This window comes from Eulemur rufifrons, chromosome 6 (assembly GCF_041146395.1).
Source record: "Eulemur rufifrons isolate Redbay chromosome 6, OSU_ERuf_1, whole genome shotgun sequence".
NCBI classification, from domain to species: domain Eukaryota; kingdom Metazoa; phylum Chordata; class Mammalia; order Primates; family Lemuridae; genus Eulemur; species Eulemur rufifrons.
Genome location: NC_090988.1, coordinates 94,479,734 through 94,606,843, shown reverse-complemented (window position 1 = coordinate 94,606,843; position 127,110 = coordinate 94,479,734). Strand labels below are relative to the sequence as shown.

Below are 127,110 nucleotides of genomic sequence, written 5' to 3'. Positions count from 1 at the left end.
TGTGAATTGATATTTCATACACTGAATCACATTTTTAATTACTTTAAAAATGACAGAGGATACATTATTTTTATTTTCATATAAACTTTAATAGGAAGCTATTTAATGCCTTAAGAGTTTCAGCTCTTTGTAAAGCAAGTGGTCTATGAAACATATAAATGCAATTGGCTAATTTTAAAAATACATATTAGAGAATATTTTTAAGAAAGACCCCTTTTTATGTAATAATCTTATGCATTTTTATAGGTTTAGAATTTGAGGTTTTCCCTGCATCAAACTTGCAGGAGTAGTTATTATTTCCAGAGGTTGTTTGAATTTGATTGAGAGAAATATCCCCATTCGACTGCAAAATCCTGAAGGGACTAGACTTTGGTTTTCTTATTATTGTATCATCAGCCCCTAATATGGTGCTCAGCATAGAGCAGGCACCCAGTAAATATTTCCTGTATAAGCATATTGGTATCAGGAATAGTAATTCCACGTGACTATCCAAATTGTTAAAAGGAGTGAGTGGGCTTGAAAAATAGTGTCTCCTTTTATGTCACTGGCTATTGTTCTATATAAAACTATGAAATATTCAAGTAGCCAAAACTTGTAAAGAACTGTCAGTGTATGGAGAAGGACAAGATGGAGTTTCTTATTTAAAAATTGTTCTTAATCGAGAGCCAATGAATGCGTTCTAGGAAATCAGGCTCCTCCTCTCCGCTAAAAAATGGAGTGTAAAGGATTCTGAATATACATAATTCTGGGGAGAAGATTCAGAGTCTTCATTCTGTGCCAAAGTGGTCTCTGACCTGAAAGGGTTTAAGAACCTCTGCTGAATAGTCAGGTAGGAGAAGTAGACATTTGATCTACACAGCATCCAAACTCAGAGGAAAAGTTCACATCAGTGGAAAAGTTTTCTCCTCTTTAGACATGAAAAAGCATGGTCCTTATATTGGTATTTATTTAGAGAGCTAGATAAACTGTCTGTAACCTTACATATTTATAGGAAGAGACAAATTTATGATCATTCCACTGCATAGACATCAGTGTAGTAATTAAATCAGCAATAGCTCTCCCTCTAAGTTAAAACACACACACATACACACACACACATACTCTTTTTTTCCTTATTCTTTATTTGGATTTCTCTAGTACCCTGTGTATTTTGGTTTTGTCAGTACACTTATGTCTAAGCACATATTTGTTTACGATGGAACATGTGATCAGTCAAAATTTGTAGATGCCAACAATATTAAAAACAAATAAATTTTTACCCTTTTGATTTAACTAACTCTGTCCCTCTGCAAATCCAAAATGCCCTTGTTAAAACTGGAATAGTTCATGATACTGAATTTAGTCAGTCAAAGTGAAATCTTACTTACCCCTATAACAAGAGTATCTGCTGTAGAGATTCTTGAATTCCCACATGCCATACTACCGGCATTTCCTCTAGATGATTTTGTCTTTAACCTTTGGTGTTATCTTAATTAGCAAACTTCTACAAAACAATATAAAACACATATACATGATTTTTCTCAGAAGAAAATACATAAATTTGATTCTTTCCTTAATGTTTGGCAACAACTTTCCCACCTTCAGAAGCAATAGCTTTCTTCTTTCTAAGCCTCAATTCTTAGAGGCATCAGTTTACATTCACCTGTTGTGAATAACAGCCTAACTTGAAAAGCCTCTCTCTATGACTAAAAAATAATTGGTATGTTACAGATACCATCTCTGAGTAGTAAACAGTAGTAAACAGAACACCTGGGGAATAGTATTAGAGAATTTTTGGTGAAGCTTTCAACAATTTATTTGCAATTCATAATCAATTCAATGCAATTCATAATGCCATATTGCCATTTTCAAAACCAACTTCCTGTACTTAAATTCACCAAAAATGTGGGCTTGTGAGTTTTTTTTCCTGACACACACCTGCTATCTACTTCTTCTTTCTATATGAAAAAACCCTTTTCTTAGACAACTTATCAAAGTTTCTTGTGAAATCCTAAGGGCACCTCTTGTTTGTTTGGTTGTTGTTGTTTTTTTTTTTTTTTCCCTTTTAATTTAACCAAATCTACTCCTCGCCAGATCCAAAATATCTGCATTTCTCCCTGGTGTTTAGATCACCTTCATATTTACTTTAAGATAAAAACTTGGCTAATAATTATATCCCCTTGTGGATTGTATCTCTTTGTAGATCTGAAATTCTACATTTGTTAGTATGTCAATAACATGAGTCAGGACACCTGACTGATGATCTTAAAATCTGAGGCTTGATCTTTTCAGAAAGGAGGGAGTTTGACTAAATGATCTCTCATTCCCTGCACCCTTGAAATCTCATGATTTGATTATTTGAATGAGTCTTTGGTTTCTAAAATTTGTTTTATCAATGTCTCTTAATTCCATAAAGCATAGGGACATAAAAAGCTAGAAAACAACACAAGAGTTAGTGATAGCAAAAGAGAGAAAACAATGTTAGTAACTGAAGTAACCTGTACCCGTTCTAACATCATCTTTGAGAAATAACAGAGAAGGCATTTAGAACTACAGACAACCAAGATCAATCACTCTGTTATGATTAAATAAAAAGCCATACAGTTATAAAATTCACATAGAGTAATGAGGAAAAGCCATACATAGATTGCTATTATTTGTCACCTTTCATAAAACAGGAAAATAAGCCCTTTTGTGGATACTGTCTGCTCTCTGTTTCCAGGAATTCAACCAATTGCAGACTGAAAACACACACACACAATATGGCAAAAATTATACTAATTAAATAAACAATAAAACAACTATTTACATAGCATGTACATTAGGTATTATAAGTAATGTTAGGTATTATAAGTAACCTAGAGATGATTTAAAGTATATGGGAGGATGTGTGTATGTTACATGCAAATCTTATGCCATTTTATATCAGGGACTTAAGTATCCTTGGATCTTGGTATCCATGGCATTCTGGAACCAATCCCCAGCAGATATGAAGGGACAACTGTGTAGAAAAGTTCTTTTCACATTTGTAGCTATCATGAAGTGACTTGGGAAGTAGAATATTTAGCATAACTATCATCTCTATCAGGCTCACCAAAACCACCCTAGGTGAAGTATTCATAAAAAATACTAATCGGAAAGAGAAACGGAGGGTGTGTTTAAAATCCTCAGATTAATTGATGGAAGAAATGAAGAAATACTCCAACATATTCCTGGAATAACTGATGGTTGGAATTCTTTTTTAAAAATATCCTACATTTGGCTACTTTATATCCAGTTACGCATCCTGTTTTTTGTAAAAATCAATCAATAAATAGAAGTAATCATTTATTTATTTTTCTTTCCTTTTTTTTTTTTTTTTTGGCTTCTTTTTATTTTCTGAGGTGATCCCGTCACTAATCCAAAAGCAGCTGCAGGACGAGTCCCCTAGACCTTATCCCCAAGCCCAGTTATTCCCTAAACTTTACACAGAAATTCTCTAACAGTCACAGAAAACTCATGTCTAGAAACCACGTTTCTATCTTTAGCGTCTTCAGCAGGGATGCAACCCCCTCACTGTCTTCAGAGTACAGTCCAAATTCTTTAGTAGGGCCTTTTTAAGGCCCTTTCTGAACTGCTCGCTGCGCACGTTCTCAACTTCATCCTGTTTGGGGACGCCTGCCGTGCCTCATCACACTGGTGGATACCCCACTCCTTGTTCCCCTAACATCCTGTGCATAATTCCTATCACAATGTATTCTAACTTTTGATTTTCAGGACTGGCTCTCAAGCTAATGTTAGTTACCAGAAGTCAAGGAATTCATTTCCGTACGTCCAGGGCCAATCCTGGGCTGGGGCGTCGAGACTCGATCTTTGATGAAATCAAGAATGGGAGGATGGGTACCGGTGGGTGAGACCCAGACCCTGCCAAGGGAGGGACGAGTAAAAGAACAGGGCGGGGAGGGGGAGGGGCACCATATTCAGTCTCCGCGCTCCTTTATGACTTTTGAAGAAATCACTTAAGTAAAGCGACGTCATTACCCTGCATTTTACTTGTTCAAGGTCCCAAGGATGGAGTTCTTCCCTTTCAGGTCCAGGCCTAGGCTAAGGGGGTCCCCCGCGTGGGCAAGTCACCCTGCCACGGGGACAAGCACCCAGCCTAGATCTTCACGCCAGATCGCTCGACCTTGCTGAGCGACCATCACACACGAGGCCCGGACCCTAGCGCCCAGCCGGGCCTCAGGCTCTGGGGGCGGTGACGGTCTCCAACGGCAGCGGCGTCCTCCTGGTGCGCCTGCGCGCCCGCTCAGGGCGGGGCTGTGGGAGAGCGTACGCGCAGACTCAATAGGGCTCTGCCAGCCACCTGGTCGGACTCCTTTTGGGTGTGTCTAGAAATGGCTTTTCTAAACCTTGTTTCTGAGATTGCCCTTATAGGTATGTTTCTTATACACACGCGCACTGCAGAGTGACTAGATCACTGATGAAAAGTCAGTATTTCACCTTTTCTGACCACAAAGAAAAATTTGGGCCACACGTGCACTTTAGATGGTCTGAATATTTGAAAAGGGCAAATAGCTGAGTCAATGGCTCACTTTTTTTCCCCTTTAAACATAAGTAACAAAAGAAGGCAATTAATGAAGAGTAATATTTAGCAAGGCGCCAGAATGACTTTTAGATCCATTTGCTGAGATGGGTTTACCTTTCAAGTGATACATGGCCTTAGTTTTCTATTTGATGTAGTCAGCAGTTAAAACAATGTTTACAAAGAGGTGTGTAAAGAAGTAGAGGTAGCAGCTAGAATCGTATCTGAGAAGGAGGTTGAGGAAGTGGGGAAGAAAACCCTGAAGGAAACAATGTAATCTTTAACTGACAAGTACAGACCATCCTGTTAATGCAACTATTATGCCTTACTGATGTGAACGGAAAAAAGCCAAACTCTGTAAAATAATTTTAAAGAGATTTATTCTGAGCCAAATTTGAGGACCATGACCCGTAGCCATGCCCAAGAGGCCTTGAGCAAGTGGACTGGCTGTGGCTGGGTTACAGTTTGGTTTTATACATTTCAGGGAGGCAGGGGTTACAGGTAAACTTATAAATCAATATGTGGGAATCATACATTGGTTTGGCCCGAAAAGGTGGGCCATCTCAAAGGGGGGGGGGTTTACAGGTTACAGGTGGGTTTAAAGATTTTTTGACTTGTAATTGGTTAAAGACATGAAGCTTTGTCTAAAGGCTTGGAATGTTTTAACATAGTTGCTGTTTATCAGAGATAAGCCACCAGACATAGATTTGTTGTGTAAATTGAGGGCCTGTAGGTTTGTCTTGCATACCCTTAGGCTTGTTAATGGGTTGCAAAGGATGACTCTAAGAAGGGAGGGGGCACGATGAGGCATGTCTGACCTCCCTCCTCCTGGCAGGCAATTTAGTTTTAGGATGTTCCTTTGGCCACGAGGGTCAGTCAGCCGGTGTGGGGGTGAGCCTTAAAATTTTATTTTAGTACACACTGAAGTGTTAAAGTATCTGGAGAGCAGATATGTCATGAATGTCATGAATATCATGAATGTCATGAATACTCATTTATTCCTATAAAATTTAAATTGCCATTGTGGAAAGGTTAAAATTCTGTAAATACTTAGTGAATGATTGCCAGTGAGTAAAACATCGAGAAAACAAAACTGATTTTCCTTTAAAAAAATAAGGAAATTTTATAATGCCTTCATCACCTTTATGTGCAAAAGCTAAATTATGAGTGTGTCCTAAAGCCACCAAGAGCTTTTATGATTTTTTTAGAGATTGAAAAATCAACTATAAACTGAGCAACTTTATTTTTAGCCTCACAACTAGCTTCTTTATTTTGGGACACCAAAGTCCCTTAGAATAAAAGAAAACAAATGCCCAGGCTCTTTTAAAGCCTTTACATTTTGTACTGGTCAGTATATCATTAAGGGTATTAGTTTTATTCTTAAGTAATACAGCACTTCCATTTCTAACATTAGTCTTCTTTTTGATTTACTTACTAGCAGAGAGGGCTCTGACAGTATTAAGCATTCTGTGTGCTATAGAAAGAGGAACTCACTTGAGTGTGTTTTCAACCTCAAGTTTATAGATTTAGGAGAAGAATAGTAGAAAGAGCCAGTTGTGATGAGATGGACCCTTATTGTAACTTGCTGCCAAGACTGGTTGATTGTGAAAGAAGTGATGTATCTTTTCATTTAAGATATAGTTAACAGTCTCTGGAGATTATCTTGGATTTGACATTTTCTTGGACAGGGACCAGATTTAGTATACAGTATGAACATAGGCAAGAATAGAAGGGTTAGCCAAACTATGAGACAGGCACAGATCCTTGGCACTTTTTCATTACTCTGATAATATCACAGATCAGTAAACCAACATTAATTTTTCTCTAATGCCTACAACCTGGATTTGGAAATTCAGAATTCACTTGATTTTCATTTTTTTTCTTTGGTTGTTAAAAATCCTGTAGCTTCCAACAAAGAAAAGGCAACCAATTATGGTTTGACATCCAATATGACTTACTTTTTAATCTTTGTCATCTTAAATATTTCTCCATGTTATTAATTTCCCTTGAACTGGTTCCCAGAATACAAAAGATGTTAAGAGAAAATGTGCTGGAACCACCGTGCTTCATATAATATTGTTAAAACCATTGGTGGGGTCATTAAGAAGACCTTGTTGGCTGTAAGCCCTGATAAAATAACTCGTCCAAGTTGCTATAAGGAATTTCCTTTTACACGGGAGAAGAAAATTGTTTCCTCTGTGTAAACACCAGGATGTTCTAATAAGAAAAATGGAAATAAATCTGTGTAGACTGTGGAAACTAAGCAATGGAGTTCATTGTAGAAATGCAATATATATGTATATATATATATATAAAGTATAATCTGTATGTATATATGTATACACATAGAGGTATGCATATATACATATACAGTGGATTTCAATTCTCACATAGTTACCATATCACTTAAATACTATTCTTTAATAAAATGCTAATTAATAATTTAAAATTCTTTCTTTTTTTTTTTTTTGCATTTACTCTACCAAGGTGGTATGTTCAGTGTCTTACATTGCTTATTTTAGTTAAACCTCACAACACTGCTATGATTGTTATTTTCATTTGAACAGATGAGAATACGGGGGCTTAAGGAAATTAAGGGTCTTATTCATGGTCACATAGCTTATGAATGTTAGAGTTGAGATTCTAACTCCAGTAATGTAAATCTAGTTCCAGAATCTGTACCCTGTCCCCCCATTTTTTTCCCTCTAAGCCTCCTTCAGGAAAGGCTCTGCTTTGTGACTGTCCTGGAATTGCATAAAGGATACTGTTAAATAAATCACAAGGTCTAGGGATGGTTCCCAGCTCCAGTTCTGGCTGTGTGTACTCCACCGTACTACTCTTTGACTTCATTTCTCATCTGTAAAATTAGGGTCTTTCACTAGACATTGTAGCATTGTTTGAAGTGACATTGGTCTACAAGTCCATACTATATTCACAAGTGTTACTAAATGCTTGGGAGAGTAGGCAGAGTTGTGAAACATAAAGTCAAATTGTGAATAAGGATTAAACTGGGTAGAGACCCCCCAGGAGCATGTGTGGAGAAAGAGATTGAATGATGCCCCGTAAACACTGCTGAGCTGGTAGAATTGAGTACACAGCTATTGGTTTTTAAGAGTGAAGCCAGGTAACTGAGGCGTGGAGATGAGGGAAGTTAGGAAAGAAGAGCAAGCAATTAAACGTTATAAACTGCCTTAGAGAGAATAGCCTGGAGAGAGGATGACTTTGTTTTAAATGCAAAATGAAGGCAGAAGAGCAAAAATCAGCCAGTTTTCAAAAAACACTGATACCCACACACATACATACAAGTCCTCTCCAACCTGTGGGAATTAGCAGGACACATTAGCTGTATGGCTAGATTTGCCTGGTTTGCATTCATATTTGCTAAAGAATGACCTCAGTTCTCTGCAACCATCCCCTCAAAACCAAGCATTTCTGAGAGCTCCACAGAATATTCATGTGTTCCGCAGCAGGCCTCTGTTGAGCTTTTGCTGTCAGTGGGGCAGCTACTTTGCATCTATTTCATAGTCTTCTCAGGCTGTGCTGCAGCTTCTCCAGAACAAGGCTGCCTTGCCCCAGGTGCTTCTCCCAGGGGCTCCCAAGCTCCAGAGCTCCGGAGGTATTCAAACAGCCTTGCACTTTCTTCAGTTTTTCTTATGGAGCAAAAATGCACAAATGAGGAGCACACCCCTCTCTCCAGAGACATCAGACCTGGTCACTGAGACCAGTCAGGCAACTGGACTCCATTTCCTGGTCTGTCAGCTTCAACTTCAGATACCTGAACTCAAAATTTCCACAGGATCTTTTCTGTGATCACTTCTGTAAATAGATGCCTAGGGACCCTCTGCACCCTATTCTTGGTCATGCAGACTCAGTTGGCCAGCATCTACTCCATGGGAACAGGGGACAATTGTGATTGATTGATTGATTATTAAAGGGGTATGACAACTGCAAACTTGCTCTGGGAAAGAGAGCTTTCAGAAATGTTGTGTTGGCCAGGAATGAATCAATGATATGTACATACCTAAGATACACTGATGGATTCTGGAGAGATAATTAACTCTTGAACCCATACATTCCATGGTGAATTATTGACCTTCTCTAAAGCCTTAGAATTTAGAATTAGGAGACACTGTAGAACCCTAGAGATCTAATACTCACCTGTGTTCTTCTGAGGAGGGAAGAGACTAAGTATAGGATGCACTTGGGTTTTGTGTGTGTGTGTGTGTGTGTGTGTGCGCGAGCGCGTGCGTGCATGTGTGTAGCTTAAGTCAATATTTCTTAGGCAAAGTCTTTGTGCTCAAATCCACCATTAATTACTTGTGCATGAAAACACATGTGCATTGGCATTTAGATAATTCCCACTCCATTCCATTTTATATTATCCCAAATGAAAAATTTTGTAAAGCCTAAATTTTATGCAATAGCTTAGCATGGTGTTTGGCCATAAAGTAGTAGTGTAATACTTTTCTTTTAAGCAAACAAGTAAATGAGCACTTTTTTAGATTTACAGAATGAAAATACCATAAGGACTTTAAATAGTAACACATTAGAAGTAGCCATGTGAAATATAATATTTCTACTCCAGTCACCTTTTTACGTCTCAGAATACAGGTATATTTTTAGAAAGCTTAGAAGACTTAAACTTTTTTTTAAATTTCAGCTTATTATGGAGGTACAAATGTTTAGGTTACGTATATTGCCCTTGCTGTCCCCCCAGTCAGAGCTTCAGGCGTGTCCATCCCCTAGACGGTGTGCATCGCATTCATTATGTATGTATATACTCATCCCCTCCTCCCCCCTCCCATCTGCCCGATGCCCGATGAATATTATTCCTATATGTGCACCTATGTGTTGATCAGTGAAACTAATTTGATGGTGAGTACATGTGGTGCTTATTTTTCCATTCTTGGGATACTTCACTTAGTAGAATGGGTTCCAGCTCTATCCAGGAAAATACAAGAGGTGCTAGATCACCATTGTTTCTTACAGCTGAATAGTACTCCATGGTATACATATATACCACATTTTATTAATCCACTCATGTATTGATGGGCACTTGGGTTGTTTCCACATCTTTGCAATTGTGAATTGTGTTGCTGTAAACATTCAAGTGCAGATGTCTTTTTTATAGAATGAGAAAACTTAAACTTTAAAATCAAACTTATTTGATTTTATTTTTCACAGGAAGTCTAACACTTGGATCATATAAGCTTCCAAGGAACAGAATTTTTGACTGTTTTTCTCAAGCACACATAATACTGTTCTGTGCAGAGTAGGCACTCAATAAATATTTGTTGAATGAATGAATGAATAGCATTCCTAGTTGAATAAAAACATGATTGCATTGGTCCAAATGAATCCATTATGTAAGAACTTTATGCTTGCAGTATTGTTTAAATGGCTAAAATATTTTTCATACTCTAAAGAGCCTCAAATAAAAATTTTAGATGGTTGAAACCCAACTCTCTTAGCATCATTTGACTATCCAGTAAAAAGAGAAGTTAGGGAGGGAAGCAATTGATACTCTAGATAGTTAGGGGCTCCTAGGTGGGATTAAAAGATAACAGTAACTTTCAGGAAGCAAAATTGAAAGTAGGCAGTTGACCCTTGAACAACGTAGGGTTAAAGGCACCCTAACCCTGGATGTAATCAAATTAGATACCTATTAGATATTAATAGATACTTTCTCTGGATCCATATGTGAGCGGCCAAGCCCTGCTGGAACAATCTGTTCATACTATAAATTTGTTATCACCTCCTCAAAGTGCCCTCAGTACAGCCTGAAAGTCTTTCTCTGTTTCTCTGATAAGTTTATTCTTCCTTTCCATGACTTTTTCCACATTACCCATTCTGTTCGATAGTCCAACTCTCCCCATTCCCCCCACCGTGGGCATGACCTCACTGCTGCTTTGGTGGGGATGACAGGAGCTATCATATTGGACCCTTTGTAAGAACTCACTTCCATTATTGCAAACCTATGGGTATCTACAACAATTACTCTTACTTTCTTTCTGTCATGTAGAGAAACTGCCCTTCTTCATGACTTAGGCCATGTCTTCCATCTGTACTTTTGATCTCTTGCAAACTGTACTGCTGTTTATCCCTTCTATCTTACTTGGGTTGTGCTCATTGCCTTTTAAACATGTAGGTATTTCAAAAATAAAAGGCCAAAACTCAAATCAAAGCCCCTCAAGGCACCATCCTGTCCTGCTATTGTCCCACTGCAAATGAGTTTAATGTATATGGAAATACTCTGTACCTTAATGTCATCAAACATCTTGTCTCTTGAATATCTACAAAGTTTTGTCCTACAACCAAAATGAAACCAAAATGAATTACAAAAATACTAGAAACAGCTTATGTTCCTAATGACATTTTATTGAGGAAAAGGTAATGTGAACAGGTAAATTTCTAACTTAAGGAGAGTCGTAGAGTCATTTTTCAGTCCTCTGGTCCTTCACTTTTGCCAGTGTGTAGTAGTGGTATGTAGGGAGAGATAGTGACAGGGAGACAGAGTTATCATTAGGGACCAACCTAAGAATGGATCTCATCAAGGACAACAAAAACCATCTTATTAAGTTTCTGCAGAGTGGTTTTACCCATGAGATCAGAATGGTGCCCCTTTTTCTTTTAATACTTAGGGGCATAAGCTGGGTAGCCATTGTATCTGGGAGGAGTGAAGGAAGACTCTGGTGGCAAGGGGTTGTTTACGTACACAGTTGGAGCCGGAATAACCAGGATGGCCTGGAAAGAATGAATAAAAACAAGAAATACTGTTACTACAACCCTAATGAGGTTCCATTGGTCCCATCAGAGTCAAGGACAAAGACCACTCTGGTAAGCCTATAGTGGGGATATAGCAGACACAGTCTGTATTTTCAAGCACGTATTCAGATTATTTTACAGAGAAGAGACCCAACTCACCCTACTGGTGTTGGAGATTATTTGCTGGGCAAAATGGGCGGTGGCACAAGCTATGCCGAACTCCAGGAGAGAGAAGATCAGTAACATGGCTGAAATGCCTTTTCCAGAAACCTGAAACCAGAAATAAACACCAGTGAAATCTGGGCAAATCAGGAGAGCCTCACACAGGCTTCAAAAAGTTATTGACTCATCAAATGTGCTATTGTTCATACTCAACTTGTTCCATGATTACTCCTCCATTATCATCAAATGCTTATCACAAGGGAACATGAATTTATTTTGGATTTTTTAGAAATACCAGAAGACTTTCCTTTTGGCAAGTAGACTATTTCACTTAGAAATATTGGAAAGGTGGTAGATGTTTTTCCTCTCTAATGGCCTCCTTGTCTTTATTAAAATATTACCCACTCATTGAAAAAAAATCATGCAATATAGAAACCAACTAAGCATTCCAAATGCCAAAATTAGCATTTGATGACCATTATACTAATCTCTATGTATAGGCAAAAAGGCAGATAGAAGAACCAGATACATGGAAAGATAGCACAAGGGAGGACAAGAAAAGACACCACGAGAGAAACATTCTCCAACAATGGAATCATGTTATTCCCATTTTAAAATAAAAGTATTAAGTTTACTTGAACCCTGTGCATGCCTCGTATTTGACTGAATATAGTGTAGGTGAATTTTCCTTGGTTCATACTTCCGCTGGGTCCAATTTGTCTTCCTTGTTTCTGTCTACACTGGAGCACTAAATATTGTTTCATGTCCACTTTTCTGAATGTTAATCATGCAGCTGTTGCAGGGGGAGAGATAGCTAAGCGAGCACTAAGCACAGTTCTTGCTGGTGAACATGAACTTTGCTTTCTCTTTCTTCTGAGTGTCTGCTAAATGCCTCATCCCAAGGCCTGCTACATGGCTGGAGGCAGATTCTATTCCTGTGGATTTCTGCTCATTCCCCCATGTTAGCTAAGTGCACTAGAAGGAGGTGCCCTTTGCTACTTCTCTTGAGGTCATGGATTCTGCACACAGGCTTCTTCCACGGAGGGTTTGCTTTCTCCTCAGAATTGACTGCTCTCCACCTCAGTCTTCTTAGCGCCACATTGGAGAGTGTTAGTGAGACTTCTCAGTATTTTTTGGCTTCCCTTGTTTCCTCAGTCTTGTTTCTGGGGAAAGAAGAGCTAGGGCTAGGAGCTGTCTCCTTCTGCCACCTTGAGCCACATTGGAGAGTGTTAGTGAGACTTCTCCGTATTTTTTGGCTTCCCTTGTTTCCTCAGTCTTGTTTCTGGGGAAAGAAGAGCTAGGGCTAGGAGCTGTCTCCTTCTGCCACCTTGAGTCACATTGGAGTGATTTGTTTCTCTACTTGGATGCCAGTATAAAATCTGTTTTTTGAATAATTTTTGTTCTTTTGTTTGCTGTTTTAAAGGATGAGTTCTGTGTTCTTGCTTCACTGTGATTTAATCACCAAGAGGCCCTTTAAACTATTCTTGCCTCCTAATCAGCTTTTCTTTACACTGCAAAAAGAATGGTCCTTTCAAAACCCAAATGTGATCATTCCTGTTCCATGCTTAAAACTCTTCTGTGTCTTTAACAAAGAACAATCTCAGAGCCTGGTGGAAAAGGAGGCTGCCAGCTACTTCAAACTATTGACATCTCAAAGAACAGACTCCTAGTTCAGGTCATACCAGTGATTGGAATCAGGATTCCAGGACCCCTTAGTTGACAAGCAAATGGCTTTTTAAGATGGCTACTTTGAGATCCAGTGAAATGGAATTACTTACACAGCACTGAATGAACTGCAAAGGGAAAGATTATTGTGGTTATTTGTTCAAAATAGTGTTGATACTGTCTTAGTGTTTTACTTTCTAGATATAAAAGGGAGTCATTCTAGTTCTTTCTTAAGATATATGTAGCCCACAGCAATTTAATAAACTCTACTTTTTTAAACTTAAACAAAAACTCAAAAAACCAAAGTGCTCCCCAAACCAAAAAAAACAACCAAACAAACAAAAAACCCCTCTTCTGTGGCCTTCTATTGCTCTCAGAATAAAGACAAAAATCCCTAACATGGCCATGGGGCAGGATGAACCCTCCATTCCAACCTCATTTTATTCCACGTTCCTCCATTCTTTGTAGACCACCCATTTCCTCCTAAGGTCAGAGTCCGTGCTTGGCCTATGTAATGCTAACAAATAGATAATTCTGTTATGAGCACATTCAGAGGCCATGTGTTTCAGTCTTTGGGTCTCTCTAGTAAACACTGGATTTACTAGAGAGTAATCCAGGTACTTGCACTACCATTTTTCTCTCACCTCACTCTTACCTAAAATAAAAAAGCCACTCAATAACTTGACTATCTTATTTATATATAATTTCAAAAATCTTTGGAAAATATTTTTGGGGGCAATTTTAGGAGTCTTGGAGCCCTATCTAAACCGTTCCTCATTGTTTATGTGATGAATAGTGAGGTGGACCAAGGAGGGATGCCCTTTCTGCTTAGTCTATCTGTAGAGGTACCTCTCCCACTTTGCTCAATAGTCCTAGAGACCGTATGACTAGCGGTAGAGCTGGAACAGAAAACGATTTTCTACTAGAGCTGGTGTACAGTAATGAAAGACAGAAACAATAGACCACTCTATGGGAGTGGAGAGAGAGTAGGCATGTGGTAGATTATGGGATACTTACCACTGCCCAATGGCTTTGTTCACTTAGAATACCGTTGATGCTCAAATCCACCAGCAACGCAATCACTCCAAGAAGGGCAAAGATACAACTAACAATATTCATTCCCAGGCTGCCTTTTATCTGGTGGAGATGACAAGAAAAATAAATTATATATAGGATCCTTGAAATTAAATGGAATAAGAGTCAATCAGATTTAATGGTTCTTAATCTTGGAAATCTTGAAACAATTTTTTGAGATGCAATGATGTTGTTTTCTGCTCTTCTGGGTAGTTACTATAAACATTACTCTGTGTGCAGTCTAGATGTAGAGTACTTGTAAAAAGCTGTACAAAAATGTAAAGCAGGAGCTCATCTATTCTATTTGTCTAAAAGCCTCATGCACAATAACAACTACGTTTTCTTTATAAAAACAATAAAAGAACAAATATGCTTCTAATGAGCATTTTTCTGTAATAGGCATTGTAGGGATTGTCCCTGGGCAAGAATTGGCTTGAGCTCAGAGTCAGCAAAGCTGGATGTGCTTCTTGGGTCCAAAGGTCAATGGGTCCAGAACGCTTCTTTGCGGCCAGAAGTCAATGGGTCCGGACACGGCCCATTGACTGCTGAATGCTTCTTGGAGCTAAAGGTCAATGGCATGTTGAAATAGACAAACTGTTTCCTATGGCAAATAGCCAAGGTGTGTCTCATTGTCCTGCACATGGGTAATGAGGTCCAAAGGTTAAGATGCAAACGTTTGCCTTTCCTTGAGCAATTTCCATACGAAATGGAACATGTCGCCTCAGGGCTCTAAAGATAGTCACGTACCAGGAAGTAGCTGCTGGACAAAAGGAGTATAAAAATAAAGCGACTGCTGCTTTCTGGACTGCAGTCTTTACCGTCTATTTGTGTCCGTGTGTTTTTTCTGTGTGTCTGTCTGTATGTTTATGTGTTCATCCCCCGTTCTGTAATCGGGCCACAACAGGCATGGTGTTAAATTATTTAAATACATTATCTCATTTAACTGTTACAGCCATTGTATGAGGTAGTACGATAGCATCTGATTTTAAAGATAGGAAAATATATAGACATAACAGTTTTGCTAATAAATTTAGGAATTAATGAACACCGTAAAGTCTCTCAAAGGACTAGGTAAAGAACCCCAAATTTAGAAGGAGAAACTCTTTAGGCATTTGTGGGTAGAGGTGTGGGTGAGTACCTCAGTTTCTACAATAAGATTTTGACATACAGCAGAATAATTGTGAAACCAAGTCCTTAGCTGACTTGCTACAGGTGGCAGAGTTAAAGTTCTTTAGGATGTGCTACTGAGTCAACATGCCTTTGGGTCTCCTGAAACCCTCTAAAAAGATCTTAGAAAAATTGCCTTAACTAAGTTTCAGTGCTTGTCTTCTCCAAAAGGACAGAGTCTATGCTTGGACAATCTTGGTGAGAGGGAAGGACCCATAAAGGATGCAGAAGAAGGGTGTTTTATTTCTTGTTATTGGATTACAACAGGTTTTGGTTCATCAGGATTAGGCTGATTTTATTTTAATTTAATTTAATTTAATTACTTTGTTTGTTTTGTCTAGAAGAACATGAGCCACACAATTCTATGTTTCTGTTTCCCCATTCTTTCCCCTTCTGTTGGATTACATATAACCTTCGGAACACCTCTGCTCTAGTTGGCTCTAGTTCTCGGCAAATCATTTTCTTCCTTGTGGTGTAGACCAGGAAATTGGAATAGGTGGGGTGCTATGACTGAGAGAATTGAAAGCCTTGTCTCAGTGATTGTTTTTATAAACTCTTCTTATAGAATCAACTAGATGCTTTTAATGGTGATTTAAAGAATTCTAAAACAGTCTATGGCCATGCCACCCTGAATATACTCGATCTCGTCTGATCTCAGAAGCTAAGCAGGGTTGGACCCGGTTAGTACTTGGATGGGAGAATTGTAAAACAAAAACCCAATCTGAATAAGAACAGGAGACATGTACAAATGAAAAATAAAAATACAAGGCATGGCCGGGCGTGGTGGCTCACGCCTGTAATCCTAGCACTCTGGGAGGCCGAGGCGGGTGGATCGCTCAAGGTCAGGAGTTCGAGACCAGCCTGAGCAAGAGCGAGACCCCGTCTCTACTAAAAATACAAAGAAATTATATGGACAACTAAAATATATATACAAAAAATTAGCCGGGCATGGTGGTGCATGCCTGTAGTCCTAGCTACTCGGGAGGCTGAGGCAGTAGGATCGCTTGAGCCCAGGAGTTTGAGGTTGCTGTGAGCTAGGCTGACGCCATGGCACTCACTCTAGCCCGGGCAACAAAGTGAGACTCTGTCTCAAAAAAAAAAAAAAAAAAAAAAAAAAAAAAAAAAAAAATACAAGGCAGAGCTGAGAAATGGCAAAGGAACAGTAAAGATTTTGTTACTGAAGTGGGAAGTAGGTGTGTCCTGCCTCCTGGATTCTTTGCACTTCCCCTAATGTGACTCGAATGAACTAGGGAGCTTTTAGGTTAAATCTTAAACCAGCCTTATCTTTACTCCTTCCCACCCCTGTGAGTTCAAGTGTTAGGATGGGAGCACGGCCATTCCTGAGTGGTAAATTGTGTGGACCATTCCCCCATTCCAACACACAGACCGTGAGGGCAACCAACACATGTTTTGGGAAATGTGCTCTCATTCCCATTTTCTAAATCTGCCTCTTCACTTTTCCTCCCCAATAAATTAAACTAATTTTTAAAGGGGTTTAAAAAGTAGAAACATTTTAACTTACCAAACAAAGGGAAAAGTCCTTGGTTGCGGATACAGACAGAGAGCCAGAAACAATGAACTGTAGAAACAGACAGATTTGTGAAATGGTGGGTTCACTGGTTGTACCTGGGAACTCCTCTTTATCTGAAAATTTGGTCTATTTATATTTATCTAGTTTCCATCTTAAAATTTCCTCTTGTGCTTCTCAATATTCTGGAGTAACTCTCAGGAATATGTTCTTGACTTTTTCTTTTTTTTTAAATTTTTTCTCCTTAATTTCCTGCATATAAAGAACTCTTCATGTAAGCTTTCCTTGTTCTGATGATTCCTGAGCTTACTGCTCAATCTCTTCTTGTTATCAATTACATATTGTCAATCATGTTTCCAGTTACCTCCTTTGCCACTCTCCAGCCAACACATACGTTTCCATCTAAAATGTAATGGGAAACTAACATTTTGGCTTGCTGATTACTTGATCAGAGTAAACTTTAGGGTATAGGCTTAGTTAAGCTCCTAGTTAAAATGGGGAGTAAGCTCCTAGCTTAGTTATAAGCTCCTAGTTAAAATGGGGAGTAAGTTTCCCCTATTTCATACCCAATCAGAGCTGTTATTTCTCTAAATTCTCTAGTCCTCAGATGCAGGACTTATCAAGAAATGAGTTGTGATTAGGCTGGAGATACCTATGCTTTGTGATCTGAGAAGGAGAGGTGTTCTAGCAATCTACTCACACTGAGGCCACCCCAGAATGGATATCCGCCAATAAAAGCAGTAGAGGCAAAACCGAAATATTGTCCATTTGAGTAGCTTAGTAAACCCAAAATGATTCCAAAACCAATCTGCATCAATCCAATCACGATCTGGATCGCCTGAAAAAAAAGAAAACAGCCATTTTAAAATGATTTCTTCACTTTCATAGTCCTCACTTTCAGGACTATGAAACATTACTATCATTGCTTCTCCTGTTTATTTATTGTCAACTTTGCCAAGATCCACGGGTGTCATTTGGGCATGCATTGGAAGCAGGAGGTGGGCTGTGAGGATTTCGACATGCACTAGAATAACGGGGGCAGGAGGGGGGAGGCACTAGGACCTCAGCATAAGGTCTTGTTTGGGATATTTGGGGAGACTAGCTGGGGTGGCCCAAGGAGAGCTCTTCTGAAAGTGCAACTGCTTAAGCATGCATTAGAATTTCCTGAGAGCCTCTAAAAGACGGTTAGAAAGAAAAAACACTCTGTGACTTCAGTGGCCGTCTAGTTCAAATGAATCAGTTCCCTGCTTGGGGTAATACCAGTTATGGGTAAAGGAATCAGTGAAGATAAAATCATCTACTGGGCATTAATTATGTGCTTGTTGATGTTCTAAATACATTAACTGTTTCATGTAATCCTCCCCCAAACTGGATGGAGACACAGAGACATACAGAAATTAGGTGTCCAACGTCCCAGCTACTAAGGGGAAGATCTGGGAATTTAGTGGAGCAAATTGACTCCAGAGCTCACATCTGCCTGGAGAGTACAGAGCTCTTCAGTACTGCTTTCTCTCAGGCTCAGCTCAGCTCTGCCTCTTCCGTGAAGTCTTCCTGATTACACCAGTCAAATTACCCTTGTTTCTTTTTTTTTTTTATTTCAGCAATTATGGGGACACATATGTTTAGGTTACATATATTGCCTTTGCCCTACCTGAGTCAGAGCTTCAAGTGTGTCCATCCCCCAGACGGTGAGCACCACACCCATTAGGTGTGAATATACCCATCCCTCCCTCCCCCTCCCACCTGCCTGACACCCAGTGAATGTTATTACTACATGTGAACTTAAGTGTTGATCAGTTAATACCAGTTTGATGGTGAGTACATGTGGTTATTGTTTTTCCATTCTTGTGATACTTCACTTAGTGGAATGGGCTCCAGTTCTATTCAGGATAATACAAAACGAGCTACATCACCATTGTTTTTTGTGGTACCCTATCTTTTTTCTTTCTAAATTTCTGTTGCATCTCATGATATATAATACACCTTTTTACTTGGTTTTGTACTCATTGATATTGTTCATTTTCTTTAAAATTGCAGGTATGAAATCATTTTCTTATCAGTCAAGAGACACATTACCAAAGATAAGGAATATATCTTTTACTTCCTTGTACCTCTTATTGCACCTTCCTTAATCCTAGATAAACATAGGTTTCTGAGAAATACAGTTGCTAGATTGGTGTAAAAGACAATTGCAGATTTATACTTGATTTTTTCCGACACTTATGTTGTATCTATCCAGGAAGACTGCAAATACAAAGATTGTTCTGTTTATTTTTTCAATAAATATCTACTGAATACAATTAAATTGAATTAAAATTAGGAAAAAAAAACAGTTTCACAAATAATACTGAGATTAATTTTTTTGAATAATGAAGTGCTTTGAGATCCTGATAAAAGTTATGAACTTTTCTCCCTGAAAAATTATTCTTGTGTATCCAAGCACATGTGCACCACACTGTTGCGTGTAGCTTCAGAGTGGTGATAGGCCTCTTTTAGCCAATCTCACTTGAAGAACTGCATTAGACTTCCTATGTGGTTTTTACAAGCTCTTCTCCGGAGCGCAATTCAGTCATCTGGCTGCGGACTTCCCATCCTCATCCTTGCTGTCATCTTGATGAGGGGCAGTTAGATCTTGGATTCATACCAGCCTTCTTTTCTCCTCCTACAGCCCTGGCTTTACCATTTATTGATCAAAATTGCCACCCCACTCTGTCCTCCTGCCAGCTGCTCATTCCATTCTACTTTATTGGCCTCCTCCCTGTTCTTCAAACACATCACACACATTTTCATCTAAAGTCATTTATACCGGTTGTTCCCTCTTGCCTTGATAGCTGCATGGCTCTCTCCTAACTTCATGTCTTTGAGCCCACGCCAACCAACTTGAACTTGCTACCCCCTCCCTGCCTGGTACTTCATATCATTTTTCACTTCTTTATTCTCTCTGGATCGTTTAACACCTTCTGACACACTGTGTACTTTACTTCTGCATTGTGTGTACAGTCCGATTTCCCCCACTAGGTTTTAAGTTCTGTGAGGGCAGGGATTGTTCCTGTGTAGTGCTCTTTAATGTTTCCAACACCTGTGGGCTGTGTGGGGTCAGCTGTGTGGGCTGGTTTGTCCCATTTGCTCGACAGGAGCAGGGAATGTCTTCTGACGGCGGGAACTGGGGAGCTGCCTCCACAGCTTAGATGGGCTGCTGAAGGGGAACTGATGCTCATTTTTACTTTCCTAAAACATCAAACCTTGAAATAGTAGAAGAGTTTCTGGGACATAATAGGCACTAAATATAATTGACGGAATGATCTAACAGAGAAGTTGGAGCTGCACGTAACAGAGAGATTTAGCACAATTTGGTGGAATTATATTAGTGGTATGAATGAGGTATCTGCAAAGCACAGCAAAGGCACTAACAATTGCTCCTAAGCAGGTGGGATCTTCACCTACAAGTAGGGTGCATTTGTACAATGCCTACAGAAACAAGGTGTCATAGTATCTCCAAGGGTACTAGTGATGCAAAGCAGAGAGAATACCCCCTAATTCGTTCACACTCAGCCTTCCCCAGACTGTCCATTTGTAATTTCTTCCCTTTTAAGGCAGCCATCAATATTTATTTTAATGTGAGTTCGCTTGTATACAAATACCAGGCTTGTAACCAATCCAGAGACAATATTGAGACTGTCTAAAAAGTCCTTTGCAAGAAGTGAGATCAACCCAGAACTAGTGGTGCTCTTATCATGTCAATATTACCAAATCTTCATGCTAACAGTAAAGTCCTCTGTCACCTGTTAGATTCTTGCTTGAATCTAAAATAAAATGAACTTGATTTATATGCAGACTAACTATTTCTACCTAAAAGAGATACAGTTTCCTGAATAATGTTCAGGCTTTTTAATAATTGGTTGGAATTCTCTCCACCTATAGTTTATAGGTATAAGAAAATCTTGCAAATGTATAATTAAAATTCTGTTAGTAAATAGACTTACCCCTAGTGTCTTTGCTTCTTTTGTAAAGTTTGTTGCCACTGTTCCCATAGAAGGATTTGTCGTTTGTATATTTCCTAGACCCAGCTGACTGCCAGCAAAGGTTCCTGGAGCTGTGATGAGGGGAGGTTGGCCACCCTGAGCTTGATTTCCTTGGTTTATTGAACCCACAGGCTGAGGCTGTTGAGAACTAGGATTCACATTGCTGCTTGCTGCGTAAGGGTTGGATATGGCTTCATAAACTCCAGGGTTGCTTGTTGGATTGGATGACATCGTTGTGTCCTAAGTATTACAAAACATACCAAAGTGATACATTCACCCAGAAAAGAAACTAAAGAATATCTTGTTAAATGTCAATTATCTATGAAGAAGGAAGAGAGCAAGTGAGCAGATAATGAGCAATGACAACTGATATAAACATGACTCTGATTTGACTTTGGAATGAGAATCCTATATATCCTATGATTTGGAGGAAGTGAAGTAGGGGAAGATGGGAATATATTTATTTCCCAATTTTCATTTCATTTTGTAAAGGATATATACATATGCGTGTGTGTGTGTGTGTGTGTGTGTGTGTTTCTTCCCTGAGTTCATAGTATCTGAAGGACAACAGGAAGAAGGAACTGTGGTAGGCAGAATAATACCACCCCCCCCCACTGGGACTGTGGTAGATAGAAGAATAACCCACCCCCACCCAGCCGAAGATATCTCCATTCTAATCCAGAAAGCTGTAAATATGTTACACGGCAAAGGAGAATTGAGATGGCAGGTGTAATTAAGGTTGCTTATTAACTGCTGATCTTATAATAGGGAGATTGTCTTGGATTATGGGTGGGCGCAATGTAATCACAAGTGTCCATAAAAGTAGGAGAGGGAGGCAGAAGAAAGTCAGAGAGGGGGAAGCTAAGATGGAAGTGGGGTTGGAGAGACGCTATGCTGCTGGCTTTGAAGATGGAGGAAGGCATCCATGGCCCAAGGAATACGGGTGGCTGCTAGAAGGTGGATGAAAAAGGGACACAGATCCTTCCTTAGAGCCTCCGGAAAGGAACATAGCTCTGCTGACACCTGATCTTAGCCGTGTAAAGTTGGTGTTGGATTTCTGACCTATGGAACTGTCAGATAAAAAAGCATGTTGTTTTAAGTCACTAAGTTTGTGGGACTTTGTTACAGCAACAAATAGAAAATTAATACAGGAGTCAATCATACAATTGGATGGCAAGGAAAGCAGTCCAAGATTAAAATTAGTTTAATAATTGGAAAAGTAATAATGAATAATTTAATAATCAGAAAAGTAGATAGTTCAGATATGGCCACTTAAGTTACTTCTCTTGTTTTTCTAAGAAAATTACTCTTGAGATTTCTTACTCATTTCTGTCCTTCTGGAAGTGTGGAGCATCTCAGGCCTCATGTGGCCAAGGGAAATTTTGTTGGAAATAAACCAGCATAACTAGTTATGGACAAGAATCACTATTAATCTTTGAAAAAAATTATGACACTTAAAAAAATTAGTCTTTTGTGTCCTTCAATTCCTTTTGTTGAGACCTTATCCCTAGACCATTTTCCTGTACTTCATGGATATCAAGAAAGTAGGAGTAATGAATGCCTTCATGCTTGGCATGAAGTATGAATAATATGAATAACCAGCTGGTACATTGCACACTGGCATTTTAACAGGGACATTTATTCAGATCCTGTACTCATAGAATCCTGAAATTTCAAGGTAGGAAAGAACCTTTCCAAGTTATCCTGTTTCACTCCCCTGGGTTTACAGATGAGAAATTGAAGCTGAGATAAGTTAAATGACGTGATCAAGGTTATATAGAAAATGTATGGCACAGCTAGGACTTGACAATGGTACTCTTTACTGCTGGTTCAGAGTTCCTCATTTCAACTACACAGCTTCACTGTGAACGCTTGCGGCTTGTCTTCCAGGCCAGCCTTGGTGACACAGTATTGATTCTGCTCCTACAACTACCCAACTACAAAACTGCTGTCTTCTGATGCCCCGAAGAGAGAATTACAAATCAGATCAATGATTTCTCAGTGATTCAGTAATTAAGTTAGTAAGGCCTCTCCCTGGCAAACTTCCAGTGAGCTGTCTAGAGAGCTAACATTTATTAAGCACTTACTGTAGGCACAGTGGGGGCTGTATACTGTCATGTTTAGGAGTGTGGACTTGGGGTTAGAATACTGGTTCTTGTCTTTGGCAAGTTTGTTAACCTATCTTTGCCTTTGCTTTCTGTTTGTAAAACGGGGCAAATTAGAGTACCTTCCTTATGGGATCCCTTTGAGTGTTAAAGAGTTATTCTATGCAAAGTGCTTAGAATAGTACCTGTGACAGCTACCCAGGTTGACTCTCTCATTGCTGTGTTAAGTGTGTGAGATACATTCTCTCTCTTGCTCTTTACAGAACCTGGTGAGGTAGATACTGTACTAATGTTATCCCTATTTCATAATGAAAGAATTGAATCCTGAATCTATATTCATAACCCTTACCTTAAATCATTAGGCAAATGCAAATCAAAACCACAATGAGATATCACCTAACGCCAGTGAGAATGGCCTTTATCAAAAAAACCCAAAACAACAAATGCTGGCATGGATATGGAGAGATAGGAACACTCTTACACTGCCCGTGGGACTGCAAATCAGTACAACCCCTGTGGAAAGTAATTTGGAGATATCTCAAAGAGCTAAAAATAGAAATACCATTTGATCCAGCAATCCCACTACTAGGCATCTACCCAAAGGAAAAAAAGACATTCTGTAATAAAGACATCTGCACTCGAATGTTTACAGAAGCACAATTCACAATTGTAAAGATGTGGAAACAACCCAAGTGCCCATGTATATATGAGTGGATTAATAAAATGTGGTATATGCATACTATGGAATACTACTCAACTACAAAAAACAATGGTGAACTAGCACCTCTTAGATTATCCTGGACAGAGCTTGAGCCCATCTATTGAAATGAGGTATCACAAGAATGGAAAAACAAGAATTGGCTTCGTCTTTCCAGCCTAAGAGATGCAGCAGAGAACCCGCACAGATAGACCAGCCCCACTTTGTGCCCATTGATTTGAGTGAAGAGATAGACAGGGTTTTTCAGTGGACTTACTCTGTTCCTTGGGCACCTCTGTGTTTTCTCTTTCTCTGCTCCAAGCTCTGTGCCAGTCTCAGATATTTACCTGGGTTTTATAGATACCTTTTACTTCCTTGTTTCAAGCCAAACTGTCTGCTGTATTTATGAGACTGATGCACTGCCTGCTGCGCTAAGAAGGCGCTATCTGCTATATTTACGTAATTCCAAGGTCCCTTTATTGTTAACACTCTTTTACCTCAGCTGAATACATAGGCTCATTTGTAAATTTTGCAATATTCTGCGCTTTCATGTCTTCCTCTCATTTGTACTGGGAAGCCTATTCTGATACTCCCAAACACTTCAGTGTTTATATCTTTAGCTTTCTGATACTGATCATTGCAATATCATACCACATTTGAATGCCTTTTAAATTAAACAAACAAAACTGGAAAATATAGGTAATAAAAGAGGAATAAAGCACTTATAATCCCACCACCCAGACATAATTAATGATAGTATTTTCATTTAGATCTGTAAACTTTTGAATGTAAATGCAGATAAATAGAAATATAGCATGTTTTACATAGAGACATAGATCATTTTGTAAAATCACCATAATGTAGGTATCATAATGTAGGTATATTTTAGAACCTGCTTTTTATTAATAGCTTAATGTCTTATGAAGAGTTTTTCATGTCAATAAACATACTTATTGTAATTATTAATAGTAGCATGCTATTTCATTTTTTGGAAGTGTCCTATTGCATTCCAATTATTTATTTTTGGCCCTATTTCACAGGTATAAATGAGTACCTTAAGACCAGAGATCCTTGGGGCAGGGGCTGACACTTACCCTCACCTCCAGCCCTGTGGATGGCATAGTGTCCCACACGTGTTAAGACTCATTAAATGCATGTTGAATGAGTTAGTGGCATGAGTGCAGATTCTTTATCCATGTTTTTACCTTTTTTGTATGTATGATTGAAGGTTTTCTTTTTATGTGGTTTTACGTTTTTATGTATTTTTCTAAAGTAAAAAAGGTGCTGCAGATTTACTAATGAGCTTAAGAAAGTGATGGTTTCAGGCAGCAATATTGCTCAAAGACTGAAAGTAATTCAAGGAACAAGAAGTCAGCATGTGGTATTTTTTTTTTTTTTTTTTTTTTTTGAGACAGAGTCTCACTCTGTTGCCCAGGCTAGAGTGAGTGCCGTGGCATCAGCCTAGCTCACAGCAACCTCAAACTCCTGAGCTCAAGCGATCCTCCTGTCTCAGCCTCCCGAGTAGCTGGGACTACAGGCATGCACCACCATGCCCGGCTAATTTTTTCTATATATATTTTTAGTTGTCCATATAATTTCTTTCTATTTTTAGTAGAGATGGGGTCTCACTCTTGCTCAGGCTGGTCTCGAACTTCTGAGCTCAAACGATCCGCCCACCTCGGCCTCCCAGAGTGCTAGGATTACAGGCATGAGCCACCGCGCCCGGCCAGCATGTGGTCTTTAGAAAGACCACAGAATCATGGTTACTGTCTGGCAAAGTATCACATGATCAACACAATTCCTGCTACCCAGGCATCAGGAAGAGAAAGTTGAAAATGAGCCGTGTTCCTTTAAGCCCAGAATCCCTTCCCTTTTCCTGGTGGCCTTCTATACCCACCTCCACGTAAAATCTTTCTTCATAAGACTTCTACACTGTTCTCTCTTCTTCCTTGTGTTATAACCTCACGGTTGGTGCCATTAATGATGTGATTCTTCCATGTACTATTCTGTTTCTTATTTCTGCAACCATGCTCTAACTTCCCAAAGGGCAGGAGATACAGTACCATTTTGTAATCTCTTTTGCATTGCTAGGATAGGAACATGCTTGTAAAACTTGGTTTAACATTAAAGAAAGGTGACTGATGTCACTAAACCTTAATTTTTGAAATAAAATGTTTACTTCCTTTTTATAAAGGAGGAGAAAGCTTCTCTCTTAAACCAGTGGGGAGCTCATCATACCAGGGTCTGTAAGTGTCTAGAAAATGCATTCCCTACTTGCGGTGATCTTACCAACTAGCTGAGAAAAAGTTATACCCATTATGGAATCCTGTGGGGTTGCAATTGGATCACCTAGGACTGAAATGATCTTCAGAGAGAAGCATGAAATTTATACCAGCAGATAATTAGCTTCGACTTAAGCAAAGGATATTTCATAATAGTTGCCATTGCTATTGTAATAACATAGCTAACATTTATGAAGAACTTATGATTTGAAAGGCCTAGTTTTAAGACTTTTTCATAGATAACTTTCTAAAACTTACAAAGAGTTTAAGTAACTCTCCCAGGGTCATATAGCTAGTAAGTGCTGAAGAGTAAGGCCGCAGGAGTATCAATTTTATTAACACATGTGTTGCAACACCTGACTTTCATACCTTTATTAGGAGATGGGGTTGTTCTCTGATTATGGTAATTTCTGTAGAAAAGTGAGCATTAATCCTTTAATTATGCAAGTATTTTCCTTTCAGCATTTTTGAAAATCTCTCAAAAGGTTTCATACCTTACTAGACAGGGTCACTATGTCATAGTCCAAATTTCATGTCTGTTGCTTTCTTGCGTACATCCCTTTGTTTCATAGAAGGAAAATGAGACGCTGACGCACTGATTGCTGAACTATATCTTCTTCATATTCATTCTTGAATCAAAGACTATAACATGCTTTAAAAAAAATTGCTTTCCTTTTACTAACAAGAAAACACCCTTGCTATTTTGCTATGAATTTTCAGCAGGATTTAAAGTATGCTCATGTAATTTCCATCAACTATATTAATTTCTTGGTCAACTCAAAGTATTCTTCCATTTCATTTCTCTAAAGAGTGGACAGTGTTGCATCTAACTTTGCTTGCTGAATCGCTACTGCAAGTAAGTAGCCCATCTCGCTGGCTTTATATTGTTGTGAACTATCATTTTAGAAGTACATTGATCCGTGCCTACTTGATATCTCCAAAACTGGAGCAGTCAGGGGAGTGGTATGGCCCTTGTGACAGAATGCCATACAGACTCGCTAAGTGTGCTGTCTTTCTGGTGTAGCCTCTCAGCATTGCAGGCTGGCTGCCAAGATGAAACTGTACTGCAACATGGTTAGCTATTTTCTGTTTGTTCCTGTATAAAGATAACTTGTCATGTATTAACACATAAATTCTGGTCCATTTATTAAAATGCCTACATCCCAGTCTTCTAGGATTTGCATGTAAATAACCAAGTGAACTTATATGGGAAAATATTATGGAAGCAAATGATTGTTCTTTTAGGCAGTGAAATTTTTAATGTGTGTATGTGCTCACACATGTATGCTTATTAATACTCTATGGTGTTGTCTGTTATCATAATCATATCTGTTATCATAATTAAAATTCAATGCAATACTTCTCTAGTCAGCTTTTCTGATAAAGATTTTAGAAAGTTATTATTTTGGAAAGTTTCAAGTCAGGGGAAATTGGCCTAATTGTAGAGTTGGATTCCTGAGAAATAAGTCAACAGCCCAAATGTCAGGCAAGATCCCGAGAGGTGTGTTCCTGAGCCTGGTTCTGCAGGTGTGAGGCTTTATCCCCTGATTCTGCAGGCAGAGTCAAATAATAGGAGCTTCGGTCCCAGGGCACAGTCCTTCTCCAGCTTAGTGCTTCTCAAACTAACTATGGAGAAAGACCATTTTTCCATAAAAAAATTAATTCATCGTAGACCAATACTTTTGTAAAATACAATAAAAATGACTTACTAGGAAAAGAAAATAAAAAAGACAATAATGCAAGCCCATTTTTGTTAGAATCGGTAGGCATAAAATTGTGTTATAATCTAAATAAGCATAACATGGAAAAATAGAATAATTACAAATCTGAAAATGCTGATAGGCAATTAATATAATTACCATGACACATAGATTTTTGCCCTTCCAAAATTGTAACTAAACAAAAAATTACAAATGAAATAACAATTTCCTATGTTAAAAGTCTATACTCACGGTTGGAACAAACTTTGTGTATGTCATATCTAAAGTTCCACTATTTAAATGAGCTTGGTGCTTGCTTATTAATTTGTTTAATCTAACTTGGATTGATGACAGCATGACTTGCAGAGTATAATGCATTTTTAAACTGTTTCTATGTTTTGTTTCAATAATACCAATAGTAGAGAAATCAATCATAGAGGTTTGTTGACAGGAACAGAAGAAGAGATTTTAGAATAACAGCAGAAACACGATTATTTTAAAATTTTATTTAAAATAAGACAAGTGATAATGTATTTTCAAAGTACATATTCAACCCATCATTAGTCAGTTCCAACAATTTATCCTGTTTATAACTTTTTTTCTTATTAAAAGTGGATTCTGGAAAGATTAAATTTCAATTTTAGGATCTTCTTTTGATGGAATATAAAATTCATAAGGCAATTGGTAATAACTTTTTGCAGATGTGTCATATCAAAATCATCAACCGTCTCTTTGCTACTTGTTAAATTAAGCTATGCACCATCACTACCTGTAAACTCTTTCTGAGCTTCTAATGTTTGTCATGTTGCAGTTTTTCTTTGCATGGAATTATTACAATCATTAAATTATTGAGAATATCATACAAAAATAAGTGAGTCTGGTCATAGACACATTTTGAAAAGTTGAGACCAAACCAGCTTCTTATCTTAATGACACACAAACTGTTCACTCTCTATTTCAAATGTTCTTGGCAGGAGGCTAGAAGAAACTAAAGGTGATACTAAGGTGGTAGCTAAGCAATTGTATACACATTCAATGGAATACTCAAAAATAATAAACTATCTCTTTTTCAGAGACAGGATCTCACTCTGTTGCCCAGGCTGGAGTGCAATGGCCTGATCATAGCTCACTCTAATCTCAAAATCGTGGGCTCAAGCGATCCTCCTGGGTCAGACTCTTTAGTAGCTAGGACTACAGGGGTGTGCCACCATGCCTGGCTAGTTATTTTAAAAAAAATTTTGTAGAGATGGGGTCTTACTATGTTGCCCAGGCTGGTCTCAAATTCCTGGCCTCACGTGATACTCCTGCCTTGGCCTCCCAAAGTGCTGGGATTATAGGTGTGAGCCGCCAAGCATGGCCAAAAGTAATAGACTATTGATACACATAATAATTGATGGGTCTCAAGGGTATTGTGTTAAGTGAAGAAAAGGCAATCTCAAAAGGTTACATACTCTATGATTCCATCTCTAGAATTTTGTCTTAAAATGACAAAATATATGATGATGAACAGATTAGTGTTTGCCAGGGATGAGGCTGTGACCATAAAGGGGTGAGACAAAGGAATTTCTTTGTGATAGTGGATATGATCTATATTCTCAAGGGAATGTATTTGGAATGATTGAACTGTTCTGAATTCTGATCATGGTGCTGTTTACATGAATCTTTACGTGTAATGAATAAACTCTGCAGATCACAAAAAAAATACAGTGAATGCATTTAAAAACTGGTGAAACTCAAATAAGTACTGAGCTTTAGTTAATAGTATTATACAAATGTGAATTTCCTGGCTTTGGCAGTTGTACTATGGTTACATAAAATATAAACACAAGGGAAGCTGGCAGAAGGGTAGCCAGGAGCTCCTTGTACTATTTTAGCAACTTCTATGTGATTCTAAAATTATTTCAGAATAAAAAGTAAAAACAAAACAACACAACAACAACAACGCTAGGTGGATGTGAAGTGTAAATATAAGGACTAAAGACGGTATTTGCAAAAAGAGAGGGAAGACAGAGCTCGTGGAGGTTAAGAATGTGATGAAATCTAATGCAGACTCCTGGGTTCAGATTCCTCTTCTCCCTCTTCCGTGCTGTGACCTTGGGCAAATTAGTTAACCTCTCTATGCTTTCGTCAACTTGTCTTTGGAGCTGGAAAATAGCAGTGTCTATGTCAAAGGGTTATTGTGAGGATGAAATGAGCTATGTCTGCAGAACACTTTGCACAGTGTTTGATACTCAGGGGGGACTCAAAAACTTTCATTATTTTCTTACGAGACAGGAGGAAAGAACTGTCAAGACTTGGGTCAAAGTGGATGTGGGGAATAAAGGCAGGTGAAGAATCCTAGAGGGGAAGTGACAGAGTCGTCATGGGGAGACTGGGTGGCAGCTGCTGGTTGGAGGAGTGTCAGCTGTTGGATGGAGTATGCAAAGGGGGCCCACCTGCTGGCTTTTGGGGACAGGGCATTAAGAAGACATAGATGAGGCGATTAACTACAAATTGTGATCTGAATTACCTCCCCCTTCTCAAAAAATTTGAGCCAAGAGAATAAAAACTGAAGTGCTTGGAACTGATCTCTGGAATATTTAATCAGTAAATTAATTATTTTAATTGACAAATGAAAAATTGTATATATTTATGGTGTATAACAAGATGTTTTGATATATATATACACACACACATATATATACCTTGTGGAATGATTAAATTGAGGTAATTTTCAGATCCATCACCTCACATACTTATCACTCGAAGGAAAGTAAAATTGTCTAGAAGATAAAGCACATATTTGCTTTTTTTTTTTTTTTTAATTTCAGGGCTTTAAGGAGTTAATGTTGCTGATGGAAATTGTGTTGGAGATGATTTCACTAGATTCTTAAAGAACAAAGTCTAACATAGTTATTCAAAGATAATTGTTTGAACAGGGGCTGGGGGTGATGCCAAGGTGAGTAAAAACGGTTTTACTTTCAGGTAGCATGCATCCTAATGAGAGAGCCAGACCCGGTGAGATACGCAGCTATGGTGAAATCCAATCAGTCCATACGATAAGAATTTAAAGTGGCCGCTGGGGAAAGGCTTTACAGAAGAGATTATCCTTGAACCTGCCTTTGAACAAGACACCCTCTGAGATGGGAGGGTCGGTGGGCTCTCTGGGGCTAAGAAGCAATCTTTGGTTTAAAAGCAGCAGACTGAAAATTTAATTCTGGTGAACACTATGGGCTATTAGTGGCCTCTTCAGACTGGCTTCCTGACTCTTCCCCAGGTCTGGGCCCCGCCCATCGGAAAGTGTGAGAACTCTGGCCTTTCATATTGTCCCTTGGGGTTGAGAGTGGAAGAAATAGAGCCCCACCCTATCCTTATGTAGGGAACAGAGGTGAGGGGATTTGGGGAGCACAGAACTGGCCAGTCCTGATCTCCATCACCAGGTGGACATCCTGCTCACACCCTCTTTCCCCTCATGAGTTACTTCTCCCTGGAATAAGAAGTGAAAGAGATGAGTGTGGGGGGCCAAGTTTCTCCTCCCTGATCCTTCTCTGATTTTATATGATAGCTCCAAACACACCTTAGCTTTTGCATTATTAATGGAAGGTTCTTTTTGTGGGTGCCATCATAAAATGGACTTTTTTCCAAATAAGCAAAGCAAAAGAGCTTCTGTAAAATATTATTTTTGTCAAGTGTTGGAAGATATAACATTTCAGAATGAAGTGCCACCATCTAAGTGTGAAGAACATAGAGCTAAACAAAGAAGCAGCCTCTTAGAGATTCTCTATTCCAGGCCCTGCTTCCCATCCAAGAGTGAATATCCAAACCTACTATTTGAATATTTATTCTTTAAATATCTCTGCCAGAATTTCCATTAAGAGCCAGTCATGTATCTAAGTATTTCACTGAATCTATCACATCATTGTTGGTAAGATGCATCATTATTTTATATAACACCAAGAAAGAAAAATTCTATCATGTGATCTTGATACTGTAAGATCTCAAAGATGTTACAATGTGGAAAAAAGTCAAGAATTGATGTGGTATATATTTATATGGAAGACAGGTCTTTCTTTTTAGTCTTAAGAAAGACAGTAGGAGAAAGAATGAAGATTTTGTAGTTAGGCTGAAGTTTGGATTCTAGTTCCCATCTTACTAGCTACGCATGAGCTTGGGAAGTGACGCTTCTTTAAACTCGATTTCTTTATCTGTAATATGGAATCCTATACCCTCAGTTAGGTTGAGGTGAGAAATAAATAATTTACTGGATATAATGCTTTTATCCTAAGGACTGTCCCAGGGTGTATATTTAACAGAAATTAGTTTTTCTTCTCCTTATTTTAAGCCAATATATTTCTTGTATTAATTTAAATAAATTTCCTCTTGTTTTGGTCTTCTGAAATATGGGCATAGCTCTAAATTGAGGTGCCCTGCAAGGAGGAGTCTTAGTTATAGCAGAGCATTGCTCTTTCTTGATATTTCTGTCTCCTTGCTTTTTGTCCTTCCTGGCCTGCTGGTCTAACTGTAGACACCGGTGATTAATTGCCTGAACTGTTTTGCACATAGCCACAAGCATTGTCTGCTTTTTGGATATTCATATATGATTACAAAAAGAGCAACTCTTATTTCACCTATTATGGAGAGTAGTTTGGCTCAGCAAGGATAGTCCCCACATTCAGCATCTTCCTCCTGGACAATGCCATAGAATGTTGTTAAATATTACCTCCAATTTCTCTTTCTTTGATGAGATTCTAACCACACCCTATTTAACTCATTGCATCTTTTCTGTCACCAACTCTACTCTCTGTTAAATTACCTCCTCAGTAAGATTCTCTTTATTTCATTTCTTCAGAAATTATATTATCCATCTTCTTTAAAGGGGTTTCCGCCTCCAAAAAAGAAAAAAAAAAAACACCACCAAGGCAAAATAAAGAAAAAAAAAAAAAAAAAAAGGAAGGAAGGGAGAGAAAAAGAAAGAAAGAAAAGAAAGAGGACATAACTTCACTCCACACTGTTTGGATTTTGAGTTTTGGTATGTCTTGGACTCCATAAAAGGAATTTAGAATAGTGGTTATCAAACTGATGCATGTTAGAATCATGTAGGAGTTTTTTAAAAAACCTTGTGCCTAAGCTGAGGCCAGATGTAATTATTAGAATCTCTGGACTAGAATTCAGGCATCAGAATTTTTAAAAGTTTCCCCAGGTGCTTTTTTTTGGCCCTTCCTCTTGCTCTCCCCTTGCTGCAACAGTGGGTCCAGTTGTCACCTGTGGCCTCTGTAGCACGCTCTGTAAACCCACATCTTGCTCTTGCTCTATAATCCTATCTTTCTCTCCTCAATAAACCTCATTTTCATGCTTGCCTTAAAAAAAAAAAAAGTTCCCCCAGGTAATTCCATTGTACAGCTGCAGTTGAAAACTAGTGGTTTAAAATATGTCACGTGTCCTAGCTTAGAATGCTATTAATAAAATGCATGCACAAAACTCAATTCAGCTGAAGTCTTCTCCTTTTCTTCTTATTCAATAATAGCTTTTTTGAGTTTGTTTTTCTCAGACCTTTCCCAATTAGAAAAATTTCAAGAGAACTCAGAAAAGAAAAAGTGTTTAAAGGAATTCCATGCGGTCCCACATTGGCAAACAAAAGGTCTGTAAATTATACATTCTAGATAGAGCTCAGCATATTATTTTGATAAGCACCTAATTCAAGCTTATGTAAAAGGAAAAATTGTGTCTGTCTCATTTAGTAAATATTAATAAAGTTTTCTACCATCTCGTGATGCACATTGTTCCTGTCATCAACTCAGATTCACTGCAGCTGTTTCCTGCGAAACCCAAAAGCGTAACTTTCACAAGTTTCATTTCCTGTAAAGATAAAAGTACAGAAAGTTATGGATAGATCTTTGGGCAGCTCTCTTACTGAAGAAGCTGAGGAAAAATGGTGCCAGAGTTATTTATACAATGGGAGCTTACTGACACTTTAGAGCAAGGGACTTCTTTTTTCCTTCATCTCACCTGGTCCGTGGAGTGATACTGCTCTTGTCGTTGCAGCCCACAGATTTATTTCTACTATATTGGCTGCTGTGGTTGTTTCTATGAAAGCTGAGCAAATATTGGTTTGAAGATCAAGAACGTTTTACAAGCCACACACAGTTGTCAATGAATTATTGGAAGCAATGAGACTGAACCTTAGTTCTAAGTGAGCAGAAGTGTCTAAACTCCACCATCCACTTGACCACTTAGTGGAGATGCAGATTAAGGCGTCCAAATTCTGTATACTCCATAAAGGCAGGAATTTTTGTCTGTGTTGTTTACTCCTATATCCTTGGCATGTAGAATAGTACCAACCACATGCTAGGTGCTCAATAAATATTTGTTGAATTTGCTAAATAAGTGTAGCTTTGTGCCTATCTGTGCCTGTGGGCTTTAGACTACCCACCATTCTGAGGTAATCACTTGCTTCAATTCCTATGCAAATCGCTGGGTTATACCTTTCCTTTCCTTTATAAGGAAACTTCTCAACCCAGCGTATGCTCTCACAATTTGAATGTTTTCATGTCACATTCATTTTTCAGTGAATTACAGTCTCTCTTTTCTCTTTAATACTTTCCTAAAATTCTCTCCCCTAATACTGCTGATGGCCTCCTAATTTCTGAATCCCGTGGCTTCTACTCAATTCTCATTCTGTAGGATTTTTAAACAACAGTGCTCTGTTACTTTCTTGCCCTTCAAGACACTTGTCCTTCCGTAGCTTCCAAGATAGGACACTCTCTTAAGTCCCTCTCCTACTTTCTTAGACATCCACGATTTCATCTTCACTAGTTTCACTTTTCTGGCAGCTAAATGTGAACATTCCTTACAAAGGAATGTCCTCTTCCTCTTCCCCCAGGAGCTCTCATCCATTCCGATAACTCAATCTTTCAACTTTAGGTGACTAATTTATGTAATTCCATTTTCAATTCCTCTCATCTTATTTCCAAGCTCACATGTCCAGGTATTTGCAAATTATTTTATAATGAATTGCCCATCTACAATGTAAAACTATAGAACCGATATGATCTAAGTTGATGGTCCAATTCCCATGCTCCCCCTTTTCAGTTTTCCATCTCTCTCCATTAGCATCATCACCAGTCTGACCCCCTTCCTAACCTCTCCCCCATCATCCAAACTCAAAGCTGAAAGATGTATTTGATTCCTTCCTTTTATACTCTTTATGCTCTTTATACTACATGTTACGCTATATAATGAAGTCCTTCGTGTACATTAAGTCCTGTCTATTTCAAAATCTACCCTCTCCTTTTTTATAGTCTTCAATTCAGGTCTAGTTATTCATTTACACCTGTTATCTTGCTTATTTTCTAAATTATTAATTGGAATTTGTTATGCTCCTACTCAGATACCTCAAATGATTCTCCAATGCTAATGGATTAAAGTCCAGATATTGTGAGCATTTAAGACACAGCATGTTAAAATGTCTGTTGAATTACTGTGCTCCTTCTCGAATAAAAGTTCACAGTGTGAATCTCTACACACCATTTTGGCTCTTCTAAGTGGATGAGGCAGGCTGGAGAAGCCTCTAATCTGCCATCTAGTTGTCACGATGGCATTACTTAGTGCATCATGGGGGGGGGGTCATAGGTCAACAACCAGGCAGCCACTAAACATCAGGAAGTCTGTGAATGCCCATTGACCTGGTAAAAAGTTGGTGAGATCGAGACACGGGGAAAGTCCATGTCCCTGTGGCCACAGACTCTGAATTTTCTTTATAGTGTCTTTTGAAGCACAAGTTTTTAAATCTTGATGATGTCCATTTTATCTAATTTTTTCTTGGTTGCTTATGCCTCTGTTGTCATATGTAAGAACCCATTACCTAATTCAAGCTTACAAAGTTTATACCTATGTTTCCTCCTAAGAGTTTTATAGTTTTAGCTCCATCATTTAAGACTTTATCTGTTTTGAATTAATTTTTGTCTATGGTATGAGGTAAGGGTTCAATTTCGTTCTTTTGCACGTGGCTATCCAGTTGTTCTACCACTAAATGTTGAAAAGACTATTCTTTTCCCACTGAATTTTCTTGAACCTCTGCTACATTTTTTATCACCTTCAATTTGGCACTAAGATTTTTGAGATCGAGGCTTCTCTTATCTATAGACATATCCTCTATATTTAACAGAATGCCTTTCCCATAAAAGGTGCCTGATGGATAGTTTACTAATTTCTTTTTGTCCAACCAGATAGTAAGCTCTAAGAGGAGACAACTTGTTCACTGTTGCTCACCATATTGTACTGCAGAGTAGGCTGGGATCGAAAGGGGATAATCCTACCTTTGCTTTGATTTTGCCACCATACACCTGTACCATATTAATTTATTGCTTGGTACACTTTAGCTCAGAACACACAACCAGGTTTTGAATCAAAGGAAACCCCATTAAGGACTGGAGACTTAACCCAGGGAAATTTCAGGTTTGAACACCATACCACCCCAGCCAATCAGTGTTTTAGATTTTTTACCAAGAACTTAAATCAAATTCCATAAATGAACTCATGTTAAATCAATTGGAAGATATCATTTCCGTGCGTTAGACCTTTGACTATTCTATTGTCAAAGTGAAAGTAAAAGTAAATTTTCTGGTTTTTAACAGGCACCAGTACTTCCTGCTGGTAGACTTTGGGCTTGAAATATGAAGCCACATTTGCATAACGATAAAAGGAAATACGTGTCTTGCTCACAATTGCTGCAGCTCCAAAAGTGATTTGCAAAAAGAAAAAGAGGAAATACTGTAAGTATCCAATTATAGAAGAATGGTGAATTTATTTTATTGATTCATGAAATCTTAAATTGCAGTTAAGAGTGATGCTTATGAAAATTGTATATCAACAAAGAAAAAATCTATATTATGATATATAAAAGGCAGATTATATTATGCAGTGGTTGCGACTGGGTAAAGTTATGTATTACTATGAAGTAGGGTGATGAACTATCCTGTTTACCTCAGACAATCTTGGTTTTAACACTGAGAATCCTACATCTTAGAAAATCTCTCAAACTTGGCCAAACTGGATGGCTGATCACCCTGTTATGAACAAGGATTATAAGAAAACAAGAAAAAAAAAATGAAAAGATGCTATGTCAACTTCTTTGTCAATGAATACAATTGATCTTTTAAAGTTTCTTAATGGTTATAAAATTTTTACAAAAATAAAAATTGAGAGGAAAAACTGAGTTAAGATCAGAGAGTATATCTGGGCAAAGCATGTTTGCTATTGGCCAATATTATTATTAGATTCCATCTTGCCAAAGGGACAATTAGGGAGAAGGTCATAGCATTTTTTATTATTATTATTTTTTTAATAGTAGACATTAAAGATGTCTTCTATTATAGTGAGTGAGGTCAGTAAAAACTAATTATTTGAGGCCAGGTGCAGTGGCTCATGCCTGTAATCCTAGCACTCTGAGAGGCTGAGGTGGGCAGATCGTTTGAGCTCAGGATTTAGAGATCAGTCTGAGTAAGAGCAAGACCCCATCTCTACTAAAAAAAAAAAAGAAAGAAATTAGCTGGACAACTAAAAATATATAGAAAAAATTAGACGGACATGGTGACACATGCCTGTAGTCCCAGCTATTCGGGAGGCTGAGGCAGGAGGATTGCTTGAGCCCAGTAGTTTCAGGTTGCTGTGAGCTAGGCTGACATCATGGCACTCTAGCCCAGGCAACAGAATGAGATTCTGTCTCAAAAAGAAAAAAAAAAAAACTAATTATTTGAGGTTGTAATGACTACTCAAAATTCTTAAGGAAACCGTGGGTTTGGGGAGGAATCCTCATACATATTTCAGAAGTGGAGAAGTTAAAATAGAAACATGATCTTGTATCTTTTGATACTTTTCTGATTTTTTTCCCTGAACCTGCTGTTGTCATGCTCTGTCCCCTCCTCTCTAGTACCAGGCAGGAGCACCTGCCATATATTTCAGTCATGGTCTGGAGTGCTCAGAGTGAGGAATGTGTGATCAGTGACCTATTCCAAAAAAATTTTCCTTGGGAATGTGTATGTGTAAGAATATACTGACTTGAATATTTGATGACCTACATCTCACAGTTCAAACGCAGGTTGGGGTTATGTGAAATGAACTTAAGTCCAAAGAAGCCTCCCATAGTCTGGTGTTCTAAGAATAAAGAAGTATGGGGAAACACCACGCTGGAATCATCTGTTGCAGACAAGGACACAAATATAGTTTTATTCATTTAGAGCTAATTTTGAGGATTTTACATAGACAGAGAAAGGTTTTATCTCCTTTTTTTTTTTTTTCTAATTACAGGGAATATCTTCCATTGGTTGTCCCAAAAAAAGTGGAAATATCATACGGAGTGAAAATTACATTATCTATTTACCTACCACAACCTGGCAGCGCTCAACATGTAGCAAATGTCCAAATGTGGTTACTAGATTATGGTGATGCCATACGAGGTGAACTTTTTTTTTAAGTAAGGTACTAGTATATCTGAATTGAAAAGTAGTGTGGCTATTATGTGAGATTTGGCATTTTAATTATGTTTCCAAGCACGATCTTTCTCAGAATGTCTATAACACTTAGTGTCTATATTATACAATCTACCAGCTAATTATATAATAATGATGTAAATAGTTTTCCAAATGTGAACATCTAAGTCTTTTTTATCTCCAAGGAGTAAAAGCTGATCCTGACTCTTTTGTCTTTCTCACTACCTGTTTAGTTCTGGTCAGAGAGTAGGTTCTTGATAAAACCTGTTGGGTAGACATTGGGTAGACAATTTGGTTGTTTCATACATCACAGAATTTGAGTAAGACTTGGGTATGAAACAAGGCTCTCATAATTACTAGCTGTGACTATTGAAAAGTTATCTTTTCTTTTTGACAAGTTACTTTACCTCTTGAATCACTTGTAAATAAGGATAGGGATTCTTTCTTGATCCTGGAAGATCAAATGAAATTATTTGATTAAAATATTTTGTCATTTGGAAATCATTCTATAAACACAAGTGTTGATTATTATTTGAGATTTGGGTACTCATTGTGGAATTTTCTACAATCATTCTTTCTTCTTTTGCCTAAAGGCTTAAAGTAGGTATACAATGCAACCAAGAGCCTAGAGCAGGAGTTAGGAAAAGTTAAGACAGAGACACATGTTCATGTATAAACTAGGCTATTTGTACAAAAAAAAAAAAAAGGTGAGCATTCACCATTTAGAACTTCCTCTAATGGGGTGTGGAGGATCTAAAAATGTGCCACATTGTCAGCCCCATAGAAAGACAGATGAGGAGCAATAAGGAAGCTATCCCATTGTTATTATGATTTATTGCCCTTAAAACAATAGCGCAAAAGGGACTTCACCAAAAATGTAGATGTGGAAGGAATTAAAGATAGTTTAGGGATGGCTTGGGGCAGTCATATATCAGGTACAGAGTCTCCCTTTTGCTGATGGAAGAAATGAAAAAAAAAAAAAATACTGCTACTACTAAAAAGCCTACCCAAGGAAAAGGTTAGTGGGAAAGCACATTCTGCAGCAATTATACCTTTTTTTTCATTGTAACAAAGTTGCCCCAAACAAGAAACATGACAACACAATCTGCTAGAATGGCTACTTTCTCTGAATGTGAGAGAGGATTTGTGGCCACTGTGTGCTGAGATCGCATAGAAATGTGGAGGATAAGTGCACAGTACCTCAAGAAATGAAGGTAAATTTGTCTCTTAGAAGCTATGAACACTAATGCTTAAAAAGGAAACAGAAGAAATAGTTTAAGGAGTGCTGTCATTTTCTATTGGTGAGGATTCCTGATCTTGGGGAGGTTCTGGAAAGTTTATTTCTGTTTCTTCTTCTTCTTGAATTGGAATGATTTCAATGTCTTCTTCATTCTTTGGTTGGGAAGATATTTCAGTTAGCTCAACTACTTCTTCTTTTATTTCAATGGTCTGTTCTTTTTTTTCTTCAGCTGACAGGAGAACCACGTTCTAGAACACAAAATTACACTTTTCTTGACTTGTACCATTGACACCTTTCTCAACAGTCTCTACAAATACTTATCAAATATGTCCTAGTTTTTATGCTACTTATTTTATTTACTATATGCCTCCAAATGCCAGGATTGATTTTCCAGGTGCTCAAATTGTTATCAAACACTCGCTTATTGAAATTCAAGTCTGAGTAAATCCTCAAGGGCAATTGACATTTGCCACTGAGCCTGGAATGATCACGTGGTATTGGGAACACCGCAATCATAGATTCTGTCTCTGATTTACCTTCAGTGAATATAATCCTGGGAAAGTAATTTTCTTTCTAATCCCATTTTCCTCATCTGCAAAATGAAGGAATTAGGGATGGTTTCTAAATTCTATAACAATCTGGTCTGAGCAGTTGGCCATAGGTCTATCATTGGGATTTTCCTATTTCCCAATTGTGGAGCCTCTTTGAATTTATTGTTTTGGAAGAGGATAAGGTGAAAAGGGGTGAGCAAGGGGAACCCTGAGAAATGAAGTCAAAGAGCCAGTGACTAATCAGCTTTCAACCTTTAACAATTCTGCTTTTATACATTGCATATGGAACCATGAAGTCAAGATGGAAGCCTGAAGCCAAGCAGAAGGGAGGATTAGTAAGAAGATGCTAACTTCTATGATAGAACTGTGCCCTCTAACTACAGACTCATGTCACATTTCAAGACATTTTCTTCACTATTGGTATTTTTCTTTCTTTCTAGAAGTACACCAAGACCATTTATATGAAGATCATTGTTTTTCAAAGTTTTACGAGGTTACGTTCTCCATAAATGATCCTTTGTAGATGTGAATTTTCCAGAGAAAGGCTATGTACAGAGTGGCTACCACTTACAGCTTTGGGCCTGGAGCACATGCGTTTCCACTCATTCTCAACGATGCCAGCTACCACAAGTTCCTGGAGGAAGGCAAAGATCAGCATCACTGACAAAGTGCCCTGAAAAACAATGGAAGAATGAAGGTGAAAATGCAATCACGGCATAAAGAGCATGATTGGTGTTCAGGAAATTACTGTTGGCTAAGTTAAATGATTAAAAGATCAATTCTTTAGGTAAGCAATGACTAGCTGTGAGAACTGTTAGTCTAGAAGACGATGTCTTTATAACCCTAACCTTTAATACAACTTCTGGCACACGACAGATGATTAATGCATAGTGCTGACAGAAAGTAAGGTAGGAATAATCAGTTGAAGAATCAATTCTATGTAGGAAATAATCACTACTGAGTCACGAATTACACTGTATCCAGATTAGGTGATGTGGTATCACACCATGGAAACCTCTCCACATTTGGGAAATGCATTTTTTCCCCTTCAAACTCTACACTAAAAACTCTGGGCAAAAGATGTTCAAAACATCTCAGGTATTTCTGCCCTGTTCATCTTCATAACAATGATAGATAATAATGCTGTTAATGCTATTAATAATAACATTAAAGAAAACATTTATATTGTACTTCCTATGTACCAGACACTCTTCTAAGTACTTTGCAGACATTAACTTATTTGTTCCCCAAAACAATCCTTTGAGTGTTACCATCCTCACTTTATAGTTGGAGAAATCGAGGCAGAATATGGTTAAAGTTCTTGCCCAAAGCTACATAGGCAATAAGTAGCAAACTCAGAAAGTCTGGATCCAGAGTTGATGTTTATAATAAAAATGCCGTCCTTCTTACCTGGAAAGAAATCCAGTTTCACACTTACCAAAAACACAGATTGTATGGTGTAACAGTATTGCGTAGATGGAGAATTTTTCTCAGAGGACCCGGCTGGTTCACAGTTGTATATGTTAATATATGGCATGGAAGCTTTAATAAAATTCTGACTCTCCATTTTTAAAAAATGGGAGATTTTAATATTAAGTATGTCCATGATCGAAAGAATCATTCCAGAAATGGCAGCAAAGAGGCTCAATGAGTTCATTATCATTTTCCCTTTGGCCTGAAATGGAGATAAAGATTTCCTAATTAGACTTTATTTTCATGGGCAATGTAAGTTAGGAAGGAATTCCAGATGCCATTCCCCTGACTCACAAAGATACTACACCTAAATCATACTAAAGTTCTTCTCTCAGTTGTTTTTAACCTCGTGGTCACTATAAAATAAAATCACCTCTCTCTCCTGTTCCTTTCTCAGTCCTCCCCATCTCAGTTTATGCCATCACCATCAATTAATTTTATCAAGCCATAATTCTAGGATTGATCTTATATCTTGTATCCTTGCACTTTCTTCACTGCTACTGCCACCATCCTAGCAGGCATTCGATAAATATTTGTTGCATAAGTGAAGAAAAATCGTATCCAGATTATCTGTCTTCATAAGAAGACAGACTGGAGAGAGAAAAGGAGATTCTTCCATGAGACTGAAGTGGGGTGGTACTGTGAGTAGAGGTTAGGAAGTTGCAGATAGAACCCACTAGGTCTGAACCATCAAATGGAAATAAAAAGCAACAGCAATGATAACAATATTTTCTCCCTGTTGACACAGGTTGCAATCAGCCAAAGTCAACCATCTTTGAAAATACATTTAGGACTCATGTCTCTGGATAGCATAGGTAAGAAAATGTCGGTGTGAATATTCTGCCTTACAGGAATGATACAAAGTTGGAGCAGGAAAATATATGTGACAAGTGCCATAATGATATGGGATTATTGATGATTATTTTATGACACACGTATTTCATCCCTGGCTATCTGACCTTAAGATGGCAAGTCAGTAGGTCTGGCTATATTTGGAGAATAGAATAAGTTGATTTTCATAAATAGTTTTTTTCCCCCCAAACTGAATTTGTCAGACCAATTTTAGGAGGAACCATCTCAATCCACTCAGTCCCTCACTGACTTTGAAAGTGACTCGGCATAGTAACTAAAAGAAAGTGTTGGGGGAGGATTTTCATGGGAGGGAACTTGCTGGAAGCTCATTTTCACCTACATAGAATTGCCAGCTCTGCAGCACAGCCTCTTACTGGGTATAGATGAGTCCCTGGGAGTTATGTGAGCAAGACCACTCACTCTAGCTCCTTATAGCCTCTGAAACACTGCTGCACACGTTACTCCTTTTCATCCTCATGCTACTTTCATATGGTAGCAAGGACCATTTACCTCCATTTTATAGGTGAAAACTCAAAGGTACATAGAGGTAAAATGACATGTTCAAGGTTACAGCTAAAAATCAGCTTAGCTAGAATTTGAATCAATCACAACATTGATCAGATAATTTTCCTAAAGGTGGTCTGGGAGAAATGACCCGGCTTTCAAAAACGTCTGTTACTTTCACACAGCATTTAACATTCGCAAGACTGCAAGTACAGTCTTCATAGATCTGCCTTTAGTTCTGTTTCTATGGACATACTTCAGGTAGATGCCACTTCCAAGTTTTTCATGAATAAAATCACAACAGCATTGTAGAGGACTGTTTGTCTTTTTAGGGTTGAGAGTCTGTGATTCCAAGGCTCTTTAAGGGTCCCTAGGAGTTTTCAACTGAGAAAATAGGTTATTTCTCTGATGTGTGAGAAAGAAGAACATATGGTTACTTGCCAAACTCTTCCTAGAGTTTTTCTCTGCGGCTGCCAGGAGTGATCCAGAGATAATATACTGTAAAAAGAGAAGCAATGGGTAGAGAGGGTGTGAATGAGGTAGGAGAAGGGGGGGAGAGGGGGGTCATTGCTTAACATTGAGAGCTGGTCAGAAAGAAGCCATCTACCATTCCAGCCACTTTCACTAAACTATCTACCCATTTTTATCAGGTTCATTAATTTTTTAGCAGTCATGTTTCTCCTTTTTGAGGCTCAAATACATTCAATCCATGCCTTTTACTCAACCATCTGGGGCGCTACGACTAGGAATATAATAAGACCAAAGAAACAGAACTCCTATTTCCTTGATAGTTAATACTCAGTGTGAATTTAAAGGTTTTATTTCTAGTTTTTCTTTATTTTTACTTTTAATTTGTGGAAATGCTCTTTGGGATTCACAAGGATTTAGATGGCTTTGATGCCAACAAAGAGTGAATCGATGTAGAATACTTGACCTTAATGTCATAGACACGTGTTGGCTGCTACAGAAAGTGACAATTATTTCTCTTCCTCCTTTTCTAATGTTTAAGCGGCAGAATGGAGGAAACTCTTGTTCTAACTCTTCTCTCCTTGTTCTGAAAATTTCAATCCTGGATTCATCTTTATAGGGGCAACTATGAAAAGTATCATGGGGAAAATAAACATCACTGCCCCATGCCACACCCAGACAGCGTTACAAGTTTAGAAAACTTGTACATGAAACAGCCGTAGTAACTAAACAGAGTTGTATGGTAGAAGGAGCAGATGGGCGAAAGTGGGATGTTCCTGCTCCCTCTTGCATTCCAAAACATCATGCCATACAGTCCAAATATCCAGTGACTCCACCCCACTAAAACTGACTGTGGAGAGGTCTCGCTTTAAACAATCCCTGTGTAGATCCATGAAGTACATCTTTCTCTGAATTCACATGAGGCATGGCCACTGACTCTTAACCATGCTCAATTTAGTCAACCTCTCTTCCTACTGAATTATTTTAACTCAGTGACCTATTTCCTACCCATATATTTCACTCTCTATAATCTGGCATACCCCTGTGGAGCTTTTTAACATTTTTGTCTTTTTTGTCTTTACCATTCCCCAAACGGTTGCTACCTTTTTTACTCACCATAATGCCTCCCCAGAGAGGGTACCACACAGTCACACAGATGGGTGCATATTCCCCGGTGGGGATCATCAGGAGGCCCCCCAGGGCAATGTGGAAGAGCCCATTCATGATCTGGACAGCCTGGGGAGAGAAGAGGGGCACTGGAGGATGAACTGCATTGTTGGAAGGCAGAGGCAAGACTGGAAGCCCTGGCCTCTGACTTGGAGCCATGCAAAATGCCTAAAGGAAGCAGTGGAGGTGCCAGGAGTTTGTCTTTTTCTTATTCAGATCAATTTCCCCCCCCACTGGGGGCATTTCCAAAGAGCAGGTATGCCTGGGACTCAGGCAATGGACTGGAATGGGAGACTGCTAACCATATATGCCCCAAAGCCAAAAGGTGAATGAGATCACCCTGAGCTGATCCAGGTGATAACTCCTCTGTCACACCCCTGATTTGGCCTACTGTGTCAGACATAAAGAACACATCAGGTTGGATGCCCTCCCTTCACGTTGAATTGAATTCTGTACGTGGCCTATAGCATCAGCTTCCGTAAGTCAGAGAATCCCTGGGATGTGGGAGGGAGGGCACCTGACTTACCCCAAATGCCTTAGATTCCCTCATGAAGAAGGTTTGTGTGGGGCCGATTGGTGCAGACATCCTCCTGAGGGTCACTTTTGGAACAGGCTGCACAGCAACAGGGCCTTTCATAGGCTCTGCTGGGAAAGTCCCATTCACTGAATTTCTGGGTGTTGTCATTTTGCTCTCAAAACTCCTAAAAATAAAACAACAAAGGAACAGGAGTAAGAACAAGATTTTTAGCAATCTTACCTTGGGTCATGCACCTAAGTGCTTCTTTCAGTGTTCCCTCCACGGGCGTCATCGAGGGTAGACATGGCTTCTTCCTGGTGGCCTCGAGTCTGAGACAAGTCCTACTGCTGAGTTCAGAGAAAGAATCTGGAGGTGTTTGTCTTATGTAAGAACATACGGGCTCAGGAGTCCCTGCCGGTATTCTTGGCAGCCGGGTGTGGGACATAAGTTATCTTTGCAGAGAACACTGTGCATATATATGGCTGCACGGCCTGTGTGTCTCCATCTCTGGATGTTTCTCTTATGCTTTAATATTGGGAAATGTATTTTTTATTGATTTGTCCTCGTCCCTTTGCTTATTTTCCTTTGTCCATTGTGATGGGCCAGAGACATTGTTGCAGATGCCATTGTTTTTCTGTCCTTAGAAGCACATGGAGTGGCATAACGAACACTGGAGACTCAGAAGAGGAGCATGGGGTGGGGGTATGTAAGGGAAAAAGAATTACCTATTGGGTACAATGTACACTATTTGGGTGATGGGGCAAATAAAAGCTCCATGTAACCAAAAAAGCCTTTGTACCAATTTCAATCTATTGAAATAATTTTTTTTTTTAAAAAAACAAAAGCAGGAGGAAGGGCTAATTCTAGGCCTCCCTCTGCCTCTAAATCTGCCACCTTGAGCAAGTCATGTCAAGAAGGCTCTCTAACGCTGCGTGTAAAGTTGTGGCCTCCTGAGTCAGACTGCCTAGGTTTCAATGGTGATTCTTCTATTTGCTCTGAGACTTTGGGCAAGTTCTTTAAATTCTCTGGGCCTCAAGTTCCTCAACTGTAAAATGGGAATAATAATAATAATTCCTATCTCATAGGCTGTTACAAGACTTAACTGGGCTTATAGTCTGTGCATGGCTGGTGTCTTTACATTCAGGTGTAACTCAAACGTCAGCTCCTTAGAGAAGCCTTCCCTGAACCCTCAATCTATAACACATACTCCTATCTGCATACTCTCTCTCTCACAAAATCCTATTTTATTTGCTTCATGGCATTTATCACTTGGAAATTACCTTATTTATTTACTTGTTTATTATCTATCTCTCCCCACAGACTGTAAGTCCATCAAAGCAGAGATTTTGTTCTCTCTTGTTCGGTATCTAAAATAATGCTTGAATTTAGTAGTTCTCAATAAACAGTATTGAAGAAATACATGTATGCAAAGCACCCAAGTCTGTGTAAATATTAGTTGTTTGGTTGCCATTCTTGTTCTTCTTACCTTTTTGAGCATTAGTTTCTATTTTATCCATCTGTAAAGTCAGAACAATACCCCTCTCCCAGAGATGTTGTAAGAAATAAGTTAACATAGGTACTTGTGCCTAGTACATAGGAGGAGGTAGTAAATGCCATTTGTCAGTGTTCATGATTTACCCATTTCTGAAGTGAGAAGGCAATTAACAAGGTCCTTTCCAGCTCTACCATTTTAAGACTCTGTTCAATCTTCTACATCTTGGGCTTCCTTTTGGCATTTATTTGTTTATGTCAACCACTTACGTCAATTCTATTGGGTCTTTCCTGGGGCCTGGAAATCCCTTCTTGGGGGCACATCTTTTGTCTTGTCTTTATTGATTGTAAGTCATATAAGGGGCCTTGGAAGTCAAGACTGACTATCCAGGTTGCTTACCTTACTAAAGTCAGTGCCAAATCCTAGCCATTAGACCACGGGTGGAAATATGTCTTACTAAAAAGCCAATCAGAGCTGGGTAGCTGCAGGTGTGCTGCCAGACAGGTGGCTGGGACTCACTCACATTTGTACCTACTTTAGAGCTAAAAAGAAATTTTGCATATGGCATTTCATCTGAGCTTCACAGAACAGGCCAGGGATGAATCGCTGCCTCTCTCGTATAGAAGAGGAAACAAGAGCACAGGAAAGTTAGGTAACTTGGAACAAGTTACATAATTATTAAAGATTTAAAATGAGGACTCAGACCTCTCAAAGGAAGGATCCATGATGCCACACTACTTTGTCTCCTGCGGGGAACAGGAATTCAGCCTTTCCCTTATGAACCCTTTTCCTTCAAATATTTGCACTGTTTGGATGACTATAAATCAATTAAAAACAGATCATCTGTCTGGGGCACGGGGTATAGGGAAGAGAAGAGGCTTTGACAGGGTGTTTCTCACTTGATTTTGCCCCTGTCCTATATAGCCAGATGTCATATGGTCCTGGTGATCTACTTTGTACCAAAACCACCGCACGAGACCACCAACAAAAAAGGACATATTAATATTGCACACTAAAGAGTTTGCAAACTGATTCTGGTCACCAGGAAGAACTTCTAGAACTAGTCAGAACCTCAAACTATTCTGTTCATTACACAAATGAAGGAACTTCAGCCTGGGGGTAGGACCTGCCTTGGTAAAGATCTTATGCTTAGTAACAGAGTGAAACTGGAAGACAGTCACCATGGCTCTCATGTTGATGCTGCTTCTGCTGTACTACAGCCTAGTCCGGATAACTATAGTTGTTTACTGAGCACCTACTATGTTCCAAAGATATTGCATATGCTCTCTCCAACCATCCCAACACCTTCCTTCCTAAGAAGGCATTTTGTATCCCTTTTGCAGATGTGGAGATGGAGGTTCAGAGAGGTTAATTAATTTTCTCAAGGTCCTAAGGCAAGTATGGAATGAGCAGGCAGTCACTACACTCCTCTCCAGGGGGGTAATTTTAGTGACAATAACTTAAATTGCAAAAGTCATTAATTGTTCGGACTGAAGGAGATGACTTGGACTACCACTGTTTTAATTTCTCCTTATTCATCAACTGCTTGATTAAGGCTGTGTCTACATTATTGGTGAGATAAACCTTTTACACAAGCCAATTCTACTTGGGCTGTGTCTGTAGTGGCCAATGGTAATAATGACCATGGGGGAGTATTTTATTTCTCTGTTAAAATTGTGTCTCACTATGGCAACTATATTTCTACAAAGCCTCCAACAGATATTGCTATAAAATATTGTATAAACAAAAACAGTGTTTTCTATCTACTACTTCATTTTTTATGGAAATAATCTCTCTGAAATATACGTATGTGTGTGTGTTTTATTTATTTATGCATGCATGCCAGGGAATTATAGGCTGTGTAATGAAAACATTTCATTCCATGGGAATACATAAAACTAGCCCACATGCTCCTAAGGATATTGTAGATTTTTACAGCTTTGTCTTATCATTTAAAAAAAATGTTCACAATGACTTAGTGCCCAATGTGCAGTTCTGCTCAAAGACTAGTTGCTAGATTATTAGGGATTATTGACAACACTGGTCAAAATATGGTAAAAATAGATTTTCACTGATACCAACACTAGCACTGATATTAAAATCAGGACTCAGTTTATCACACACTACCTCATTTTATTACTCACAGCGACTTCTGCAAGTTATTTTTTGATTTTTAAGGCACCCCTGCTTCTGTGTCCATCCACTGAATAAGATCTCACAGGCTTTATGAGTTTTGGTTTGAGTAATGACTTTTAGGTCCACTAATACCATCATATACCAAGGGGTTCAGAGCTGCCTGACTTTTCTTCCCTCAACTTCCTCCTGTGTCATTCAAAATAGCTTTGCATTTTTATCCTTTCTGGCCTCCTGTGCACTTATCTCTGAGGAAGAATGTTCTGATTTCCTTTCCCTCTGTATTTTTCAGCCTATCTCCTTCTACCAAGAAGTTAACCCTTCCAGGAAATTGTTTCCTCCTTGCATCTGCAGTGTCTCACTCAATTTGTGGTGACATGTAGCAGAAAGAGTTAGTCCCAGCTCTGTTGCTTGCTGCTTTCGTGATCTCTTGATAAATTTTGACTAATAGTTGCCTTGCCCATTTCAAATTTTCATTTTGAGAACATGAGATAATTTACAATTGATAAGGTACAAAATACTCAAAGAAGAATTGCTATTATTGGACACTTTTTTTTGAGATAGAGTCTCGCTCTGTCACGCTGAGTAGAGTGCAGTGGCATCATCATAGCTCACTGCAACCTCAAACTCCTGGGCTCAAGCGATCCTCCTGCCTCAGCCTCCTGAACAGCTGAGACTACAGGTGTGCACCACCATGCCTGGTTAATTATTCCTATTTTTAGTAGAGATAGGGTCTTGCTCTTGCTCAGGCTGGTCTCGAACTCCTGAGCTCAAGCAATCCTCCTGCCTTGCCCTCCCAGAGTGCTAGGATTATAGACATACACCTGGCCTATTGGACATTATTTAATGACTAAAATGTGCTTCAGTGTCCCCCAATCCCAAAGCCCTCTCCTTTAACCTAGCAATGTCCCCAGCTACTGCCAGGCTCCCCTCCCCACCTCCTAACTTCTTCAAGGCTTTGCATTCTACTCTCTTCCCCACTTCCTCACCACCCACTCACCCCTCAATGCTTTGCAACTAGTGTCTGCCAGTGATTTGACTGAAACTTCTCTCTTTGAGGACTGTGCTGTAAAATCAAAAGCCTTTTCTCAGGCATCACGCCGCAGATTACTTTCTGTTCCCCTGTCCCCCGTGGTGTACTCCAGCTCCTTTACCTCTGTCCATCCTGGCCGTTGGTTCAGTTGATGGCCATGTCATGCCATTTCTACCTCTGCAGCGTATCTTGCACGTGGGCCTTTTCCCTACATCCAGTGTCACCCCCTGAATTTGGTTCTCTTTTCCTTTCCTGGGTCACGCAAAAATCTTGTTTCCTGTGATTTATCTTTCTCTTTTCTAATCCATTCTCCACAAGGCTGCTCGATCAAACTCCCGAAATCACTGCTTAAGTCAAGCTCATGTCCTGAGCTGACCTCTTTTGCTGGCCTGTCCTTGCCTACTGGAGAAACCTTCCTCCGGCCCCTCCAGTCCTTTACAGTCCAGCCCTGCACGACCTCCAGAGCTCCCATCCCACCACTCCCCACCGGAGCCACTGGTCTGGACATGTTTTCTACCTTCTTCCCCGAAACCTCTCAACATGGACAAGTTCCTCCTCCTCCCTCCCTTTCAGTCAGACTCCCCCTTACATATTCCCATCACCTGAGGCCATTCCTGCTCTGCTGCCTGATTGCCAAGACTCCTCCTTCAAAGCCCTGGCTCTTTGCTTTATTAATCACCAACTACTTTCTTCCTAGTGTTACACTGTAACTCCCCTAATGGAGAGTAAATTCCTCAATGGGATCATATGTCCTCCTAGAATTACATGGGGAACCTGTTTTCTGCATACAATGAGCTCGATAAATGTTAAACTCAATATCCAACTACTACCGCAGGCAGTTTTACACGTGCTTAGGATGCTGGATTGAAATTTTCATCTTGCCTGATGTTCACTGAGATTAAGCCACTTTATGGGAAACAGGGAAGGGGACTCACTCATATCCTGGTTTCTGGATGCAATAATGGTGTGATTAGTATCCTTGTTGCCCTTCATTAGTGCTTCCCCTCATCTCCAGGGCCCACTCTCAGGGCTTTCTATGTAATGGATTTGAGGCAGGATTTTGTGCTCACTTTGGCATCCACCAATCCCCTTCTGGAAAATGTTAGCTGGTAAGGCTTAATATCATCTAGGTGTATTTGCATTTAATGGGGTATCTTTGGAGACAAAAACATCTGAAGCAAAACGAATGAAGTTATTTTCATTATGGCCACGACTGATTATTTTCTCATTTGGTACTAGACAGTCCTTAGGGCTTCAGAAGCATAGCTCATTTATTGTTCATAATGCAGTGGCTATTACTGTTGGCCCCATTTGATAGATGAGGAAGCTGAGGCATGTAGAGGTTTAGTAACTTGTAAGTGGTAGTGAAACTGTTGAGCCATAAGGTATAAATAGCAATCTAAGTTTGATTTTCATAAAAGTATAGATATAGCCAGAAGTTAACCAGCCATTGTTCCCTAACTTCCTCACTGCTATACCTGGTTACTGCTTAATGGCACTACGTGACAGGTGTAAGATTTGTGACTTCCCCCACTACTTCTACAGATAAGAAAAGCCCAATGAGGACATACTGTATCTAACAAGATATACTGTTAGACTCTTTGATTCTGTAAAACTAAATTGAAAAAAAAAAAAGAAAAAAAAAAAAAAAAGAAAAGCCCAAAGACTTGTGCTTTTGCAGATAACAACGCTATCTTAAAGCCCAGAGACTTGTGCTTCCATAGATAACGTCACTTTTGTAAAGCCTAAGATTGGCCTTTGAAGTATTTTTCAGACTCCGTATTCCGGGGGGGACCCACTGATGTCAACCAGACCATGGATAGATGTGGGAATGGATCCAACAGCCCTGAGATCCCCTAACCAGGAAATCTCCCAACTGAGAAGACAATCTCTCTGAGTTCATCCCCTACCAATAAACAGGCCCAACCGCCTAGCTCTTTGCCTGCTAAACTGTCTTTAAAACCCTTTCTCCTAAATTCTCGGGGAGACGGATTTGAGAAATTACTCCCATCTGCTCAGCTGGCACGTTGTGAAATAAAACTCTTTGTCCACTGCAATACCTGCTGTCTCAGTATGCTGGCCTTCACTGGGTGGTGGGCTAGGGACCCCACTGGGTGTAGCAGTAGAGCTCCAGTTTGAACCCAACAGGTTAGAAACCGTGATTTAATCTACTGCTGCAATCTACTACTTTTGTGGAATGACTCAGTTGATTGCAAAGGTAATTCTCGAGAGGAAGAGTGGTTAAGAGAGTGGGAAGCAACCCTTGATATCTCCCCTCCTCAGATCATGATACCATTAGAAAATCTGGCAGGGAAGCCCTAGAATTAAAACCAAGAATCTCCAGTCTCCAAAAACCATTCTATGCCTTATCCATCACCTCCTTTTAGTCATTTAAAGAAAGCAAGTTGATTCCTTACCTAAGTCTCCAAGGCCTCGAGGCTCAAGGGCTGATCCGGATGCTGGCTGCCGAATTCAGTTTGATGCTGCTAGTTCTCAAGTGCACAGGAAGAGTGATTGTGATGGGCCAAGCCTGGGGCTGAAATTGCTGATAGATACCACGTGATGGGAAATCAGTAGCTTCTGCTACCTTGAGCTTCCCTCCAATTACTTTGGTTTAATATACACTTACCAGAGCTGAAGGGGCTACAAAAAAGTTTCTGCCTTACCAGGAGGTTTCACTTCTTGAAAAAGATCCCCGGGGACTGCCGGACGTGCTTCATGCTACCTTAATTAGAAGAACCTCTGCAGCCCCCACCCTGTAAGCAGGTGTAGATGGTAGGTCCCTGAGGACAAGAAAGACTCTAGAAAATCTCCAAAGACGGGCTGTTAGGACTGACTTTTACCTTCTTGTTTCATTTTTAGGAGTGAGTAGGTGGGAAGGAGGCATCCATGCAGAGACTCGAGTCACTGAGCCCAAACACTCAACGTTGTACTAATGTGTCTCCAAATATTGTCCTCATTTGCTCACTCTTAGGCTGCTAGTGGACCGTGTATACCTTGTGTCAGATTTAGCATAAATGGCCTAAAATATACTTTGGTGTGCTAGAACATGTACCCAGAAGCTTGAGGCAAGAGTTAGCCTCTATATTTGGAGATAAAAATTCAAATAGCACTTTCACCTACGAACCCACTTATGACCTTTTTCTTCCATCTGTCTGGTTCCCTGGTTTCCTCTCTCTTTTCAGTCTGGGGTGGAGCTGTATGGTCATCAAGCCCAGGGCTTGATCAAGCGGGAAACTGGAGGAAGGTGGTGACACCAGGAGAGTCTAAACATTTGGGAGGCAAATCAAAAAAAGTTTTGCTCAAAGATACTTGTCATCACTCTCCCCTACCATATACAAATTTTATGTTCATAGGTTGGATTTTTAATTACTTTTTAATTTCCTTGTTTGTTGTTTTGTTTTATTAGAGACACAGAGCTATAGTTAGTAATTATGTGTTCATTTAATCTACAGGGATGCAACATGGCAGTTCTGTTACCTAATCTGAGGTTCATTCATATTTTTCTCTCTTCTCTTCTATTTTTCCCTCTGCCTCTGTTTTGTAGATGATTGGAAGCAGAAGGTTAGAACCAATTGGTTGAAGTAGTCCTGGGGAGGTTGATTTCGGTGCAAAATGAAATAAAGTTCATTATGGGAACTGCTCTAATGGTATCTGAATAGAGAATTTGCTGTCACCAAGAATACTCAAGTAAAATCTATGCGGTCAACTCTTAGAAATGCTATTAAAGATAAGAAGAGTGGAAAGAGAAGATACACCATACATTTAAGATTCTAGTTGTGGGTCTATGCGTATCTGGTGAAATGCTTGAATGGTTGGTGACAGGGATGATAATTACATAGGGTGTGGGTTGTGGGAGATTGTGAGGCCTGAGATTTGAGTGCTGGATTGTGGGGTGGCTAGAGGCATGTGCCTTCATTTTAGTGGGTGTGGGAGCAGAGTCAGGACTTGGCAAATGTACAGAGAAGCTTGAGTTGGGGTTGCACAACTTGATCTTTTGTATCTTTTTCTCTGTTAAGTCCTGTTTTCCCCCAGTCAGACTTGGGTCGTTTGCTACTCTAGTCTTTGTGGCCATTGAGATAACTCAGATGGTTCTATGTGTGATTCTTCCCAAATAAACTTGAATTTGAAATTGTATGAATGAATAAATGTTTACCTTGTCTTTGCTGATTTGAACTGATTAACCTTTCAGTGCTTCAGTGTGTTGAAATTCCTACTGCAATTTGGATTTGTCAATATACCTTCTTTGATGTATCTTCACCCCACCCCCAGTTTTGAGGATATTTTATTAGGTCAGTAACACATTTAAAATATTTCTCTTTGAATTAATAAGCCTAATGTCATTATCTAGTGGCCTTTTTGCTTCCAAAAGACAATCTGTTAGTCTACATAAAATACACCAACTGTTATGTAGTTAGTATTTGCTTGATATGAATTTTTCTTTTATTCCTCCCACCTCCTAGCCCTCCATTTTTTTTTAAATCCTTAAAACATTTTGTCTCTCTTATGAAAACTCCATTCTGCATCATAATTATTTGTGTCTTTGCCTTGCTGGGCTATTGTTTCCATGTCCCTTGAAAGCAGAGTTGCTTTTTCTGATTGCTATGTCCTCTGCAGTTCTCTGAGAAATAATAGTTCTGCTTTGGCTCTTTCTCCCATCTAGGTGATTGTCACCAGCTATGCAGTATTAGGAAGTCACATTATGCCATGTTCCCAACTGCTCAGCAAGGCCCTGGCACCCAGAATTATCTGCTGTTGGAGGGGTCTGGTTTCAGAGAATTGGTAAGGGAGACACAAAGTCTCTCAGAGGTGAGGCCAAAGATCTAATTGCAAATAGAATTTGGTTATAGGTCTGAAGATCCCAAAGTTGTACTTATAAATAATTCATACCATGGAAAATGCAAATTTGAGTACCTAAGAGCTTCATAGTTTATGAGGTCTTCTTTCTGTTCTAAAGGACTACTTTCCATTTTTAACAGCTAGGAAAGTAATGTTAGTTAAAACCCGACTTATATGCCAAGCACTACCCATGTAAAAATCTTATAATGCATATAGTATTGCTTCTGTTTTATAATTGTGGAAAGTAAAGTTCAAGAAATAGGAGAAACTGGCCCCAAATCACACAGCTAGTAAATGATAAGTGATGTTTAGAAAGCAAGAAAATCTGAGTTATAAATTTTTAGAAACTACCATTTACTAAGTGATTTCTGAGTTACAGGCACTGACAAAATCACTTCATGTATTTCATTTAAGGTTCATGGTAAACCCATTCGGTAGGTATTATTCTGACATTTTAGTACAAGAATTTAAAGCCCACAAAGATTAAATAATTTGTTCAAGTCACATAGCATTAAATGGCAAAATGACATTTAAACCTGGGTCTGACTTAAAAGCCCTTACCATGATGTATCTTAAACCTCACACATCTGAACATCACTCAAGTGCCAAATATTTTTCATTAGAAACTCATCTTACTGAAAAAGAAAAATTAACAGTTTTTTTCCCGTCATCCCCTGTCCCTTACCTTCAAGGTGACACCTATAGACATAAGCTCCTTCTATTAATAGCTCAAAGCAGAAATGAAAGCCTGTATGTATATTTCTTCTTTTTTTTTTTAATAAACAACATAAATTTATTTCTCCCAGGTCTGGAGGATAAGAAGATCAGGACACCAGCAGATTCAGTGTCTGGTGAGGTCCCACTTCCTCATAGATGACAGTCTTTTCACTGTGTCTTCATGTGGTAGAAGGGGTACACTAGCTCTCTGAGGTCACTTTTATAAGGACACTAATCCTAATCATGAGGACTAATCACTTCCCAAAGGCCTCACTTCCTAATACCATCATTTTGGTCATTAGGATTTCAACATATGACTCTTGGAAGGACACAAACATTCAGACAATACCATTCTTCCCCTAATCCATCAAAATTTGTGTCCTTCTCACATGCAAAATACATTCATTACGCCACAATAGCCACAAAAAGCTTATTCCAGCTTCAATTCAACAATCTAAGGTCCAGTCTCATCTAAATATCATCTAAATCAGATATGGGTGAGACTCAAGATATGATTCATCCTGAAGCAAATTGCTCTCCAGATGTAAACCTGTGAAATCAAACATGTTATGTGGTTCCAAAGTACAATGGTGGGACAGACATAAGATAGACATTCCCATTGCAAAAGGGAGAAATGGGGACGCATTAAAGGGTAAAAGGTCCAAAGTAAGTCCAGAGCCCAACAGGACAAACAAAATTAAATCTTAAGGCTTGAGAATAATATCTTTTGGTTCTATGCTCCTCCTTCCAGGCCCACTGGGTGTGGTTCCACTGGGGTGGAGGTCCTGAATTCTAGACACACAGGGTTAGTGGCTCTGCTCCTATGCCTTTGAGCAACCTCATCCTTGTGGTGGCTTTCTGCAGTGGCCCTATCTCTGTGGCGTCTTTGTGCCTGGGTCACAACCCCATGGTGCCCTAGACTTAAATCACATGCCAACGGTTCTACTGGGGTGGTCTCATCCTCATGGCTGTATGTATATTTCTTTGAGTATGCCAAGTTTTTTTTATATGCCAAAAGTGTTATAAGATAATGGGATTTGGAGTTAGAGATCTTGATTCAAATGCTGGTTCTAAATCATACTCCTTTGTGGTCTCAGAAAAGTTAACCACTTTGAGCCTCAGTTTTCATGACTGTGACAAAAGGCACACCTACCTCGGAGGGGCTGTCAGGACACATGTGATGGCGCAGGTGTTTGGCCAGTGGAAGGCAATATGGTATTGGGCAGTGGTTCTCACAGTGTGGTCTGGGAATTTCCTGGGGTCCCTTAGACCCTTTAAGGCGGTCTATGGATTCAAAACTATTTTCATAATAATGCTAAGACCTTATTTCCCCTTTACACAAGTTTTCAGTGCTGTACTCCACAGGCTACAGAACATGAGATATCATAATAGATTGAATGCAAAAGCTGTTAAGAGAATCCAGTTGTTTTCCACTAAGCTAGAGGAAAGCAGTGGCTTCCAGACTTTGCTCTGCATTGGAATCACCTAGAAATCTTTAAACACTACTGATGCCTGGGTCTCACCACATTCTGACTTAAGTGGTTTGTGGTGGTATATGGTACATTGGGGTTTATGAAAATTCCTTGGATGATTCGAATGTGCAGCAAAGTTTGGGAACCACTGCATTAAAGAGATTTGAAAAAATATAAATCAGTGCAATTCTCCACACTGACTATTTTATTTTGGAAAATATAGTTATTTTAGTAAAAATATTATTTGTATTAACATGTAGTGAGTCTTCAATAATTTTTAAGGGTATAAAGAGATTCTGAGACCGAAAAGCTTAAGAGATGTTGGTATAGGGATTAATGGCTTGGGCTCTGGAGCCAGACTGCCTGTTGATATTATGGCTCTGCTATTGCAAGCTTTGTGTCCTTGAGCACATTGTTACCCTCTCTGTGCTCAGCTTCCTTGTGTATAAAATGAGTATAATAACAAAATTCACCTCTTAGGATTTTTGTGAAATTAAATGAATAAAACACCTATAACAGCGTGATATCTGGAACATCATCATGTCTCCACCAATATATGCCCTCAGTGTTTTAACTTTAGTTACTATTCTAGCTGATCAGCTTTTAACATTGAGGATCTTGTCACAGTAATGTCAAATTTGCAGGCCAAACCATTCTTCTCACCAACTCATCTTTCTGCACAAGAACAGAGTGGGAGCCACAGGGTGGAGTTTCTTAGAGAAATCGGCGAGAGATGCCATGAACCAGAGAAGTGAGATGGCTGGGTCACCCCAGACCCTGAGCTTTGGTTCATATCTTTGTACAAAGGCAAGACAACATCTGCTGTCCTTTAGTTGAAAGAGTGAATGGCTAACAGAGGTGAGGACACCAAGGTGACCATTTGATTTGGGGAGAGGAGGAGATGGCATTGCCAAGAGGCAGGATGTGTTTTATCAGTCAAAATATCCCCGGAACCGCCTCTCATGGGTCACTCGCCTTTGCTTTAAACAGTTGCCAGCCTTAAGATTCTATGCTCCTTTTGGCTTTTCCTAACAAGCAGAATTCATCTCTAAATACTATAATGCATCTTTATTCTCAGTGATATTCAACAGCAGTCCTCACATTCACAATCTTCTGAGTGGCACCCCAAAATTGAGAAAGGCAATGAAATGAGTAATTCAAAAATGCTGAAGGTCATCAACATAATCAAAATTCCCTGTAACAGAAAAAGAAAGGTAGTGAAGTCATGATATTAGCACAGTAATAGTTTTTCTGATTACAATGAGGTAGCAATGCCCAGGTAATAAAAGCTCCCCCACTTTTTTCAAGTGTACCTGACTCTTACGAATCAAATTACTGCAGGACCTCGGGAATATACAGCTATTTTAGCATAGTGTAGCATATTATTTTCTTAGAGAAAGTCATACAAAATACTATATTTTCTAAATTACATATAGGAAATACTCCATTTTAGAAATATATAAAATACAAATAAATGCAATTTGTTTTTTTTAAATGAAGCAAAAATTTATTTATTTATTTTTTTGGGCAAAGGACATGAACAGAAACTTTTCAAAAGAAGACAGAATAATGGCCAGCAAACATATAAAAAAGTGCTCAACATCTCTAATCATCAGGGAAATGCAAATCAAAACCACAATGAGGTATCACCTAACTCCAGTGAGAATGGCTTCTATCAAAAAGTCCCCAAACAACAAATGCTGGCATGGATGTGGAGAGATTGGAACACTTTTACACCGCTGGTGGGACTGTAAATTAGTGCAACCCCTGTGGAAAGTAATTTGGAGATACCTCAAAGAGCTAAAAATAGAAATACCATTTGATCCAGCAATCCCACTACTAGGCATCTACTCAAAGGAAAAAAAAAAAAGACATTCTATAATAAAGACATCTACATTCAAATAAATGAAATTTAAAAAGTGGCCTGATGAAGGAGAAAGAAAGAAGGTAGTGAAGGAACAGGAAAAAGATAGAAGCAAATATAGAAAAGGAAAGGAAAAAGAGGGAAAGAAGAAAATTTATAGGCCCAGAAAAAGGGGGACACATAGAAAAAGAGACGTAAGAAGATATAAGAAGAAGCAGAGGCTAGGAGTACCACTTTGTGTTCTTTTTAACACTGCAAAAAAGACCTTAAAATGCTTTGTATTTTGGAAACTAAGAGCAGAAATAGGCATACACACCTGATCAGTAGCCCAGAGACTGGACACTAGTGCTATGCCAGTCAAGGTTTGCAATCCTCTGAGTGCTGTACTTTACGCTGATGTTGCAAAGGTTAATGTGGTTAACATTCTGTTCTACAGCCATATTTGTCTACTATGTTGTAACTATAGGCTTATTTTAGAACCATGTGGTTTTAAATGGACACCTAATATTTCATGCTGTAGTTTGCCATCATTCATTTATTCTTTAGTGCCAGGAAGTAATTGATTTCTTCCTCCTTTTCTTTTCTGTGGTTTTTGTTTGTTTTACCACTCTGAACAATGCTGCAATGGTATTCTTGTACCTATACCCTAATATATAGGTGGTTTAACCCAGATAGGTACCTGGGTTAAAAGGTATGGGTATTGTTCAGATAAATAAATGTTGTCTTCCTGCTTTCCAAAATGGTAGTGACATTTCGCATTTCTACTGCTGATATACAGGAGCATTCCTTTCACCATGTCCCTGCCAGGCATAAATGTTAGAGCTCTTTAATTTTTGCCAGTCTAATGAATGCAACTATTAGTCCATTGGCAATTTAATTGGCATTTCCCTGACTGCTAGTGAATTTAAGCATGACTCTACTAAGTATATTTGGTCATTGGAGTTGCTTTTTTGTAAATTCCTTTCTCATATGCTTTGCCTTTTACTTTATTGTGCTCTTGACTTTTTCTTGTCAGTTATATGCACTCTGTATAAAAACATTAAAATGTTGCTGTTAGCTGCTTTAAAAATATATTCTAGTTTTAACCATATCAAAGTTTATATGTAAAGGAGTGTTTTATCTTTTTTTTTTTTTTTTTGCTTTGCAGATCAAGATATAGCACATTTCCAGCACCCCAGTAAGTTCTCTTGTGTCTATTCCCAATCAATCCTCCCACTCCATCAAGAGCCAACCACTCTTGTGATTTCTAACACCATTTATTAAATGTACCTATTTATGTTTGTATCTGAAATTGTTTGCTTACTATAATGAATTGAAATTCATTCATGTTGTTCTGTGTATTCTAACTGAGAGGTATTCTATTATTTGAATAATTACCATTTGTTCAACCATTCTGGTGTTGATTTAAATTTGAATTGTTTGCAATTTTCCACTGTCATGAATAGAGCTGCTATGAACATTCTTGTAGGTATTATGAGGCATAAAATAGGAATATACTTAATTTGTTAAAAACTGCCAATTAGCTTTGCAATGTGGTTGGATCATTTTACACTCCCACCAAAAATGTGTAAGAGTCGCGAATGGTTCACATTCCTTCCAACACTTGGTATTACCAGTCCTTTTAATTAAAATTATTCTGGTGTGTGTGTGCGCAGTGGTATCTTATCATGATTTTAATTTGCATTTATCTGATGGTTAATAATGCTGAGCACGTTTTTACATGCTTACTAGCCATTTATCTATATTTCCTTGTGAAGTGCTTGTTCAAGCCTTATTCATTTTCATTTTTATTCTTTTGCCTTTTTATTATTGATTTTCAAGAGTGCTTAATATTAATAAATTCTGGATGTGGGTCTTTTGTGAGATATTGGGGAAATCGTCCCCCTTTCTGTGCCTTGCTTTTTCACTTTCTTAATAATGTCTTTGACAAAGTAGTTTTAGCTTGAGTCTTTCACTTTTTTAAAAATTTTGAAGCAGTCCATTTTCTTGTCTTTTTCCTCTGTGGTTAGTGTGACAGGACGGTCGGTCTTGCCAGCGAACTAGCAGAGAAAATGAGCTCTCTGCTCCCTTTCTCTGCTCGCTGGCTCTCTCTCTCTCTCTAGCTGACAGGCACACCGAGGGGCTCTGTTTTCACCACATCTAAAAGGAGCCCAGCAGACAGAAAGGAAATGTAAGCGTTTTTCTATCATCTATTGACTAAAACCACCTTTTAGAATCTGCTTTTATAGTTCCTGGACAGACAGCAAGGGGGACAAACTTCAGGCCTCATATCCTACCCAAAATCATATCTTAAGGGCAAGATCTCTGACAGCCACTTCTGTTGTCTGCCTCTTCTAAGAAGAGAAGGAGCAGATGCAACAGTTCATAGTACCCTATTAATTTGGCTACAGCCATAAACCTTCTTCACATCCTAAATAAAAAGCCTGAGTTTCTCCCCTGAGTACCACCTGATTTTCTCTGCCAACACTATCTCTCTCTCTCTTGCACCGTATTAACCCTTTTCTGCCCAGGGAAAAGTAAATAAACTTCTTTCTATCCTAATCTTTGTCTAGAGAAATTTTCTCAAAACCTGCGTGCACTAACTCTCCAACCTAGCAGTTACTCCCTTTTGTGTTCTAAGAAAGCTTTGCCTACTCCTAAGGTCATGAAGATATTCTCCTAAGTTCTATACTTGCTTCCCCTCTAAAGCTTTATAGTTTAAGGTTTCACATTTAGGTCTATCACTGATTGATTTTTGAATGTGAAATCAATTGTGTTCTTCTGGTATCAACTGACTTGGCCATGATATATTATCATATATGTTGCTGAATTTGATTTCCTAATACTTTATTTCAGATTTCTGCCAAAGTTTACAATATGGAATTACGTGTAGTTTTCCTGTATTTTATGATGTTCTTGTCATATTTTAGTGTCAAAGTTGTGATAGCCTCACACAAATACTGGTGAGTTGAGAAGTCCTCTTTCTATTTTCTGAAAGTATTTGTTAGTTTTGGTGGTTGGTGTTGTTTCTTTTCTAAATGCTTAGAAGAATTAGTCTGCTTCTGGATTGCCTTGCTTTTTCTCTTTTTTTTGAGAGAGATTTTTGGATTACGGATTTTATTTTTTATTAGATATGAGACTAATCAGATGTTCTATTTTCTCCTATATTAGTTATGGCAGGTGTATTTTACATAGTTTTTGTAGGTGGGTTTTATGAGGAATTTGTCAATTTCATCTAAAGCATCAAATTATTTTTATAATAGTGTTGATATTTTTTAATATTCTCTTATATTTTAATAGCTGTGTGTTCATAGTGATGTATCTTTTTTACTTTCTGATATTGATATTATGTGTTCTCTTTTATTCTTGATTAATTGCTAGGGGTTTATGAATTTTATTAGTCTTTCAAACATTCATATTTTAACTTTATTGATCTTATCATTGTTTTATATTTATTTTATTGATTTTTATTTCATCTCATTTTTTTCATTTTTCTTTAATTATTTTGTCTAACTTCTTGATATAGATATTTAGGTAATTTTTTGTCTGTTTTCTTTCCCAATATTTGCATTTAAAGCCATAAATTTTCCTCTAAGCATATCTTAGTTGTATCCAATAAAATTCTGTATGAATATTTTCATTATAATTTTGTTTTTAATATATTTTCTATTTTTATTGTAGATTCTTCTTTGAGCCTTGCATAATTTAGAATTTCCAAACAGTTTTAGGATTTTTTAGCTATTTTTTATTGACATTTAATTCAATTCCATTGTGTTCAAAGAACATACTGCATACGATTTTAATCCTTTGAATTTTGTTGAGATTTGCTCCACGGGTCAGCACGGGTTAATTGTTGAAAACGTTCTATGTGAAATCTCTTAAGTTTTGTTTGTCAGTTATCATTTTTATTTGTCTTCTGAGAACACTTTCACTATGCCCAGAATTCTAGGTTGGCATTATTTTATTTTAGCACTTTAAGATGTCATTTCCATGTCTTTTGGCCTCCAAATGAAAAGCCAATTGACAGCAAACCTTTGTTCCTTTGCATACAATGTAATCCAGCCACTCATCCCCCAGCTGCTTTTAAGAATTTCTCTCCATCTTTTTTCTCCTTAGTCATTTCACTATTACATGCTTTAGTCGTAGTTTTCTTTGTGTATTTCCTAGGGTATGGTTCATAGAACTGTTGGAATCTGTGTCTTGTCTTTCTTTCCTTTCAGAAAATCATCAGTCATTATCTCTTCAGATATTACTTTTGCTGCATTTTCTCTTTTCTAGTTCTCCAATTACATACAGGTTACATTTAAAAAAAAATTTTGAGGCCGGGCGCGATGGCTCACGCCTGTAATCCTAGCACTCTGGGAGGCCGAGGTGGGCGGATCGTTTGAGCTCAGGAGTTCGAGACCAGCCTGAGCAAGAGCGAGACCCCATCTCTACTAAAAATAGAAAGAAATTATATGGACAGCTAAAAATGTATATAGAAAAAATTAGCCGGGCATGGTGGTGCATGCCTGTAGTCCCAGCTACTCGGGAGGCTGAGATAGGAGGATCACTTGAGCTCAGGAGTTTGAGGTTGCTGTGAGCTAGACTGACGCCACGGGACTCACTCTAGCCTGGGCAACAGAGTGAGACTCTGTCTCAAAAAAAAAAAAAAAAAAATTTTGTCCCATATGTCCCTTATGTTCTTCCTAATATTTTACATCATTATATCCTTTTTGAGCTTGAGTCACTATATTATACTGATTCTCTTCCTGCCTACTCCTCTTCTGATATGTCTAATATGTTGTTGACTCCGTTATTGAGAGTGGTTAATTTCAATTACCATAGTTTTTAGTTCTGTAAGTTCCATTCTATTCTTTCTAATAGATGTCAATAGGCAATTGATATCTGGTAATATTATCTAACTTGTTCCTTCTTTCTTGAACATAACAGCCATGATTATTTTTGAGTTTATGTCTTATAAATCTACTGTCTGGGTCACCTGTTTCTATTATTTATTATTTTCTTTTTGTTTTTTGTACATTCAGTCCTGTCTTCTGATATGTGTAGTATTTTTTTTTTACCTAATATAGTATGTGAAAATGTTAAAAATTCTAAATTATTTTATCTTCCTCTGGAAATGATTTAGTTTCTTCCATCTGACAATTAGTTTAAGGGGAGCGTATGTGGATCCAATCTTGAATCAAAATAATTAAAGAATGAATTTCAGTTTTGTGAAGACTGGCCTATTTCCTTTGTTCTTAGTTCTAGGGTGTATTCTTCTTTCACAAATGAAATCCTGGGGTGCTTACCAGACTCCATCCCTCTTTCTTGGTGAACTCTGAACAGTTTTTTTTGTGTCCCCCGTAGTGCATGACCCCTGAAATCTCTGATTAACTTTTTAGCTGTTAGCTTTCTATCAATTGGGCTTCTGAGTTTTTCATCCTGTAAATCTTAGGAATCATTAAATACCTTGAGGAGGAAAGTGAGGAAGAATTTTGGGCTTACTTCAGTGCATACAATTCTTGACATGGTCCTTGCAGTTCGGATCCTAGCTGCTGTGGTTTCTTTCATCTGTATTCACACAGCTGGGTATTTTTTGATATGTTCATCAACTTTTAAAGTGTTTTTTACTTACAGAGATGCTCTGATATAAAGTAACCAGAAGTGGGAAAAAAAGATTTGTATATTTTATTAGCATTTTCAAGGAACCAATTGTTAACTATTTTGATCCTTTCTAACATGTGCATTTCTTTTTTACTAATTTCTGCTCTTATCTTTATGTATTATTTCCTTCATTATATTTTCTTTGGGTTAATTTTCTGTTCTTTTTTCAACTTCCTGAGATTAATGTTTGGACCATTATTTTTCAAACTTTTATAGTTTATAGTATCTATAAGCCATAGATTGCCCTAAAAGTATTGCTTTACCTTCTGTATACACGTTTTTGATCTTTCTTTTTTTTCTTTTTTATTGATACATAATAATTGTACATATTCGTGGATTACATGTTACATCTTGAAACAAGCACACAACATACAATGATCAAATCAGGGTAACTGGAACAAGATTCACCTGAAACATTCATCATTGCTTTATGTTGGGATCATTTGAAAACTTCTAGCTATTCTGAAATACAGTAAACCTGACATATGAAATATCTCACTTTTTTTTTCTGAGATAGGGTGTTGCCTCTGTTGCCCCAGCTGGAGTACAGTGGTGTCATGATAGCTCACTGCAACCTCAAACTCCTGGGCTCAAGTAGTCCCCTGCCTCAGCCTCCCAAGTAGATGGTACTACAGGTATGTACCACCATACCTGGCTAACTTTTCTATTTTTTTTTTTTTTTGGTAGAGACAGGGTCTCACTATGTTGCCCAGGCTGGTCTCAAACTCCTGGCCTCAAGCAATCCTCTTGCCTCAGCCTCCCTAAGTGCTGGGATTATGGGCGTGAGCCACCATGCTTGGCCTGAAACATCTCACTTCTATTATATTGTTAGTTTTCAGTTTTCTCAGCAATTTTTGATGTCATGTTGACTATTTTTTCTCTCTATGTGGATTCAAACTTTTTATATTCCTTTACACTAATTTTAGTGATATTTTGGAAAGAGCAGAAATCTACCATGCTTTATCAGAAGTTCAGCCTAACTATTAAAACCAAATAAACCATAAAACACTCAGGAATGATTCTAATATACATCTAGGACTATGAAGTGTGACCATACTGCTGTACTTGTATTTTTATTTCAGTATATCACTTTATATTTCTATTATACTGATTTGTGTACATGGATTATCTCTTCTCATGTGTGGATTTCTAAAGGCGGGAGTTATATGTGCTTATTTTTTTATTCCACAATGCCTGGTATAATGTCTATTAAGTATTATGGACTCCATAAATGTTTGTGAATAAAAGAAAATATATGCATATCCACAACATCTGGATGGTGCTGACTGGGTGCTAATAAGTCATCTGGATTAAACCATTTACTCCTCACTCTAAAAATGCAACATACTTACCATGAATAGGACGGTAATAGCTTCACACTGACTATTTTCTGTAGAGTAGCCACAAATGTAGTTTCGATCTAGAAGGATGCCAAATGTGAGGAGAATGATTCCAGCTATTGCTCCCAGGGCACTAAGGAAGTTCATCATTCTGCTTGTTTTCATCTGAAATAGAATCAGAACATAACAGGATGGCTCATGCCCAGCCTATACCATAGACAAAGCAATGGGTGGGTAGACAAGAGAGCAAGGTCTTAGTCACAGCATCATAATGCCATGAGGCAGCTGTGTGGTCATATGTGAGTTGCTTCATTTCTTTGGACTTCAGGCCCTCATCCATAGAATAAAAAGATCCAGTGAATTTTTAATAACCTTTCCATCCCCACGTTCTGTGCCTAATTCAATTCCCATTCACTTGGGAGGAGGGTTCACATGGGGCAAAGGAAGTATCAGGGGAAATAGCCATGTTGCATTTTGATGCTCTGGTAAAAGTCATGGTATATTTGCATTTTTGTTTTAAGACCCATGTGTTTAACCAAACATTGCATTCCTCTGCCATTTTTATTTCTTTCTAAAATGACAAACTAACAGATGCCCTTTGCTGAAAATCATTTATTGGCATATTAATGTCTTATGTCTTTGATTCTTTGAGTAAAGTAAAAATATCCTACTTATAATTTATCTGTGAGTTACAACTTTACATTAATTAGCATTGTGTTCTTTATTTTGAGGTTCTGCTTATAGTTAATTAGGTTATCTACAGTGCACCTTTCAGGTGAGTCAAACTAGTGTCTGTCAAAGTGTCTCATATGGAGCAAATACCAAAAATACTTACAGAAAGAATGAATGAATAACTGGAATACTGAGACCCATTCTACCGTTAATTGGCTGGGGAACTTGGACAAGTGATTTAATTACTCCATGCCTCAATGTCTTCATATATAAAATGAGAATTAAACTGGATGGCCTAGAAAACTCTCTTCTAGCACTCATGGTTTATTCTACGAAAACAGGAAGCAAACGCTGGACCGATTGGTACCAGTATTTGACAGTGCATGACATTATGGTGGCCTAATGATTTTACAAATGTATTTTTCAAGGCCAGGATGAATTATTTCAAAGTTGTACATTTTTAATAAAGTGGAAATAGAACTCACCAAAGTTTCTGTGGTTTTTCTTTTCAGCGCAATTAGGAAGGCTCCAGAACTAATGAACTGTTAAAAAGAATAAATACCTTAATGATGGACGTGGTTGGCTGGTGTTAAAGAGTTCTCACAGAATAGACCTCTTTGTGTTCTTTTACATGCCCTCCTTCTGGGTTTCACAGAGCCCTCAGAGCAGCGAGGGGGTGCGTTCCCTTGTGTGATTGTCCGCAAATGAATAGTGGACAAAACACGGGACTGGAAATCTGCTCTCACTATTTATTTGAACATGAGAAGGTTTTAAATCATACTGGGCTTCAGTTTTCTCAACCGTCTTCCTTTTATGGCTATTGTGGATTCAGCTTTGATATCATGACACACTTATGTCAAATCAGTTTGCAACCATTGGGACTGGATTGCGTCTCATTGCAATCCACTGTGTTCTCTTGGATGGGAACGGAAGAAGGGGTTGCAGCTAATGTGTTGGTAATTCTTAAAGATCTCCAAGAATTTTCATGGAAATGAATCAAAAATATGGTAGCATCATTGTCTAGTGAAAATTTTAAATAAATCTGATTACAGTCCATCCATGTTTAAATTTCCAGCGTGTTTGTATTTCTCTAGCCTCATCCTTCCACCCTCACTCCCCATGCTGAACTCTTGTAGTTTACAGAATAGAAAATGCTCTCCCATACCTCCAGCTTTTTGCTCATATTTCTTTCTTGGCATGCAACAAGACATCCCCCTACCCCTTGCACCCAGGGATCCCCTACTCCCATCCTCTGCGTGTGTCCTCACTTGATTAGCCACTCACTCTTTAAAACTCGGTCGAGCTGGAAATGTCTTGGTGCAATGTCCCCTCCTTTCTGTCAGTGCCTTTCCTATGGAGGCAGCCTTTGTGGCCTCTACCATCCCTCATCACACCCTGTAGTAATTGACTCTTCACTGAACTGAGACCTTGAGACCAGGGACTGCCTTTTTTCTGAATCCATATTCCCTGCCTATTCTCTGGCAGAAAATTAGGCGCTAAAGTAATGTTTATTGAATATGTTTAAATGTAGTTAACTAAATGCCTCTGTGCAGCTCAAAAGGTACACCTGAGAAGCCCTTGCTGCTTCTCTATTTCTCAAAAGAATAAAGTGCTCCTTGGTCCCTGTTACATAAGCACTTCCTGCACCTCTGTGATACCATTTAACACACCTCTTTGACATGACCTGTTTACGCATTTTCTTTCTTGTTGGACTGAGAGCCCTTTGAAGGAAGGGCTCATGTCTTACTAACCTTTGGATCCTCATTGCCTGGCCCTATGTATCTGGCTTATAATAGATAGTAACTAACTTTGAATGAATGAATGGACAAATAAACAATTTCAAGACCCAGAGGAATATTCCCAAAGGATCTTCAAGACCCAGTGATGGAATATCAGGAATTTTGATGAATTAATTTCAACAAGGTTAATTTTTTTGTAGTTTTCTAAGCATATCATACAACTGGATCTAGCTGACTTCAATAACAAAAAAGTCCCCTCGCATCCTGGTTTTCATGGAGTCAAATTGAACTCAATGGACTATACTCACCAAAACAGAGCCCCAGAATGGATATCCTGAAAGAAATATAAAGGGGAACCTTGGATATGGTTCTGCCAAAGTGAAAAGGAAAACGACTCCAAAAGAAAAGGTCATAATTCCCAACAGGATCTGGGTAGTCTGTAAACAGAGGAAAAAGTCATGGTGAGAAAAAGCAAAGTGGTGAGTTCCCTTCTGTTTAGATCTTCTGTTGGTTGAAAGTATTTGGCAATTACCCTCTTTTGTAAATAAGGGAAGGATAGAAATCATTTTGTGATGTTCGTGGGTATATTCTTAATCCCCCTATACAGTATTTGGTAATAAGTGAAATGATCTAAATCAGTGCTCTTAAAGGTGTGGTCCATCTACTGGCAACATCAGTATCACCTGGAAGCTAGAAGTGCAAACCATCAGGCCTTATCCTGTACTTACTGAACAGAATCTCCAGGTGAAGCTGAGAAATCTGCTCTTAATAAGCTCTCCTACTCTAACATATAAATGTGAAAGTTTGGGAAGCACTGAATTCTAAATCGCTGTTCCAGCCTGGCCTCAAGCAGCAGGGCACTGCCAGAAAACCCTCCCCGAGATGACTGATGCTCTGAGCCTGTTGAGGTCTTGTCCTCCCAGGCCCAGAGCACTCCTCGGACCCTCTGTTTATTTTTTTTCTCCCTGAGCCACACCTGTGGCACACTGCAACATCAAGCAGCGATTTGACCAAAGCTGTGGAGGACTGATGAGAATGACACGGAGAATGAGAGGTGTGCAACGTACAAATGTGTGTTCTCCACCCTCTTTCATGCTCAGTCCGCCTTCTCGGTCTGAGTGATCTCATTTCTGCCACAGCAACTATCACTTTGAATAGGTGAGTACCAAATGGTATCACTTTTTTGTCACATCCAGACCCATAATTTTAGTTTTTGTCAAACATCCCTCTTGAATGTCCCACTAACACTTTCTATTCCAATATATCCCAAAACAAGCTCACTTTTCTCCCTTTAAACCCGATCTTTCTGTCTTCCCTGTCTCTATTTTTGGTGCCATTTCCTTAGGCTACAAGTCTTAAGGTCATCTTCTGTTCTTCTAATATCCCTTAATCCCGACAATCGAAAAGCAGCCAAAATTTCCTATTATCTCTACTTGCAAAATCATAAATATTTGACTTTTCCCCCCATTATTATTGTTGTGGCCAATGTTGGGGCATATGTTTCATACACCCTAAGGCTCTCCCACATATAGATATATAGAGATAGTCCTCCATCTACGTATTTCTCCACCTACAGTTGATGAATTTTAAAGAAGAAATTGGGTAAGGAGAGCCCAGTCCCCTTTTCTTCTCTTCTTGCTAGTGAGCTCCCACAGGAAGCACATTCTCCTCCTCTTGGCGATGCCCTAAACATTACAGCGGCGAATACTGCTCTTGCAATGGGAGTTTGGGGAGTAAGTTCACCTTGATATGTACTACTCATTCATTTGAATCATAAAAATTGTTTTCTAACTGGCCTTTCTGCATCGATCTTTTTCTCTATTCCAATGTTGTATCAGCGTTGAAATAAGATTCCCAAACAGGATTCCAATGTAGTTACTCTTCTCAATATTGTTTGAAAAATAGTTCCCAAATCTGGTGGTCATGAAATTCACTCAGAGAAGTGTTTTATGAATATAGATTTCTAGCTTCCCAGTCTCTCAAAGTTGTGATTCAGGAGTTCTGGGACAAGGCCTAGGGACCAGGCATATATTTTGTAAAGTTCCTTGGGTAGTTTTAATAATTTTACAGATTGGAAAGTAATTGTCTACATTATAAAATCTAAGTAAGGATGGGATATAGAATGCTTGGCAATTAGCTCTCCAAAGTACCTTCCTGGTTATTTCTTTTTCTTTTTTTCCTTAGTTTCTTAATGTTATTTTTTGTATTTTTTATTGTGGTAGATATACATAACAAAATGTATCATAGTTCCCATTTTATGAAAATTAACAGGCTTTTAGTTTCACAGCAAATTTGAGTAGGAAAAACAGAGTTCCTGTATCCCCTTCATCTGCATCCCCAGCCTCCCCCGCTATCTCACTTTGCTCTTTGTGTTGTACATTCTACGAGTTTTGTCAAATGTATGACATGTATCTACCATTATAGTATCACAGTATCATACAGGGTAGTTTTCCTGCCCTTAAAATCATCTGTGCTCCACCTATTCTTCCCTCCTTCTCTCTCCCAGTTCCCCTGGCAACCACTGATCTTTTTATTATCTCCACAGTTTTGTCTTTTTCAGAATGTCTCTAGTTGGAAATATGGTTTGTAGCCTTTACAAGCTGACTTCTGTCACTTAACAATATGCATCTAATGCTCCTCCATGTCTCTTTGTGGCTTGGTGGTTCACTTGTTTTGGGATGCATAATACTCCATTGTATGGATGTACCACAGTTTACTTATCCAACCTAGTTGTTTCTTATATCTTATTATTTTTCCTCCTCTTACATCTTTTAAATCTAGTTTGATCTGTTCCAGCTCTCCTTTGTTATTCCCAAACTATGCTACCATGTGCATTTGTTTATGATGTTTTCTCCATCTAGAATATTTTGTCTCCCTCCTCTTCTTTCATTTTTATCTACTGAAATACCATCACTTTTTCAGAGCCCAGATTAAATGCCAAATTTGCAGTGAGGTTTTCTCATCCCTTTTAGCTGGGAGTAATTGTTCCCTCTCTGGATCCCCCAGCATCACCAGCACCATTTATGGCTCTTATTAGATGCTCCATTGATATGTAGTTGGTAATATTTTATTATTACTTCTGAATTGTATATTTATTCTTTTCAGTAAGAAAAACTAGGTTGTGTTTATTTCTGTAAGCTCCACAATGTCTAACATAGTTCCTTGCATCAAGTTTTTATGTATTTGTTAAGAGAATTTGAACTCTTTAGCAGAAGTTTGGATTCCATCATATTTGAATAGATGCTAAAGCAGTTTAGACTGGTGGTCCCTTTATGCATGTTGGCAGGCCATCTGTCTCTACTTCTCTCCTTTGTCTGAAAAAGATTAATTTTTAAAAAAATTTCCATTCTTAGAGGCTGGGGATTGAATGGGCAAATGTTTTCAGATATATGGATAATATTATAGCCTCAAACCTACTTAACCCCTCACATTGTCTTACATAAGAATTGGTAAATAAAAGAAAATAATATTTATGGAATGGATAGATGTATGGAGGAAAAGATGAGCACTTAAGCTATTAAGAGGATATTCTGCAAAAGCTCCACATATAAAAATACCATGTTATACTGTCAGACTGTGAATTCTGATTTTTGATTGGGGAAATATACAACTGTAGAATACAATAACCTAGGATACAGAATCTGGTCTATTGACTACTTGATTTTACTTTTTCTTTTTTTTTTTTTCCCCTCGGAACTTGACTTGAAAAATCTCATCAATGGTCAGTTTGGGGACTGTGACTTTCAAGAACCCAGGCACCTTGTCTTATGCATCTTGTATTTTCTTCTCCACAAAATCTTATACATAAATCAAATAGAAATGTCATCCATACCTCCCGAATTGAATAGAAATAAAAGTTGAAGTTGGCTCCTAACTTAAAACATGTGCCACTAGATATTTTTCCATACACTTTCCCCTGCCTCAGTAGACTATATGTAGGGGCAAGTCTTACTTACCCCTAAGATTTTCATTTTTGTAGCAAATAATTTTTGCAGGGGGCTTTGATTCCTATAGGTCATGGCTGAAAGGCTTGTTGACTCAGATTCAGTAGTAACAATGTCTGGAGGAAATACCAGAAACACGGGACTGTGTGCAGCGCTTGAATCCATGATAGTGTGGTTGATATTTTGAAGTGGCAGAAAATGATTTAGTTGGTACTTCAGTCTAGACTATGTTCTTTTCCTGCACCAAGGCTGTCTGGACCCCTGGCATTGTTGTGCTCTGTCTTGGAATTATAGAACCATAGCATCACAGAGCCATAGAATCTTGGGACTGGTCAAGGTCCCAAGAAAATTAGTAAGTAAAATGCCTGGAACTGGGGAGAGGAGGATGTGACAAGTAGTTCTAGTTTGGTCAGGAGCTCACTGTGACCTTGGGCAAGTTATAGCCTCTTCTCTTGGTTTCGGCTTCCTTATATATACATTGACCAGAAGGGACTAGATGATCTACATATAAAGATATTTTTGTTCCTAAACTAACGGGAACTGTAATAAATGTTCACATATTTATTCCAGTTCTCTTTCTTCAGACAGAGGACAAAATTCTCAGGCCACAGAACTAATCAGCTGCTTCTTAAAGTACACATAGCATCCATTTACATAGCATCACATAGCATCCTGTCACTTTGGGTTTTTGGCACCTCATTTTAGTAGCTTTTGCTGTGTAACAAAACCCCCCAAATGTAGTGACTTCAAACAACCACCACTTGATTTCTTTTTTTCACAATTCTGTGGGTCATATGGATAGTTCTTCTGGTCTGGTACTGCTCAGCTCTTCTCTACCAGGTTCTCTCATGCAACTGTAGTCAGCTGGTGAAGTGTCCAGAGTTAGATGAGTTAGGATGGCCTCAGTCTTGTATCTGGCAATTGGCACATTCTCGATTCTCCTTGAATTCACAAATGCTTTCCAAATCTCTGCTGAGTCATGTGTTTTAATGTCCCATTGACCTAAGCCAATTGTATAGACAACCCAGATCCAAGGGGTAAGGAGATAGACTCCACAGCTTCATGGGAGGGTCTGCACCGTTGTAGTGCAAGGACATGGATGAAAAGAAGAGAAGAATTTGTGTCTATTTTTAACTTTATCTTCTCCTCCTCAGGTGTTTCTTATTGAGATTAGGTCTTCCTTAATTAAACCTAATATCACAGCTTCTAGCAAGTGCCACTCAAGGGGAGGGGATTCCCTGAGGGGTAAACAGCAGAACATGGTATCATGGGAGCCACTTGAGAATCTATCCTATCTTCCATGAAATACAATTCTAGTTTTACATTATTATTATTTTAACGTTTTAGATCTCTTTTATTGTCTTCTAGCTTTCAATGTCTTAGGTGAGAAGTCAGCAATTTTTTGTTGTTGTTTAATTTTTTTTTTTTCTGTAGCTGCTTTTAGGATTTTCTCTATATCATTGGTTCTACGTAGTTTGACATTAATGTGCCGAGTATGGTTTTCCTTTCCTTTATTGCTTGGAGCTCACTGAGGTTCCTGGCTTTGTGGATTTATGGTTTTCATCAATTTTGAAAATATTTCTGCCAATAATTGTTTAAATATTTTTTCTACCACTTTATCTCTTCTCCTTTTGAGACTCTAATTATGCATATGTCTAGACTGTTGGAAATTATCCCACAAATAACAGATACTTGGTGCAATGTTTTCAACATTTTTCCTCTTTTTTTTTTTTTTATTTCAGCTCATTATGGGGGTACAAAAGTTCAGATTATATATATTGCCCATGCCCTCCCATCCCCCAGGGTCTGAGCTTCAAGCATGTCATTCCCTAGACTGTGCAGTGCACATCGCACTCATCATGTAGGTATGCACCCATCCCCTCCCCCCTCCCCCATCCCCCCCAGTCAGAACTTCAAGTGTGTCCATTCTCCAGGCAGTGCGCATCGCACTCATCAAGTAGGTATACACCCATCCCTTCCCCCCAGCCCCCACCTATGTCCGATACCCAATTGGTGCTATTCCCAAATGTGCACTTAGGTGATGAATTTTTGATTGCCTTAAAGTTACAGTTCCTTTATTCTTCACTGGTAGAATATTCTGCTGTTAAACCCATCTAATACATTTTTAAAAAAATCAGGTATTATGTTTATCAGATTGAAAATGTTTATTTAGATGGTTCTTACAGTGTCCATTTATTTTTTTCTCCATTGTTTCTTTTTCTGTAATTCCTTTACTATATTCCTAATAGTTAATTTAAAACCCTTTTCTGTTAGTTTCTATGTCTGGGCCACTTGTACGTTGGTTTCTGTTAATGCTGTTTCTTTAACTGTAGTTCTCACTTTCATGCCTTTTAACTTATGATTTCCTAAGGGATCATATCGATAGAAAACCAGTGGAGATTGAAGAATGTTACATTTTTGTTCTGATTTTCCCAGAGAATGATTGCTCTTTTTTTTTTTTTTTTTTTTTTTTGAGACAGAGTCTCACTCTGTTGCCTGGGCTAGAGTGCCATGGCATCAACCCAGCTCACAGCAACCTCAAACTCCTGGGCTTAAGCGATCCTCCTGCCTCAGCCTCCCGAGTAGCTGGGACTACAGGCATGTGTCACCATGCCTGGCTAATTTTTTCTATATATATTTTTAGTTGTCCATATAATTTCTACTTTTAGTAGAGATGGGGTCTCGCTCTTGCTCAGGCTGGTCTCGAACTCCTGAGCTCAAACAATCCACCTGCCTCGGCCTCCCAGAGTGCTAGGATTACAGGCGTGAGCCACCATGCCCGGCCATGATTGCTCTTTTCTAAGCCTAGTGGCTAAAGGGATGGGGTGGTCATTCAGATTTTATCCAGATGTTGTGTTGATCTGGTACCGAGCTGCCACTGTAAAGACTGAGCTCACCGCTGGCTGGCCACCTCCTGCCTGCCTTGCTGGTGCTGCCCGCACTGGCACTGCTGGAGTTGCTGCAGCTACCGGGAAGCTAGTCCTTTGTAGAGCCTAAGCTTGGATTTAGTGATTCCAAGCACCAAAAGAATTAGGTTCTTTCCCTTTTGCCATCCCACCTTTGTCTTTTTTCAGCAAAATTAGGGGAAACATGGGGTGGGGGGAGTTAACTGTCACATACAAAAGACATATTGTAGCATTTGCAGAGTATTCCAGGTTCCAGCCCATCGCACTTGCCTCTGCTGAAGCTGATAGCTTGGCTAGCCTCTTCTTCACTAGGGAAAGTTTCTTTGCCGTGAGCAGTCCTGCTGTTTTGCCCACAGGTATCCAAACTTAGTACTTGTCCCCAGCAGTGGCTGTTACTGGCCGATCACCTGAGAAATGTTCTCATCTCTGGAAATCAGCACATGAACACTTTCTTCCATCTTTTGCTTCCTGATAGTCCACAACTATGTGTGACTTTTATATTATGCAAAATTTTCTTTGAGAGAAAAGTTCTTCTGTTCTTCTCACATGCTAAATTGGAAGCAGAACCAGTTTCTGATTATTTTAACCCTGGACTGAGGGGGAAAATAAAATTGTTACCCAGGACATCACACTGGTAAAAATATACAACATATCAGAAATTAAAGAGAAGTTATATCTATGATATATTTAATTGGAAAGAATAAGGGAAGCTACTGAAAACATTGAAGCAATGATAACATATTTGCTAAAGCTAAAGTCTTCAGTTTTAGAGTTGCAGTTAAGGGACCAAAAATCTTAAGATATTTCTGAACTCTTGGCTACTGAACTGAAAAGTGGTTTAGTGAATATTTGCCATCAGATTAAAGCTGCTATTTTTATTTATCAATAATCCAAAGAGAAAACTCTCTAAGTTTGTGAGAAGTGAAAGGGAATTGAGTGAAAGGGAATTGAGGAACTCCCAATTTCATTTGCCCTAATCCATGGATGTTCCTGAGATATTTTTAGGATACTTCCTAGGTTTTACCACTCACCCCTACATAATTCATTGAGACAGCTTCAAAGTTGTATTGGTTCCTTCATCTTTTAAAACACGATTTTCTATAGCTGGATCTCAAGGGAAAGTTTTGTAGATGAACTTATGCCTTTCACCTAATAATCCAGATACTAAAAAATACACTATAAATATGGTTTTTGGTATTTATTTCAGTAAGTTCTATTCCTTTGCTTGGTATATGTTTTAAGCATCAACTTATGTACCTAGTACTGTTCTAGGTATTTCACATACAATGAAAAATTTATTCCTCATAGTGTCTCTGTGGATAATAATTTATATTTGTAATTTTTCTTCTTGAAATAATTTTATTTAAATTATTCATATTCATGTTCAGCATCAGTGACTTCATCATATGTAGGGCTACTTTTAAAAAATATTTTTAATTGACTCTTGATTTGACTTTTAAAAAAGCACAGTGATTGAGCACACGCATGTGATGTCATTCTTTCCAGTCTATTAAAACTTCAGTAAAGTGATTTTTAAATAATAAAGATGAACATTTAATTAGAATTTAACTGAGTTGGAAAACATTATGGAGATAAATCATACAACCAGACAGATGGTATCACTAAACATCCATGATTAACATCACCCCAGAAATCCCACATTTCTCTGATAAGCTAGATCTCGTTATCCCAGTAATGCTTATTTGTTCATTTTTGTCGCTCCTCAAACCCCCATACATGCTTCTCATTTCCTGATTTTCAGCTAATGACCTTGTTGAAATGGAAGTTACCAGAAGGGAGATCACTCATCTCCCCAGCACCAAATTCCAAAACCCACTTAAAACCCAGTCTTATTCCTCACTCCTGTTACAGTGGAGGAAATGTCCGTTTTACAAAAGCCAGGGCTCCCACATAGGTGCCTCTCTTATCTTCATAAGGTTTAGTTATTCCCTTTGTCTCTGGCATGTCTTTCTCTCTCTCTGTCTCTCTTGACTATTCCAGTCAGCATAAACGTTTTAGGATCGCCCAGCTTAGAAAGAAATTCCTCCCCAATATCATCCCCTTTTACTTTCTGTTTCATTTCTTTTCTCCAATAGTAAGACATCTTGAAAGAACAATCTCTCTACTTTGTCTTTACTTCCTCGTGCTCACTGATGACAACTAGGTTGCCAAATCCAGTGTATGTTTTTCTATCATTATCATATATCCCATCAGCGTGTGACAGTCACCTCACCCTCAAATTTAAACCATCTCTTCTCTTGCTAAGACCCCAGATAGATTTTCCTTTTCTCTCTCTCTCATCCTTCTCTGTCTCCATTGCCTGTCTTTCCTCCTTTTTCTTTTTTTGTTTCAAAATATTAAGGGGTACAAATGTTTTTGTTACATGGATAGCTTTTATAATGCTTGAGTGAGGGCTATTAGTGTGTCTATCACCCAAATAGTGTTCATTGTATCCATTATGTAGGTTTTTGCCCCTCTGCTCCTCCCCTCCCCCCTGCTTGATTTCCAATGACCTTTACTTCACTCTGTGCCCATGGTGCCCATTGATTAGTTCCAACTTATTAGAGAGTATATGTGGTGTTCGTTTTTCCATTCCTGAGTTACTTCACTTAGGATCATGGTCTCCAATTCCATCCACATTGCTACAAAGGACATTCATTCATTTCTTTTTATGGCTGAGTAGTACTCCCTGGTGTACATATACTACTTTTATAAAAGCATATTCCTACACTCATAATGAGAATAGAAAATTAGACAAAATAGCAAAATTTTCAAATCTGGAAGATGAATGAGTAACAAACCTGATGAATCTGTACCTGAAGCCAGCACGGGGAAGCATTGAGAACCAAAGCAGTTTATTCTGTGGAGTCCCCAGAAGCCTCAGAAATTGAAGACATTAGTTATGTTAGGAAGTAGGGGTTAAGAAAAAGGAGTTTCCAAAATAAAGATTAATCTTCTCTATGACTCCATACTCCTCTGCCAACTGACTGTCCCTCCCATCTCTGAAGAAGACAGTACATTGTCAGGAGGAGAGAGTACTTAAGGGTAAGTGACCATGAGTACAGGCATAGTTGAGGGAAGACAGAACAGATAAAAATAGGATAATTATGGAAACAATTGCTATTAAATATTAACATCCCCAGTCTGCTTATTTTACTTACTATTTGGCCCTTTATAACCAGGCAGGAGAATGTAATAGTCTCTTTGGGGGAATCTGAACATCAAAGAAAAAACAATCTAAAGATACTGAAATCTGGGGTTTCTTAACCAATGATACAGCAAGTTTATCCCACATTGAAGCCCACAGATGGCAAACCCTGGCCTTGTGTTCCAAGCTTCCAATGCAATGTTCTCGTATTTCACTCTATTTATGAGCAGACAGCCAATAATTACTAGACATCTGAGGGAAGGTGAAATATAGAGACCAAAATAAAAAGAAAAAATGAAGACTAGATAGAAGAAAACTTGATAAAAATCCATCAATACAGTGAGAGATATAGGAAAAAATATTGCATAAATAAAAACAGAATACTATAAAATGAAAACATTCAGAACAAATGGATCTCTTGGAAATAAAAATGATAACCAAAAAGAAAACCTCAGTCAAAGGATTGGGATATTTAGTTCAGTAAATTAACCAGAACGTAGAGCAAAAAGACAAAATGATAGAAAAAATATAAGAGAAAATATAATAATAGTAGTAATAACATGGCCAGTTCAGAAGTTTCAGTAGCAGTTACAGAAAGAGAAAAGAGAAAAAATGGAAGGTGGAAAATAATTTACATCTGAATGCCTAGAAAGTTGATAAAAATTGGCTCATATGAATACATTTCAGAACAGTTGGTACGAAGGAAACATCCTTCAAGATTCCAAGAGGAAAAAAAATCGAGTCATATTAAAGGACCAGGTATCAGAATGGCTTTGGGCTTTTCAACAGCAAAACTGGAAATGAGAAGGTAATGAATCTTTAAATATTCAGAAGAAAAATTGTTTCTAATCCAGACTTCTATAGCCAAGACAAACCATTAGGCAATTCAGAGGGTATAAATTAAAACATTTTCAGACATGCACAATCTCCAAATTTTACCTCCCATGTGCTCTTTCTCAAAAAGCTGCTGGAAGCATGAAGGGATGTCCCTCATTAGCCATTAGGGAAATGCAAATTAAAGCCACAATGAGATATCACTACAAACCTATTAGGACAGTTAAAAGAGAAATGTGATAATACCAAATACCGGTGAGGATGCAGACTGGATCTCTCATACATTGTTGGTGGGAATGTAAAAATTGTAAAGGCACTCTGGAAAATAGTATGTTAGTCTCTCACAAAACTTTATTTACACTTATTATACAACCCAGCAATTGCACTCTTGGGCATTTGTCCCAGAGAAATGGAACCTTATGTTCTCACACAAACCTGTACATGAATATTTCTAACAGCCTTTATTCATGATAGAAAAATCATTAATGTCTTTCAATAGATGAATGCTTAAACTAACCCTGGTACATCCATACAATGGAATAATACTCAGCAATCAAAAAGAATGAGCTAATGTTACACACAGCATTGATTGGCCTCAAGGGCATTATGCATAGCAGAAAAAAGTCAGTCTCAAGAAATTAAATATTGTATGATTCCATTTATATAACATGGTTGAAATGGCAAAACAATGGAGATGGAGAATTAGTGGTTGCCAGGTAGCAAGGATAGGGTCAGGGGTGGGGTTTTAATAAAGAGAACTATCATGAAGAAGTTTCTTTGTGCTGATGAAACAATTCTGTATCTTGATTTTGGTGATGGCTACACCTATCCTATATGCATAGGATAAAATTGCCTAGAACTGCACAGACACACAGACACACAAACAAATAGCTGCAGGATGAAAAATGGCAAAAACTGAATAGTCTGTAGTCTAGTTAATTGTAATGTACCAATGTCAATTTCCTGGTTTTGATATTGTACTACAGCTATATAAGATATCACCATCAGGGGAAGCTGAGTGAAGGGTACACCTCACTATCTTTATAGCTTCAAAGACAGAATTTGGGGTGAATCCTATAATTACTTCCAAATACAAAAAAAAAAAATCTTTACAGAGCTTTAACATATATATATTACTTCATATATATGCTTCATATGTGTATTAATTTCATACTTCAATACACATACTTTAATAGATATACTGTATATGAAGTATGAAATAAAAATAAAGCATATGCATATATTCATTTTTATTTCTATGTTAGAAAATTACCCAGAAAGCAATTCTTAAGAACATTAAAATCAATAAATGTGTTATATCCACATACGGGAAAAGAGGAAAGAAAGGCTCCTGGAGTATTTATTTTTTCATAACAAGGGAGGACAGCAAGAGAAATAAATGAGATATAAGGTAAAAGAAGGGCCACACACATAAAATCTCAGGATGATGACAAGGAGATGCCAGGATGGCAGCTGTATCATCATGGAGAGCATGAAGGCTGGGCATCTCCAGTGAAGACTCCTTCAAGAAAATGAAATTGATATGGTTTGTAATATGAAAAATTGTGTTAAGAGATTTTGAAAACTGATGGAAAGTTTGGGATTGAAAAAAAAAGCAAGCCAAAAAAAAAAAAAAAAAGGAAAAAAGACAATTCAAGGAAAAAGAAAACACTGTGCTGGTGAGAAAAAATAATAATATATTAAGTGGCTAGATCTGACTGCATATATAGTTATAAAGGTATGAATGGCATGTCTCTCTCTGCTCAAAACTGTGATATAACCATACAGAGAGGATGGGGGGTGGGAAATGTACTCGTGAGGTAGTTGGGAGTTGGAGAGAGGAAAGATCGTTAAATCCTGATCTTCCATAGTGAGAAGACCATTGCACCTCAACTTTTTTCACATATGGCGTATTGAAAATGATATTTGTCTAGTGCATGTCTGAACTAGAGGGATTTAGAGTTCCAAACAGGGCCACTTGCTACTTGCTACTCAGGATAATCATGTATGACTAGTTGACTCTTTAAACTATCTGAATATATAACTGTGACTATTGAAATATTTAAAAAGACTACTTTGGCTACAAGGTTGACAAGGAAACTTAATGTATTAAAAGGAAAAATAATATATTAACATATATTTAATTATTCATTTTTTTCTCCCTTTATCACCCATGAAGAGTGGGATAGGAAGAATTATGGTCCCCAGGAAGATTCCATGCCCTAATCCCCAGGACTACAAATATGGTGAGATATTACACCCATGAATATATTATTTTCAACAGGAAAAGGGACTTTGCAGAAAAATTTAAGGTTACTAATCAATTTATCTTAAAATAAGGAGATTGTTTTGGATTATTTGAGTGAGTCCAATGTAATTGCAGGATTCCTTAAAAGCAGAAGCAGAATAGGGAGTCATATTTGGAGTTTGTGCAGGACTTGACACACCATTGCTGGCTTGAAGTTGGAAGGGATCACCTGAGAAGAAATGCAGGTGGCATCTAGGCTCATAGAGCAGCTCCCCGCTGGAAGCAAGGAAACAGGGACCTGAGTCCTACAGCTACAAGAACTGGAATCTTCCAACAGTGAATAAGCTAAAAAAAAAAAAAAAACAAAAAAAAAAACCCAAGCCCCAGAGCCACAGCTTTGGCTAGTCCTCTGATTTTAGCCACATGATATTTTGAACAAATATAATAATTTAACCGGGCTTTTCTGGACGTATGATCTACAAAAACAGAGAGTTAATAAATGTGCTGTTTTAAGCAGCTACATTGGTGCTAATTTGTTATGCAGCAATAGATAACTATCACAAGGAGATAAGAGAAAGATTTTGAGCAAGATTTGAAGTTTTTTGCCTTAATGACTCTATTACTCAGCTTAGGCTAACTTCTATGACAAAGGAAGACCATGCTTTCCTTGGCTTAATACCACAACAGGTTTATTTCTCTCTTAGGTCACAGTCCAGTTGAAATCCAGCAGTGGACTTTATCTACAATGTGATTTATGGACCAGGCTGCATTCTCTAGGGATTCAGCATTTTCTGGGTCCTGGATTCACTGCATCTGGCCAGTGTTTGAGGAAACAGATATTGTGGGAATAATGCAGGTGATTTTCGGGGTCAAGCCTGGAAGTGGGGAGCATTCCATTGGTGATAGGCACCTTCTCACCTACCTAGATGCAAAGGGGCTGGGAAGTATAATCTAGCTGTAAGATATTTAATCTATCAAATGAAAGCATGTTTGTAAGCAATGAACTCATTTTTTTCCCACAGTGTCTTGGGAACTGAGGGTACAAGATATTATGGTAGCATCTCAAAATCAACAACTTCTCCCAATTTTACCAAAAAACAAGCCTAACAGATTCCAGAAAAGACATGTTATATTTGGAATAAGACAGTTTTAAAAAAAATTAGATTGCTTTTTAAGTAAATCATAAATGTTCTAGTGTCCCACAGCCTTTTCCATCTTGTTTTGTAAACAGGAACTTCATACATTCACTTTCCTTATTAGCTCCTAAACACATTTGATTTTATCAACTCTAGACCCAAACTCATTGATGGGACAATGTTAGGTGTTTCAGAAAGGGCAGATAAGAGGGAGAATGTCTTTAGAAAACAGAGAGGAAAGAGGGATTCCTGCAGATTGGAAAGTTGATTGTGGGTTCTGGGGGCGCTGGGCACTTCTGCCTTGCCCCCTAGCATGTCCCCAAGGGGGATGGAAAGAACTCAGAGAGGATGGCCTTTTACATTTTTGTATTCTCATATTGTAAGTCTGGCCCATAGACATTGTATTATTGCAATTTTATAAAAATTCCTGTGTTCCAAGTGTTCTGTGGAAGCAACAAGTTCACAGGACACATAGGGTCTATTGGAACTGGGACAATGAATTTCGCAGTAGTATCTGGTGTGGGCTAGTCACTGATGACAGAATTGCGTCTCCAATGACTTGGCACTCTTTAAGGTCCCAGGATCTGTGTGTATGTGTGCATAAATTTGTATGTATGTGTGTGTTGGGTAGGTATGGTGCTGAATGGGCAAGAATGATTGATTGCATGGGTTGGAGTCTCAAAGAGAGAATTTGATTAAACGTTATAAATGCATATTTCCTGAACACCTGAGTTTGTGGGCTGAAAGTTAAACCCGTTATACAAGCACCTTAGAAACATATGCTGATCCAACTGAAGCAAAACGTGGGAATTATTAGTATTCTTCAGAATAAGTTGAATACAAGGTGGTGGTCATTCAGGAGCTACAGGCCAACTGAGGTAGGGACCTTATCTTGGTCAATCAATCGTGGGAAACTGAGAAATCTAATCCTTACTGCAAAGGCAATGGCAGCAAGGGGCATAGAGCTAGTCTCTCCAGCTCTATACCTCATTAGTCTACTATTTATAACCTCTCCACTAACCTCCAGGTGGAGAGTCTAGGCTCCCATTTATGCTTTTAAAAATAATTTATTCAATGTCTACTAGAAGCAAGCTTTTGTGCTGAATTCCATGGAAGACACAAATATGACACAGTCTGGATTACTCACAAAAAGGTGAGAACTGCAGCTGTGCATTGTGGTTTCAAAAAATGAAGGAAGTTGGGGAGAGATCTCTAGAAATACCTATTACAGAAGTTTTGAAACAGGAAGAGTAAAACACAGAAGCCAGGCCAGGTGCTGTGGCTCACGCCTGTAATCCTTGCACTCTGGGAGGCCGAGGCAGGAGGATCACTTGAGCTCAGGAGTTCGAGATCAGCCTGAGCAAGAGTGAGACCCTGTCTCTACTAAAAATAGTAAAAATTAGCCAGATGTGGTGGTATGCGCCTGTAGTCCCAAGCTACTTGGGAGGCTGAGGCAAGAGGATCGCTTGAGCCCAGTAGTTTGAGGTTGCTGTGAGCTAGGCTGATGCCACGGCACTCTAGTTCAGGTGCCAGAGTGAGACTCTGTCTCAAAAAAAAAAAAAAAAAAAACAACAAAGCAAAAAACAGAAGCCAATGGGCAGGATGAAAATTGCAGAAAGAAGGGATGGTTAACAACTCCAAATGTGTTCGAGAGATCAAAGAGAAAGAGGATTGAAAAAACATGATTAGCTTAGAAGATGGAGGGTCACTGACAGCTTTTGATAACACAATTTTCTTTGACCACAGAGGATGAAATTATATATCATAAGGGTTGAGAAATTAGAAGCAGTGAGTGCAGGCATAAGCAAAGGGACTGAAGCTTCACTCAGTACATTGCACTTTGTTATATATTCCATATGACATCTGCATCTCGGCCCTTCCCTGACTCCTACTTTCCTATCTATAGGTATGTTTTATTGTCCCCCCAACCATCCATCGCACTGTGTACTCATTGCCACATTCTACCTCATTAGTACTTAAACAAACTTGGTATGTATAACCTCAACATAGACTTGGGGAGAGACAGTAAAAGGGAGGACTGGAAACAGCAGAACAGGAGAATGGTGGGGCTGATTTTTGTTCCTTTCTGACTTTCTTGGTTCATGAGCCCTTAGAGAACCTGCATAGACTTTTCCACAGTTGACTTTCTGAACTCCTATTATGCATAAAGGATGAGGTAAAAAATATTAGCACCCTAGCAAAGTAGCTCCACTCAATATTAAGTTGTAAAATGCATTGGTGATTATAAATTGAAACACCGACTTTGATGACGAGTTTACATGTGATTTATTCCTTCACCACCAGAAAGTGCTATAGTGTTAACATTTGGTTTGTTGTTATTTTATTTTAACTGGGGACAAATTCTTTGAGTGTATGCCCTTCATGTTTTGGTGAGTGAATTAGGTAACAACCACAGTTTAGAACACAGATTAAAGGATACTATGTTTTTCCCTAATTTAGTTCCATTATTGGGGACAGTGTGGTATTTGGGTAGATTGCACGTGTTAGTCAGAGTCTTCAGAGTGTTGCTCTTTTGGACAATATGAACTAGAAGTTAAATTCAGATCTTCTCTGCATGAATTTGAGGAAACTGAAGTGTTTTGTTGCACATCTTGTTCTGAATCTATGTTGGATAAAGAGCCTACACATGTGTCTTGCACTGAGCTTTGGCAAGAAGAAGACTGAAAATCTGGCTTCCTGTCTTCTGACTGCAGATCTTTTGGAGTTTGGCCTACGCTTTTCACATCCTCTGGTGTGATGTCTCTTGTTTGCATACAGTCTACTTGCATGTCTTTTTTTTGTATAACTGTAAGGTGAAAGTCTTTTTGGTCCTTATCTTGACACTGACTGTCTTTAAATAGAGCTTCTTTCTTTAATAGTTCTTGGGTTTTCCAGGATTGGAGGTCCTGGTTTACAGAATGTTGCCTTTCAAATTGCCATTCTTGTGCTTTCCAATCTTTGTTTCTCTGACTTTGAGTTCCCCATTCCTGAGATTGCTGTGGGCCGAAAGATTGCCAGTCTTGGGTTGAACATTCTGAAAATTTCTTTTTGGGAGGTTGCCAGTCTTGTTGTTGCTGGATTTGGGATTCCTGATCTTGGTATAGCTGACTTGGAGCTTTCTTCACTTGAGCTTGCTGTCCTTTGACTTGAAAATTTTGGGATTGTCCCTTCAGTGATTTTTCTTCTTGGGCCTGCTGGTCATTGGCTTGCTGATCTTGAGTTTGTTTCTTTGGGCTTTGCTCTTTTTCAGCCTGGTGGTCCTTCTTTTGCCCTTCTATGAACTGTCCCTTTGGGGTTTGCTCTCCTTTGGCCTGGTGGACATCAGCGTGCTGCTGATCTGGGAGTTGCTCTGGAGTTTGAGGATGTTGATTTTGCTTATCAAGAGATTGCCTCTGTTGGGATAGCAAGAATCTGATTTGCTTGTCTAGGGCTTTCTGTTTTGGAGATTGCCAGCTTCGGGTTTGCTGGTCTAAGGAATACCTTCTTGGGGCATGGTACCCTTTGGTTTGCTGGTCTAAGGAATGTCGTCGTCCTGAGGATTTCTTTCTGTGGAGTTCCTCCTTAGATTCCCACTTTTTGGTCTCTTCCATGACTTCTGATCGAATGTCTTCATATGGTATTTGTAAAAGTTCTGGGTTTTGAGGTTGAATGTTTTGTGGCTGAAGATCTGGGGATTGCTGAAGTAGGTATTTCGTATCAGGGAACTGCTCAGTATTGGGTGTTGAGGCTTCAGATAGCATGGCTTTTGACAGAGCTTGGGATAGCAAATCTTGGGAAGGCATGTCTTGAGATGGTGTGTTTTGGGATAGTGCATCTAGGAAAGGTGTGTCTTGAGATGATGTGTCTTGGGATGGTATGTATTGTGTGGGCAAGTCTTCAGTTGTCAGGTCAAAAGACTTTATACTGCGGGATGATGGGGATTTAGATAGCTTGTTTTGTACTGGCAGGTCTTGAACTGGCAGAGCTTGGGCTGGCAAGTCTTCAGGTGATAATTCTTCGAGTTTTAGTACAGAATGGGATGGCAAAACTTGGAGTGGCAAGTCTTGGTCCTGTGCCAATTGGGTTTGCTTTTCAGGAGGTTTAACAATAGCAGGTTGTAGGTCTTCATCTTTCAGTTGTTCAAATGTAGGATCTTCCTGAATGTGCATTATATGTTCTGAGGGCCTTCTTTCTAAAATTGGAAGCAAAAGTTCTTCTTCTGAAGGTGGAGGGATACTTTTCTCTTGTTCATCTGGCACAGATGCAGATGCTGTGTGGTAAATACTTTTATTACATGGTTGTGACCTGGGTTGGGAGCCTGAAGAACTTCTTGTGATTCTTAACTTGAAGAAAGCATAGCCTCCAAAGAAAACGGGTTGTAGGTTCATTGTTGTATCATCAATGAAAGACCCTTCTTGAAGCTCAAATTGTAATTGAGCATTTTGTTCTGGGCCAGGTTGTTCACTATCTTGAGGAATATCCGAAGGCAAGAAAAACACAACCTATAAAACCAAGCAGGGGGGGAATTAATATGACAGAATCATCTTTGATGTTATTTTTTTTTTTTTGCACTCCCGAATTATTTTTCATCCCTTACTTAAGAGAGTAGATAGGAAATAACATCTAGATGAGAAATCAGAAAACAAATACCATTCCTGCCTTCACCACCAACCCATTGGTATTATATTGGAAAAGTCAATACCTTTCATTTTCTCAAATATTGAACAAAGGAATTTGATGAATAATGCCTTGAACATTCTTCCCATACTTAATATTATAAAGCTTCTGAGACATTTTAAGTCATCCAGTCAATATCATATATTTATGTTTAATCTATAATGATTTATTGATCACCTACATGAACTAAATTCTGAGGGTCAAAGATAATTAGATGTGAGTTTTGCCATTGAGATGCTCACAATGAGAAGTAGGTCAACATATAAGTAGATAATAATATAATTTAGCAAAGTCTATTATAGAAATAGATACTAAGTGCTTTGTGGGAACATAGAAGCACCTAGTTCTAAGGGAACCAGGAAATGTTTCATAGAAGAGGTGGTGGTATTTGATCTATGTCTTGCCACATGCATAGGATTCCTCAGATGTGTTAATAGAAGGTAAGACTAAATAAGACAGGAGTCATAATCCCGGTAGAGGAAACAGTGGAAACAGGAGGTACAAACATACAAGGTGATGGAACATGACGGGATGGCAGATGGTAAGCAGCTAGATAACGTTGGATGGTATGCTAGGTGAGAAAATTTGGACTTTTTTCCCTTTATGAAAAAGAGAGTCTATTGAAGTTTTTTCAATGGCTAAGTAACAGCATCTGTCTGATACAATCTTTAGTTAATGCTTCTTATTCTTTCTCATGTTGTTACGATTTTTTAAGGAAATTGTTTTTATAGCCCAACCTTCTGATTTTTAACAGCCTGTGCCCTTTCTGAAGTCATTCATAGAGTCAGAATATTCTGACTACTTGTTCTATTTGATGAAGTGATCAGAACTCTGTGATTAAATGAATTAATTATGCTTACCTAGTTGGTTAATGGCAGGCCTAGATTTAGAATCTACGCATTCTCTTACATTATACATTGTCATCCCCCACCCTACTAATTAGTTTCCCTCACCTATATTTTATCCCTACTGAATGACTACTTATGTGAGGATAAATGGTACTTTTGGGGAGACTTCTGTGTTTTCATTCATTCACAGATGTTTGTTTCATTTGAATTTTAATTTATTCTTTTGTTAAAAGAGAGGTTTGGAAGAATGGATTATAGTTTCTCCATTTATTTAAGCTCTTAAGAACTATGGTTTTCAATTGCCTCATCCTTTTTTTTTTTTTTTTAACTTTCTTTCTTTCTTTTTTTTATTTCAGCTCATTATAGGGGTACAAAAGTTCAGGTTATATATACTGCCCATGCCCCGCCATCCCCGCCGAGTGCCTCATCCTTAATGATAACTAAGTGACTACCAGATGCTAGACAGGGTTTCAGAGTCATCTCAAGCAATTTTTATAACATCTCTATGAGGTTATTATCTTTACAATTGAGGGAACTGAGGTTCAGAGGTGTTAAGTAACCAGACCAGTGTCACAGGAGTGTTTACCAGAATGTATATGTTGCGATTAAATCCTAGCTCTTGTGCTTTTCTCTCTAATCCATGCTTCCTTGTAATAATGACTATAGTTACTCCAAACTTCAGGGCATTTATGACTGACACCCAACCCTATGAAATAATTACTATGAAGCTACAGAAATTAAAACAGTGTAACATAGGTGGAAGGAGAGATGTACCAACCAGAGGGACAAAATAAAGTGTCCAAAAGAAAAGGCCTATAAATGAGTGGTCAATTATTTTCAGCACAGATACCAAAATGATGGGGGAAAGATTTGCATTTTCAACAAGTGGTGTTAGAACAGCTGGCTATCTCTGTGGTAGGGGGTGTGCCTTAACATCTAACCTTACTTCACAACTCGACACAAAAGTTACTCAAAATAGATCATAGACCTAATTATAAAAGCTAAAATTATAAAATTTCTACAAGAAAATGTGGAAGAAAATCTTTATGATCTTGGAACAGGGAAAGCTTTTTTAGACAGAACACAAAAACCGTAACCGTAAAAGAAAAAAAAATGATAAATCAAACTTCATTGAATTTGTTTTCTTGAAAGAAACTATTAGAAAATGAAAAGGCAAGCCACAGGGTGGGAAAAACATTAGCACACATATATCTGATTAAAAAAAGGCTTGTATTAAGAATCAATTAGGCTCCTAGAACTCAATAATAAGAAGATAAACAATTCAATAAAATTCAGCTAAAGATTTGAGCAGACATGTCTCAAAAGAAGATACACAAATGAGCAATAAACATATATAGCAAGTCTTATCTTTAGCCATTAGGAAAATGCAAATTAGAACTAGGATGAGACAGCACTACATACCTACTAGAATGGCTAAATTATTAATACAACTGGCAATTTCAAGTGTTAGTGCTGATATGGAGCAATTTTCACTCTTCTATATCACTGATGAGAATGAAAAATGGAACAGCCACCTTAACAAACTATTTAACGTTTTCTTATAAAGTTAAACATCCACTTAACAAATGATCTAACAATCAAATCCTAGATACAACACTCTAAGAAATGAAAACATGTTCACATAAAGACATGAACTCAAATGTTCTCATTAACCTATTGATAATAGTTCAGAACTTTAATCCAAGTGCCCATAAAGAGGTAAATGGGTAAACAAATTATAGTGTACCCACACATAAAAAGGATTTTTAATGCGTGGAATAACACGGATGAATCTAAAAACATGTTTCTGTGTGAAGGAAGCCAGACACAGAGAGTACTTATAATTGCGTGTGTATGAAATTTGGGAAAGTCAAAAGTAATCTAGGTGACAAGGACATTGACTGCCAAGGAGTCCTGGGTGATAGAAATGAACTATATCTTGATTGTGATGGTTGCTAAACAGATGTCTACAATTTGTCCAAACTGATTGAATGGTACACTTAAAATGGATGAATTTTATTGTTTGTAAATTTTACTTCTATAAAGCTGATATAAAAAAAAGAAAAGAAAAAAACACCAATCACTGGGCCCAGACTGGTATTCAGGATTTAGAGAATAGGCTCTGGAGACATAATACCTGAGCCAGAAACCTGATGTTATGTGATACTTGAGTGGTTATTTAACCTCTTTGTGCCTTAGTTCCTTCGTATGCAAAATAAAGATGTCATAATACTTTTGTTAAGATTAAGCCCATGCTCAGTGATTATAGCAATGACTGACATAGTCAGCATTCAGTAAATATAAACTATATAATTATAAACAATATTTAGTATTGCTGTTAATATTTTATTTTTCTACTTCCTCTCTGGTATAGTTTCACAGAGGGAATTGTTTCACACCCCCTTATGACCCAGGAATAAGCTCCCCACATCATAGCAATTTGGGTTCCCATTAAGTCTGATATTTTATATATTTGTCAAGGCAATAAGGATTTATGTCTGAACAGGGATGACTGAGAATAGCAGGGAGGGCAAGAAAGGAAAGCATCGTTATCTCAAAGGGTGGGGCCATTTTAAATGATAGCGGACCTTCCTAAACATAGAGGTTTCCGGTCAGCATCTGAGCACACTTCTCTGCCCAGTAATAGACCAGAAGTCACCCTGGAGTGTCCCAATAGGAGCTCATTCTTATAACGACATTGAACGCACCTCATCTGAATGTACCCAGCACTTGCTTCTAAAGGATGCAATAGTCACAGAGATGCTGAGCTCTGCTATACTGATGATCAGTAAGACTGACAAAATTCCCTGCAAATAATGAGGAGAAATAAATGAAATGAAATGAATGTTGTATTGTTTTAAAGATAAGCTGCACAATTTTCATCTCATGTCTTTCTGATAAGGCAGGGATAACAAACTCCAGTGGCTATGGGAGCCGGTCAACCGTCTTGAGCAAAACAGGAAGGCAGAGAATAGTGAGTAATGCTACTCATAGGAGACGTCTGTTATTCAGTTCCAGCCAATTGTTGCCATGTGGGAATATGGGGACCATGATGCCTCTTTTGTTTTGTTCTGTTTTGTTTTCCTTAGGAGGCTGGTTTTACATATTTTTGACTTGAAATTTTTCAGTTACTTATTCACCTGTGTGAGCCAAATAGAACATACCTACACGCTGGACCTAGCCCCAGATTGCCATTTTGCACACTCTGCTTTAAGGTAATGTTTATATTGAGAAGCAGCATGGTATAGCATAATATCCAAAAAGCTTAAAATATGGGGACAGAAAGAGCTGGACACAATTGCGTCCAAGGTCACCCATAATCTTGGAAAAGTGACTGATCTCTCTGAATCTTGGTTTCCCTGCAATTCATTTGGAAGGCTTAGATATTCACCATTTGCTGGTAAAACTTAAATGTCTGAAGACCCTACTGTGTGCAATTTACTGGCTGCAGCCATTGAACAAGGTAGGGCTGGTCTTGGTTTTTGTGGAACTTTCATCATAGTCAGGGAGGCAGACGGTAACAAATAATTAGATATTTACATAACTAAGTGGCGATAAGTGCTGTGAAGAAGGACCGGGAGCTATGCACTACTATAATGAACGATCTAACCAGATCTGGAAGGAATTCCTTAAAGAAGTGATGTTTGAGTTGAGGTTTAAGTATAAGGATGAATTAATTGTATGGGTAGAAAAGGGTGAGCACTGGTCAGGGGACCATTCAAAGCAGGAAGAGGCTGGTCTTATGGCCCTGGGCGGTGGGCACCACTGGACACATTAGAGGAATTCCATGAAGTGGCCGGATTGTGGAGTGAGAAGGATAAAGTCCTGGGATAATGTCAGAAAGGTAGGTGGGATAGGTGTTACAGGGCTTTGTAAACTTCTTAAGATTTGAGTCTTATTCCTTCGTTTACCAGGAAGCGAACAAGTAATGTGCTCAGATTTGCATTTTTAAATGATGCCTCTGGCCACAGTGTAGACAATAGATTGGTCTTTGGGACAGGGGTCAGTCCAGGAGATGTCTAAAGGCCCTGGTTCTGGCTTTATTTATTTATTTATTTATTAGCTTATGATGTTCTTGGCCCAATTAGGACAGGATTTTTTCCCCTTATATTATATTCTGGCTTTCCTTAGTAACATATTATGAGTCTAATTTTGAAATTTATCTTAGAACACATGAGGGGGTCCCTAGGCCCACTTCAATGAGTGATTGTGAGAATTAAATAAGATCTTGTATTTAGTAAGTAATAGTTCTTTTTCCTTTCTTTCTTTATTGAGGAAGACACTTTCCAATGATTCTACTTCACTTCTTATCCTAACAGATTCAAATATCCCTAAAACCCTAGGACCCAAGCCTTCAAGATGCAGCTGGTGGGAACAGAATGAAACCCCAGGACTCAGGGAACTAGAGGGAAAGGTTTATTGGAATCATTGACATGCTTAAAAATAGTCATTGATTACTTATTAGATACTTAAAATTATATCTATAATTATATTTCCTGGTAAAAATACATGTCCTATGCTTGAGTGAATAAAATTGCTGCAATTATATAAAATAACCTACGTCCTAATATTATTAAAATGTCACACTTTATTAAGTGGCTTGAATAACTTCTCCCACTGCATTTTTGCTATTAGTGTTAATCAAGCAAAATTTTTAGATCATTTTGTCCCTCATTAATGCTGAAAAGGTAAAATTTAATCCAATCCATATCAATAATAATTGTATAAGCCAAAACTATTAACTATTTACCCTGTGCTAGGTACTGTTTTAATTTAAGCAATACTCACAATCACCCAATGAGGTAGGTATTCTTATTATCTTCATTTTCCACATGAGGAAAACTGAGGCTCAGAAAGGATATGATGTTAGGCCAAGGTCACACTCTTATATATAACAAAATCAGGATTAAAGTCCAGACAACACAGCTCCTGATACAGATTAACCATCATCCCACAACACACTTCTCAACCGTTCAAATACTGGTACAGCTTCCATTATTGGAATAAAAATGAATGAATCATTGCATTAGGACAGAAATATTCAGATACGATTTTACAGATTCGTTGCACAAAACAAGACCACTTACAACGAAAAGTGTTGTCCCAAACACACATATTCCTTCCAGGGAAGGCCTCTGGCAGTAGTTGTATTGATGTCTATAGGTGACAATGGTCAGCGTGATCCCAGCGACCGCAACCAGGGAACTGATAACATTCATGCTCATGACACCTTGTCCCTGAAAAATAGTTTTAAAAATAAAATAAAATAAAATCCAAACCAAAGCAAAAATAACTTGTAAGAAATTTTTAGTGCTTTTATCCTACCAGATTCCTCTTAGGAGTGAATCACTCCAACAGGTCAGTATGGTTGGAAGACTTGTTAAGTTAAATCCTCACTTGTTAAAGTCAGAGAGCAAACCATATGTTAGACTGGACCAAGGGTACTCTATGGTTAATGCTAAGGGAAGTGTTCACTTATCCCAATGCACCGTCTTTCATAATCTACAAGCAGGAGGGTGTGTTAGAAACTTTATTGGCTTAGAAATTGGACCTAATTTTAAGTCCTTGTTTCACAAGGACCTTAGGTAGGTACAAATTACCTAATCTCTTGGAATCTCAGTTTCTACCTTTAAAAATGTGAATGACATGTCTTGACTTTAGGGTTGTATCTATTTATTCATTTATGAAATAAATGACCAAATATGTATCAGGCACTGCAGCAGGCCCTGGAGACACAACGATGAACAGCAGAGATCACGTCCTGCCATCGCATGGTTTGCGTTCATTCTCCAGGAGAGTTCAAACAATGACCAACAAAATCATTAACACATTTAAAGCTGGTAACAAATATGGTCTGGCGTTTAAAGGTGTCTTTTCTTGATCTCGGTGTTCTAATATGGAAGGCACAAAAATTCAGATTGCCCCACCCAATTCCCTTTATTCATTCTTATTTGTTTTTGGAGGGAGGAGGGTGTATGTATGTCTGAGTTTCTTCAAAGAAAGGGGAACATCTTGTTCATTTCTTCTTACCCACTCCTCCACTGGTATTTCTCTTTTAAATGAAAAACAAGGAAAAACCTCATATCTCAATTCAGCAGATATTTACTGTCCCTTGATTGACTGTCTTATGTCTGTTGTGATGGGAAATGCAATGATGCATTTACACAGCTGATCCCTCCTGGAGCAGTTGGTGGCTTAGTGTGGCTTAGCAGTTTGTGGCAGGCCTTGGAGGTATACTTATGAATTAATGTTTACCCCAAACCCAGGTCTTTACTGCAAACATGAATTTTGGCAGAAAATACACAGGGACATACAAATATGTCATCTCTCTCAGTCTTCCGTCCTTTGTTTTCTCAAGGCTCTACTTTGACTCCCATAGGACATTTACTAGACTAAGGTCTCTAGGTAAGCAACCCCTCATGTGTATTGTGCTTTACAAAGACCATGCCCAGACTAGTCTCATCTGATCCTCATTATAATTTTGTGATGTCGGTAGGACAGTTGTTACCCCCTTTTTACAGATGAATGGGGTTCAGGAATGAAGTGGCTGTGGGCACTCCCACAGTTGGTGCACAGCTGTGATAGGAAGCCGGGTCTTCTGATGCCCAGTTCAGCGCTCCTGCCCCCATGCCTTCCTGCCCACCTCTTCTGCATGGCTCTTCGTGAGTCAGGGGAGGTCTGCTTTAACCTTAGGATAGTTCTCAGCTATGGATGGAAGTCAACACAGAGAGAACAGCATGTGGGGCTTTATCTGCACTGTCTGCATTTATTTCCACAGGTAGACATGGGAATATTCATCCCCCCAGAACTTCTCTAGGGCTTGTAACTATCCCTAGAGGAAACTGGCAGAGGGCCATAGGAACAGAGGTAAAATGACGAAGAGAAGGCCCACATCTGCAGGACCTGAGACAAGATCAGAGTGGTTAGAAGGGAGTACTAACATTCAACTATCATCATGTCTTTTATATCTTACTAAATCCCCAAAATTACCCTTAGAAGTATGTACTTTTCCCTTCAGGTTGGCACAGCAGAGAGTGGTAACCTTGATTCAATCTTAAAATAATTCACCATCAATGCCCAGGCCCTTTCTTCTAGAACTTGGGCAGGCTCCAAAGAAAAGCCTCTGTTGGTAGTGGAGGTAGGATTGGGTTTGGGGCACAAGAATTCCTGGGATCCTAGAATTGGTTTTGGTTAGAGCAGGGTTTCATGGCCTTGGTACTATAGACATTTTTGGTTGGATAATTTTTGTTGCTGTTATTGTGAGAGACTGTCCTGTACATTTTAGGGTGCTCAGAAATACCCTTGGCTTCTACCCACTGGATGCCAATAGCACTTCCACCCACTTGTGGCAACCAAATATGTCTTCAGATGTCAAATATTCCCGAGAGGGAAGGAATAGGGGAATTGCCCCCAATTAAGAACCATTGAGTTAGAGGGGTATTGAATGGTTTCTAATAAGCAACTTTGAGTTTATTTAACCAGGGAAATGGGGACCAGTGTGAAGGTATAGGGCTAATGGTGGCGTTGACAAACAGGAATGATCTGAACTGCAAATTTGATGTATCAATATTTTCCTGAGAGAGACTTTATTACTAACAGCTTTATACATACAGATGATATAAAGCAAATAGACAATTTCAAATTATGTAGAAGTCCCAAAATTGACTTACCAGAATTTTTGTTGATTTCTCATCAATTCCTGTGAGGTATCCTGTAAGAATAAACTGTTAGGAAGAAAAGAGCCAAAGGTTAACAGGTGATGTGTTTGGCCACGTTTCAATATAATCTCCTTTGGATTCACAAACTATCTGTCTATGAATCTCCCAGATCATCTAGTCTTTCCACCTTAGCATTAGGGATGAGGGAGGGTAGGCACTGAGGTCAGAAAAAGTCCTGTGCTGGACTTGCTCAGCACTGAACAAAGGCACTCTGCCAGGGTCAGCGGGAGAGGTGGCCTCCTCTTAAAGGTCCAGAAAATACCAGCCAGATGTTTGGCCCATCTGGGCTCCAAAAAGAAAGAGATTCCTGGGCTCTGGACCTGGAAGAGGGTAGAAGGAGCTCTGTCCATTCTGAGCGTGTGCAGGGAGATTTCCTCAGGGAAGACCCCTCTAAAGGCTGAGACGGGGGCTGAAATCTAGTGTGGTTTTCTCAGTCACTCCTTTTCCAGGACCATAAAGGGAAAATTAGAACTCTGACACTCAACATGGAGCCCCTTAGCTTTTTTTTTATGTTCTGGGGATGGGGACCTCCTCTGTGGGAATTGTCAATGGACCTTGTGGACATCCAGGTCTTGGAGTCCAAGAACCTCCGGGGTGCAGAGATAGGAAAGGTACCTTTTATACCTTGCTCTACTTCACTCCCCACATCGGATCACCAGGTCCTATCAGTTCTACCTCCAAGTCACCCTCAAAGCTCTCCATCTTGCTCTATCTCCATTGCTATCCAGCCCATTCAGGGAACCATCTTTCCTCTCCTGGATTAGTGAGGCCTCCTCTCAGTTGATTCTCCTAGGTTTGCTGTTACCATCCTTGAATTCATTTCCCTCTCAGAAAACACAAGAATATTTCATGGGTAACAAGTCCTCAAATATCACTACCTTCTTTAAAAATTTTCAGTGGATTTTTTCCCTTACTTTCATTTCAAAGTTCCACGTTCTTAATGTGAACACAAGGGCTGGCATGACTTGGTTCCAGGCTACATTTATAGCCTTATTTTTTTATGCCACAACCATAGACTCATTGACCTTCTTTCAGTTTCTTTTTCCCACATCACGCCCTTGGCACATGCTTTGTCTTTGTGAGGAGGTAGGTGCTTTCCCTCCTCTTCACCCAGTGAGCACCTATGTGTAAAACATTTCCCTGACCTCCCAGGCCAGGTGAGTCCTCCATTAAGCCTTTGAATGGGACCCAAGACTCCTCTCTTAGAGCACTTAGCACAAGTGTAAGGACATATCCATTACTTTTTGCTTTTTCATTTCTAGCCTTTCTGTTAGGTGACAAACTTTGTCTAATTCTAGAATAATTCACCATTTCTCTCTGACAGGGCCTTGTATATTAGTACTTCTCAGCACCTAGGACACTACTGAAGACGTGCTCAGTATGTATCTTTGCAAGGAAGAGTGGCATTTTAAAAAGCAGTAGGCCAGAACATCATTATAATTCACATGCGAGATTACACACCATCACGCTGGGAAAATTCTGTTGTGAAATGGGGAAGTGAGGAGTTGGTCTGTTTGATTTTCTACAGTGAAGCATGTGTAGTTTGAAAATCATATTCAATATTTTTATACTAGGAAAGTGCAAACACTACCAGTTGTTTTTGAAATTCAAATTATAGAAAAAGGCGTGGAATATTTATATTTATCAAAAGAAGTGTGAGTTTTTAATAGTCTTTAATAGAGACAAAGTTTTAATGTATTCATTATTTCATCCATGTGCTTGTTGATTGACTGATTCATTCAATCATCCATGCGTACTACACCACAAGCATGATTCTAGATTCTGAGACTATAACAGCAATAAAACAATAATATTCTTGCCCTCTTGGGAGTGTATGTTTTAGTAGGGGAAGCTCTAATGAGACCACCCTTAAATATTATGGCCAAGATCAGGAACCAAGGCTGTGGGATTGAGTGAACAAAAGCACTATACTAAGAATAATATTTATGGCTCTATTATTACCTACCTAGATGAATGACATTCATAAAATTGTCTCTGAGCCTAAGAATAGGGTTGAGCTATAATAATCTTAAAATTCTCCTTAAGCTACAAGAGTCTGTGATTCTGTGAGAACTAGCTAGATGTGTTTAAGTTATTACCCATTCTCAAGCTCAATTTCCTTATGTGCAAAGGAGAAAATAGGTTATTTACCCATCAGATCTCCAAGATTGGTAGTGAGGAGCCAATGACTTACTCCACATACAAGGGCATTGGAAACTGTAAAGCACTGAACCCTTGAGAACAATTATTGCTATGATGATGGTAGTGCAAAGACCAAATGGCATCACTTTTTTGCCATGAAAGGGACTGCCTTTTTGGTCTCCTGGGGGCCAAATTTATGGAATTAATTATCCCAGGACTTAAAGTGGTTCAAATCAGTCTTTATCAGTTTCTCAGAAGCTCCTAATCGACAGTACTCACAATTAATGCTCCCCAGAATGGATATCCTGTGAGGAAAACGAGGGGAAATTCTTGGGAGAAAACAAGGAAATTAAATACAAATATCATTCCAAAGCCTATGATGATCAGACCAAGCATGATCTGGAGAACCTGTGAAGAGAGAAATGGGCACATGAGGTTACAAGTGGCCTCGCCCCTTTGGACGCCCCCAGGTCCCTCGGACATGCCTCTATACTATGGCACGTTTTTCCCATTGTCTGAATCCCTTCCCCTCCCATTTGCCAACCACTCTGAGACATTCAGAAGACTCAGTTCAAGTGTCTTTTTCCCCATCAGGCTTGCTTGAGTTTGAATCCTTCACTCTTGTCCCTCATTGCTTCCTGTATTCCCTGGGGTTACAAATTTATCTGGTATCAGATTGTTTTGAGCATATGTCTGACTATGCTTAGATTGTAAGCTTCCTGAGGACAGGGACTACAAACTATTCACCTTTGCATTTTTCCCCTTCTGTACCACAAGCGTCCTAGTACTGTTCTTATCCCCTCCACCATATTCTAACATTCACTATATGCTTTTGGAATTAGGGCTCGTTCCAGTTCTCTAAAGTTTGCAGACATAGGGTGGAGAAGGGGGGTGAAGCTCACCACCCCTTCATCCAAGGGCCCAGCTAGGCATAGGAGCAACCCAGTGGGTCCATCAGCCTGTAGGAGTCTGCAGGGAGATGAATAGCACAGTGGTCTTGCAGGGGCAGTGGCTATTCTTGGGGCAGAAATGGCTGTTTAGCAGTCTAAGTTTTGTTCCCAGGCCACACCTCTATGGTACCACACCACAAGTAGTGATTTTACTGTTGTGCTAAGGATGGAGGCTGTGTAGACAGCTCTCCCCTAAGTATATTTATGATGAAAAAATTTTTGTGTTTATATCTATCATGTGGTTCACTATGGTGCTTTGAATATGGTTTTCAAAGAACTATCTATCCCTCTAAGAACACAAAGGGGAAGTGTTACCTCTCCTCTAATGGCTTCTTAACACTAAGAGAGGTGGCACCACACCCTGAGGTCACTCCCTCACTAAGATATTTCAAAATTTTATGCCAGTTTCCTAATTTCCTTCTGCTAGGATTCAGATACCAGTACTAACTCCTTACGAAATAGCCCTAGGATTTCCTCTAGGTTAGGAGACTTATTAATTAGAGTTACATAATCTATTTCTTAGAGTTAAACTCTCAGAAACATTACTAAGACATGAGGCAAACTGTGTGTATTTCTAAACAGAACTTTTTCTCTTACTTATCAAAATCTAGGGAAATGGTATTATTGACTTTTCTACTGATGATCCAATTCTTTGTACAAGCAAATGATTTAGAAGTATTTATGATTAATAAATTATATTGCATGTGCACTGTCTAGGGAATGGACACGCTTGAAGTTCAGACTTGGGGGGATGGGGAGGCATGGGCAATATATATAACCTGAACTTTTGTATCCCCATAATAAGCTGAAATAAAAAAATTAAATAAATAAATTACATTGCAGATGAAAGATGGATGAGGGAAGTGGAATCAACTCCCTCCCTGAAAATCATTGTACAGTGGTATCTCTGATGACAAATAGGAAGAAATAAACCTTGTTTCTCCCTCCAGGAATACCCATTGATTGGAGTGGACTTACCCCCAAGACTTTTGGCTCTCCCCTCAGGAACTCGAGCAGAGAGCTATGAGGTCTATAGGGTAATGCAGTAAATATGGTTTCCTTTGGTTGTATGGTGATGACATGAGCTGCCTTTTTGTCCTCGGATGGTGACTCCATGATTCAATGGCAGAACTCTATTAAGAGAATAAGTGAGTGAATGTTGCGGCCCAAATCATGGTCTACTTCTCCACCAGTGTCACATGGAGTCCTTAGCAATGAGGGCCTTGGCAATTACTCAGTAGCAGAACCACAGAATTACAGTTATTGAGTCACAGAGCCTTAGAATTCTAGAGCATACCCAGCCCCCTATCTTTCCGGTGAAGCATGATGTTATCCGGAAGACTTACTCTCTTGTCAAGTTGTTTATAAATACATGGTAAACATAAAATAAATAGATGGTCTATATAAAAACAAGTCTCCATACCTATGTTCATGAGATATAAAGGAATTAAAATTTATGAAATATCCACTATCCATTCCAGGTCCTGTAGAAGGCATTTTGTTTGTTTTAACATGCATTGACATTTATTCTTTTAACAGTTCTACAGTACTGAAGCTGCAGAACAGAAAGCCTATGTTGCCCACAGAGAAAAAATGGTGGACAGAAGCAGCATGTCAGCACACGCTCTCAAGGAAAGAAGTGAAAATTGCAGGAAGCTGCCTATATACAGATCGCTCTTCTCTGAAGGAACATTGTGAAATCACAGAGGAGCAACATGGATCATTCAGTGTGGGAAGAAAAGGTGATGGGGCGATATATTTAACAAGATCAAAGTATGCGTGGGAATGCGTAGAAGGATAGAGCACTTGGGCGCCACGCTCACTCTGCTGGTGCTGCTTGAGTTGTGAGATGGCTCTCTCCACCACAACAGACCTCCACCTGGTCAGGCTGGGGAACTGCCTGGAGCCTGTGTGGAGTCATCACACCAGACAACAGGCGTGGTCAGGACTGGGCAGCCGCTAAAGCTATTCTGAGCTCTTGGGTGCATGGCACCAGGATGGCATTGGGCTGGGGAGGGAGCAGACTAATGGGAGGCTCCACTGAGCCATATTCTGTGACTGAAAGCCAAGTGCCCCTCGCCTGCAGCACAACGGGATCTAAGCACAGGAATTGACTGGGGCACAGCAGGCTCTGACCTGGGAGGCTTTGGACGACTGCTTTGGTGGGTCATGGGGGGTACAGGGAGATCTCCATGGTCCCTTGACCCTTGGAACTGCCCTCTGCCCTCATGACTTAGCATCTGCATGGTCCCTGAGGCTACAAAGCAGCCTGCCACTTGCTCGGCCCTGACTCCACCCTCCAGGCCCCAAAAGACTCCTGCCTTCTTGGCCCTTCCCCTTCCCCCCAGGTGGGGTCAGCCCTGTCACCCATCACCTGCATGGCCCTGCTTCTGTCTCTGAGGTTCTGCTCAGAAGCCCTGCTTCTGGCTCCTCCACGGTCCCAGCTCTGAGGCTGTCAGGCTGGAGCCCAAGGCTGTGCCTCTGTGCCTCCAGAGCTCCCGCCAGGCCTGGGACACCATCCCCAAGACTCTAGTGCTGCACCTGGGCCCCAAGACCCCACCCTGGAGCCTCCACTACTGCTGCAGGGCCAGAGGAACTCTTACAAAGTCCAATGCCCTACCTGGGATCCCTAGCCTTGAGGTGCCAGTACACTGTGACCTGGTTTGAGCAACAAGGCACTACTCAATATGATGAACAGAACAGTGTCACATATATCAATTCTATGTCTTAACATTAATGGCTTAAATGCACCACTCAAAAGACATAGGCTGGCTGAATTGATGAAAAAAACACAACCCAAGTATCTGCTGCTTCCAGGAGACACATTTAAACCACAAGGATGCAAACAGGCCCAAGAGAAAGGATGGAAAAAAATATTCCACTCAAATGGAAACCAAAAGAGAGCAGGTATAGCCATTCTCATATCAGACAAGATTGACTTTAAATCAGCAATGGTAAAGAAAGACAAAGATGGTCATTCTATAATGGTGAAGGGAGAAATTCAACAAGACATAACAATCCTAAATACATGCACCTAACACAGGAACTCTCAAATACATAAAACAAATTCTGCTAGGGTTAAGCAAGGAAATAAATAATACCATTGTAATTGCTGGGGACTTCAACACCCCATTATCAGAGTTGGAAAGATCATCAAAACAGAAAATAAATAAAGAAACACTAGATTTAAGTGGGAACCTAGAAAAATGGACCTAACAGATATTTACAGAACATTCTACTCCAAAACTACTGAATATACATTCTTCTCATCAGCATATGGGACATATTCCAAGATTGATCATATCTTAGGCCAGAAAACATGTCTCAACATATTTAAAAAATTGAAATCATACCATGTATCTTTTCAGATAATAGTTGGTTAAAATTAGAAATCAATTCTGAGTGTAACACTCAATTCCACACAAAATCATGGAAATTAAGCAACCTGTTACTGAAGAATTATTGGGTCAATAATGAAATTAAGATGGAAATGAAAAGCTTTTTGCTGATGATATGATCTTATATCTAGAAAACTCCAAAGATTCCACCAAGAGACTCCTGGAATTGATAAATGCAGCAAAGTCTCAGGTTACAAAATCAATGTACACAAATCAGTAGCATTTCCATACTCCAATAACAGTCAAGCTGGGAGTTAAATCAAAGACTCAATACCATTTACAATAGCTACAAAGAAAATGAAATACCCAAGAATATACTTAATAAAGGAGGTGAAAGATCTCTACAAAGAGAGCTGCAAATTACTGAGGAAAGAAATTGCTGGTGACATAAACAAATGGAAAAACATATCATGCTCATGAGTCTCCAGAATCAATATTATTAAAATGTCCATACTTCCCAAAGTGATGTACAGATTCAATGCAATCCGCATCAAAATACCAATGGCATATTTCACAGATCTAGATTTTTATTGCTACATAACTAATTATCACAGATTCAGTGGCTTAAAACAACACACATATCTTGTCTTACAGTTTTTATGGATCGGGAGTTGAGGCACCACTTAAGTGGGTGCCTCTGCTCAGGGTGTCACATGACTGCAATCCCTGCAATCAAGATATCAGCCAGGCTGAATTTTCATGTAGAGGTTCAAATGAGGAAAACCTACTTCCAAGCACATCCAGGTTGTTGGCAGGATCTGTTTCCTTGCATGACTGATTGCATGACTCAGGGTTCTGGGTTCTGCTGGCTGGAGATTAGATGCTGTCGTCGGATCCTAGAGGACACCCTAAGTTCCTTGCTTCCTCAGTAAGGCTGGTTCCTTCACTGGGCCAGCAAGGAGAATTTCTTGCTTGCGTTGGCCAAGACGGGAAGCAGGATTGTGGTAAGGAGCACCGTGCTAAGGATCTGAGAGTGTGTGGCTCAGCCACTACATTGTTTTCTAAATCCAGAGGCAGAACTCAAGTTTCTGGTCTGTGTGTTAGATATCTTCCTGGACTTGGTTGGAACTTCTACTCCTTTCCTTGCTATGAGTTTAGTAGACTTTCCTTTTAGTGGTTCTTGCCTAATTGGTTGCCCAAACTGAATGTGGTAGTGAGGCAAAAGGAGTCAAGAATGACTCCCAAATTTCTGCGTTTAGAAACTGAGTGGATAGTCACGTCACTGGTAAAACACAACCCGGCTGGTGGGTAGGGAAAGGTGGCAAATGAAGGGTGCAGTGTCCTAACTGCATCTTCCATCAGTTCGGCAGACCAGATATTCTGAAGGACCTTTCTAAAACAGTGAAAACCAAAACTAAAACAAAAAACAAACACACAAACACAAAAACCCTGAACGAATAAATAAGACATAGACCCTGGGCAAAATATAACTTTATTGCATTTCTTGGCTTATGGGAAGAAGGGAAAGCTCTGAGGTCCCCCATCCCCAGCTTAAAACAAACACGCGCACACCCATGTATTTGCAAACAGACAAATAGGGGCTGTAAACGTCAGCAGGTTGCAGTGAGTTCCCTAACGTAGCTTACAGACCAGTGGAGGCATACATACGATAAACAAATGAATAAATAAGATGTATAGTGTATCAGACGGTGGTAAGTACTACGGAGAAAAATAAGCAAGTGAAAGGGAAAGCAGGTTAGAATTTTGTGTAGGTTGATGGGGACATTTTCATCGAGGTTGAGAGATTTGAAGAAAGACCTGAAAGAAGTGAGAAAGTAAGCAATGGAAATACTTGCAAGACAATCATTTCAGATAGAGGCACCTGAACTTGTAAAATTCCTAAGGAAAGAATATGCCAAATGCCTGCAAAAAAGGCCGAGCAAAGAAGAGAGTAGTTTAATTATAGTCTTTGAATCCAGATATTTAAGAATAAAGTCATTAAATGAGACAGAGAAGAGCCATATATTTTTAAGTACTTTTATTTAAATATGTTCTTGCAATCCTTAATATATAATATTTAAGCAATGTGAGTGTGAAAATGGTGTAGAAACAGGGCCCGCGTAGCCACATGACATAGCCAATTCATACTATCACAAGGGTTCACATTTGCTGTTATGTAGAGAGAAATGAGTCACTTTCTGTTCACTTTACCTGGAGAAGTTTATAAAATTTATGACCATTTTGGAAGACTGGCTAATAAAATTTTACTGACGAGGGCTTCTGGGAAATTATTTCCCAGAGAAATTAAATGACTCATACTGAACAGGTACAAAACAAAAGCTTTTTTTTAAAAGTTTATTGCACAGTATCTGAAATGTCTGAGAGTGTAGAAAAGTCTAACCACACTTTGCCGTGGGTGCTGGGTTTTTCTTCCTTTTTTCTCTGAGGCCAAGAGTTGCTCATTTCTATGACTTTGAAGAACTCTTTCTGACAAGCTAGATGTGATATCATGACTAAGGCAAGGAAAATTCACTCTAGAAAAGATAAAATTTGTCAGTAGTTTTTAAACATTGATTTTGGAGGTTTTTTGATATTTATAATACATTCTCCCCAAATTTTGTACAGTAGTAGCTCTTTGAACTTTACCATAGTATATAATTGCAGCAATATTAGTTCAAAAACTGCTACTTCCAGCCTGCTAATTAATTTACTATTTTCTAACAGGATCACAGTTAAATAATAATTCTTTTAAATGCCCCCAAATTTTTTCTGCTTTTTGCTATAGCTTGTTGGGGCCAAGGGAACCTTTTCAGGTTTTGCTGAAAAATCAACTTTCAAAAGAAAGATGGATTGGAGAAAAGGCACACAAATTTGTTTACCTTGGATACATGAGAGCCTTAAGAACAAAGAACCGAAGGTACAAGGAAGTTTGTTCATTTTTATGATTAGGTTCACCAAAATATGGGCAGCTGTACAGAAATGTGATTGGACAAAAACGGTATGATCTAATGCTAACAGACTGAGGGGGAGACCCAGCAAGTCCTGTCTGATTCTTCCCGGCCTCACTGAGCATGCATTCCTTCCCTCTCTGGAATGAGGATCTTATGACCTATAGTAAAACATGGTAGGTCAGATAATTTCCTTATGGCCACTTTTCACGTAGAATATTTTTAGGTTTTATGGCTGGCTTACGAGAAAAGAGGTTCTGGTTTCTGTGGCCTATCTTGGGGAAGAGGGATTCTCTTAATAGTTTCTACACCTAGTGTCAGGGAAGAATGAGACTAAAGGGCAGGAGGACAGGAGAAGGTCAGAGAAAAATGTTTGCTTCTCAGGCTGTTTCTGAGGCCATCATTTTGGGGTATTGTTTTCTGAGACCAAACAAGCTTTTAGAGGAAATGAAAATATTTTGAAATTGTACTATCATGAGCTAAGAGGAAGTAAGGAAGAGCACAGGAAAGCATAAAGAGAACCAGGAAGTCCTAGTAAAATTTCATCATGTTAGCAAGGGAACTTGGTCATGGAGACTCCCTTGGTCAGGTGGTTGCGTTTGTAACAGTGAAGGGAGGCAAGTTCTCATTCTCAGCCCATGAGTCCGTATTATTCATTCTGCATGTAATTTTATCCAAGCCTTGGTTCTTTCAGGAGGAGTTAGGCCAAGTGATCTCTAAAGCCAACTAGCTTCACACTAAGCAATTCTCTATCTGGTCTGCTGCCCGGTATGCACCACCTGATCCCACATTACCAGAGTGTCCTCGTGATGGAGCCCATTTATTGAACTCATTTTTTACTATAAAAGTCACCTTCCACATACATCTCATGCCCAAGTCTTGACTCCTCTTTCCACCACTTTTCGAGCCTGTATCTTCATAGCTCAGACCTGGGAGGCAGTGGGTATCATGCACCATGTTGGCATACTCACCCCAGGGTTGTTGGAGTAGAGAACCGTTTCCACCAAAAGACAGAAGCGTATGCAGCTAGTAAGAGCTCCAGCACAGTGAATGTGAGCATCACCACCAGAACACCCTGCAGATCAGGATGCAAATAGTTGGCACCCGACACAAGCTAGCCCTTGTGCCTCTGAGAGGAGCCTGGGGGATGCAGCCTCCAGCAATGGTGACAAAAAGGAACAGAGAAAATTGTCTAATCTTCTTTTCTGCTTTCTCTTACAGATAGAAGAAAGGAAATATTCAATGACTATTTCATCTCCTAACCTTGGTATCTCACGTAATGACAGATAAGAGAAATCCGCCACTTATCTCTGGTTGCTTTTATTATTTTCTTTTTGCTTTTGGTGCTTTTTATTGTCATGGTAATATTTCTAGGTATGTATTTGATTCTGTTTATCCTACAGTGCTCTCAGTGCATTCCTACAGTCTGAAATCTCGTGTCTTTCTTTAATTCTGAAAAATTCTGTTGTTTATTTTTGCATACTGGCTCTCTTCCCTCTCTCCTATTGGAATTCATATTAGATGTGTGTTAAACCTTTTCACTTCCCTCTCTCCTCCATATCTTTTAGCCTCTCAGTAAGAGCTCCAGCAATATTTTCCATTTTTTTATTTTAGTGCATTGTGTTCTGTGTGATTTAATCAGACTCAAATTTCATTTCACTGTTTTTTCGAATATAGTGAATCTGTTGTTACCTGATCTGCTCAGTTTTTAATTTCAAAGACCCCGGTTTTCATTTCCAATCATGGTATTTAGTTCTTTTTCAAATCTACTTGTACTCTTTTCTTACTGTCCTTTCATTTTGGTTTCAATTACTTTTTTATATTTTTAATCATTTAAAATATATTTCCAATATAGCTTCATTCAAATTATTATATTACATCCAATTCTTTGGCTGCTAACTTTCATGTTTGCCATCTGTTGCTGTTTACCATGGTTTTGTTGCTATTATGTTTCTCATAATATTTTTATTATTAGATAATTTCAGTGCGTAGGTGGTAGTAGTAATGGGGTCCTTTGATATGTGGGTGTGGGTTTATGGACATCTCCTCAGATATTGGTTTTAGGTTTGATTCTGCTAGAACTTTAGGAGTTTCACAGATCCAGTAGCAGTTTTTAAGTTAATCCCTTTATTTGAGGTTCCCTTATTTTAAATGTAAATATGAATCTGGATACCATACTTGCACAAGGCTTGATGAGCTGATAGCAAGGATCAGCTTCTTGGGATGCTGGGCGGAAAGTTTTTCCTGTCTTATTTTCACAAATTGACTAAATATTCAGTCTCAGCTTCTAACAATTTTATAGGGCACTCAATGTCCGCTCTATGGGCCCGACGGATGTCAAATCCTGTCATGGGCATTAAAACGCCATTATGCTAGCCTCTAACACCAGGCTTGTTTCTATCCAAACTTCTCTGGTTTTCTGGCCTCAGCTCTCATTTGAGGATTGGCTTTAGGATCCTTCCTAGAATCTGGGATTTATGATGTCTTCCTTCCTTCCACCTTCCCTCCCTTTCTTCTTCCAACTTTGGATATATATTTTTTTTAATTTTTAAAATTCCTTACTTTTGTCCAGGTTATTTAGCTTGGTCTACCATGTTGCAACTTCTCTGATGTTGCAGGAGGTTCTTTGGGCTCCAGTTGTGTGACAGTGGGAGGTAGTTTGGTGAAATAAAATTATTTTTTCTTTCAATTGAACCTCCAATATCCCAACGGGGAGGATGCCTCTCCCACCCTCCTTGTTTTACCTGACGTCCATCCTGCACTGGACATATCTATCTCCCTCCCAGAGGGGTCTCTCTTTTTATACTTCCTTAAGCTCCTGGATCAAAGGACTTGCTTTTCACAACCTCCGGGTCACCTGGGCAAACTCACAGCAGCCTGTGAGTGCAAAAATCTGCACATGTTCTCTGAGATGTGTGAGGCAGAGCCAAGGAAATGAGAGATACTGCCCGGGGTTCCCCCTGCTCCTACTACAAGGAGTCGCAGAAGAGTCTTTCTCCTTAAAAGGCCACAGGTTTATGGTTTTAACACAATGATCCTGTATTTAGAGGACTGACTAAGCCAGGCTTATCACCATCAACAGGTGGTAACCATCAACTCCTGGGGAAAGGCGGCAAGAAGATACTGCCCAGAGATGTTGACATTTCCATGAGCAGTCAAATCCATTGGTAAGCCGTCTCCCATCCCCTCTGCCAGCCCTACAGGAACAAAGTACCATAATGGTGTGTTTGGGCTTAAAGTTCAAGTTCTGGGCCTAACTTAAAGTAGCAAACCCAGGCATGCATTTGAAGAAATTGCACTGTGTAGCTTCTCCTAGCCCTCAACTCACGGATGATCAGAAGACAAGCATCTCCAAGTGGTAGGGGCTTTCAACTCCAGGAAAGGAACCCAAAAAAGGGTTCCAAAATACTAAATTTAAATAAAAAAGAATATTTCTGCCTGCCTTGAGGAAAACACATGCTTGCTCAACAAAGGGGGTACTATGGGAGTAAAACCTATTGTGGTTGGAAATTTTATTATTGAAGAAAGACCACTGAAGGGATAGACTCTCCACTGGCCTTCCTGATTTCCTTTTTTGCCTTTACACAGCACACAAAATAGTGTGGCTGGAAGAGGCCGGTCAGGAGACTGCATGATGTGGGGACATCATGCAGTCTCCTGACCGGCCTCTTCCAGCCACACTATTTTGTTTTTTTCTGTCCATTCAGACCAACAGGACCAGAGACTACTGAAAAAGCAGAGATTACTCAAAGGGGAGACACTGAGACTTCATATGACAGGATGTTCAATCTGAAACTACTTACTGTTAGACTGGCACTGCTCAAGAGACAATCCTTGACTTTATACATTGGATAGTAGTACTCTGAAAAAAGCAATGAGGATAGATAGTCCTTTTCTGAGTCACAATGTTGAAAGGCAGTCCCCACGGCTACCATGCCATCAGCGAGGAGGAAGAGGCCTGACCCAGCGGTAAGGGAGCTCACCGCATTTGAGGTCAGGCTGCTCAGGGTCTGGAAGAGAAATTCTGTGTTGGGCTCTCACCGCAGAATCAGCACCTGGTGCTGCTATCGCTATCCATTGTCCTGCAAATGGGCTTCCTTGTGTCTGTTCCCTCCTCTAATCTGTGTACTCCGAGTGGGCACAGATTGTGTTTTATTCATCTTTGTATCCCTTTGTACTATTTAGGGCATCACGTGATATAATCGATAAATACTTGTTATAAAGAGATTGCATGAATAATTCCTCCTTGGGGAGAGGGGTTCTGGCCCCTTGACTCTCTACAGCACTCAAAATAGAGACATACTGCCCATACCCCTGCCAACATTTCCCTGACTTCCTCAACAGCCTTAGAATAATTCTACTGCCTAGGGGCTTCTAGAATATGGCCTTTGGTCCTTTGTAGGAAACCCAGTCTATGGCTTTGCCTTATGTAAAGGACAAGCTTCAGAGAAAAGGCAGAGCAAACTGGAGAAGTTGGAATACCTATCTGTAGGGTAATCAGGCCTGTGGGAACATAGCATATATCTTCTATTGGCAAGTCATTGGCCTTCAATTGACTATCAATGCTTACTCAAGATGACAAGCATATACCTCCCATCTCCCTAAGTGGGCAAAGCATGAGGCAGAGGTGTGTGGGTTTAGACCATGTGTTCTCTCTCTCTACCCACTCACAAATGAAAAAAATTACCAGAGTGTAGCCACTTTCCCCACAAACCTTGGAGGGGATGGGGGGAGGAAGCAGCTAAAGCCTTTGCTCTTCTCCACAGCAACCTTCCCTCCCCCCTGCTGCACACCTACAAAGGTGACATAGGGAAAAGCCACATCCTGACTCAAGAAGGCACAGGGTCTGGCTGGTCATGGATGAGGACATGTGGATGGTGTAGAGGCTGGTATATGCTCCTGATGATTGAAGCTGCAGTCTAAAACCCAGGACTAGGGGGCTAGGTTTTGAAGAGTTCATAGCATTGGATGGGGTCAGAGTTCTGGACTTGGAATAAGGAAACCAGAGCTCCCACTTCATCTCTGTCACTGACTCATCTATGTGTTTGAACAAGTTCCTTCCTACTCTGGGTTTCAGTGTTCTCATTTATAAAATGTGGAGGATGAACATGCTGATCTCAGAAGTGGCTTTCCTAATGTCTGAATACACAGAAAGAGAAGTCTATGCTTAGAGTGACCTGATACAATGTGTGCTCCATTGCTCATGTGGCAATTTGGGGCCAAGGCACGGCTCCTTCAGGCTATTCTTCCTTCAGGGACTCAGACATGAAGTCATGTAGCTATGGGGCCAGGGTAGCCCTCCCCACAAATAGCATCCTCCAGTGATGATTGAGCAGGGAAGAGCATGTGCTGGAAGCCTGGTAGACCAGTGTCTTTGCAAATGAACCGTCATGCCCCAGGAGAGCCCTTTTCTCCAAAATGTAGAATAGGACAGGAGATGGTATGACGAAATGTGGTTCTAACAGGCCTGATCCACCTAGAGGTAGATATTCCAACTTCTCCAGCTTTCTTCTGCCTTTTCTCTGAGGTGCTCCTTTAGGTAAGGCAAAGCCATAGATTGGCTTTCCCAGGAGGGACCAAAGGCCATGTTCTAGAGGCATGTGGGGCAACAGAATGATTCTAAAGCTGTTGAGGAAGTCAGGGGAGATGTTGGAAGTGGTCAGGGCAGTCCTGCTCCGTGTTTGGTGCTGCAGTCAGTGCTCACATGTAGACATCCCCTTCCCCACCCCTGCCCCTGCCCTGTGGACTCTCTACAAACCTTCTCAGACGGGACTCAAATTTGCTTACCATCATTCTCCCCCACTTTGCTTTGAACTGATTTTTTCTTTCCTTGGGCATCCAATTACCAAGGATGAGTCTTTGGATGGGAATAGTCTCCTTCTGCCCAGAAAGAGATACCAAAGTCCTCTTCTGGGCAGGAGAGGGGCAGGAGAATGAATTCCTCCCTACCTCATATTTGACTGGATGAGGTTTATTTCAGTTGCCTAAATAGTGGAAATTAAAAATATATCATGGACTTGTTACAACTTGTTACCATGGCCACTGAGTAGGATGAACAACCATCCTGGTTTGCCTGGGGACCAGGCGGTTTCCTAGGATATGGGGTTTCAGGGCTAAAACTGAGACAGTTCTGGGCAGACTGAGACAGCTGGTCCACCTGACATTGAAGGGCTACAATTAGTGGGAAGTTCCAACTCTAGGAAAAGGGATATTTGGTATCGAAAAGAACCTCATTAGGAGGTAAGCTTTTTAGAAAAAGAAAAATAGATCTGTAGCCCTATCTGTGGTGGTTGACTACCCTATTAAAAGTCAAGGTAGCAACTTGTAAAGAGTCTACATTTAAAACTTTCTGCTTTTTGAACAACTGAGGGAAACCTCCAAGCTTTCGACATGATAGGGAAGCACCATTTTGAAGGAGAAAGAGCACTGGTCTAGAAGGCAAGAAATCTGGGCTCTACGCTGATGGGCCAGCCGGGAGAACTTGGGCTCCCTGATCTGTTCTGAGTTTCATGTCCCTAAATCGTAAAATGGAGATTTGGAGCTAGAAGAATTAACTCCAAGGCTCCTACAGTTCCAACCAGCTGAGATTTTGTGGTCCTCATACTTACAAAGGGCTTAGTTGATTTTTCTCCAGAGATAATTGAGAGAGATCCGGAAATGGCAAACTGCTCAGAAAAGAGAGAGATCGTCAGTTCAGTTGTCTTGTGGAAATGTGGCCACCCTGTTACTGTCAACCATGCAATCAAAAAGTGATGTTGGAAAATTTTTAGGAAGACAACACTGCAGGAATGGTGTGGGTCCATATGGACAGAGACCTGATTCCTACTCTCAGGATGCTCACACTGAAGAATAGGCAGATGCACAGATGGGTTGGGTTATTTTACTGGAAGTCACTAGGAACTGAGGAACCCTGGATAGGAGGTGTACGTGGGAAGGAGAGTGTCACTAAATTACAGTGTTGAAAGAAAGGAGTTTGAGACAGACCAATGCCTTGGATAGATAGAGAGATGAGAGCTGCCAACAGAAGCAGTTAAGAAAGAGGCTCTGATGGGACAAGGTGCAGAAACATATGGACTTGGAGCTATCAGGATAAGTGGACTGAGTCAGACTGTGAGATGGGGAAGTGGGAAGGACAGTGTCAGATGTGAAGTCTTTATCATAAAGCCCCCGAAGTCAGTATTTGATCCCAGTAGTGTTAAAGATCCAGCTGATGGACAGAGGATATTCTGAGAAGCTGAAATGTTGGTTAAGCTTGTGGCTTGGGTATTAAGTAGTCACAGACAGAGAGAGTCAGCATGAGCTACACTAGCTTCCCCAAGGAAATTGGGGCCCACAGCCACTGGTTATATAGAGAAGTCAAGGACAAATTGTGCTTTGGGGCAGGAGCAGGCCTTCTTGCATGACAGCAAAGTCTGTGTCCACACAGGGTCCATATCCACACAGAAGTGGTACCTTCGCATAATTTGTCTGCCCAGAATGTGTGCCTTTTTCTCCTTTGCACAGGATACTACATGGAAAAGAAATGATCCCTTGTGGGAGGCATGCATCTTCCTGACTACTCTCTGAAAACTAAGATCCACTGGTCCCTTCTTCATGAGCCATTGTATGGAAGCAGCAAACAGAGTTTCTCAAGTGCTCAGGATTACTGACCTCTGAACGTGTGGCAGGGGTGCCCCTGCTTCCCGTGAATCTTACCATTGCTGATCCAAATTTCTTCAAACCCGTGGCACCTGCCAGTCATGCTCATTTTATTGTTTAAAAATAGCCTTCTCACTCCTACCTGACAAGTGAATTATTCTTAAAATGAAGGAAATCTAATGGCCTCATCAAAGCTCCAAAGAGGGATATGAAGCATCTTCTACCTTTCTGGGAGTATGCTGTAATGCCAGGTAAGAACTATCTTATTGCATGCCAGCTTTATTACCTTCCCCTCTTGCCTCCTGTCCCAACCTCCCTGGGATGCTCACTCACATGGGAGTACAGATTAAGCCCCTCTGCTGTCCTTCTTGAACAGGAGAAACATGATGTGGGGCCATGATGGAGGGAAAGCTGAGGCTGAGGCCGCCTTTGCCTGGCTTCCTGCCTCTTGAAGACTGAGTCACTCCATGACTAAGCACCCAGTTAGCATTTACAGAGCATGACCCCTTTTAGAGACCCCATTCTACTCACACACAGAGCTCCTACAAATGAGTACCCAGACATCAAAATGTTGGAAACTGCTGGATTGAAGTTGGAGGAATAGGGAGCAGAAACCAAAATGACCCCCATACTTGAAATCATCAGGCAACACAGGATCTGGATAGTCTACAAGAGAGAAGAGGGGAAATTCTAGAACACACTTTAAATAGATGAAAGTCATTATTTGACTGCACACACATTGTGAATTATAAAGAGTATAAAAACATAAGTTATAATTTGTCATATTAAAAAGGGAAAAAATGTTACAAGATGCAAAGTCATTATAACTAACCTCTTTTCTTTTTTGATAGGATTGTTAAACTAGAAAATCAGGAAGTGACCATAGGCACATAACTTTATTTTGAAGGTGACATTGGATAAATCCTTTTTTATTTAATTATTTGAAATGTAGAAGGAGAAAAGTTTTCTGGACAGTAGTCCTGTTAGGTGGAGAGCAAACTTTTCCAGGGAGTGTTGATGAAGGCCTTGATTTCAAGTGAAATCAAATACAGTGGGTAGTCTCTGCTACTGCAATTCATCTTATTTTATTCATCATTGGATGTTAATAATAGTTATTTTTATGATACCAATAATAATAATAGTTTACATTTGTTGAACAAGCTCTACATTCTGGGCACTACTCATCTCATCTTTTTTACAGATGAGAAAAATGAGGCACGGGAAGTTAAAGTAATTTGTGCAAACCAGCAAAATGTCCAAGTGGAAGAGTAGGATTTTAGCCATTAACTTGATCTGGAGCCTACACTTTTCCCCCACTGTGTAATGCATATGCAATTAAAAGATGATGCAAATATAGGAAAAATAAAGTTAAAAGAAGTCAACCATTCATACAATTAATATTGACTGAATACCTCTTGTGTGCCAGGAACCAAGGAATAAAGCAAATGAATATAATGGCATTGGAGAGCTTATATGTACTATGTCCTTTACAGACAAGTAAGTTCCATGGAAGGCAGAATGGAGTTAAGAGCAAAATAATAGGACATGAGGCCTGTGAAGTCCTGGAAGCGTGGTGCAAACTTTGTAGGGCTTTGTAGGATTTTTTTTTTTTCCCCAAATTTGCTTTTCATTTTGAGCAAAAAGGGAAGCCCAGTGGGTAACTTTGAGTAAAGAGATTACTTACATTTTAAAAGATCACTGCACCTGCTGCTTTGAGAATAGGTTATAAGGAAATAGGGCAGGGAGATTAGTAAGGAGGATATTGCAATAATTCACATGGGAGATGATGTTGACAGTAGAGGTGGTGAGAAGTAGTTGGGTTCTAGATGTACTATGAAGATGAAACTTACAGGAATTGCTGAAAGTTTGAATGTTCGAATGTGGTAAGAAAGGGAAGAATAAAATGTTGGTTCCAACAGTGTTGGCCTGAGCAACTGAAATGATGGAGTTGACATATATATGAGGTGGGAAACATTGTATGAGGAGTGGGCTTGGGAGGAAGATCAGAATTCCAGTCTGGAACAAGTGAGGGAGAGATGTCTAGCAGATATCCAAGTGGAGCCTCATAGGCTGTTGAATATCTGAGTCTTGACTTTGGAGGAGAGATCAAGGTAAGGAATATAGCTTATTTTTTTCAAGCATAGGTGAAGATGATATTTAAAGCATATTAATGGATGAGATCGCCACTGGAACAGATATAGAAAAAGAATAGAAGCAAAGACCTAGCTCTGTAGCACTCCAATTTTGGGGTCAGGGAAATAAATAGAAATAGTAAAGGAGGTGAAAAAGGACTAGCCAAGGAGGAAGGAGGAAACCCAGAAGTGTGTGATTGATGTTCAAGAAGCCACATGAATAAAATATTTTAAATAGGAGAGAATGCACAAGTTGCGGGTTATCAGTAAATGGAAGATGGAGATTTTATTCCTAGTACGGGAGAGGAAAGGATATATGGTCATAGATGTGGGTAAATGGAGTTGTGTAGCAGCTTGTGGACACTCATTCTCTCCAGATTGCCTCAATTTTCTTAGCGTTACAGGAAACAAAGCAATAAATGGAGAATGAGGGCAGGGAAGAATCATTAGAGGTTTCAGGAAGGAAAAGTGTGAAATAGTTTCCTGGGGTCATAGGGAAGTGAATGGATGAAAAACTATATACTTTTTAGGCAGCATTAACAGTCCATTTGAGGTTATGGTCACAAATCTAAAGTGATGTGTGTGTGTGTGTGTGTGTGTGTGTGTTCAGCCAAAGTCAGCTGCCTGCATGCAGGTATGGAGTAAGCAAACAGGCAAAATTAGAATTAAACAATGTTTCCATTTGCCTGAAAAGTATGCTATAGGGAGATGAGGGCATGGCTGTCGAGGGTACTAATGAGAGAGAGTGAACCACAGGATCTTGACTGGGTGAGGGAAAAAGTGAGCATATAAGGAAGTGAGGTTTTGTGAGGAAAGGATATAATCAATGAATCTCAATGAAGTTAAAGAAATTAGAGTCGGGTATGAGGATGATTATGCTAACTGGTGCTAAATTCTAGAGGGCACAGTTGGGCAGGTTTCTAAGTTGGGAAGAAGTAGGAGTTGGGTCTTACAAGGGAGTATTCAGAACCATATGAAGATTAAAGTTCTGGATATGAGGAATGATGACCTAGGACCCTTGGGTATCTTATAGTTATTCATGTGAACAGGGAGAAAATATATGGTGAGATTAGTCCAGATTGTCTCATCTCGAGATGTTTGAAAACTAGCTCAGAGTAAGATCTCATTTAATCATACTGAGTAAAATCGTATGATTAAATAAGAAATCTCTACCACACTAAAGACAAATTAAGAGACACTAGTTTGTTAATTGTGTAGCACTCCAGTAGAAAAGACCTAGTGGTTTTACTTAGTTTACAGAAATGTCTGAGTAGGACGTGGTCTTCCCATAAAACTCCACTTCATACTCCAATTAGCCTGAAGTCAGCCAGAAATGAGTACCAGATTTCTCCGGGTCCTAACTGTAGAGTTGTAATCTAGTTACATTCACAATCAGTTTCCTCAGTGTTCCCCTTATAATGAGATGGACTTACCCCAAGAACTGTGGTTTCTTTTGGCAGACCATTCAGCAGGTCATTGTCTTTTTGGTAAGTGTGTCCAGGTTTCTTTCTTTTGGGGGTAACTGTGCTCTTTGGAGTGAAGGTGTCAAAATCCCCCTTGGTTTGGGTCTGTAACGGCATGGTGGTGATGATGCTGGAAGAGGCAGTGACCTCAGTTAGTTCCCAAGATTTGACTTACAGACATAAACCTCCCAGGGACTAGACCAGGAGTGGGGAACCTGCAGCCTTAAGGCCACATGTGGCCTTTTATTCCCTAAGTGCAGTCTTTTGACTGAATCCAAATTTTACAGAACAAGTCCTTTTATTTTTATTAATACATTTTGTTTGTCTTTATATTTTTGTTTTATTTTCAAAATGAGCATGTCTAAAATATAAAAGAATAAAATAAGTTTCAATGAAATAATCCTCCCAAATTAACCATCACCACTAGAGCATTAGTAAACCATAAGGACTAAATTGACAGCTGCTACGTTCATGATTTAGTTCTAACTTCCTCCGCCTGACTGGTGCCATTACCCCATGAAGCTGGTTGGTGAGTGTTTATGGGGGTCGAGTATGCCAGTCTGTTATCAGCTTTTGATGACGGTGCACTGTGTTTCTGTTTGAAGTAGAATTTGTGAATAGTTGCACAGCTCGACAGTATTTTTTAATTCTGTCTGCTAAACAGTGCTTCATGTCAAAGAAGACCAAGAGAACACTGAAGGAAGAATACAGATTTTTTAATGAGGATTGAGAATTGCAATATTATCTTGTTTCTGTTAAAGATAAGACTATGTGCTTCCTTTGTGACACTGCAATATCAACATTAAAGAAATTCAATGCTCCTCGGCATTATAACACTCATAAGGAACACAAATATTTTAAATTAGGTGGAGAGGCACAAAAGGTTGTACTGCAGAAATTAAAAGATGAGAAACAAAAGCAAAGACAATTCTTTCAAGCAGAAATAAGACCTGGAAATAATGCCAATGAAGCAACTTATAAAGTAGCTTATATAGTTGGAAAAAAGGGAAGCCATTCAGGGACGTATAAATTGTCAAAGAATGAATTGTCCAAGTTGTAGGATGCTTAGACCCCGATATCATTTCAAAGTACAAACAACTGCTCTTTCAAGGAGAACGATAATTGATCAGCAGCATGAATCAGTTTTCAACTTAACAGAACAACTTCATGCAATACTTCAAAAATGAAATATATATTAATACTATTCAATTACTTTGGATTAATAAGCTGATACTACTGACTTGGTACAGGTTTTATATTTTATTCGGGTCATAACCGATTTTCTTTGCTACGAAGAATTACTCACTTTGGGCACTCTTGCGAACAGAACATGGGGAATAGATATCTTCAACAACTTTCAAGATAAATGTCATGAAGTTGGACTGAATTGGTAAATTTAGTGAGCGTGTGTACAGACTGTGCACCTTCCATGACAGGAAAACACGAAGGATTTATTGCACAGATAAAAAATGTGTTAGCAGATCCAGATGCTCTCATTTTTTTCATTGTACCTTGCATCAGCAAAATCTCTGTGCTAAAGCTACTATTTTAAGTGACACTTTGCAACAAGTTACAAGTATTGTTAACCATACTCATGCAAATGCAACATGGCATCGTCAGTTTCATAACACGCTAAAGTTGAACAATGAGATACTCAGTGTGGGTTTGCCATATCATTCTAAAGTGCATTGACTATCGCAGGGACAGGTGTTAGCCAAAATTTTGCCTCTGCAAGAACAGATACTTAAATTTTATGAAGAACAGAATCAGCAATGTGAATTATTAAAAGAAGATTTCTATAAGAATGCAGCATTTCTGTGTGATATCATGTCAAATAAAAATGACTTGAATATTTCATTGCAAGGTAAAACTAAGTCTATATACGATATGTGTCAAAAAAAAAAATCCAAGCATTTTGAAAAAAGCTATCTTTTTTCAAAACACTTATACTTCAAAAGGAAATTCCAGATGAATATTTTTCCCAGTTAGCAAAGGTCATTGAGGAGAAGGATGGTATACGTGAATCATCTGAAGGATACGCAGCTGTTACAGACCTATTAATTGGAGACTACAATGAAAAGTTCACTGAGTTTGAGAATCATGACATCACACTCAAATTAGCATTTCGGCCTCATCTAGTTGATATCACCAAGGCACCTAAAGAACAATAGATAGACTTGATTGAGCTCTCAGTAGATGACATTTTAAAGTCATTGTTTTGTTGCTAAGAAAGATCCACTTGAAATATGGAAAATGCAGAAGAATATTCATGCCTTCAGAAACATGGCCGAAAAATGCTTTCTTGCTTTTCAGCCACTTCTTTCTGCAAATCTACATTCTCCTACCTAATGTAAATTAAGACATCCTTAAGGTCACAAATGACCGATGCCCATTTACAGTATCAACTGAAACTATGGACCTCCATGCTGCAACCAAATATTCAAGTGTTTTCCAACAAAAAGCAGACACAACAAAGTCATCAAAGTCATTAAATGGTTAGTTAAGCTTAAAATTAACAAAGGGTTTTCATTTTTTTGAAATTATTAAGTACATTTTTAAGTATATCTAATTGTACATTTTTATGTATAATGTACATTTTTAAGTATATCTAATTGAAGTTTCTTGACTGCAGCCTTATTTGATTACAGCTAAAGTAATGTGGCCTTCCAACATGAAAAAGTTCCCCACCCCTAGACTAGACTTTGCAGGAACTTAAGAAGGTTTTTCTCCATTACCCAAAGGATTGCCTGTCCCCCGAATGTGGGCATCAGGGGAGCATGGAAAGCTAGCATGCTTGGTACTCCATCCATTGTGGACAAGCAGGATATCACCAGGCATTCACATGAGGAAGTGAACTACAGGACCTTGGCTGGGTGAGGAAAGAAGGGAGGATATAAGAAAGTGAGGTTTTGTGAAAAAGGGATATATTCAATGAGTCTTGATGAAGTTAAAGAAAATTAGAGTTGGATATAAGGATGATTTTGCTAACTGACCCTAAATTCTAGAGTGCACAGTTGGGCAGGTTTCCAAGTTGGGAAGAAGTAGGAGTTGGGTCTTACAAGGGAGTATTCAGAACCATATGAAGATTAAAGTTCTGGATATGAGCAACGATGACCTAGGACCCTTGGGTGTCTTATAGCTACTCATGTTAACAGGCAGAAAAACCACTGTGAATAACCCTGTAATGAACACCTTTGCACTTTTGTGGTGCCTCATCTATTCAATTATCTTCTTAGAGTAACCTATATTAATAGAAGTGGATTTAAAGCTATGATACTTAAATTTTGACACATATTGCTACTTTTTAGGAGGGATTCTGTATAACCAAGATTTTTTTATGTTTCACAAGAAGTCTCCAGACTGATGCCTTCATCTCTAAACGCCACAGTCTGAGAAGATGCTTTGTCCCTCCACATTCACCAAGTGGACTGAGACGTGGAGTGGTCCACCACTTTTCAAAATGGTGCTAAATCCCTACTTTGGAGACAAATCATGGCATGGAGGTCAACAACTCTGCACAATTTTCTGTATTACAGAATTAGAATAGAACAGCGGAGTCCTAATGCAGGAGTCAGTGTCATTTGCACAGTATTTGTTGAGTGTATGCTCTGTGTGAGACCGAGTGACACACCAGGGAAATGCAGAGAACTATAGAAAATCATCACCGGACATCTTGAGGGAAACCTAAGACTTGTTTCACCCAATTTTCTTATTTGGCAAGTGAACAAAGTGAGGCCCTGAAAGGGGAACTGACTCACCAATTCGCGCAGGTGGGTCAGGAGCAGAGACAGGATGAGAATCTGATTCCTTGGCTGTCTGTTCAAAAGCACGTAGTCTCCCCCGAACATCACAATCCAAACCAAGTTACCTACCTGTTCCTGTTCTCACAGCCCAGTCCTGTGTGCTGTGGCTGGTTGGTCAGCTCACCCCTGGGGAGCTCTTAGCCGGAACCATCCACTGGCTGTTCCCGCCAGAACGATCCACCTTGCTGCTCTGCTTTCCAGCCTCTGAGACTTCGTGTCCCTTTCCCAGTGCAGTGCTTAGGATTACACAGGATATGAATTTTGCTATAGTTACAGACAGCTGATATATGAAAAGTGCCTCTGCTTCCTCTTTCTATATTCTGAGGTCTGGAAAAACGACACAAAACAGAAGTCATGCATGAGAAAAAGAGCTGTGTGCAGACGAGTGAGTTGCGTGGTCCCACGGTCACAGTCAGAATTCATTTTCCCTATTCCTTTGTGGAGTTAGGTAAGTCAACTAGTTCCTCTTAGCCTGAGTTTTCTTATCTATTAAATGGGGGATGGATAATAATAATTCCACTCTATGACCGTTGGGAGAATTAAAGAGAAAGGATGTGGAGAGTTTATGAAAAGTAGACAATAACTATTGATAATAATAATGTTAATTTTGAATTTGGGAGAATTTGTTTATTTTCCCATTTCCCTGGTTCTTGCTAAAATGAAAACAACCTGTGAAAACTCAGTGCCTACTTGTTACTTTTTTTTTTTTTTTTTTTAGCAGGGAACAGGGTCTCACTCTGTTGCCCAGGCTGGAGTGCAGTGCCATCGTCATAGCTCACTGCAGCCTCACTCTCCTGGGCTCAAGCAATCCTCCTGCCTCAGCCTCCTGAGTAGCTGGAACTACAGGTGGGTCTCACCATGCCTGGCTAATTGTTTCCATTTTTTATAAACTTAGGATCTTGCTGTGTTGCTCAGGCTGGTCTCAAACCCCTGGCCTCAAGTGATCCTCCCACCTCGGCATTCCAAAGTGTTAGGATTACAAGCGTGAGCCACCACACCTGGCCTACTTGTTACTTCTTTTGGGTGTCTCTCTGTTCTCCATCTCTGGCTTTGTGCTCAGAGAAGTCCAGGCACATCTTGGGAAGGAAGCCAGTGCATTGGAGTCAGAGGCAGAGCCATCAAGCTTTAACAAGCTCATATTCTGGGAAGTATTGGTTGCTGAGGGGACACTCTTGCCACTGTCACATTCCTTTTAAGGCTTCTTGGAGAACAGCCTTTGCTCAGAAGGGGTGGGTTTATGATGGTTCTGGGAAGTGCAGCCTGGAACAGCAGCCGGCAGCACCACAGGCCCCACGTACATTGTTGGGGTTTCCTGGAGGGTGCAGGGCTGTCTCCTAAGAGAGGAGCAAATCTAAACCTGGAAGTTTTAAAAAACTCGTAAAATACTTGGAGCGTATTTTAGTCCAATCCCTTTATTCTCAGATGAGGTAATACCTCTGAAGGAAGCTGCCCCAAATCACACGTCAAATCTGTAGAAGCAGCAGGGATGTAATCCGAGTCTCTTGGCACCAAGGTCCGAGCTCACATGAAGACCACAGTCTGCAATTTTGTCCCTCCTAATCCCAGTGACCAGCGCCATCTATGTTTAAGAAAACCTTCGTGGTCCAGATTTTCCTCTGGGTCTATAACCCGCTTTGACCAAACTGTCAAAGAAGAACCTTGGTCCTTTGGGCTTCTGCCACACCTCTTCCAAGCCTGAGAAGGAATTTGTGGTTAAATCAGTTAAATATCCAACTGAGTTTTCTCATATACAAAATGATAATATTGTAAAAAGGTTTTCAGAGTTGTGGTGAGGATTAAGTCAAATAACATATAAAAGTGCCCAGCACAGAGCCTGACATACAGTAGCCATTCAGAAAAATCTGATCTTTCTTATCCAACCTCTTCTCCCACCCCTTTTATGAATTTTATTTTATAATTTATTTTCATAATAAAGATTTTTTTCCTAAAAAAATGAATACGATTCGTGTCAGGTGAGGTAATAACTGCTACCTGGGTTACCAGTTCTATTCTCTCTATATTCTTAATAATCTTCTTGTAGAAATATTAATTTAAACATATCTGATATATACACATACACACTAAATTAAATATTATTAAATGATTATTATTTAGCACTTTGCATTTCACTTTTAAAATATAAAAAAATTGTATCAACTACATGATAATGGCTTTTTTAATATTGACTCTTAATTTGAATGCTGTGAAGAACAAAAATATTAAATATAGGCACAAAACTGGGTTAGGACTGTGGGCATGGCTTAATTGGGTTCTTTGTTTCAGGGTCTCACCAGGCTGCAATCCAGGTGTCGGCAAGGCTGAGATCTCAACGGAGGCTTGACTAGGGAGGGACTCATTTTCAATCTTACACTGTTGTTGCCAGAATTCAGTTCCTTGCAGTTGTAGGACAAAGGTGCTGATTTTCTTGCTGGGTGTTGGCTGGAGGTCTTTGCAGGCTATTGGCTGGAGGCCACCCTCCATTCCCAAAGGTTGTCCACACTTCCTTACCACACGGAGCTTCCCAACATGACTGATTGCTTCCTCAGAACCATCAAGGGGGAGAATGAGACAACAGTAAGACAGAGGGTACCATCTTCTGTAACATGATCATGTAATCACATCCATCCTGTCACCTCCGCTGTATCCTAGTTATTCAAAGCAAGTCACAGGTCTTGTCTGAATTCACAGGGAAACAATCACAAAAGGCGTGACCACCAGGAGGCAGGAATCATGACAGCCACCCTAGAGTCTGTCCGCCACAACTAAGAAAGAAGCGTAGGTTCTATTGGGGTAGTTTGTCCTTCCACATGTGGTGGAAGTAAATCATTAAATTTAAATTAAAAAAATATATAAAATACCTATAACAATAAATCTAACTGCATATTTAATGACAAGAATTAATGCAGTTACAATTGGTTAAGTGACGAAAGGATTGTTTTCTGAGTATCACTTAAAGGTGAAGATGACGTTTCATACCACCAAAGTAACTTTTAAAAATTTTAACCAACACTAAGAAGCTCAAAGCACATGTGTATTGAGTCGGAAGGTTCATAATATTTTAATCCCACTCTCTGACAAGATCTAACACTGTGTCAAAGAGTGAAATAAAGATCACTAGAGTTTTTAAGTAAAATATAAATAAAAAAGCCAGCTTTGTGTGTGTGTGTGTGTGTGTGTGTGTACTCAGTAAGGAAACATCTCAGTGGGAAAATTCATTAAGTATTCATTGAGTGCGGAAAGTCAGGGGTTTTTGTTAACTGAAGAGAAGGAGGTTTCACAATGGTTATGCAAATTGAAGACTGACAACTTGCAGTCTTTAGTCTGCTGGATGAGACAAATAAGTTGTTTAAAACAAGTCCTTTTGTTCAAAGTTCATGATCATTTATTAGCTGCAGCAGATTGAACTAAGTACAATGAGACACAACATTCAGTTTTGATTTATTTCATGGAAATATGTAAACTCAAAATTAATTGCTAGCCAAAATCATAGGGAAAACTTGACCAACAAATTTTGTTTTTAAATGGCACTAAAATTTTATGTAATATAGGGGTGTGTGTGTGTGTGTAAAAATGGAAAGAGAATCTTTCCAAATATATTTTAGTAAAATATGCAAAATGATGGTAAAATGGTTTTATATCCATTCACTGGTACTCTCTGGTTTTAAAAAAAAAAATCTTAGGAAGAAATTTTTTCAAGTAAAACTTTTATAATTTCATAATGTTTCAAATATTTTCAGCCAAATCTTCAAATGAGCTCATAACCATTTTATCTGAAATATGCAAAGAATGCAGCTCACCTTGATGAATGTACATACCCCAGTAGAAATTCTCTTGCAAGTTAAATGCTGATTGTCAAAAGATAATTTTTCTCTTCGTGATCTGGTCTTCCCATTTTTCTCACAAAAGGATGATGACTTTCTCTAAGAATGGGGCTGTGCACAGCTAAGAGATGGTATTTCCCAACATTCCTTAAAATGATACAAATGGCAATGTGACCTATTCTGGCCAATGAGACTTAAGAAGAATATTGCTAGAAATTCTTGGGAATGTGTCAATTTCTTGTTTAGGTGCTATTTCTCCCCTCCTCCTCCTACCTCCTTCAGGGTGGGACCCGTAGCAAAGAACCCAGTTAAGCTGTGGCCAGAGTCCTGACCCATAGAAACTGTGAGATAATACATGTGTTATTTTAAACCTCTAAGTTTGTGCTAATGTGTTATGTATTAGCAGATAAATACACTAGCCTTAGTGTAGAAAGCCCTGGTCTTAGCCTCCTTTTGTTCCTCAGGGTTTGTTAGACCCAAGTCTACCATTTTCCCTAAATTGTGGAAGATCCACATCCAGCTCCCCACATAGTCCCACTGGAGCCTCTCTCTCAGCTAGAAATGAGGGGAAAGTTTCTCTTTCCTTCTCCTATCGTGAGAACAGGGAGGAAATCACACCGAACTTCAACAATTTCTTCTAATGCAAATCTCCAGTAAAGTTTTCAAATGAAGTTGTTCGTAATAAAATTCTCTTCCTTCAATCTTACTTAATCTCTTACTCTCTTTCTCAGTCTTGAAACATCTTTTATAGGCTGATTGAAAAAACCATTTTTGGCTATTTCATTTATAATTTCTGCTTCCACGAATGGTGTTTCATTTTGTAAGTTGGGAGCAATTGTCATCTCCATAGCAAACTGAGGGATGGTCCCTCCAGGTGCAGCCAATAAGGAGGGTTGTCTGTAAGACACTTTACAACAGTAACAAACTGCCATCTGCCTTTTATCATCCATATGTAAGCAATTCTAAACAAGACTGGTGATAAAATACTCTGCACGGAAAAAAAAATAAATTATTGGTCTAAATCCTAATCTAAACAATTGCCTGTTCCAGGGTCAGACTCCTGCTGCCTCGCCCTTGGTGTGACTCTGTGTCATCTATTGTCTTTGGGCCTCTGATGAAGCTGAGCAGAAAGAGCTCTCTGCCTGTGTTCTATCTAGATGGACAATATAGCTTCTAGGTTTTACACTGCTTCCGAAAACTGAATTAGAAAAAGCCACCCTTTGACAGGCCGTGGTGGCTCATGCCTGTAATCTCAGCACCCTGAGAGGCTAAGGCTGGAGGATCACTTGAGGTCAGGAGTTGGAGACCAGCCTGAGCAAGAGCGAGACCCCATCTCTACTAAAAATAGAAAAATTAGCTGGGTGTCTTGGCGCGCACCTGTAGTTCCAGCTACTCGGGAGGCTGAGGCAGGAGGATGGCTTGAGCCCAGGAGTTTGAGGTTGCAGTGATCTATGATGACGTCACTGCACTCTAGCCTGGGAAACAGAAACAGACTGTTTAAAAAAAAAAAGAGCAAGCCACTCTTTCTCAGGGCACTTTGCTGCCATCTGCTGGGAAATTGTTATAAAAAGTACACAAATCCAAGATGGTTGCAAATTGAATGGAGCCTCTTAGATTTGTGCAGTGTTCCCCCTGCACACTCATATGTGATAATACGTGTGTGTGTGTGCACTTACATGCACACTCAACTGTCAGAAGGCAAACTGACCATGTAGCATTATAAGATATAAGGAATTAAGGTGCAGAATTTCCACCATACATTACTTTTCTTTTTATTTGGTCTAGCAAGTGGGGTACCAGAAAGTCACTTGGGTGGTCTTGAGGACTCTAGGTGTGCATGTATGCAAGTGGGGGTGTGTGGAGGGGAAGGAGAGGTTTGGGCTCCTTGGAGGAAATAAAGGTGTCAGGCTACCTAAGCTTCATTACCTAGGAAAGCAAGACAGGGAAAGGTAAAAGGAAGAGGAAGAAAAGGAAACTCACAAACACTGGCAAAATTACACGGTGTCAGGCATTGTTTTTAAGTGTTTGATATACGTTTTCTCATTCTATTACTATGGAGTACTATCGTATGTTTAACTATCTCCATTCTGCAGACAGAAAGGAAGACACAGAGGAGTTAAGGAAGTGGCCCAAGATAATTTCTTGTTTGTGTTTGAAGAAGTAAATTGAGGGGCTTCTGGAGGGAAATTGCTCACGTGTCTGGTCTGCTGGGTTAGACATCTGTGTCCTGTCTGTGCCCCACACTGACTCTGAGTTCCAGGATATGCAAGGGCAGGGCTAAACTGTTATGAAAGGGACTCGTGTCAGTGCTGAGGACAGTGGCCCTAAGCTCTAGGACCAGACTTGCCTAATCAGCAGCCTCTTTGCCGTGCGGGGCTGCAGTGGAAACAAATGCAGATGTGCAGTTTTTATTTTCAGCCAGTGGGTGTGGGATCTTCCTTTGCTTCTGCCCTGAAAAATAAAACTAAATCTTCCAAGCCAGGGGCAGTACTGTCATCACCACTTGCCCTGAACGTGGCAGTAGAATGTCACCTACTGATCACTGCATGATTCTGAGACTCAGGTTTTTGCCTCCCAAGTTTGGGAAAATATTCATAGTGTCTGAACATGGGGTGAGGAGGGAAATGAAAACCTGGTTGTGTATCACTGCTGGGAAATGGAAATTTGACACGTTTTTAATGAGGTTTATCTTCAATTGCTTTCCATTTGTTAGAGAGGAAATTCACTGCTTGGTGAAAGTATCTCTCAGACTGAAGGCTTTCCTTCTCGTCGCTCTGGAGGGAGCAGTACCTCTGTGCTTGATGATTTATGTGCATGACATCTGGTCCCAAGAAGAGCACTCACCGTTGTTTGAGGGGCTGCAGTAAAACACAAGGAGAGAAGAGAGGAAGACAGAAGTTCAAACAAGAAAAAGTGTGTCTGTGTAAACTGCAGAGCTGTATGAAAATGGGACATTAAATAATAATAAAATAACTCTGAGGTTTATGGGAGACTTACATTTTCCTCTTTCTTTCTTTTGCTTTTTTGGTATTACTTCTGAAAAGATCAGCTCACAAAGGTGAGATGATAAATATTTCAGAATAATTTGTAATATTTACATGCTAATTGGGAAACTTTATAAACCTAGATAAAAGTGCAGTAAACAATAAAATATATCTACATATTTTCCCTAGAGAATCAAGTGACATTATCATTTTCTGTCTTTATTTATTAATAGATCTACCCTTTTCCTGCCTTCACAAATCAAATGCTGCAAGTAGCCCAAAAGCTCCCCCGTCTCCTCCCCTGCTTCCTTCCCTAGAAGTGTCCACAGTTAGGAGGGAACGTCCCTTGTCTTCAGCCTCATATTTCCCTGTGCTGGAACTTCCGGTAGAGAAATACATGTGTTTCTTTGTACACCTTCACCTGCTTCTCTTCAGAGAAGGAGGAATGTTGCACCTAATTGCAGAGTTTGGAAGGGGGGATTGGGCCGGTATGTCTCAGCCCCTCTGAGTTTGTTCATTTCTTTTGGAACCAGTCTGTCTACTGGAAAGCACCATGGTTTGTTTTTTTCCCTCCTCTTCTGG

The 127,110-nt window shown here is 39.2% G+C and overlaps 5 protein-coding genes across 5 annotated transcripts; all 5 read right to left on the bottom strand.

Moving 5' to 3' along the window:
- Positions 1–11,170: 11,170 nt before the first annotated feature.
- LOC138385014 (membrane-spanning 4-domains subfamily A member 12-like) lies at positions 11,171–21,154 on the bottom strand. Its single transcript, XM_069470648.1, has 6 exons — positions 20,885–21,154; positions 17,602–17,739; positions 16,896–16,952; positions 14,150–14,269; positions 11,465–11,575; positions 11,171–11,284 (listed from the first exon to the last, which is right to left on the bottom strand). Exons 1-6 carry the CDS (start codon positions 21,152–21,154, stop codon positions 11,171–11,173), a joined length of 810 nt encoding a protein of 269 aa, XP_069326749.1.
- An 18,294-nt stretch (positions 21,155–39,448) lies between these two features.
- On the bottom strand, positions 39,449–45,113 carry MS4A1 (membrane spanning 4-domains A1). Its single transcript, XM_069470078.1, has 6 exons — positions 44,955–45,113; positions 44,378–44,497; positions 43,235–43,291; positions 41,403–41,639; positions 40,536–40,637; positions 39,449–39,661 (listed from the first exon to the last, which is right to left on the bottom strand). Exons 1-6 carry the CDS (start codon positions 45,111–45,113, stop codon positions 39,449–39,451), a joined length of 888 nt encoding a protein of 295 aa, XP_069326179.1.
- A 12,571-nt stretch (positions 45,114–57,684) lies between these two features.
- MS4A5 (membrane spanning 4-domains A5) lies at positions 57,685–72,087 on the bottom strand. The gene is made up of 5 exons (XM_069470077.1): positions 71,828–72,087; positions 68,180–68,308; positions 66,618–66,674; positions 65,473–65,625; positions 57,685–57,826 (listed from the first exon to the last, which is right to left on the bottom strand). Exons 1-5 carry the CDS (start codon positions 71,978–71,980, stop codon positions 57,716–57,718), a joined length of 603 nt encoding a protein of 200 aa, XP_069326178.1. The 5' UTR covers positions 71,981–72,087; the 3' UTR covers positions 57,685–57,715.
- A 12,911-nt stretch (positions 72,088–84,998) lies between these two features.
- Positions 84,999–99,517, bottom strand: MS4A14 (membrane spanning 4-domains A14). The gene is given in 7 exon segments (XM_069470647.1): positions 84,999–85,142; positions 85,144–86,568; positions 90,300–90,398; positions 92,679–92,828; positions 95,262–95,315; positions 97,731–97,859; positions 99,380–99,517. Coding segments are annotated over 7 exon segments (2,139 nt in total).
- Positions 99,518–100,343: 826 nt separating this feature from the next.
- Positions 100,344–116,037, bottom strand: MS4A7 (membrane spanning 4-domains A7). Its single transcript, XM_069470646.1, is given in 7 exon segments — positions 100,344–100,481; positions 105,659–105,679; positions 105,682–105,762; positions 108,491–108,697; positions 111,296–111,352; positions 112,857–112,991; positions 115,891–116,037. Coding segments are annotated over 7 exon segments (786 nt in total).
- Positions 116,038–127,110: the final 11,073 nt, after the last annotated feature.

Coding starts and splice junctions, on each gene's coding strand:
- MS4A1 (XM_069470078.1), bottom strand. CDS start 45,113: ATGACAACACCCAGAAATTCAGTGAATGGGACTTTCCCAGCAGAGCCT. Junction 43,292..44,377: donor CTCTCTGGGGAGGCATTATG/GTGAGTAAAAAA, acceptor CTCTTTTTACAG/TATATTATCTCTGGATCACT. Junction 39,662..40,535: donor TGTGCTCCAGGCCCAAAGCT/GTAAGTGGTAGC, acceptor TTTGTGTTCTAG/AACGTGGTTCTCCTGTCAGC.
- MS4A5 (XM_069470077.1), bottom strand. CDS start 71,980: ATGGATTCAAGCGCTGCACACAGTCCCGTGTTTCTGGTATTTCCTCCA. Junction 66,675..68,179: donor CATTCTGGGGCTCTGTTTTG/GTGAGTATAGTC, acceptor TCTTTTTAACAG/TTCATTAGTTCTGGAGCCTT. Junction 65,626..66,617: donor GAAAAACCACAGAAACTTTG/GTGAGTTCTATT, acceptor ATTCTATTTCAG/ATGAAAACAAGCAGAATGAT.
- LOC138385014 (XM_069470648.1), bottom strand. CDS start 21,154: ATGTCATCCAATCCAACAAGCAACCCTGGAGTTTATGAAGCCATATCC. Junction 16,953..17,601: donor CATTCTGGGGTGGCCTCAGT/GTGAGTAGATTG, acceptor CTGTTTCTACAG/TTCATTGTTTCTGGCTCTCT. Junction 11,576..14,149: donor AACAAAGCCATTGGGCAGTG/GTAAGTATCCCA, acceptor TTCTGGTTTCAG/GTTTCTGGAAAAGGCATTTC.